General features: G+C 38.0%; 10 protein-coding genes and 1 non-coding gene across 19 annotated transcripts in view; 7 read left to right on the top strand and 4 right to left on the bottom strand.

The window, feature by feature from the left end:
- The window catches only part of LOC104104375 (ATG8-interacting protein 1-like), a 3,723-nt gene extending 2,873 nt beyond the window's left edge, over positions 1–850 (bottom strand). For 2 of the 8 annotated variants that reach the window (XR_011410246.1, XM_009612793.4), the window contains exon 1: positions 1–709. This exon is cut by the window's left edge and continues 907 nt beyond it. The gene's annotated coding sequence lies outside the window, so the exon portion shown is untranslated. The other 6 variants (XM_070182191.1, XM_009612536.4, XM_009612666.3 and 3 more) reach the window with 6 other exon arrangements.
- A 28,372-nt stretch (positions 851–29,222) lies between these two features.
- On the top strand, positions 29,223–30,038 carry LOC138897207 (uncharacterized). The gene is made up of 2 exons (XM_070183168.1): positions 29,223–29,495; positions 29,688–30,038. Exons 1-2 carry the CDS (start codon positions 29,223–29,225, stop codon positions 30,036–30,038), a joined length of 624 nt encoding a protein of 207 aa, XP_070039269.1.
- Positions 30,039–46,926: 16,888 nt separating this feature from the next.
- LOC138897206 (uncharacterized) lies at positions 46,927–48,281 on the bottom strand. The gene is made up of 3 exons (XM_070183167.1): positions 47,714–48,281; positions 47,246–47,593; positions 46,927–47,030 (listed from the first exon to the last, which is right to left on the bottom strand). The coding sequence occupies exons 1-3, from the start codon at positions 48,279–48,281 to the stop codon at positions 46,927–46,929; spliced, it is 1,020 nt and encodes a 339-aa protein (XP_070039268.1).
- Positions 48,282–56,296: 8,015 nt separating this feature from the next.
- LOC104114152 (uncharacterized) lies at positions 56,297–59,859 on the top strand. Its single transcript, XM_009624530.4, has 9 exons — positions 56,297–56,483; positions 56,593–56,673; positions 58,119–58,208; positions 58,324–58,490; positions 58,762–58,831; positions 59,031–59,110; positions 59,232–59,294; positions 59,398–59,474; positions 59,604–59,859. Exons 1-9 carry the CDS (start codon positions 56,406–56,408, stop codon positions 59,702–59,704), a joined length of 807 nt encoding a protein of 268 aa, XP_009622825.1. The 5' UTR covers positions 56,297–56,405; the 3' UTR covers positions 59,705–59,859.
- Positions 59,860–60,045: 186 nt separating this feature from the next.
- On the bottom strand, positions 60,046–63,136 carry LOC104114153 (uncharacterized). Its single transcript, XM_009624531.4, has 3 exons — positions 62,610–63,136; positions 60,818–60,946; positions 60,046–60,461 (listed from the first exon to the last, which is right to left on the bottom strand). Exons 1-3 carry the CDS (start codon positions 62,937–62,939, stop codon positions 60,303–60,305), a joined length of 618 nt encoding a protein of 205 aa, XP_009622826.1. The 5' UTR covers positions 62,940–63,136; the 3' UTR covers positions 60,046–60,302.
- A 19,079-nt stretch (positions 63,137–82,215) lies between these two features.
- LOC138897205 (uncharacterized) lies at positions 82,216–82,590 on the top strand. Its single transcript, XM_070183166.1, has one exon. The coding sequence runs from the start codon at positions 82,216–82,218 to the stop codon at positions 82,588–82,590; it is 375 nt and encodes a 124-aa protein (XP_070039267.1).
- Positions 82,591–90,478: 7,888 nt separating this feature from the next.
- LOC138897204 (uncharacterized) lies at positions 90,479–91,471 on the top strand. The gene is made up of 2 exons (XM_070183165.1): positions 90,479–90,487; positions 91,049–91,471. Exons 1-2 carry the CDS (start codon positions 90,479–90,481, stop codon positions 91,469–91,471), a joined length of 432 nt encoding a protein of 143 aa, XP_070039266.1.
- A 7,954-nt stretch (positions 91,472–99,425) lies between these two features.
- Positions 99,426–107,898, top strand: LOC104117492 (bifunctional L-3-cyanoalanine synthase/cysteine synthase 1, mitochondrial). The gene is made up of 10 exons (XM_009628553.4): positions 99,426–99,672; positions 104,533–104,642; positions 104,737–104,794; positions 105,358–105,621; positions 106,422–106,559; positions 106,651–106,702; positions 106,875–106,954; positions 107,235–107,294; positions 107,511–107,591; positions 107,676–107,898. The coding sequence occupies exons 1-10, from the start codon at positions 99,508–99,510 to the stop codon at positions 107,772–107,774; spliced, it is 1,107 nt and encodes a 368-aa protein (XP_009626848.1). The 5' UTR covers positions 99,426–99,507; the 3' UTR covers positions 107,775–107,898.
- A 947-nt stretch (positions 107,899–108,845) lies between these two features.
- Positions 108,846–108,931, top strand: TRNAY-GUA (transfer RNA tyrosine (anticodon GUA)). Its single transcript is given in 2 exon segments — positions 108,846–108,882; positions 108,896–108,931. It is a non-coding gene; the product is annotated as a tRNA-Tyr (tRNA).
- A 1,248-nt stretch (positions 108,932–110,179) lies between these two features.
- On the bottom strand, positions 110,180–116,142 carry LOC104117493 (ubiquitin-conjugating enzyme E2-23 kDa-like). 2 transcript variants are annotated; one of them, XM_009628554.4, is made up of 6 exons: positions 115,845–116,142; positions 115,667–115,746; positions 114,362–114,476; positions 114,206–114,258; positions 113,972–114,100; positions 110,180–110,478 (listed from the first exon to the last, which is right to left on the bottom strand). In XM_009628554.4, the coding sequence occupies exons 1-6, from the start codon at positions 115,886–115,888 to the stop codon at positions 110,348–110,350; spliced, it is 552 nt and encodes a 183-aa protein (XP_009626849.1). In that variant the 5' UTR covers positions 115,889–116,142; the 3' UTR covers positions 110,180–110,347. The 2 variants fall into 2 exon arrangements, with proteins under 2 accessions (XP_009626849.1, XP_018633564.1); XM_018778048.3 differs by having other exon boundaries at positions 115,667–115,765; positions 115,845–116,026.
- A 5,753-nt stretch (positions 116,143–121,895) lies between these two features.
- On the top strand, positions 121,896–122,285 carry LOC138897203 (uncharacterized). Its single transcript, XM_070183164.1, has one exon. The coding sequence runs from the start codon at positions 121,896–121,898 to the stop codon at positions 122,283–122,285; it is 390 nt and encodes a 129-aa protein (XP_070039265.1).
- Positions 122,286–144,179: the final 21,894 nt, after the last annotated feature.

The following is a 144,179-nucleotide window of genomic DNA, read 5'->3' as shown; positions in this document are numbered from 1 at the left end:
TAGGAGCTCATAAAGCATGAAACACATTCAAAAATCAAATATTTTTAAGGAAAAAAAAGGAAGGTAATAAAGAATTTTCAATACTTCTCATTTTGCAATATTTTGAACCTATCCAGTCGCTACTCGCTAGTTATCCATTGATGCTTTACAGTCATAGTCATGCTACTAGCAAGTCGACAAATATCAAAAACAGAAGTCTCAAGGCAAATACTTTGTCCTGTAAAAAAAAATGCATATTTATACCTGCAAAACAAAAAATTAGAATCTCCACTACTTTAAAACATCTCCAAACTGCTAAAACACTTCAACATATTATAACAAAATTGATATTTCATCCCTCTATTTCTAACTGTTTGCCAGCAAATTAAAACTCTCTCTCTCTCCATAATTAAGCAACATGTGCATGTGTAAAGCTTATACACAAGTTCTTAACATTCAATTTGAGCAATCAACATCTAGTTACTGAAAATACATACAAGAAGAGATATACATATACAAAAATCTCCAACCTTCCGTCAAAAATCACCAAAAGAAGAAGATGCACAAATTCCAAAACCTAAACCATATCCAATCAAGTAGTTAAAAAGCTAAAGCAGAATAGCTGATAGATAAGTCAATGATCATATAATCCAATCACAAAACCACAGAACCTGTTATTCCAAATTAAATTTGTGCTGATAGTATTAAAAAAAGAGCTGAATTTTGGAATACTTACAGAAGTGAAAAGCAGATTAGGAGAGTTGAAGATAACGGTGCTACTGTTACTGTGAGAGAATGATTTAGAAACTGTCTCGAATTACGAGCGCAAGCATGATATATTTTTGGGGTGAAGAGGTACCGGGATAGCCGGTAACATTGTCTAGACAATTGAGGAAGTTTGCATTTAAACGATGTCGTTTGGATGCTAACTAGGACAAAAAACTGTGGGCCCCGGTGTAGTGTGTGGATGATTGCCGGTTTTTTCGATTGCTTGCGCGAGGAGTGAAGCATCCAGACCAATTCTCGTTCATAATACATACTCCGTTGAATAGCTACTACCATATTCCTCTTCGTATTTCCAGTAAGTATAAAAAAGGGAGAAAATGATAACAATGATTCTGTTATGCTTATGGATAAATTTAAAATAGTCCATTAAATATATTTATGAGCAGATTAACAATAACAATAATATACTCCGTGTAATCTCATAAGTGAGATCTGAAGAGGGTAATATGTATACATTCTTACCCTATCCTCTACCGGTAAAAAGACTATTTCTAATAGAGTCTCGACTCAAAGCAAACATGCATAGTCACATAAGAATAGAGAAAGAAATGCAGTAGTGAAAAAGTCTAAGAAGCAATAACAGCAGCAAGATAATAGAAAAACAAAACAAAAGGAACATCAGGTAGTTATAGAAATCTAAGAATATATGAAAATACGAGAAGAATAATATTACTACTTAAATGAAAGGAAAGACGTTCGACTGCCTACTATCCTTCTACCGTAATTCTCGACTGCCACATCCTCCTATCAAGGGTGATATCCTCGGTAAGCTGAAGATGCGTCATTTCCAGCCTAATCACTTCTCCCTAGTACACTTCTTCGGCCTACCTCTACCCCTCCTCCTACCCACTATCGCCAATCTCTTACACCTCCTCACTGAGGCATCTGGACATCTCCCCTTCACATGCCCGAACCATCCCAGCCTCACTTCGCGCATCTTGTCTACCACGGAGGCCACACATATCTTGTCCTGAATATCTTCATTCCTGGCCGCATCTCTCCTAGTATGTCCACAAATTTATCTCAGCATCCTCATCTCCGCTACTCTCACTACTAGAAATTCGCTAAAAACCGACCAAAAGAATCGACCAAAATTCGTCGGTTATGGCCAATTACCGACCAAAATGCGACCATTAGGGTGTAGACGATGTTTTGATGGTCAGAATGGCTTACCGACCAAAGTTGATCGAAAATTACCGACCAACTTTGGTCGGTAGCTTAAAACGACCATCTGACAAGTTTAAGTACTTACCGACCAACGTTGGTCGGAAAATATATTTTATTAATTTAATTTTACTGACCAAAGTTGGTCGGTTTAACTAAATTATATTTTTTTATTAATTATTAAAATTTAAATAAACCGACCAACTTTGATCGGTAATTGAAAATATATATTTTTTTAAAATAATTAAAATTAAATATTACCGACCAACTATGGTCGGTAACCTCAACAATGCAGGCAAAATACCGACCAAAGTTGGTTGGTAATGTTGAATTCTGGGAATTCAATGTTCATTAACCGACCAACTTTGGTCGGTATTTTGGAATAAATTTTTATTATTATTAAAAACCGACCAACTTTGGTCGGTTTTTTTTGGGTTTAATTTTGGCATAAAATGCCTGTTTTGGCAGCTACACTACCTGCCAACATACCAATACACCTAATAACAACCATATTCTTTCAGCATCCTCGTACGAAGGTTGGGTTGGCTCACCTGATTCACCAGCTAGATGACTACGGATGAATTCCTCCACGCTACTTTGGTAGCGACCCTATATTATTTTAAATTAAATCAGTATTTCAAAATTTTTATAAAAGTAAATTATAATACTTAAAGAAAATTGAAAGCTTACATATGCAGTCGAGGCCCGGTCCTCGACTCACCTATCTTGATCCCCCTCTTTCTTCTTCTTCATAATATGCGGCTTCTTGAATAATTCATCATGACTCATTGGACGCCCATACTTCTTTTCCTGAAAACAAATTAATTTAGTTAATAAACAGAATAGATATACTTAGAAAAGTAAAACAATTTAAGCAATTACGTATCAATCTTTTTTTTTATTGTCCCTAGGTTGATCGCACCTCCAGTGTGCAAGGAGCCCCCCTTCTCGGATGCGCGAGCTTTCTTTCCTTTTTCGCTCCTCTCTAAGAACTCCGCGGTAAGCCATTGCCTTTGTAAATTATTTCACAAATTCTCAAGTAACCAACTAGGCCTCTTGTTCTTCTTTCTAGCATCCGAGAAAGCATCCGCCAATCTCTTGCGAGCTTTATGATAAAAATTTACAGCCACTTCCGCGCGATAGCGGTCTTTCCATACACACTTGCTCTGTATTTCAAAAGTTAAATATTAGATGGAAACATCATAAATATAAATTATTAAACTGTTTAAAAGAACATTTATACCTTAAATTGAATGAAAATTTGCTCCTTCAGCGAGAATGGGCAATCAGTCCAAGTCGCATAAGGGCCATCATAAAGCTTTCTGATGGTATTGGTGATTATATTCGTAGTCTTATTACCCGACCTGAACCTGTAATTTAACAATAAAAATACATTAATATCTTAGTAAAAATGTTACAAATCAATAGACGCAAAAATAATGAATAACACTTACCCATCACCCTCAGGGACTATGATGATCCTGCCATATCGATCATAATGCACTACCTCGTCATCACCATCCGAAGCATGTGTATCAGAGGCATGTGAAGACGGTGTAGGCGGGTCAGAGCTACTGCCTCGCAGGCGAAGGCCTGCAATAGATGGAGTCTATAGTGAAGATGGTTGCGATCCCTGTGACTGCGATATAGCTGGATGCGACCCAAGTGGATGTGATACTGATGGCTGTGACCCGAGTGGCTGTGACATGGATGGATGAGATCCATGTGGCTGTGATATATAGGGATGTGATCCATGTGGATGTGATGTAGATGGTTGCGATGCAGATGGCTGTAAGGCAGCTGGATTGTATGTCGGACGTATAGTCCTATGGCCCTATGATGGAAGACCTAGTGTCTAAATGAAGGTGTACGGCTCGTGATGCTGTGGCAGCTCAGTATAGCCGTGTGGTGGATGATAAGACATAGGCATCTCTGAAAAGGATGGACAAGAGGGACTATTATTTTCTACCCTCCTCTTTCCCTTCCTACACTTTTCTCGACCCCGAGAACTAGTAGGGTCATTGTCACCTTGACCCTTGCCTGCCATCTGCATAATGTAATACACATTTAGATTGAAACATATAAGAAACTAGCTACAAAACGAGAGTGCTTTAAAAAACTAACTTTTTAATCCTGATCGACGTATTGTTCCTCATCCGAGAATTCTTCGTCCTCACTTGTTTGAGCTTCATCAGTTGATTCTTCGTCCTCATTTTCTATAATTGTTACTTCATTTATATCAACTTCTTCCAATATGCGTTCAGGGTGTTCCAAATTATTTTCTAACTGGTCGTCCACTATTTGGTGAACATTGGAGATATCGTTTTGATATGCAACATCTAACACATTCTCGACTTTTACTCTACCTACATGCTTAGTTTTTATTATAACCCACCAATCGGACTTATTCCGCCTCAATGGATAAGGAGCATAATACACTTGCCTAACGTTATGTGCAATTACGAAAGGATCATAGCGATCATACTCCCTCGTATGATTAACCTCAATTATGTTATATTGGTGGTGTACTCTTGTACCTCTTGTTGGATTTGGGTCAAACCACTTGCTTCTAAAGAGTATCAATTTCTTATATGGCCAACCTGCATATTCTAGTTGTAATATTTCTTTGACCACACCATAATAATCAATATCTCCAACTTGGTTGCCATCACCACATTGAACCCACACCCCGCTGTTGTTGCTATTTTTATTTTTACAGCAATCCTCTGTATGAAACTTATAACCATTCACTACGTACTTAGACATTGTTGTGACCTGAAGCCCAGGTCCCCAATATATATCTTTGAAAAATTGATTTACACCATTATTTGGATTATTTACCTACATAGTGTTAAAAAAATTCATACGTTAGCACAACTTATGAATCAATTTTTATACATTCACTACGCGTATATATATATATATATATATATATATATATATATATATATATATATATATATATATATATATACAGCATCATGGCCAAATTGACCCACGAAGTGACTGTGACACATCAAATATTTTTAGCAGTTGCATCAATATATAGTCACAGTAAATTTTACATTTTGATAACTAATAAATCAATACTTACTTGAGAAATGGTACAACTTCGGGAAAATTTAGCAACACATGAAGTGTAGCTGACTTGTACTCCATATCACTCAAACTTCTCTTTCTAACATCCTTAGAACATCGGCCTGGTTGATTGAATATGGACATTGGTGAATATAATGGATCATTCACACATTCGACCGTGTGCCTATTGGGCCTATTCCTAGAACATGGCACGTTACTCTCAAAATAATAAGAACAAAAATATGCAGTTTCCTTTGCAAGATAGGCTTCGCATATAGATCCTTCAATCCTATTCCTCTGCTTAATAATTTTTTTGCATTTGCCAATTGTCCTACATAATGTCATGTTAGCCAAGAACATTCAAATAAAATAGAATATTACATCAAACTTATAATATTATCTCTCAAAAGGATACATCCATCTGTATTGAACAGGCCCTCCAAGTCGTGCCTCGTGTACAAGGTGTATTAGAAGGTGTTCCATCGCATCAAAGAAACCACATGGGAATATTTTTTCCATCTTACTAGAAATTACACGAATGTTCTGATCCATCCGAAGTAGGTTTTCTTCCCTTAATGTGGTAGAACACAAGTCTTTGAAAAACAAACTAATCTCTGTGATGGGTTTCCAGATTCTTTCATGCAAACCACAAAATGCAATAGGCACTAAGGTCTCCATGAAAACATGGCAGTCATGACTTTTCAAATGGCTCAACTTCCCTACCTCCATAACTATTTTTTTTTCCAAGATTCGACGCATAACCCTCAGGCATCTTCAATTTCATAACCCAATTATAAATTTTTCGTCTTTCCTCCAAAGTGAATGTGTAACTTGTTTTGGGCTTGAACACCTTACCATTGTTTGCTGTCTGCAAGTATAATTCAGGCCACCTGCAATATTCTTGTAAGTCCATTCTAGCCTTCAGGTTATCTTTTGTCTTACCTTTAATATCCATCACTGTGTTGAACAAATTGTCAAAATAATTCTTCTCAATATGCATGACATCAAGGTTGTGTCGGAGAAGATTATCCTTCCAATAAGGCAACTCCCAAAATATACTCTGTTTCGTCCAATTATGATTAACACTATATCCGGGGAATCTATAAGGTGGAGCCTCAGTAACTTTACTGAAGTTCTAGACCCTCTCCAAAATTTCCTCACCTGAAAGTATCGGAGGTGGAGAATCATATTCCACTTTATTCTTTTTGAATGCATTTTTCATCCTTCTAAACTCATAATCATCAGGCAAGAATTGACAGTGACAATCAAACCATGATCGCTTTCGGCCATGTTTCAAAGTGAACGCTTTACTATTTTTCATGTAGTAAGGACAAGCTGGCTTCCCAACAGTCATCCACTCAGACAACATTCCATATGCAGGAAAATCGTTAATAGTCCATATTAAATTAGCACGCAAATTGAAATTCTGGTTGGTTGATATGTCATATGTTTCAACACCATCATATCACAATTGTTTTAGCTCATCAATCAAAGGTTGCAAATATACATCAATCAAACTTTTCGGATTACGTGGACCGGGGATAATACAATTTAAGAATATATATGGACTAGTCATACACAACTCAGGTGGTAGATTATAAGGTGTAAGAAAGACAGGCCAACATGAATATGGTGTCGCAGATATAGAAAAAGGCGTGAAGCCATCGGCACACAGACCTAACCGAATGTTCCTTGGTTTACTAGCAAAATCTGGATATGTCATATCAAAGTGCTTCCAAGCTTCTTCATCTGAAGGATGACACATAACACCAGGTGGTCTTCTATTTTCAAAGTGCCATATCATATGAGGAGCAGAACTCATCGATGCATATAACCTCTTTAACCTAGGTATAAGAGGTAAATAATGCATCGCCTTGACAACGACCATATTCCCGCTGGAAAGCCTCTTGAAACGAGGCTTTTCGCAAAATTTACAACTGTCTAACGTTGCATCATCTTTATAATATAACATGCAACCATCTTCACAACAATCAATTGTTATTGACGAAAGTCCTAACTTAGAAACCAATCTCTTTGCCTTATAGAAATCACCAAGTAAGTTGATATTATGGTCAACTAGTTCACTCATAAGGTCAATGAAAGAGTCCATGGCTGCTTGAGAAATATTTCAATCAGATTTGATACTTAGTAATCTAACTGCAATAGACAACTCAGAGTGCGGACTTCCTTCACGTAGTGGACGACTAGCTTCCTCTAACTGTTCATAAAAATGTTTTGCGTCATCATTAGGAGTTTGTTCAATATTTTCATTGGGCTCACCCCCGAAGTGCATCCCAAAAGCATCCGCAACCATATCCTGAATTCTAGAATCAAGATTTGTATTCTCCACCGACCTACTACTTTCACCAACAATCATGTTATGAAATATCCCACAACTACCATCGATCTCTCCATGATTAGTCCACACAAAGTAATTCTCTATAAACCTCTTCCTATAAAGATGAAGCTTAACTTCCTCCAGTTTTTTAAACTTCATACAATCGCACCTGACACAAGGGCACCTAATTACTCCTTCACTTTGGTATGGTGGAAGTGACATTGCATGTCTAATAAAGTCATCAATCCCTTCTACAAAATCCTCCCGCAATCCCCGCCGATTAGGATAATTCCTATTGTACATCCAAATACGATGTTCCATCTATACAAATAAAACAAGAACAAATTAATTTATTCTATAATTATAAATTAATTATATATTTTTAGTTAATTCAAGATAATTATTTTTTCCTAATTATACCAACTTATATCCTAAAAGTTCAATTCATATCCAAAAGGTCCAATTCATATATTAAAAGTTCAATTCATATCCTAAAAGTTAAATTCACAAGAACAAATCCTAAAAACTAAAATTTCAATTCATATCCTACGAGTTTAAACATAAACTAACTAAACTAAAGAAATTCAACCCATACCCTAAAAGTTCGATTCACAAGAACAAATCGTAAACCCTAGATTCTAACTAAACTATTCAAGACAATACAAAGTTAATAATTCAATTCTAACTAAACTATTCAAGACAATACAAACTCAAAATTGAAACACTCATCAATTAAAACTAATTCATAACTAATTGACTAATTAACAAAACTAATTAGTTAATAAAATTAATTAACAAAACTAATTAAAACAAGACCTAAACCTTAATCCTCAATAAAATGTAATGTTCAAATAATTAAAACACTAATCAATTGAAACTAATTCATAACTAATTAACAAAACCTAGAAATAATAAATATATGTGTTGTAATTCAAACCTAAAATTTTTAGGAGAGGGGCGGCAGCGGCAGTGGTGGCGGCAGTGGCAGTGGTAGTGGCAGCGGCGACGGCGACGACGACGGGGGCTGGGCGGTGGCGACGCGGGGTGGGGAATGGGATTTATGTGAGGGAAATAGAGAAGGAGAGGGGAAGGTATTGAGTGAGGGAAATAGAGAAGGAGAGGGGAAGATAAGAGAGAAATGGGGGTTCCCCCGCTTTTCAATTCTGATTTCAGAATTACCGACCAAAGTTGGTCGGTAATTTTGGTCGATACATTAAGTGTTGACCATTTGACCAAAAACCGACAAACTTTGGTCGTTTTAAAAAATAAAATAAAAAATTCTTTTTTTTGTGTTTTTTTCTTAAAATATTATAAACTATAAGAATTTATTTTATTTAACTATATAATTATTATAAATAATTATAAACTATAAGCATAATCTTTATAAATAATTATATTAACTATTTACTTTTAATATATTATAATAGCATCTATCTAAGTAAATTTTCTAAGTTATAATTAAGTATGTGAGTAATTTCTCTCTCACACATACATTAATCGATATATAGGTCGAGACGTTTTGATGAATCATCGATTAATATTCATCGATACATCTAAGTAAGTTATAAGTCGATGAATCAATTTACAAATAGATATATTTGATGATAAAGTATATACACTAATTAGTATCTTCCCAAGTCTATCCATAAAGGAACCTGACCCTGTGGTCCTAGCGCTTCGTATTCTTATATATATACGGCTATACCTATATATATATATATATATATATATATATATATACACACACACACTTATATATATACGGCTATATATATATATATACACGCACAAACACACTTCACTGTAATACTTTAACTATATATATAGCTTGTTATAGTATATATTAGTGTGTATATATATAGCTTGTTAAAGTTTGACCATGTTTGACCTATTAATTTAACTCGTTTACTTAATACTAATAACTTATTTCGTTTATTTAATTTGTGATCCATATATATATATATATGTCAAAGATGTTTAGTATTAATTCTTCTATTTTTCATTCATTCATCATAATAATGTATGACATAGATTAATCGATATAGGTCGAGATATTTTATTTTTACTATTAGTCGATATAGGTCAAACGTTTTGTTTTTAATATTCATCGATGCATCTAAGTAATTTATAAGTCGATGAATCAATTTACAAATAGATATATTTGATGATAAATTATATATACTAATTAGGATCTTCACAAGTCTATCCCTAAAAGAACCCGACCCCGTGGTCCTAGCGCTTCGTGTTCTTATATATATACGGTTATACCTATATATATATATATATACACACACACACACACAAAAACTTCATTGTAATAATTTAACTATATATATATAGCTTGTTATAGTATATGTTTGTGTGTGTGTGTGTGTGTATATATATATATATATATATATATATATATAAAACATATTTCGTTGTACTACTTTAACTACATATATAACATGTTATATATAGTATATGTTAGTGTATTCATTATTTGTATTACAAAAGTGTTAACGAATTACATTTATATTATTTAGATAGTAAATATAAAAGTAATTCAAAAGTTTGACCAATATTGACGTAATAACCGACTAACTTTGATCGGTTATTTTGCAGAAAATAACAATTACCGACCAAAGTTGGTCGGTAAATGCTTTTCCTGCATTAACCGACCAACGTTGGTCGGTAATTTTAAATATAAATTCTTAAATATTATAAAATATTTTAAATAATAAAATAATTATTAAAATTTAAAAAATTGGGTCCAGATTACCGACCAACGTTGGTCGGTAATCCAAAGTTTTCTTGTCTAACCAGCTGGGTCAATTCGTTGACTAATTTACCGACCAACGTTGGTCGGTATTTAGTTTTAATAAAATATAGTTTTTTTTTCCAGTTTCCGTCCAAGCTGGACAGTTTTTGGTCGCTTTTTTTGACCGACCAATGTTGGTCGGAAATAGTTTGTCGGTTTTTAGCGAATTTTTAGTAGTGTCACATCTTCTGCACATGAGGATTCTTGATTGGCCAATATTCCGCCCCATATACCAAATTTGGTCTAACCAGCATTTTGTAAAACTTACCTTTAAGAATTTATGGCATGCTATTATCACATAAGACCTCATATGCTAGCCTCTATTTCATCCATCCCGCTCTAATGTGATGTGTGACTTTATCGTCAATCACCCTATTGCCTTGGATTCTGACCCAAGATACTTGAAAATTAATCTCTTAGGCATGACTTGTGAGTCTAGCCTCACTTCCATGTCAGGCTCCAATGTTACGTCACTGAATTTGCACTTCAAATATTTTGTTTTAGTCTTGTTCAACCTGGAACCTTTAGACTCCAGGGTCTATCTCCAAACCTCCAGCCTAGCGTTAATTTCGCCTCACGTCTCGTCAATCAGTACTTTTTCATCTGTAAATAACATGCACCATGTCACCTTCCATTGAATGTTACGCATCAATACATACATCCATCACCAAGAAAAATAAAAACGGACTAAGAGCTGATCCTAATGTAATCCCATCACAATTAGAAAGTAACTCGATTCTCCTCCCACTGTCCTAACTTGGGTCGTAGCTCTATCATACATATTCTTAATCGCCCTAATATAAGCTACATATACACCTTTAACCTCCAAAATCTCCATAAAACCTCTCTTGGGACCTTATCGTAAGCTTCTTTTTTTTAGATCAATGAACACCATAGGCAAGTTCCTCTTCCTCTCACTATACTGCTCCACCAATCTCCTCACAGGATGGATGACTTTCGTGGTCGATCGTCTCCGAACTGGTTCTCAGAAATATACACACTCTTGCTCACCGCATCTCCGCCACCACACTCTCCCAAACTTTCATAGTGTAATTTAGTAGTTTGATATCCCTATAATTGTTATAATTTTGAATGTCATCTATGTTCTTGTACAAAGGGATCATCGTACTCTACCTCCATTCCTCAGGCATACTTTTGAGCAGTTTTAATCCTTAAAAAAGTTAGTTTCTATCAAATATAACTTTGATGGTTAGAAGTTTTTACAGTTTCAACAATTTTTGTATTTAACGCATTATTTTCTAGGTGCATCTTCATATTTTGGTCTTTTTTTGGCATTTGGTGCAATTTTTTGAGGTTCTTTTTAATCTATTTCTGATGTCTGATGCGGTTTTTTGGGTCGCACTTTCTAGGATTTACGGGACTTTACTAATATTTCTAGTTAAATATTTTTTGACAAGTTTCAGTAAAGCTTAATTAAATCTATTAAATATTGACGAGGATAAAAGATGACATCTTTTTGCAAATTTAAAGGATCAAACTTGTTCATGGTAATACTTAAGGGAGTAAACATACGCTAAACATAAGAAACCTTTTTGTCATATTCTCATTAAAAGGTGTGTTGGATAGTCAGCATTATTGTATACGGTAGAAACCGGGTTTGTATATTGTATGACTAGTCGAGACCGAAACGTGACGAGTCCGGGCTCGACCCCGGATTATATCGAACCCAGGCGCGAAGTTGAATAGTTGAGCTCGCGACTCCGGGACCAAACAAGATCGAGGGAACTTTATCGAGCCAAATAACGGAAGGCCAAAATATCCACGATTAGTTGGAGATCACGGCAAAAATCTCGGCACGTATCAAGGAGAGGCGAATTAATTAGCAAATCACGAGATTTTACCTTTTATATAATTATATCAAGAGTAGGGATCCCCTACTATAAAAAGGGAGGTCTGATCATTTGTAAATAACATTGTAACAGGAATCAAAGAAGCAATATATTGATCATTTCTAGTTCTTGTTATCTTGTTAACTTGTTCTGTTGTTGATGGAAGCATTTCCAAATTCGAGGGCGACCAATCTTCAAGGCTAAGACTGTTCAATTTATGTGGTTTGCATTTATTTTCTCGTTATTAATTACAGTATTGATCTATTTTCTCAACTTGTATCAAGTTATATCATGTATCCTAAAACCGCGTATAAATTCAATTGTTATCCAATTTTAGGGTAAACAGTTTGGCGCTCACCGTGGGCCTGAGGAAAATAGTGATTATTTGATACAAATCTCTATAACACATATTGCTTTACACTTGCTCTTTGAAGTGTCTTTGATTCCAGGTTAAAATACAAAATGTCAAATTCCCAATCTGCACCTTTACAGGTTGACAACGAGTCCGGTCACCAAGATGAAAATAATAACATAGCACCTGGTAACGAGATACCACCTGCTGATCCTGCTGGAATTCCGATCGTAGATCCGATTGATGCTAATTCACACATGGCTATCAATGCAAACTTGCCTACTGACCCCGAAAATAGCATTCGTGGTGGAGCCCGATCGGCAACTCGAAACACATAAAATGTTGAAGGGGACGGGATCAGTCTATGAGTGATCTTCGAAATATTGCAAGCACAACAGGTGGCAATAGCCCAGTTACAAAACCAAACCTGTGCACCAATCGGGGTTGAACTCGATCCTCCAAGGGAAGTCACCCCCAGGGAACAACCGATCATAGAAAGTTCGAACAAAAACGAATCGGGAGCTAACCCCGAGATTATAAAGAAGCTCGAGGAATTGACGAAGCGGACAGAATCAGGGGAGAAGAAGATCGAGGCCAACGATAAAAAGGTGGAGACTTACAATTCCAGTGTGGATAAAATACCAAGAGCACCACCGATATTGAAAGGCCTGGATTCCAAGAAGTTCGTGCTAAAACCCTTTCCCCGAAGCGCGGCTCCAAAACCGATCCCTAAGAAGTTCCGCATGCCCAAGATTCCTAAGTACAATGGAACGAATCATCCGATCCAAAACTGAGGCTATCGGAATATAACTTTAATGTCGATGTTGCTGCCATTGTATCAGCTATCGGACGAATCAAAGATACCAAATGGCCTCGACCTCTACAAACCTATCCAACCCAAAGGGATCCTAACCAGATATGCAAGTATCATGTGACTACGGTCACAAGACCGAATATTGTCGACAACTGAGAGAGGAAGTAGCTTGTTTATTCAACAATAGGCACCTCCGAGAATTCTTGAGCAATCGAGCCAAGAATCACTTCAGGAACAGGGATTCAAAAAACAGGCAGAGCAAGAAGAACCTCAACACGACATCAACATGATCATCGGCGGGGTTAATATCCCACATGGACCGATGTTGAAATGCACCAAGGTATCCATCACTAAGGAAAAACGAACTCGAGACTATGTGCAGGAAGGAACTCTATCTTTCAACGACAAGGACGCAGAAGGGATCGTACAACCCCATAATGATGCACTGGTAATATCTATACTCGTGAATAAAATTCGGGTTAAACATGTGTTAATTGATCCAGGTAACTTAGCCAATATCATTCGTTCAAGAGTTATGGAGCAGCTCGGTCTACAAAACCAAGTCGTACCCGCAGTACGAGTCCTGAATGGATTCAACATGGCATGCAAAACCATTAAAGGGGAGATAACATTACCAGTAAGTGCCGTCGCTACCATATAGGAAGCCAAGTTTTATGTGATCGAGGGTGACATGAGATACAACGCCATATTCGGGAGGCCATGGATCCACAACATGAGGGCAGTACCTTCGACCCTTCGTCAGGTGTTAAAATTACCGATGCCAGAAGGGATTAAGACGATATATGGGGAACAACTGGCCGCAAATGAGATGTTTGCAGTCGATGAAGTTATTCCGATATCAACACTTACAGTATCAAATGAGCCAAGGTCGGAAGCAAAACAAGGGACCAAATAGCAATCACCAGTGCCAGCCTCGACCCAACCAGACAAGCAGGGGACTAACAAAGATGATGATTATAGGGTTCCTCGATCCTTTATAGTCCCCGATGACTCTGATGCTACCAAATCAATGGTCGAAGAGATGGAGCAGGTCATACTAATCGAACATCTGCCCGATCGGAAGGTATACCTGGGCACGGGGTTACCTCCCGAGCTCAGGAAAAACTTATTCAATTTCTTATAACTAACATGGATTATATTTCTTGGTCCCATCTCGATATGACAGGGATCCCACCGGAGATCACCACTCACAAGCTGAGCCTGGACCGAAAATTCCATCTGGTCAAACAGAAAAGGAGATCCTAGTCCGAGGTCAAACATGCTTTCATCGAGGACGAGGTAACTTAACTCCTTAAAATAGGGTCCATCCGGGAAGTCAAATACCCGGAATGGTGAGCAAACATAGTAGTATTACCTAAAACAGGGAACAAACCGAGAATGCGTGTGGATTATAAAGATTTAAATATGGCCTGCCCTAAAGACGCTTTCCCTTTGCCAAACATCGATCGCATGATCGATGCCACAGCCGACCACGAGATCCTCAGTTTTCTCGATGCCTACTCCGGGTATAACCAAATACGAATGAACCCGGATGATCAAGAAAATACCTCTTTCATCACTAAGTATGGCATATACTACTATAACGTGATGCCGTTTGAGTTAAAAAATACCGGTGCCACTTACCAACGCTTAGTAAACCGGATGTTCGAAGAACAAATAGGTAAATCTATGGATGTTTATATTGACGATATATTAGTGATGTCCCTGCAAGTAGAGGACCATTTAAAGCATTTGCAGGAAACCTTCAGCATATTGAAGAAGTAAAACATGAAGCTGAATCCGGAAAAGTATGCGTTCGGAGTCGGATCAAGTAAATTTCTCGGGTTCATGGTATACAATCGAGGGATCGAGATCAACCCCGACAAGATCAAAGCTATCGAAGATATCACGGTAGTGGACAACGTGAAGGTCGTGCGAAGGCTAACCTGGCGTATTGCCACCCTGGGATGATTCATCTCAAGGTCCTCCGATAAGAGCCACCGATTTTTCTCGTTACTAAAGAAGAAAAACAACTTCCCGTGGACCCCGTAATGCCAACGGGCCTTGGAAGAACTTAAGTGATACCTATCGATCTCACCACTATTTCACACACCGAGGGCAGACGGACAACTGTACTTGTATTTGGAAGTATCGAAAATAGCGGTAAGTGGAGTCCTGGTTCGAGAGGAACATGGTACGTAATTTCCAATTTATTATGTTAGCAGGACCTTGGGTGAGGCTGAAACTAGATATCCTCACCTAGAAAAATTGGCGCTCACTCTGTTAAGCACTTCTAGGAAATTGAAACCATATTTGCAATGCCATCCTGTATGTGTTGTGACAACTTACCCATTACGAAATATAATTCATAAACCTGAATTCTCGAGACGATTGGCCAAATGGGCCATAGAAATTAGTGGGTACGATATTGAGTATCGACCTCGGACAGCCATTAAGTCTCAAATTTTGGCAGATTTTGTGGCCGACTTCACACCGGCTCTGATACCCGAGGCCGAAAGAGAGTTGTTGGTAAACTCGGGGACATCTTCGGGAATCTAGACCCTCTTTACGGACGGTGCCTCGAACGTAAAGGGGTCCAGACTTGGTATCGTACTGAAGCTACCCACTGGCAATATAGTTAGACAATCTATTAGAATTGTGAAATTGACTAACAACGAGGCCGAATATGAGGCCATGATTGCAGGTCTCGAACTGGCCAAAAGCTTGGGGGCAGAGGTGATCGAAGCTAAATATGACTCTCTTCTGGTGGTGAACCAAGTCAATGTAACGTTCGAAGTCAGAGAAGAACAAATGCAAATGTACCTAGATAAGTTGCTGGTAACATTACATCGATTCAAAGAGTGGACTTTGCAGCACGTACCTCGAGATCAAAATAGTGCGGCTGATGCCCTTGAAAACTTAGGGTCGTCGGTCGAAGACGACGAGATCAACTCGGGGGAAATCGTACAACTCATGAGATCGGTAGTAGAAGAAGGTCACGCCGAAATAAACTCAACAAGCCTAACTTGGGATTGGAGAAATAAATACGTAGAATATTTGAAAATCGGGAAAATGCCCTCAGATCCAAATGAAAGAAACCCGCTTCAGCTTATCCAACAATGGAACCTTGTTCAGAAGAATGTTAGATGGCCCACTAGTAATATATGTGGGACCGGGAGATACCGAGTACATTCTGAGGGAAGTCCACGAGGGAACCTTCGGAAATCATTCAGGCGCCGAGTCATTGGTACGAAAGGTAATCAGAGCCGGCTATTACTGGATCGACATAGAAAAAGATGCGAAGGAGTTCGTACAAAGATGTGACGAATGCCAATTACATGCTCCGATGATACACCAACCCGGGGAAATGCTACATTCGATTTTATCACCATGGCCATTCATGAAGTGGGGAATAGACATCGTCGACCCCCTTCCATGGGCACCGGGTAAGGCTCAATTTATCTTGTTTATGACTGACTATTTTTCTAAGTGGGTTGAAGCACAGGTGTACGAGAAGGTCGGGGAGAAGGAAGTCATCGACTTTATTTGGGACCACATCATATGTCAGTTCGGAATGCCATCCGAAATTGTATGTGACAACGGGAAATAATTTATCGGCAATAAAGTGACCAAGTTTCTCGAAGACCACAAGATTAAAAGAATCTTATCGACACCTTATCACCTTAGTGGGAACGGATGAGCCGAATCGACCAACACGACCATACTCCAAAACCTTAAGAAAAGGTTAACCGATGCCAAAGGAAAGTGGAAGGAGATCCTGCCCGAAGTCCTTTGGGCATATCGTACGACCTTGAAGTTCAGCACCGAGGCCACTCCGTTCTCATTGGTTTACGATGCCGAAGCTCTAATATCGATCGAAGTCGGGGAGCCAAGTATCAGATTTCGATATGTAATAAAGGAATTAAATGACGGGGCCATGAATACGAGCCTGGAACTATTGGATGAAAGGTGTGAGGCCGCCCTTGTTCAAATGGCAGCCCAAAAGTAATAGATCGAAAGGTATTACAATCGAAGGGCCAACCTTTGATACTTCAATATCGGTGACTTAGTACTAAGGAAGGTCACACTCAATACCCAAAATCCGAACAAAGGGAAGTTGGGTCCGAATTGGGAAGGACCGTACCAAATTCTCGAGGTAACCGGGAAAGGATCCTATAAGATCGGAATAATGTACGGAGAACAACTACCGAGCAATTAGAATGTAGCTCACCTAAAATGATATTACTACTAAGGTACGACCTAATTCATTTTATTTTATCCGTATTTCAGACTAACACTTGCAGATGATTGTCAAGAAGCAACACGAAGTCTTTAGGTCCGAAAGCAGCGTTGCACTCTTTTTTCCCTTGAATCGGTTTTGTCCCAAATGGGTTTTTTCGGCAAGGTTTTTTAACGAGGCAACAAGTAAATCGTGCTAACTTAGAATTGAAGGCCGGTAACAAATCGGTAACGATAATCAAAACAATATTCGAGGCCTTATTTCAATTAACCTTAAACACTGGGGGGGGGGGCATTACCCTCCGATGTCAACTCTAGCATGGGAAGAGATTTTCGGAAAGGGTCTCGGTTGATAGGATTCAATGTAAGGGCCAAACAGTCGAATAAACCGTGCCCACATAGATTGCTCTAACCCTGACGAAAAACATGTACACATATATCCTTATTACGCACAAGAATAAAGAGAAGTATCTTCTTTGCAACCATCTTATATTTTAATATGTCTTAAAATTTCTTCTCTACATTCCTTAAAGAATTTCCTACTTCCGATACCCTAAAGGTAACAAGCCCAAGGGCCACTTATAACCAGATTTCGAATAATCACTTTTTCACTCGGGGACTGCCGTCCGAAAACAAACTCGGACGGCCCAAGCAACTAGGCCTCAAGGGCATAAGACCTATTAGGCAACCCCTGAATTTCAAAGGCCACAGCCACCTCCCGCTCGGGGAGTATTATCTTGGCCAATCCCGGATAACTCGGGAAAGCAAGTCCAATGGGTGGCCCCCGAACTAAAAGGCTACGGCCACATTAACACGGCTCGGAGACGTCCGAGACCCATAACAAAAACTAGGCCTTGAAAAAAGAAATTTTTTCATAACCGGTTCCAAAAGGCTGCCCTCGGCAAACTATAATCTCAGCTGCTTACTTTGGGAGGAAGTATCCGGTAACATCGAACCCCCAAAGAATGCCTTAAGTAAAGGTAAAGTTTTGTTTGAACTTCCGAATATAACCTGATTTCGTGCTAAGGCATTTTGATTTTTGTGAGTGCAAATAAGAAAGCAAAGGGGAAAAAACGAAAGCCGGGAAAGGGAAAGAAAGCCTTATATATATTCATAACAAAATTCTTTTTACAAGGGCCAAACAACCCGATAAAAGTTTTTACAAAGGCCGAACGACCTCAACAAAAATGCAAAAAAAAACATCTAAAGGCCTAAGTGGCCTGGTCCCCATCGGAGGTAGCATCTTCACCCTCGGGATCTTCTTCGGGATAAGCCAGCTTCCGGGACCTGGCTTCATATATCTTGGCATTCTCGATTTTAGCAGTATGTTGAAGTTCTGAGCATGGAATCCCTTGAGGGATTCCCTTCGAGCTTGCCACCTTGCATGTTTCACCATGTTTTTAGCATGCGCCTGAATCATCTCGACATCAACCTTGAACTGGGCCACTTTATCATCAGCCTTGGTCTTAGCCACAACCACCTCCGACTTGGCCACCTCGAGCTCCTTGGCCAGATTCTCTTGACCAGAAACATTCGAGTTCAGCTTGGATTAGATCTCCTCGATCTTCTTGGCCTGCACCAAGGTTTTTTCTTTTGCATCCTGGAGTTGGACCTCAACCGAAGCCAGTTGTTCTCGGGCAGTCTCCTTTTCCGAGGCCAGACGGTCCATATTCTTCTTCCATTTCTCGGCCTTAACTTTCATTGTGTCCACCTCCACCTAGAGTTTCTCGATCTGGTCAAGTCTCTTCTGGACATGCGGGTTCGGGTCGTTAGACATTGTATCTGAATCATCATCACTAAGTTCGAATACTCGTCTTACCTGCTCGACCAGATCGGTATGTTCCTTCCGAGCCGCTTCTAGTTCGGCCTGAAGTTTGTCACTTAGAATCTTATAGGTGCCCTTCTTCTCAGTTAACTCCCAAACCACGACCTCGTGTTAGGATAACTCCTCCCGATATCGGAGGAAAGTTTCGTGGTGGAGTACCGAGGCCTGCGAGCATAAGGAAGAATGTTACAATTTTTTATAACTTAAAATCTAAAGTAATAAGTAAAGAGGCACTCGAAGTTACCCGATTCAACGCTTATTGAGTGTCGTTGAACATGCAGGATGCTTCCACCTCATCTATTTTGGCCTGGTCCTCCTCGGTCACCAAGAATCGAAGATAGCTCGCAACCTCCACGGGAGCAGAGAGAACCCGGGCATCCTCCGGGATAGAAATAACTATTGACCTTTTTTGTCGGGATCAGCACTCGGAGCTGGGAAGTGATCTACTAACTTCGGGCTCGAAAAAGACCCATTGGCTCCCAAAGACGGTGCTTTCTTTGGCACCAGTAAATCACCAAACCCTGTCACATCCTGCGAGGCGGTAGACTCTAGGCCATCAAAGAAGTTATTGAGATTTTTCGCCCCCTGAGGCCCCTCGTGCGAAAGATCATTTAGTATACCGGCCTCGTTAATCATGGAGTTGGAGAATAGAGGAGACCTGGTGAGATCAATCGCCCCAAGCGCATCTTTCGGGGCACTCTCTCCTGCTCGAGGAATATCGGCCCCGGATTCCTCTTCGACCTCCTTAGCTTGGGGCATATCGGCGAACTAAGTCCTATGGGAGGGAGTCGATGTTCTCTTTAGGTTTGCGCGCATGCTTCTTTTTCGGTTTCTGCTTCTCCGAGTTCGGGGAACTCGGAGCCCCTTTTCTATTCTTCTCTTTATCCTGCTTCGGAGCAGGATATTGAGGGATGACGATTTCATCTGCGGATGGGGGCTACATCGCAACATCCTTTCCGAGGCCTACAAAGAAAAAAGAGATGAGTGAGCTTGTATAGAAACCCAAATGATGTCAGTTCTAGGAAGGAATTTTACTGTGAGAATGGGCCTCCCACCGACCCTTTGAAAGTTCGTGCCATGCGCGCTCGGAATAGGGTTTCTGTAATACGATGCCCTCGACCCACTCCTTGATTCGAGGAATTATATCTGGCATTCGAGCGACAGCTGCACCACGAAACACTGATTAGGTGAGAGAAAATGGAAAAGCAGTAAGTCTTAAAAGTGAAGTTATACTTACGTTTCATGTTCCATTTCTCGATAAATGGCATTTCCTTGGCTGAGATTAGATCCGGGGTCTTCACTCGGACGAACCGTCCCAACCAGGCTCGGTCTTATTTCTCATCTATGCTTGAGAATGGGGCCTTAGTAGCTCGACGGACAAGATTTATCAGTCCCCCTCGGTAGAGTCGGGGACTGTACAGATGCATGAGATTATCGATAGTGAATGAGCACTTGTTGAGCTTGCCCACGAAGAAACGAAGCAGGATAAAAATCCTCCAAAATGAAGGATAAATCTGCCAGAGCGTCACTTCATACCTTTTGCAGAAGGCAATGATAACTAGGTCTAGAGGGCCCAACGTGAAGGGATAAGTGTAAACACTTAGAAAACCCTCCACGTGGGTAGTGATTGATTCCTCAGGTATAGTCACCACTATATTTTTACCGGACCAATTATAGTCTTCCTTGACTTTGGGGAGGAGATCGTCAGTGATGGAGCATATATACCTCGAGACCGGCTCGCATTGACCCGGTACGGAAGGGGTTTTCTCGATCTTGAAGTCGGCCCCAGTTGGGAACCCCATAGGAATGAACATAGTTGAGGGGGGTTCCGGTGAATTTTCCTCGACAACAGTAGACGAAGTCTTTTCTTCTTCAGACGGTCTCAAGGAAGAGGGAGTTTCCTTTTGAGGGACAAATTTAGAAGTCTTTGCCATTGCTTCTGATTAAGGGTGAAAAGATGGTATTAATGAAAGAGAAGGTGTATTTGGTGGATAGTTTATAAAAATTTGTAGAAAACTATAAAGGAAGAAATTTTGAACTTAAGCTGGAAAATCAGAGGACGAAGGTGATGAAATTTTTCTCAAGCACACAAGAACAAGCGTTTGAATGTAAAGGTTCTAATGGATGGAAGGGTAAAGTATTTATAGTTTGCAAAACGGCGGTTCAAAACCCGTAGTGGCCAACCAACAATTGGCACACATTTAATGCCTTGAAGACTGGATCGACGAGATGTTTCAGTGACCTTTTGTCGCTTACATCATGGTTTATCGAAGTAAGGCTCAGAAGTTCATATCGTTTCCCGTCGTCTTCTCTCCAAAAAATGAGGGAACTATCTGTATACAGTAGAAACCGGGTTCGTATATTGTATGACTAATCGAGACCGAAACGTGACGGGTCGGGGCTCGACCCCAGATTATATTGAACCCAGGCGCAAAGTTGAATCGTTGAGCTCGTTACTCAAACGACCAAACAAGATCGAGGGAACTTTGTCGAGCCAAATAACGGAAGGTCGAAATATCCGCGATCAGTTGAGGATCACGGCAAAAATTTCGGCACGTATCAAGGAGTGGCCGATTAATTAGCAAATCACGAGATTTTTACCTTTTATAGAATTATATCAAGAGTAGGGCTCCCCTACTATAAAAGGGAGGTCTGATAATTTGTAAACAACATTGTAACAGGCATCAAAGACGCAATATATTGATCATTTCTAGTTCTTGTTATCTGGTTAACTTGTTCTGATGTTGATTGAAGCATTTCCAAATTTGAGGGCGACCAACCTTCAAGGCTAAGACTGTTCAATTTTTGTGGTTTGCAGTTATTTTCTCGTGATTAATTTCAGTATTGATCTATTTTCTCAACTTGTATCAAGTTATATCACGTATCATTAAAACCGCGTATAAATTCAATTGTTATCCGATTTTAGGGTAAATAATTATTCTTTTATTTTTAATTATAGGTCTAGTGTTTCAAAATTTAAGAATGAATAATTTCTTAATTAGTGACTCATTAATCTCTTTTAGTGCTTACTTGGCTATGTCTAAAGTAGGCCTGGCAAGTGGGCCGGTCCAGGCCCGGGACCGGCCCAGGACCGCGGGCCAGACGGGCCAAACGGCTAAACGGGCCAGGACCGTTTGGTCCGGTTTTAGCGGGCCTGGTCCGGTCTCGTGGGCCGGTCCTATGATTGGGCCCGCCAGACCCGGGACCGGTTGGCCCGCCTGGGCCCGGGACCGGCCCGGTCCCCTTAGCGGGCCTAGCGGGCCCAACGGCTAATTTTTTTTAAAAAAAAAATGTTGGACTATAAAAAATAGCCGTTGGGCTGTCAAAAATAGCCGTTGGCTATTTATGAAATAACCATTGAACCCCTCAACTTTGTTTTAATCCCAAACTTTTTATAATTATACTTTTTCCCTATTTTCAACTATAAATACCCCATCATTATTTTATTTTTTCTTACAAAATCATCAATCTATCACAATCTCTCTCTAATTTACTTCTACTATTGCTTACTTTATTGTTACAATTTGTGAAATAATTGTGAAGTTGGTGAATTGAAGTCTTCAACGATAATCAATTTCCAACAAGTTGTTCGTCAATTCGGTAAACTCGTTCCAACTCTTAAGTTTTAATATTATAATTTTATTTGTTTTATTTACTTTGCTTGATTAATTAAGATGGCTTATTCCTTAAAAACTATGTTTAGTAAAAATAAGGGAAAATCGAAGAGTGGTGAATCTAGTGGCCAATATGTTCCTCCTCCACTTCCCCCGGCTCCATGACCCAAACATGTTACCCGTCCTACACCTCTTATTCTTGATAGCGATAATAGTTTATTACAATTTACCGAGAGTCAATTTTTCCATAATATAGCACCCGGTGAATAATTAAACCATGAATATATGAATGCTCTTTATGGTAATCCAACTATTGATGAAAATGATGATGAAGAAATAGATTTTGATGAAACGCAACCGAATGATGATACACCCACTAGTCCTGCTCCTGAAGTTAACCCAACTAATAATAATCTAGATGATCCCCCATCTGACCCTCCTATTAGTGCCCCTACTTTTTCTAGACAACCTCCTAAACGGGCAGAAACATCTCTTGTTTGGCAATTTTTTACTCAACTAAGAGAAAAAAAGGGCTAAGTGTAAAACTTGTGGCAAAGAGTTAGTTTTTCAATATGTTGGAAGACTTAGAGAATATTTTAAAAGGGAAGTTTGACTAGACACATATTGCTACACCCTCAAGATAAAGCTAGATATTTTCGTATGAAAGCTTTGGCTGAGGGGACAAGTGCACCTAGTCAGGCTGACCTTAGTACCGGGTCAAATCAATTTCAACCCGGAATTAACACTGTTACCGGTGGTATTTTATATTATGATCCAAAAAAAGATCGGAAAGAATTAGCAAAAATGGTCACTGTTATGTGCTTACCCTATAGTTTTCCTTCTAACTCCCACTTTGTGCATTATATTAGAAAATTTTTTAATCCTACTTATAAAGATTTTCCTCGCACAACCGTAAAGAGTGATATTTATAAATATAAACATGAATATGAATAATATTTGCGCTATTTATTTACTCATATAAATTGTCGTCTTGCTATTACAACTGATATTGGTAGAAGTGGTAATGACTGTGATTACCTTACTGTTACCAGTCATTGGATTGATGAGCATTGGATAATGCAAAAGCGCATTATTGCTTATAGAATAATTAATTCACGTCACACATGGCAGTTTATTTCTAGCACGATTGCGGATATTTGTAGATATTTTTGCATTAGTGATAAAATAATATCAGTTTCAATGGATAATGCTACTAGTAACACAAATGCTGTAGCCTTGCTTACCACGATACTAAGTCCTGTATTTAGTAATATTTTTCATGTTAGATGTATTTGTCATATTTACCATTTAATTGTGGGTGATGGCATGCGAATTTTAAATGTTGAAATTGAAAAAGTTAAAATGGCTCTTAATTGGCTTTTTTATTCAAATCGTAGAAGTAGACTTAGAGAATATTTTAAAAGATGCGATGAATTTGGCCTAAGAGAAAGAAAGGTTCCTAAACCTTGTCCAACTAGATGGAATTACATGTATGAAAGTTTAGTTATTGCATATGAATATAGAAACCCCATAAACTCAACGTTTAATGCTCATGTAAGTGATGATGATGAGCACCTTACAAATGCGGATTGGGCTAATGTTAAAATGCTTGTAGATTTTTTAGAAAAATTTCATATTGCTACAAATGAATTTTCTGGGCAATATTATCCTACTATTTCTAACTGTTTAGTTTATATTGCAGAACTTGCAAATTTGTTTGATCATTTTTCAGATGGTGGGAAAATTTATCAACTTGCTATTGATTTCATGAGAAAAAAGTTTAAAAAATATTTTTTCCCTATTCCCCCTATTTATGGTATTGCTGCATTGTTAAATCCTACTATGAAATTAGGAGATCCTCAATTTTGGTATGAAACTGTTTATAATGGTTTAGCACTTGAAGATGAGGAGTTGTCTAAACTTCCGAACGCAATAGCCTCAATTAAAATAAATGTTCAAACTATTTATAATGCTTATCAAGTTGCATTAGATCATGCTAGACCAAATGTTCCAACTCCTTCTTCTTCTAGTTCTCAATCATCTAAAAGAACTGCGGGAGTAAGAGCACTTAGTGCTTGGGCAGGGTTCAGGGGTTCTCAAGGTTCTAGCACTAGTGATTTTTCACAACTAAATGAGCTTGAAGTTTATTTGTCACAGGGAATTGAGGAAGTGAATCCCGACGGCTCCTTTAATATTTTGGAATGGTGGAAGGACAAAGAAAAATACTTTCCGATTCTTTCAAGGATGGCCCTAGATATTTTAACTATTCAAGCTTCAACAGTGGCATCAGAGAGCGCTTTCAGTCAAGCAAGACTTCAACTCGGTGATTATAGAGCGTCTATGAGGGAGAGCTTGGAAAAATCAGTACTTTTCAGAGATTGGATCCGTTCGGAAAGAAGAAATTTTGGACTTGCTGAATCACAACCAGAGGTAGACGAAGCTTATGAAGAAATGCTAGCTGAACTTGCGGAGGATGATGCTTCGCCTGGAAGCGGTGATGAGCAAGCTTCATTTCCGCCGCCACCAACGGAAATTCCTCCGAACCTTGAAGAATTTATGAAATTTGTAAGAGATACCATATAAATTAATATGTAACTTGTATTTTGGCACATCTTGATTAGTTTTTTTTCTTCTCAATGGTGGTATTAGCACCTTGTTGTGCTCATTCCATAGGGGGAGGAAGACTAAGAAAGATATTGCCATGATTTTTAATGCTATAATAAAAATATAACGCATTGATTTGAATATCTCTTTACAATATTTTTGTTCTTTTATATCTTAAGCTATACATATAGTATAATATAGTATAGTATACATATATATATATATATGTATATATATATATATAAGCTTATATATATACTATACTATAGTTTATACTATATATACATCTCATAAGATATATAAACTATATTCGATATACTATATATACATCCTAAGATATACTATATATACTATACTACATATACATCTTAAGATATACTATATATACTATACTACATATACATCTTAAGATATACTAAGTATACTAGATATACTAGATATATATAGTAGATATACATGTATATATAGTATATCTTAAGATGTATATATAGTATATAAATCGAATATAGCTTATATATAGTAAGATGTATATATATTATAGTATAGTTTAGTATACATATAAGCTTATATATATACTATACTATAGTCTATACTATATATACATCTCATAAGATATATAAACTATATTCGATATACTATATATACATCTTAAGATATACTATATATACATCTTAAGATATACTATATATATACTATACTATATATACATCTTAAGATATACTATATATACTATACTACATATACATCTTAAGATATACTAAGTATACTAGATATACTAGATATATATAGTAGATATACATATATATATACTACATATACATCTTAAGATATACTATATATACATAGTATACTAGATATATATAGTAGATATACATGTATATATAGTATATCTTAAGATGTATATATAGTATATAAATCGAATATAGCTTATATATAGTAAGATGTATATATATTATAGTATAGTTTAGTATACATATAAGCTTATATATATACTATACTATAGTCTATACTATATATACATCTCATAAGATATATAAACTATATTCGATATACTATATATACATCTTAAGATATACTATATATACTATACTACATATACATCTTAAGATATACTATATATATTATACTATATATACATCTTAAGATATACTATATATACATAGTATACTAGATATATTAGATATATATAGTAGATATACATGTATATATAGTATATCTTAAGATGTATATATAGTATATAAATCGAATATAGCTTATATATAGTAAGATGTATATATATTATAGTATATCTTAAGTTGTATATATAGTATATATACTATACTATACTAAAAATATATACATCTTACTATATATATGTATATATAGTATATAAATCGAATATAGCTTATATATCTTAAGATGTATATATAGTATATAAATCGAATATAGCTTATATATAGTAAGATGTATATATATTATAGTATATCTTAAGTTGTATATATAGTATATATACTATACTATACTAAAATATATATACATCTTACTATATATATGTATATATAGTATATAAATCGAATATAGCTTATATATCTTAAGATGTATATATAGTATATAAATCGAATATAGCTTATATATAGTAAGATGTATATATATTATAGTATATCTTAAGTTGTATATATAGTATATATACTATACTATACTAAAATATATATATACATCTTACTATATATATGAATATATAGTATATAAATCGAATATAGCTTATATATAGTAAGATGTATATATATTATAGTATATCTTAAGTTGTATATATAGTATATATACTATACTATACTAAAATATATATATACATCTTACTATATATATGTATATATAGTATATAAATCGAATATAGCTTATATATCTTAAGATGTATATATAGTATAGTATAGTATATATATATATATATATAAGCTTATATATATAGTATATAAAGCGAATATATATCGAATATACTATATATATATATATATATATATATCTTAAAATGTATATATACACTATAATATACTATATATACTATAATATATATACATAGTTTATAAGTCATATTCGATAGTATACATCTTAAGATATACTATATATACATCTTACTATATATATATATATATATATATATAGCTTATATATCTTAAGATGTATATATATATTAAGACCTACTATATATATATATATATATATATATATATATATATATATAGTATATCTTAAGATGTATATATAGTATATTTTAAGATGTATACTATGTATATATAATATAGTATATATATATATATTTTAAGATGTATATATAGTATATAAATCGAATATAGCTTATATATCTTTATTACTATTTTTTTCTCTAACTTCTATAAATAAAAAAAATTAAAAAGAGAAAGTTTCTGTTGGACCCGTTTAGGCCCGTTTGGGCCCGGGACCGGTCCACTAAACCTGGGCCCGTTAGTTCGTGGTCCCGGTCCCGAGCCGGTTCCAGCAATAAGCCCACGAAACCCAGGACCGTTTAGGACCGGACCGCATAGGACCGGCCCGCTTAGGACCGGACCCGCGAAGCCCGCTTAGGATCGGGCCCGGCCCACTTGCCACCCCTAGTCTAAAGCAAAGATAGAAAGGAACTTTTTTGTACTAATATGGATTTGCTAAACCCTCACTGTTAATATAGCTTTCAATTCAATAATTAATAAATTAAAATAGCCACTCAAGTTGCTTTTAGTAACATGTGATCAAACTTCACGTTACCAAGCCATTTAACATGACGAGGTTTTCTCCAAACTTCTTTCTAGTCACTCTAATGGAAATTGTAATCCCTCAATTAGTAATAACATTAGTATCAGAAATGGTTTCAAGTTGCAAATAGCTGGCACAAGCCACAAGCCACAAGCTGTTGATCCATAGACGATTTCGTTCACAATTTTGTGCTTCAGCCACAAGCCAATGGCCGTATCTCTCTTTTGTGTTACTAATGTTCGAGGTTGAATTAATACAATCATGTATCAGATGTCTTAAATGACATATAAAGAGCTAATGTTCATATATAGTTGTCTTACCAGTAGTACTCATCAAAGATAAATAATATATCAGTTTGTGTTATAAATATATTATATTATGGATGTTCACTTAGTAGTCCGTTGTAAATAAGTTTCCTGAAGAATCTTATCTATATGGGACTTCGACGTAAATATATTTATCTATTTAGTAATATATTGGAAATAAGCCTCCTGAAAAAGTTTACAAGCAGCTTGCAGTAACAGCTTACAAGCAGCTTCCTGAAAAAGCTTATCCATATGGGACTCCACCGTAAATATATTTATCTATTTAGTACTATATTGGAAATAAGCCTCCTGAAGAAGCTTACAAACAGCTTACACAGCAGCTTGCAGTAGCAGCTTACAAGCAGCTTCCTGAAGAAGGTTATCCATCTGGGACTCCACCGTAAATATGTTTATCTATTTAGTACTATATTGAAAATAAGCCTCCTGAAGAAGCTTACAAGCAGCTTACACAACAGCTTGCAGTAGCAGCTTACAAGCAACTTACACAGCAGCTTGCAGTAGCAGCTTACACAACAACTTCCTTTCTTCTATAAATAGAGGAGATTCCAGTTCATTATGTACATCAGTTTGAAATTGAATAATATATCAGTTTCTCTTTATACTTGTATTTACTTTACAGTCTTTATTTTACAACACATTATCAGCACGAGACTGTCATCTCGAGCAAATACTTTGAATGTAGCAGATGTACGAACTTTATTTTTCTAAATAATGTCAAATCTTTCTAAACTTGAATTTGTAGCCCTGGATATATCGGGCAAAAGCTACATGTCTTGGGTGCTTGATGCTGAAATTCATCTTGATGTGATGGGTCTGGCAGACATCATCAAGGACAAAAATCAATCATCAAACCAAGATCGTGCCAAAGCAATGATATTCATACGCCATCACCTTAATGAAGGCTTGAAAATGGAATATCTCACTGTTAAAGATCCATTCATACTGTGGAATAATTTGAAAGATAGATATAACTACCTGAAGATGGTCGTTTTTCCATAAGCACATTATGATTGGACTCATCTAAGGCTACAAGATTTTAAATCTATCACTGAGTATAATTCTACTATGTTCAGAATTATTTTTCAATTAAAATTATGTGGTGATAATATTACTGATCATGATATGTTGGAGAAAACTTTCACCATTTTTCATGCCTTGAATATTCTCTTGCAATAGCAATATCGAGAGATGGGATTCAAAAAATATTCTAAACTTATCTCACATCTTCTTATAGCTGAGCAACATAATGGGCTATTAATGAAAAATCATGAAAGCCGACCTACTGGTTCTTATCCATTCCATGAAGTGAATGAGATAAACTTCCACCAAGCTAAGTATGGAAGAGGTCGTGGCCCCAGACATGGTCATGGTCGTGGTCAGGGAAGAAACTTTAATCATGGTAATAATAATGCACAAAAGAATCCTCCTCACCACCAACAGTTGAAAAGGAAGGAACAAAAGCATGAAGCGGTGCAAGCAACAAATGCAGAAAATGCCTGCTATAGATGTGGAGGAAAATGGCACTAGTTACATACTTGCCGTACGCCAAAGCACTTGGTTGAGCTTTATCAAGCCTACCTAAAGAAGACAGAGAAAAATACTGAAGCAAATTTTATTTCTGAAGATAATTTAGGCTTCATGCATTTGGATGTAGTTGATTACTTTGCACTCCTGGAAGGAGAAACAAGTCATGTGATCGGTGATGAATCTGTATAAATATAAATATTTTAATTTTTATTGATTATAGTAGATAGTATGGTTATGTAATTGTTGTACATAAATAAAAGTTGTGCTTTGATAATGATGTTTACTATCATATTTATTTTGTTTATGTCATTTTGAAGAATATGGATAATCCTCAAATTATGTTTGGATCAAAGACCAATCATGAAGATATTTGTATAATTGATAGTGGAACAACTCATGCCATATTCAAAGATCAAAGATATTTTTCTTATTTGTATAAGAAAAAAGCAAATGTTTCAATAATTTCTGGTAATATAAGTTTGATTGAAGGATCCAAAAGAGCCACTATATTTCTGTCTAAGCAAATGAAACCTATTATAGATAATGCATTATTCTCCTCCAAGTCCTGAAGAAACTTATTGAGTTTTATAGATATCCACCAAAATGGGTATCATGTTGAGACGATAGATGAAATAAATATGAAATATCTTTGTATTACAAAGAATGTTTCTGGCCAGAAGTGCATTGTAGAAAAGTTACCAACTTTATCTTCTGACTTATACTATTCAAATATTAGTACAGTTGAAACACACTCTATCGTAAACCAGAAGTTTACTGATTCAAATATTTTTATGCTTTGGCATGACCTTTTGGGCCATCCTGGATCAATAATGATGAGACGAATCATTGAAAATTCAAGTGGGCATCCATCAAAGAACCTGGAGATTCTTACAAATGATGAATTTTCTTGTGATGCTTGTTATCAAGGCAAACTGATCACTAGACCATCACCAATGAAGGTTGGCATTGAATTCTCTACCTTTTAAGAATATATACATTGAGATATATGTGGACCTATTAACCCATCAAGTCGGCTGTTTAGATATTTTATGGTCCTAATAGATGCATCTTCAAGATGGTCTCATGTGTGCCTGCTATCATCTTGCAACCTGGTATTTCCAAAGCTATTAGCCCAAATAATTCGATTAAGGGCACAATTCCCAATTTATCCTATAAAGGCTATTCGCCTTGATAATTCTGAAGAATTCTCATCTCAAGCTTTTGATGATTATTGTCTATCAGTTGGGATAAAAGTTGAACATCCTGTAGCTTATGTTCGTACTCAAAATGGTCTTGTAGAGTCATTTATTAAACTCCTGCAATTGATAGCAAGACCACTACTTATGAAAACAAAATTGCCCACTACTGTTTGGGGCCATGCTATCTTGCATGAAACATCACTTATCCATCTTAGACCAACACATTATAATAAATATTCTCCGTCATAATTAGTTTTTGGTCATGAACCAAATATTGCCCATCTATGAATTTTGGGATGTGCTGTATATGTGACAGTAACACCACCACATCGCAGAAAGATGGTCCCATAGAGAAGGTTAGGAATATATGTTGGGTTTGAATCACCCTCTATTATTCGCTATCTTGAACCATTGACAGGAGCTTTATTTACTTCTCGATTTGCAGATTGTCGGTTTGATGAAACAAATTTCCCACAATTAGGGAGAGAGAAAAAGGAAATCAAAAGAGAAATTGTGTGGAGAGTTTCATCATTATCTCATTTTGATCCACGTACCCCTATATGTAATCAGGAGGTCCAGAAGATCACCCATTTACAAAATATAGCAAATCAAATGCCAGACACATTTACTGATTTGAAAAGGATAACTAAGTCACATATCTCTACAGAGAATGTACCTATCCGAATTGATGTCCAGCAGGACCATCTACTAGTATGGGATCTAGTGAACCTAAAGCATGTCTGATGCGTGATAGGTCTTTGGGTTCTAAGGATCGAAATCCTCGAAAAAGAAAATCGACAAATGATCAAAACGATACTATGAAGGGATCTCCTAAAGAGACCCAAGATCTGATTAGTTCTGAGATTCCTGAAGAAATCAATGAACCCGAGACTCAAGTGAGTGAGGAACTTTTAATAAGTTATACTGGTGATGGGATTAATTTAAATCGATCTGAAATAGTGGTGGATAATATTTTTGCATATAATGTTGCACTTAACATTATGCAAGATAGTGAGGATCTTGAATCCCGGTCTGTTGAAGAATGTCGACAAAGATCTGATTGGCCAAAATGGCAAGAGGCAATTCAATCAGATTTGAACGCACTTGCTAAAAGAGAGGTCTTCGGACCAGTAGTCCAAACACCTGCTGTTATATTACCAGTTGGTCATAAATCATTTTTTGTGCGAAAAAGGAATGATAAAAATGAAATTGAAAGATAAAAAGCTCGCCTTGCTGCACAAGGATTCTCACAACGACCTGGAGTTGATTTTGATGAAACATATTCACCTGTTATGGATGCCATAACATTTTGATATCTCATCAGTTTAGTACTATATGAAAATCTTGAAATACTTCTAATGGATGTAGTTACAACTTATCTATACGGTTCACTTGATAATGAAATTTATATGAAAATACCTGAAGGATTTAAAATGCCTGAAGAAAATTCAAAATCTTGGGAAATGTATTCAATCAGATTATAAATATCTTTTTACGGTTTAAACAATCTGGGCGCATGTGGTATAATCGCCTTAGTGAATATTTGCTGAAAGTGGGTTACACAAATGATGTTATTTGTCCATGTATTTTTATAAAGAAAATCGCATAAGAATTTGTTATACTTGCAGTTTATGTTGATGACATAAATCTTGTTGGAACTCCAGAAGAGCTCCAAAAGGCAATTGAATATCTTAAGAAAAAATTTGAAATGAAAGATCTTGGAAAGACAACTTTGTCTTGGTCTGCAAATTGAACATTTAGCATACGAGATATTTATCCATCAATCTGCCTATACAGAAAGGGTCTTAAAATGCTTTTACATAGATAAAGCGCACCCATTGAGTACACTAATGGTTGTTCGATCACTTGAAGTGAATAAGGATCTGTTACGACCTCCAGAAGAGGATGAGGAACTCCTTTGTCCCGAAATATCTTATCTTAGTGCAATTGGTGCACTTATGTTTCTTGTTAATGCAACAAGGTCTGACATAGCATTTTCTGTTAATTTACTAGCAAGATATAGCTCTTCTCCTACACGGAGACATTAGAATGGAATTAACCATTTATTGCGATATTTAGGGAACTCTTGATATGGGTTTATTTTATTCTAACAAAGGTAGTGTAGATCTTGTTGGTTATGCAGATGCGTGTTATATATCTGATCCACATAAAGCTCGATCTCAAACCGGGTACGTATTTACATATGGAGGTATTGTCATATCATGGCGCTCCACAAAGCAATCTATTATTGCTACTTCTTCAAATCATGCCGAGATAATAGCTATTCATAAAACAAGTAGGGAATGCGTATGGTTGAGATCAGTGATTCATTTTATTCAAGGAAAATATGGTTTGGAATGTGATAAAAGATCCACAATTTTATACGAAGATAATGTTGTATGCATAGCCCAATTAAAGGGAGGATTTGTAAAAGGAGATAGAACGAAGCACATTTCACTAAAATTATTCTACACATATGATCTTTAGAAAAATGGTGACATTGATGTGCAACAAATATGTTCAAGTGACAATCCAACAGATTTATTCATTAAATCTTTGCAACTTCAACTTTTGAGAAGATGGTATACAAGATTGGAATGCGGAGCCTCAAATATTTAAAACTAGGTTTTTATCAGGGGGGAGTAAAATACACGCTATACTCTTTTTCCCAAAAGGTTTTCCTTATAAGGTTTTTAATGAGACAACTAGTTATGTGTATTACTAAATATGTGTACTCTTTTTCCTTCTCTAGAATTATTTTCCACGGGGTTTTTTCTAATTAGGTTTTAATGAGGCACATTATCTTTTAATGAACATCCAAGGGGGAGTCTTATAAATATATTATAATATGGATGTTCATTTAGTACTATGTTATAAATAAGCTTCCTGAAAAAGCTTATCCATATGGAACTCCGCCGTAAATGTGTTTATCTATTTAGTACTTTATTGAAAATAAGCCTCCTGAAGCAGCTTATCCTTTCGTTACTCCTTTATGAATAAATATTACCCCCAATAGAAGATTATATATATCTGGTATAATGAGCTTATCCTTTCGATACTCCGTTATGGATAAATATTACCCTCGATAGAAGATTATCTATATCTGGTACAATAGCAGCTTACACAGCAGCTTGCAGTAGCAGCTTACACAGCAACTTGCAGTAGCAGCTTACACAACAACTTCCTTTCTTCTATAAATAGAGGAGATTTCAGTTCATTATGTACATCAGTTTGAAATTGAATAATATATCAGTTTCTCTCTATACTTGTCTTTACTTTACAATCTTTATTTTATAACAGATTATAATTTTTAACAGCGCAAAACTACTTTTAAACACAAATCAATATAGTCCCATCTGCGCCTCAACATTGTTAGCGGCCTAAAGCCAAATCTGATAATAGGCCTTATTTTTTTTTAAAAAACTTCATACAACCTGAAACTAGCTAAAGAGCATGCAAACCAATCAAAACATATTCAAGAACCCATAATTTATCATTTAGAAACAATTTTCAACCACGCATGAAAAGTCAACAAAAAACACTCCGAGCCCACGCGCCCGGATGCCGAAAATTCTCAAAAATAAATATTATTCATAGCATCACGAACTCAAATATATAATTTATTCTCAATTCCATGTCCAGTTTCGTGGTCAAATTTTCTTTTTTCCAAATTTTAGGTTTCTACGAAACCCCCATAATTTTCAACAAATTTCATGATTTTTTAGGTCCAACATCTTATATAATCCAAGTATTAAGCTCAAAATCAAGTTGGAATTACTTACCATATTTTAGATGATGAAAATGGTCTTCAAGAATCTCCCCGAAATCTGCTCCAAATGAGAGAAATGAGATAAAATGAGCCAAGTTCCGAAATTTCAGTTATAAGTCTGCCCAGGCATTACCCTTCGCGATCATGAAAGGCCCCTCACGATTGCGAAGGCCAAACTTAGCCACTGCTTCAAAAGCCTCTTCGCGAACATAGAATAGACTTCGCAAACATGATGTACAGACGCCCCAGACCTATTCGAACGCGAGCCCCTTTCTATGATCGTGAATGTCAACCTCCAACCTGCTTCACTGCTCCACGAACACGACATGTAAGGCGCAAATGCGAAGACCAACTGGACATAACCCACCGCGAACAAGACCATCGACCCGCAAACGCGGAGAACAAAACCAACCTGCTCTAAAATCCTTCTCTGTGATCACGAAGCACACCATACACCAGTAAAATCTGTTAGAACAAACATGCTCTGGGTGCTACCCGGGACCCCGTCCAATCACACCAACAAGTTCATAAATATAACCCGGACCTATTCGGGGTCTCAAAACACATAAAATAACATCACAGCCAATATTAACACTCTAAACCCAACTAATCAACTTTTCAAACTTCCAACTTTTCTGTATGCATCTGAATCATACTTAGACATTCCGGATCACCATCAAACTTTGCACACAAGTTTGAAACAATAAAATAAACATATTTCAAGTTTTAAAACATCAATTGAAGTCCGATAATATCAAATTCAACTCCCAGTCAAACCTACGAACTCTCCAATCCTCTAAATTGCCAACTTTGGACAAATAGAGCCAAAATCTTCTAGAAATATTCAAATTCAAATCCGAATATATGCCCAAGTCCAAAATCTCCATACGAACCTATTGAAACTATCAAATCTGATTCTGAAGTTGTTTCTCAAAATTCAAACCCAGGTCAACTTTTCCAACTTAAAGCTTTCAAATAGAGAATCACTTATCCAAATCAATCCCGAACTTCTCGAACATCAAAATCAATCATACACATAAGTCATAATTCATCATATAAAGTAACTCAAAGACTCAAACTGTTCGGATTGCTAAAGCTCGAAATGACCGATCGAGTCGTTATATTTGGGTACACTTCATGTCAATCCCCGAGGTTAGAATTTTTAATTGAAAAGTAAGATGACAGATAACATTTGAAAAACTAGATTATGAGATTTTAATCCCGAACTTCTCGAACATCAAAATCAATCATACACATAAGTCATAATTCATCATATAAAGTAACTCAAAGACTCAAACTGTTCGGATTGCTAAAGCTCGAAATGACCGATCGAGTCGTTATATTTGGGTACACTTCATGTCAATCCCCGAGGTTAGAATTTTTAATTGAAAAGTAAGATGACAGATAACATTTGAAAAACTAGATTATGAGATTTTAAGTTGGTTGGTATGCCTAGACCTCATCTTGTTATTTTTGTTGAGTTTGAATCATATACACTTTCGTTATTGAGGCAATTGAAAAGTTGAAGTGCATATGAGTTAGACCTGAAAATTATTTTAATTCATAGAAATCATAGACATGATTTTTGTACAAAGTGGAGGATTAAATTTTGGAAATACTTTTGGTGGATGGTATCACTGAAATTGCATCTCTCTAATCTTTATTTTTTTTTCTTTGCTCGAGGACGAGCAAAAGGTTAAGTGTGGGAAGGTTTGATAGCTCTCCTAAGTATATGCACCTGTAAGCATAAATTCTATACTTTGGTGGTTGAATTGATTGAATTTATAGTGTTTTCTTATAATTTTGTGTTCTTTTGGTACTAGGAAGAAGATTGATGATTTTGAAGAAAAAAATATCAAAATTATATATTATATAACCAAAGAATGAAAATTGAAAGAAGTTGAAGATAATTATTTTTTTGTGGAGATAAGTTTTTGGGCAAATTACTATAATCAAGGTCACTGCTGGATCCATAGTGCTATTATTCCAACAACGTGTGAAAATTTTAAAGTGTCAGTTTTTAACCTTCTTGTTGGAGCAACAATTATAACGAAATTCCGCTATGTTTTATTGTATTTTAAGGCTAACTTCAAGTGATATAAATAGAAGACTTTGACTCTTTTGGAAGGACTTTTGCCCTCCCCTTTCCCTAAAAGAGAAGACTTAAGTTAGAGAGGATTTCACTATTTTTACCCAAGTTCAAAGTACAAGAGAAACAAAGACTTAGATTTGTGAAGATTACTCTTAACTTTCTCTCCTTTTATTTTATTAATATTAATGGTATATGTAAAGCTTTCTTGCATCTTTGGCAATTTGAAAAATAGTATGGAGTAGATTTTCTTGTTGGGATATTGATGAATCTTAGTATATTGATTTAAGTTTAGTCTTTTTTTCCTACCTCATTATGATTCCATCATTAATACTCCCATTTATTGCTTTTAGAATTTATTGAAGTAGGTGAAAGAACTTCTATCCTTCTTTGATGGGAGTTTATATTTATGAGTTATTGTTAATGGATTTATGCTAGTTCTTAATTAAAAGAAAGGATTAGTTATTTGAATATACTTACTTCTTCACATCACTTTTAATACTAGTCTTGATCTTAACAGATGGAGGAGATTTAGGTGATGTATTAACTGAATTAGTCAAGATAATCCAAATAAGTTTAGTAGATTGAATCACACATGAAGTGTCTAATGTATCATATAATTATGAGTAGTTACATAACTGAATTCTTGTTAGGCATTGCAGAGTAAATGAATATATCTGTGAGAAGCATTTTAACTCATTGGGCAGCTTAGCATGCTTACCGTTAGCAGAGAGGCCTTTAGCCTTGGATGTTCAGGTCTTGGCCAACCAGTTTGTCAGATTGGATATTTTCGAGCCAAGTCGAGTTTTTGGCTTGTGTGATTTCGCAGTCTTCTCTTTATGATCGTATCAGAGAACGTCAGTATGATTACCCCTATCTGCTTGTCCTTAAGGATACGGTTCAACACGGTGATGCCAAGGAAGTCAATATAGGGGACGTCGGTGTATTACGGATGTAGGGAAGACTATGTGTGCCTAATGTAGATAGTTTGCGTGAGTTGATTCTCCAGGAGGATCACAGTTCGCGGTACTCCATTCATCTGGGTGCTGCAAAGATGTATCAGGATTTGAGGCAACACTATTAGTGGAGATAGATGAAGAAAGACATAGTGCAGTATGTTGGTCTCATCCAAGTTCATACTTCAATTCAAGGTTATGAAACGGTCGATTGCAATAGTAATACCCAACAAGGAGTCGGGGTCGAATTTTACATGGAGCTATATGTGGGATTTAGGAGTATAAATTGCAGTGTAAGAGTATGAACTATCTTAAATTACACTTCCACAGATTGATATTTGTTCTATGTCAATTCCAATTTAAGAGTGCAAGATTAAGTAATGAAACTAAAAAAATATTTTTGTTGTTGTTTTTCAAATACTGTAAAAGGCCTAGGGTATGACCTTCACCTAGGTGTTTGCCTAACGGGTTGTAAACTTTAAAGCTTGTTTTATTGGTCTGGGTGTATTATAGCTATCAACACTTGAGTACCCATTCAATACCTCTCGGTCAGAGAGTGACTTTGTCCAATTTGGCTTTCTTAAGTCCTAATGGGTGTTGAACAAAACGGTTCATACAAAGCTCAAGTAAGGTTTTACTATCTCTAGATTCAACCCTTTAATTAGGACTATGAATCTCTTGATTCACCCCCAATATCTTGTTAGCCAAATTTTTCTAGACTAAGTCTCTCTTTATCAAGTAGAAACCAAGTCAAATAGGCATGAACTAATATTTACAACCATTAATTCTACAACTAAAAGCACGAACAAGGCTAAATAATAAACACCCAACCATAAACAAGCAATAAATCAAACACCCATTAAGTTTACACTCTAGGGTTGGGTGACAACCCTAGTAAAAATCTAGCTATTCATGCTTAAGAAGGAAGAAATGATAATTAAACCCATATTGATAACTAAAATAAAGAAATCTATGTTTAAAAAGCTCAAAATGGCAAAAACTATTAAAGAGAGTAAAGACAAAACGGCTACTGTAGCTTCTGATGTCAAAACTTAACCTAAAAAAGTGACTCTTCTCTTTATACAGAGCTGGAATTTTCTGACAAAAATGTCCTTTCGGAGGTTCTGCGGCCGCACAATTCCATGTGCGGTCCGCACTTTGCTTCAACCTAATAGGATTGGAATCTTGCGGCCGCACAAATCTGAACCGCGGCCGCATCTCTCTCTTTCTGTGGTCCGCACATTTCTGAGTGCGGCCGCACATGGCTCTTTTGAGGACCGCACAAATGCAACTGCGGCCACATAGCTGATCTGATGCGGCCGCACAATAATTGTGATGTCGTACTTCCGTTGAACTTGATATGAAGGTTCTTTGAACTTTTGCTCTTGCCTAGCTTCTGCGGCCACACTTCTCACATATCTCTAATAAGTTCTTCTGCACAATCTACGGCCGCAGATGATGTTCTGCAGTCTGCACTTTAAGCTTCTGTGTCTGTTTTTGTCCTTGAGTTCAGATCGCTCCTTCTTGAGTTGGATTTCATGTTGGAGGCTCATTTTTCAATATTCCTGGAATTAAGCATATTTCATCTATTTTCAGGAACACAATTAAATGCTTTTGGACTACAACGAAAGCTAAAAGGTGCTAATAAGTAGTCAAAATTTCCACTTATCAACTCCCCCAAACTTAAGCTTTTGCTTGTCCTCAAGCAAATAAAGTAATTCCTACATCTACAAGTTAAGAGCTATTTCAGCTAATCAAAGATGCATCAATCACACATCAATTGGGACCAACAGTTACCCATAATACTTATGAATTATTAACAAGGGGATGCATTGAGCTTTTAAGCGCAAATAGTTCTAATGTGACACTTGAGCATCAAGAAATGACTTTATTCATCAAGGAAGCTCGCTCTTTCATATAGGTCATTGTGGATCCCAAACTCCTCATCCTCTACTCTTCGTTAGCATATCTCATTAAAGAATGTAGCACTCAATTCAAAGATTTGTGAAAGGTTCGCTCATCTCTCTCAAAAGAATATCACAAGTACGACTCTAAGTACCATATGCTTTCCCCTCATGTAGATCACCACTAATGTAAGTTCACTCGGCTTGAAATCGTGTAGGATTTTTTCGGAATGCAATGAAGGCTTTTGTACTAAGGTTGGATATGTTGTAATACAACGGGTTCATCTTTCCTTAAGCGCTCCACTTTCTCTTATCGGCTCATGTTTTGCCAACTCTTTGAGGCATTTGCTTTTCCTTAGGGGAACTAGAGAGACTTAACATCGCTATTTCTTGGTCATGATATTTATTTTCTCCTTCTTTGTTTTCTCCATGCTTTGTATCATTACTATTCTTTGAAATCCCTTCAACTCTTCAACTTATTCACTTTCTTTTTTCATTTTCCTTTTTGTTCTTCTTTTTTATTTTCTTGCCTTTTCTTCTCTTTATTTCTTTTCTATTTTTGTGCCTTGATACTTTTTTCAAACTCCTCTTCTCTCCCCCAAACTTACGTTTTTAGCCATTTATTTCACAAGAGTGTTAAGAAAAATTCGGGTGCCAAGAAAGTGTCACGACAGAACAGGTAAAGGCTTGTAACATGGTGATCAAATGAGAAAGGTTTTAGAATCAAATGGGTTGACTCTGGATAACAACATTGGTGGGCCATGGAAAATTTTAAGCGGGTCAAGGAGAGCCTACAATCATTTCTCAAGCCAAGCAAAAATTAAAATTTTGCCTAGAAACATATTCGGGGCAAGTTCTAGACCATTTGCACGGGTACTTGGACTTGCAACAAAAATATCTCACCTCTCACACAGCTGGATTGTTAAAAAGGATAGAGTCGAGGACCCACAACGACTATATTCAAGATTGAAAATCACTATGGCTCGACTAAACCACTCGATGATTGCCTAAGTCAACACAAGAATTACAAGGTCACTAACTAGAGCTATTTCTTTCCCCAAAAAACTTATTTTTAACCATAAACACGTAGTTAAGTGTGTTGGTACCAAGTGATGCATGTTTGACTCTTCGAGCTTGACTCAATTAGGTCTTTTTATTCCTTATTACTACTATTCTTACCTAAACACCAAAATGGACTCAATCCCTTAAGAAGGTTGTCACGCCATCCATCGTTGGGAAGAGTCACCCGGTTCACATAAAAATTACCTTTGGAAAGAACCGTGGCATTAAGAAAATCAAAGGCTTATTGTCCATTCAAACATAAAAAGAAGCTATTGGATTAAACAAGAAGCTACTGAATTAAACATTGACTAATAAGAAAATAAAATAAAAAAGCTACAAAGCAAGCTACCGCAAGCATAATGAATATACATAATGAGGGAGGAAAGGAGAAAATATATACATCAATAGAGAGAGAAAGAGGAGAATCTATACATGATAAAAATAAAAAGGAAATTGTTATCAATTATTACAAACCAAATGTCAAATCATCCAAATATCAAATAACCTCCCCCCCCCCCCGAATAAAAGTAAACATTGTCCCCAATGCTTAACAAAATAAGAATAAAGAAGGGTAAGAGTGAAGAGGACTCCCTATGTGCCTGTGTCCATAGCAGCGTCACCACCCTCAGTCTCCTCTAACTGGATCTCATCATCCTCGGCTCTGGGAGTAACTGGGTGGGTGAACATCTGGCGCACCGCCTCAGCAGTGTTAGCAGCTAGGTTTGGCTCCTCAAACTGGCCAGCTGGTGCCACTGGTGCTGCTGGATCTACTGGATCTGTCTCCATCAGCATATCAAATGGAAGGTCCTCAGCGGCTGATATCTTGATGACCTCTCTCCTCATGTTGTCTAATGATTTCTTGGATGCCTCGGATTTCTTCATCTTCTTTACCTACTTCCCAAGCTCCTCAATCATTGCTTCATGTGCTACTAAAGTGTTCATGATGGTCTGCTGATTCTCCAAAATCTTCTTCAATATATCCTCCACCGTTGGAGAAATTTAGGGTGTCGGGGTGGATGACTATGCTACAATAGCACTTGATAAGTTAGACAGCTTTGTAGTAGCTATCTGCATCTAGTTGTTGAGGCTCGCCAGTGTCTGGGAGATTCGTAGCGAAAATATTTGATGAGTGGGCATAGGCACCGGCCTTAAAGTCGAGGTAGAGGGAACTGATGCTGAAGGCTCTGAATAAGGAGTTGGAGGCATGGCAGCTGCACTGGTAGAAGGCACTGCTAAAGTAGAAGGCATGTCTGCTGACTCTGCAGCTACCATCGAAGGCTCATCAGACTGACCTATGGTAGTAGTCGGCTGACCCTTTTTCTTTGGGTTTACCCCACCCATCAAAGAATACCATGAGAAATGTTTCTTCGCCCGCACCTTGGTATCAAAATCCCTCGCCTCCACCCCCGTATTCGTAAGGTACTCAGTGATAGTGCTGAGATACGGGTAAGAGGTGTCACCTTGCCTGGCAACCAAAGTCATGTTGGCCGACATAACGACACCCACATTGATTGGGTACCCGGACATGATAGAAGTGTCTAGCACTGCCCTCGGAATCGGAAGATTAGTTTCATTTTGGCATGGATCTAGTCTGCTACATACAAATTCCTGGCATCCCTTTGCCTCAAAATTTAGGGTGTTCTGCTGAATGGAAACCCCTGTTGTGATCCAAACTGGAGGTGGCCCTGGAGCTGCAAGAATCTCAGCTAGCCATGGGTGAGTTGCATCACCCATAGCCAGCTTTTCCAAATATTGCACTGGCTCAACATCTTCAAACCCCAAGTAGGTGTTCAAGGTGTTCTGATCAAACCTCACTTTCAGGTTCCTCACTTTTGTCACTTTGGTCCCCTTCTTTATGTACGCCATATTAGCGTAAAATTCCCGGACCAAGTACTCTTTGGCATCTATCACACTTTTAGTGAACCATGTCCACCTTTTCCGCTCCCGGAACTGTCTCGACATCGCTGGGTTGTATTTATCAAGGTCTTTCAATAAGAACTGACGCTCAAGAGTGAGCGATCTCGATGACCACCACTCTCTGAAATGAGAGAAGGCTGCAAGACTGACGAATCTATCTTCCTAAATTTCTTTCTTCTTCAACCTCTCAAGGTCGGCTACTTTGGTATCACCCCCCGGCCATCTTCTGTGAGATAATCAACATACACTGTGGTAGCAGGTGCATTAGGGCATATGTGGTTGAAGGTTACGAAGCTTGACTGTTAAATAGAGAATGCCCTGATCTACGGCCGCACACACTTTTCTGCAGCTGCGATTGAATTTCTGTGAACCGCACAATTTCAAGTACGGTCCGCACAATCTTTCTTCACCAAAGCCCTAATCTATACTTCTACGGACCGCACAATTCCTTGTGCGATCGCACATTTAAAAACTTAATCGGGAAGCATTTTTAGGGTTTCGATTTTATGCACAAATTGGACATTGTAGTAGCACTTAAACATGAAAAACCAAATACCCATTCCCCAAATAGCAACTAGGAGTTTACCCAACACAATTCACACCCCACATAGATATGAAATTGACAAATGGTCTAAAATAACTAGCAAGTTATAAACTAAACTAAGAAAATTAAAGAATCCTAGAAATGATTTGAACATACCAGTGATGAAGTGGTGTTAAGGAATGATCATAGATGCTCAATTAAGTGGCAGATGATTGAATCGGTTGTCTGCAAGATTTTAGCCTTTGTTTAAATTTCTTAGAGATTGGAAAGTTTCAACAGTAGCATTAGGGATACTATTTATACTAACCGGTTTTGGCTAAGGGTTCAAGAGATGAGTGCGGCCGCAGAATTCGTTCCGCGGTCTGCACTCTGTTACCTATTGTTCAAGTTCCCTTCGTTGATATGCGGTCCGTATAATTAGCTCTGCGACCGCAGATGTTGATGCGGTTCGCAGATTTCCTTGTGCAGCCGCACTTTGGTCATTTCTATGATAAACAAACTTCAGAGAGTTTGCATTTTCACATCTTAAATTGTGCGGTCCGCACAAGAGTTATGCGACCGCAGTTGACTTCTGCTATAACATTCAAAATTATGCGGTCCGCACAATACATATGCGGTCCGCACGTTTTTCAATACTTAGCCAATTTTTCTGAGCACAGTTCCTGCAACACACTTCAAAACTAGTTAGCACAAAATAAGACCTATCTAAAGAAAAAGAAACATGGGTTGCCTCCTAAGAAGCGAGGCATGATGCAAATTACCATCATTTGAAATGAATTACCGCCACGACATGGCCATCACCAACTTTTCCCAGATAATGCTTCACCCAGTGACCATTGACTCTAAATACCTCATCATTTTTATTCTTCAAGTCCAAATCACCAAAGGGTGTCACACCCACAACCTCAAATGGGTCACTCCATTTAGACTTTAACTTTCCGGGAAACATCCGTAACGGCGAATTGAACAACAACACAAGATCACCCTCTTTTAACTCTTTGTTCCAAATGTACCTATCATGAAGATATTCCACCTTCTCTTTGTATAAGGTCTAACTTGTGTATGCATGATACCATAACTCATCCAACTCGTTCAAATGTGCCACCCTTAAGTTGGCGGCGACATCCCACTCAAGATTCAACTTCTTTAAAGCCCACATGGCTTTGTGCTTAAGTTCCATCGGAAGATGACAAGATTTTACGAACACCAACCAATATGGAGACATTCTGATAGGTGTTTTGTAAGCTGTCCTATAAGCCAATACATCATCATCAAGTTACTTGGACCAATCCGTCCGGTTAGCATTCACTGTTCCAGACAAAATGCTCTTTATCTTCCGGTTGGATACTTCCACTTGACTGCTTGCTTGTGGATGATAGGGAGTTGTGACTTTATGAGTGACACCATACTCGGTGAGTAAAGTGTTGAAAGATTTGTTGCAAAAATGCGATCCCCCATCACTTATGATAGCCCTTGGAGTACCAAATCTTGTGAAATTTGTTTTCTTCAAAAATGCCACCACACTTCTCGCTTCATTGTTGGGTAGAGCAACGGCCTAAACCCATTTGGACACATAATCAACCACGACCAAGATGTAGGTATTTCCACAAGAACTCACAAAAGGACCCATGAAGTCAATACCCCTCACATCGAAAATATCAATCTCCAAAATAGTGGTGAGGGGAATTTCATTTTTCTTTGAGATTACACCATCCCTTTGACATTCATCACAACACTTGACCAGATCACTTGCACCCTTGTAAAGGGTGGGCCAATAGAAATCGCAATTTAGCACTTTGGCCGTTGTTCTTGCTCCACTATGGTGACCACCATATGGCGAAGAATGATAGGCCCCAAAAATTTCAACATGTTCCTCCTCCGGTACATATCTTCTAATCACTCTATCCGTACAAATCCAGAAAAGGTACGGTTCATTCCAATAATAGCTTGACAATCCCGTTTGAGCTTCTTCCTTTGGTTTGAAAAGAACTCATTCGGGGTGATACCACTTAGAAGGAAATTTGCTAGATCCGCGAATCATGGCACCTCTTTCATTGAAATACCTAAGAGTTGCTCATCGGGGAAGGAGTCATTGATTTCAAGTCCATCATGCGGCCTCCCCTCCTCCTCCAAACGAGACAAATGGTCTGCCACTTGATTTTTACTCCCTTTTCGATCTTGGATGTCAATATCAAACTCTTGAAACAATATCACCCATCTCATCAACCGGGATTTGTAATCTTTCCTGCTCATAAGATAACTCAGTGCCGCATGATCCGTATGGACAATCACTTTTACACCCATCAAGTACGGGCGGGACTTCTCAATAGCAAACACAATGGCAATGAGCTCTTTCTCCGTAACGATGTAGTTGACTTGGGCACTATTCATTATTTTACTAGCATAGTAGACCAGATGAAAAATCTTATTGAGGCGTTTCCCCAAAACAGCCCCTACCGCTACATGGCTTGCATCACACATGAGCTCAAAAGGGACACTCTAATTTGGAGCGGTGATAATGGGAGTAGTAGTCAACTTGAACTTTAGCAAATGAAAGGATTTCATGCAATCATCATTGAAGTGAAACTTAGCATCTTTCTCCAAAAATCTTGCACAACGGGTTCACCACTCTAGAGAAATCCTTGATGAAACGCCGGTAAAATCTGCGTGACCTAAGAAACTCTGCACGCCTTTCACTGAAGTTGGAGGTGGAAGTTTAGAAATCACCTCAATATTTGGCTTGTCGACTTCAATGCCGTTCTTTGAGATCTTGTGGCCAAGGACAATGCCTTCTTTGACCATGAAATGACATTTCTCCCAATTGAGCATCAAGTTTGTTTCTTCACATATTGACAACACTTTATCCAAGTTTTCGAGACAATCATCAAAAGAATTCCCGACCACCGAGAAGTCATCCATGGAGACTTCAAGGTAATCCTCCACCATGTCCATAAAGATCGCCATCATACACTTTTAAAAAGTCGTCGGTTGCACAACCCAAATGGCATCTGCTTGAAGGCAAAAGTACCATAAGGACATGTAAATGTAGTCTTCTCTAGATCCTCTGGAGCAATAAGAATATGGTTGTAGCCATAATACCCATCAAGAAAATAATCTAAAGCACGGCCGGCCAATCTATCAAGCATTTGATCTAGGAAGGAAGTAAAAAATGGTCCTTCCTTGTGACTTTGTTGAGTTTACAATAGTCCATGCACACTCTCCACCTGGTCACCGTTCTTGTAAGAATTAACTCATTCTTATCATTGTTGACCACCGTCATGCCCCTTTCTTTGGGACACATTGAACCGGAGAAGTCCACGAACTATCAAAAATGGGATAGACAACCCCGACATCCAACCACTTGATAATCTCCTTTTTGACAACTTCTTGCATGGCTTTGTTGAGTCTCCTTTGATATTCAATAGATGGTTTGGAACCTTCCTCCAAGTTAATCTTGTGCATGCAAAATGTGAGGCTTATCCACCGAATATCCGCCAATGTCCATCCAATAGCCTTCTTCCTCTTTTATAGCACCGCCAATGTAGAGTCTACCTGCACGTTAGTCAAACAAGAGGAAAGAATAACTGGTAAAGTAGAAGAAGGGCCAAGAAATTCATACCGAAGATGTGGAGGCAGTGGCTTCAACTCCAAGATAGGAGGCTCCTCGATCGAGGGCTTTGTTGGAGGAGTTGTCCTATTTTCAAGATCCAAGAACAATTTGCGGGGCTCATAAGTGTATGACCCCATTCATTGCAACGAGTTCGCACATTCCATGAAGCCATCCATTTCATCATCATCAAAGTTTAGCAAGATGACCTCCAATGTATCATCAACATTCATCACATCACTTGTTTCATCTATAATCACATTGGTCACCAAGTCTACGAAAGAACACACCTCTTTGCTATTGGGTTTCCGCATAGACTTACACACATGGAAAACCACTTTTTCATCACCAACTCGTGAGGTAAGTTCTCCGGCTTCAACATCAACCAGGGCCTTCCCCGTAGCAAGGAAAGGTCTACCAAGAATAATTGGCACCTCATAATTAACCTCACGATCAAGAATGACAAAATCCGTCGGAAGAATAAATTTATCAACACGAACCAATACATCTTCAATCACTCCCGATGGTCTCTTCATGGTACGATCGGCCATTTATAATCTCATAAATGTGGGTCTTGGTTGCCCAATTCCCAAAGTCTTAAAAACCGAATAGGACATCAAATTGATACTTGCCCCAAGATCACAAAGAGCTTTTGCAAACTCGGCACTCCCAACGATACAAGGAATCATGAAAGTGTCGGGATCATCCAACTTATGAGCCATTGAATGCACAATTTCACTCACTTGATGAGTCATTTTTATAGTTTCAAAATTCATCGATCGCTTCTTTGTCACTAAATCCTTCATAAACTTTGCATAACTGGGTATTTGCTCCAAGGATTCAACCAATGGCACATTGATAGATAGGCTCTTCATCATGTCAATAAACTTTTTGAATTGATTCTCGCCATTTTCCTTGGCTAGCCTTTGAGGATATGGAGGAGGAGGCCTAGGCATTAGTGCCTTAGCCTTTTGCACTACCGGTTCCGGTATGTCAACAATGTGATCCCTAGACGGGTTCACTTCCTCTTGAGCTTTCTCCACATTGTCATCAATAACAATCCGCACTTCCTCATTTGCTTTCACCACATTGTCCGGGATCTCATCTTCTTGAACCACTTGCTCGTCATCCACAAGCTTCTGTTGATTCGAGGTAGGTGCATCCCCACCTTTTCCACTCCTTGTAGTAATGGCCATGCATGTCCCGTGTTGTTTCCACCCTTTGGGTTCACCACCGTGTCACTTGGTAGTTCCCCCTTAGGATGAGTGTTTAGGGCTTGATAGATTTGCCTTATTTGGACTTCCAAGTTTTAGATAGATGTATTGTGAGAGGCAAGCTGGGCATCTGAGTTGGCATTTTTCTTCATCATTTGCTTAAACATGTTTTCAATTCGTCTCATCTCATTTTTGGAAGAATTTGGACCATGGGAAGGATAAGAAGGCGGGTTGCTCGGTTGTTGATACATCGGGGGCCTTTGAAAACCCGATCCCTGATTGCCTTGATTATTGTTCCATCCCCCTTGGATGTTGCCTCCCCAATATCCTTGATTATTTCCACTCAAATTGCCTTGGTTATTAACACCACTCCAATTTCCTTGATTATTGTTACTATTCCAATTCCCTTGATTGTTTCCACCATTCCAATTACCTTGGTTGTTAGAATTCTAATTCCCTTGATTACCTTGAGGTCGCCATTGTTGTTGATTCGAGCCTTGAGAGTTGTTTATTTACCCTTGAAAGTTGTTCACATATTGCACTTCCTCCTCTGGTTCATTGTAAGATTCATCTTGATCAAACCCACTATCTTTTTGCACATAATTCTCCACTCGGTTTTGCACTTGTGGACCTTTGGGCCTTCTTTTGTTCACCATCATACTAACTCCCTCCATGGCATTGACTTGCTAAGGAATTTGCACTTGTTGAAGTTGAGCTTTGGCTAATTGATTCATTGTGGTGATAAACTCGGCAATGGCTTGCCCATGATCATGTAATTCTTTATGTAGGTGAATCACATTCGGATCACCTTGAGGAACATTTGCTCTACTTTGCCATGCCAAAGAAGTATCTGTCATTTTATCAAAAATATCACGAGCTTCTGCATACGGTGTTGTCATGAAATTTCCACCGGCAAGTTGATTAACCACGCACTGATTGGTAGTATTGATCCCCCGATAGAAAGTTTGTTGAATCATAGCCTCTGTCATGTCATTATTTGAGCACTCTTTGACCATAGTTCGGTACCTCTCCCATATTTCATGCAACGACTCACTGGGCTCATGTTTGGATGCTAGAATCTCGTCTCTAAGAGTAGCCATATACCCGGGAGAAAAGAACTTGGAAATAAATTTCTCCGCCAATTCATCCCATGTATGGATGGAGTGATTTGGCAATATTTCTAGCCAATCCAAGGCTTTCCCCCATAGAGAGAAAGGAAATGGCCTCAACAAGTGTCCACAAACCCCTTCAAGTGTTTGTATGCATTTTGACTTGGAGCCCCGATGAAGAATCCCCGTTACTCTAACAATGTGAGCATTACATTCATGATTTGAAAGTTGCCCGCCCTAATGCGGGGCGGGACAATGGCACTTGCATACCCTTCATTCGGTAATACCCGGTGTAGAGCATCTCTTGGTAGAGGTGGAGGTAGAACTAGGATGTTGTCTTGAGGTGGCCGGCCTCTTCTATTTGCTTGAGGTTCAAGAGAAACTTCTTTAACTTGGTCATATTCAACGTCCACGTCTCCCAAAGGCATGTTTCCGATTTGATCGGTTGTTGTTTGCCATTTTGGTGCCTACAATTGATTTACACAAATCAGTAACAAGGAAGGAAAAGAAGACAATTCTCACACAAAACCAAATATATAGCTAAATCCGTTTTCATACTCCCCAGCAACGACGCCAAAAATTGGTCTCGTCTAAGTTCACACCTCAATTCAAGGTTATGAAATGGTCGATTGCAATAGTAATACCCAACAAGGAGTCGGGATCGAATTCTACAGGGAGCTATATGTGGGATTTAGGAGTATAAATTGCATTGTATGAGTATGAACTATCTCAAATTATACTTCCACAAATTGATGCTTGTTCTATGTCTATTCCAATTTAAGATTGCAAGATTAAGTAATGAAACTAAGAAATTATTTTTGTTGTTGTTTTTCAAATACTGTAAAAGGCCTAGGGGTATGATCTTCACCTAGGTATTTGCCTAACAGGTTGTACACTTTAAAGCTTGTTTTATTGGTCGGGGTATATTATAGCTGTCAACACTTGAGTACCCACTCAATACCTCTCGGTCAGAGAATGACTTTGCCCAATTTGGCTTTCTCAGGTCCAAATGGGCGTTGATACAAAGCTCAAGTCGGGTTTTACTATCTCTAGATTCAACCCTTTAATTAGTACTATCAATCTCTTGATTCACCCCAATTTCTTGTTAGCCAAATTTTTCTAGACTAAGTCTCTCTTTCTCAAGTAGAGGCCAAGTCAAATAGGCATGAACTAATATTTGCAACCATTAATTTTACAACTAAAAGCACGAACAAGGCTAAATAATAAATACCCAACCATAAACAAGCAATAAATCAAACACCCATTAAGTTTACACGCTAAGGTTGGGTCACAACCCTAGTAAAAATCTAGCTACTCATTCTTAAGACGGAAGAAATAGAAGAAGAAATGATAATTAAACCCATATTGATAACTAAAATAAAGAAATCTATGTTTAAAAAGCTCAAAATGGCAAAAACTACTAAAGAGAGTAAATAAAAGCGGTTACTGTAGCTGATGATGTCAAAACTTAACCTAAAAAAGTGAAACTCTTCTATTTATATAAAGCTGAAATTTTCGGATAAAAATGCCCTTTCGGAGGTTCTGCAGCCGCAAAATTCCATGTGTGGTCCGCACTTTGCTTCAACCTGACAGGATTGGAATCTTGCGGCCGCACAATTCTGAATCGCGGTCGCATCTCTCTCTTTCTACGGTCTGCACATTTCTAAGTGCGGCCGCACATGGCTCTTTTGCGTACCGCACAAATGCAACTGCGACCGCGTAGCTGATCTTCTGCATCCGCACAATAATTGTGCGGTCCATACTTTCGTTGAACTTGATATGCAGGTTTTCTGAACTTTTGCTCTTTTCTAGCTTCTGCGGCCGCACATTTCATGTGCGAACTGCACTTCTCACAAATCTCTGATAAGTTCTTTTGCACAATCTGTGGCCGTAAATGATGTTCTGCGGTCTGCACTTTAAGCTTTTGTGTCTGTTTTTGTCCTTGAGTTCAGATCACTCCTTCTTGAGTTGGATTTCATGTTGGAGGATCATTTTCCAATATTCATGCAATTAAGCTTATTTCATCAGTTTTCGGGAACATAATTAAACGCTTTTGGACTTATACGAAAGCTAAAAGGCGCTAACAAGTAGTCAAAATCCCCACTTATCATATGTCGCCCGGTACCTAAATTGTCAACAGGTGAAATATGAGCATCAGCGACTGGGTGGATTGCTTCATAAGTTAGAGATTCCAGAATGAAAATGGGAGCGGATCACTATGGATTTCGTTGTTGGGCTCCCACAGACTCAGAGGAAATTCGATGTAGTTTGGGTGATTGTGGATAGATTGACCAGATTAGCTCATTTCATTCATGTGGTTACTACTTACTCTTCGGAGTAGCTGGCTTAGGTTTATATTCGCGAGATTGTCAGGCTTCATGGCGAATCGGTATCTATCATCTCTGACCGGGGTAGGTAGCTTACATCACAATTCTGGAGAGCCGTACAGCGAGAGTTGGGTACTCGTGTGGAGTTGAGTATAGCACTTCACCCTCAGACGGACGGACAGTCCGAGCACACTATTAAGATATTGGAGGATATGCTTCGTGTGTGTGTGATGGATTTTGGGGGTGCTTGGGATCAGTTCTTGCTACTTGCGGAGTTTTCCTACAACGAGAGTTATCAGTCGAGCATTTAGATGGCTCCATATGAGGCCTTATATGGGAGGCGGTGCCGGTCTCTAGTGGGTCGGTTTAAGCCGGGCGAGGCTAGGCTAGGCTATTGGGTACAGACTTAGTTCAGCATGTATTGGAAAAGGTTAAATTGATTCAGGATCGATTTCGTGCAACCCAATCTAGACAGAAGCGTTATGCAGATCGGAAGGTTCGTGATGTTGCATTCATGGTTGGTGAGCGGGTCTTGCTCCGGGTTTCTCCTTTGAAGGGTGTTATGAGGTTCGGTAAGAAGGGCAAGTTGAGCCTTAGGTATATTGGGCCTCTTGAGAGAGTTGGAGAGGTGGCTTACAGACTTAAACTACCACCTAGTCTCTCTGCAGTTCATCCACTGTTCCATATTTTCATGCTCCGGAAGTATCACGACGATCTGTCTCATGTGTTATACTTCAGTTCAGTCCAGTTGGACAAGGATCTATCTTATGTTGAGGAACCGGTGACCATTTTGGACAGACAAGTTAGAAAGTTGAGATCGAAGAACATTGCTTCAGTAAAAGTATAGTGGAGGGGTCATCCGGCTGAGGAGGCGATTGAGAGACCGAGCATGATATGCGCAGCTGTTATCCTCATCTTTTCACCACTCCAGGTATGTCTCTATACCCGTTCGAGGACGGACATTTGTTTAAGTAGGAGAGGATGTAATGACCCGGCCGATCATTTTGAGAGTTGCAGCCCTATTTCCCCATTTACTTCTCATTCTGTACTTTATAGCTGTATTGTGACTTGTCGGGGTAGTCAGTTCGAGTCCGGAGAGATTTCAGAATGAATTGAGATACTTAGTCTCAAGGTTGAAACTTAAGTTGAAAAGGTTAACCGGATATTGACTTATGAGTAAACGATCCCATAATAGAATTTTGATGATTTCAATAGCTCTGTATGGTGATTTTGGACTTAGGAGCGTGTCCGAAAAATTATTTGGAAGTCTGTAGTTAAATTAGGCTTGAAATGGCAAAAATAAAAATTTAAGTTTGGAAGTTTGACTGGAGAGTTGACTTTTTGATATCGGGGTCGTAATACGATTTTGGAAATTTGAATAGGTCCGTTATGTCATTTATGACTTGTGTGCAAAATTTGAGGTCAATCGGACTTGATTTGATAGGTTTCGACATCGAATGTAGAAGTTGGAGTTTTTTAGTTTCATTAGGCTTGAATTGAGGTATGATTTGTGTTTTTAGCGTTGTTTGATGTGGTTTGAAGTTTTGACTAAGTTTGTATGACGTTTTAGGACTTGTTGGTGTAATTGGTTGAGGTCCCGAGACCTCCGGTAAGTTTCGGATGGTTAACGAATCGAAATTTGGACTTAGAACAAAGTTAGAAACTTTCTGTCATCTAATGCAATCGCACCTGCGGAATTTGGCTCGCAGGTGCGAGCTCGCAGAAGCGGAAAAGGGAGAATGGAGCAGTGGACATAGGTGCAGAGGAAAATTCTGCATCTTCGCGACCGCAGATGCGGACGAAGGATCACAGGTGCGCTTGGGACCGCAAAAGCGGACGCTTCATCGTAGAAGTGAGTCCGCAGAAACAGACTCCTTGTCCGCAGAAGCGGGCTCCTTGTCCGTATAAGCGAGGCTATCGCAGAAGCGGGAGATTTACCACAAAAGCGAAATCACAGATGCGGTTAAAAATTCTGCAGAAGCGGAACCTCTGGGCAGTGTACAAAAATAGAGGGTTTAGAGTTTTTGTCATTTTTGGTCATTTTCAATACGGTTTTGGGGCGATTTTCAGAGAGAATTCACGGGAAAACTTGAGGTAAGTCACTTGTGATCATTATTAGTCAATAATATTGGATTATCATTGAGTATTTCGATTAGATTACATATTTTTGAGATGAAATTAGAGCATTTGGGCCTAGGGATTTCAAAATAAGAATTTGAGATTTGGAGAACTAGTTGATGTCGGAATTTGGTAAAATTGGTATGGTTGGACTCGTGGTTGAGTGAGTGTTCATATTTTGTAACTTTTGTCGGGTTCCGTGATGTGATAATTTTTTAGTTAAATTTTGGATTTTTTATTGAAAAAATCTGTATTTTCATATGGAATTAATTCCTATAATTTGTATTGACTGAATCGAATTAATTGTGATTAGATTCGAGCCGATCAGAGTCGAAAAATCGAGGGAAATGCATTCTTATTGACTGATTGAGCTTGGCTTGAGGTACGTGACTTGTCTAACCTTGTGTGAGGGAAATCCCCTTAGGATTTGATACTGTTGTAACATTTTGTGATATGTGAGTGACGTGTATGCGAGGTAACGAGTGCGTACACGGGCTAAATTTGGAAATATCGGTTCTTGCTGAGTAGTCTTCTTTTAAATTCTTTAACTAAGTTTCTTTAGTATATGTAGTGATCATGTTTAGTCTAGTATCACATGTCTACGTGCACTAACTCTTACTTGCAATATGTGCAATATGCTTAGCTGAATTACCTGCTTATTTGATTTGATTTAAATCTTTAACTGTGAGATTCTTGTTGTAAATTCGTTATTTCCTTCGGATATATGTTGCATATTTACTTTTGGGACTACGAGGCGGTTCTTCGGGAGATCCCCCTGTACTGCATATTTACTTTTTTCCTCGGGAGATCCCTCTGTACTACATATTTACTTTTGGGACTACGAGACAGTTCCTCGGGAGATCCCCTGCACTGCATATTTACTTTTGGGACTGCGAGGCGGTACCTCGGGAGCATCCCTGCTGTTTACCTCTATTTGTTGTGTTGTTCACTTCCCAGTCATTTCGTTATATCATTATATCCTCTGTCTTACTTTTCTATTATTTCCAGTAGGGTCTGACCTGACCTCGTCACTGCTCTACCGAGGATAGGCTTGGCACTTACTGGGTACCGCTGTGGTGTACTCATACTACGCTTCTGCACATCTTTTTGTGCAGATCCAGTGAGCTACATGTGTGCGGAGACTTCAAGGTACATATGCCAACGTCCGCAGACCTCGGAGTCCCCCTCTATCCTTATCATGTTATTTTCCTTATTTTAGTATACTTTGATATATAGAGACATTAGCATTTCTCTTAGAAACTTGTGACTTGTTTTTATCGAGTTTTGGGAGATTGTAGTTCTTTAACTTGCAGTTTTCATTTATTACGACTATTGAGGTTTGAGTTTTAGACTCCTAAGACTAGGTGTCATATTAGAGAAATCAATCCCTAGGATGCTAATTTTTCTATTGTATAATTTGACTTGTACGAACGTTAACTTATAAGGTTGTTTAGCACCCGTCAGCTATTATAATCACACCTTAATCCACTTAGGTATGAATCACAAAATTCTTTCCGCTTAAAAGCTTTAAAACGTCTAAAATCCATGGTTAAAGGATACATTTAAGATTTTAAGTAATGAAAGGGTCATTACTTTTTGGAGTGAAAAGCACTAAAAATGAAAAATAAAGAATGTTAAAATGCATTAAATGACTCGTATTATTAAATGACGCCGTTCTAAAACATCTGACCCTATGTTTCATTTTATATGATTGCATTTTCTTATTAAATGTCCGTCTAAAGAAAATTGCATATACTCCTATTTGAAAACAATTTAAAATATTTTTCATTCTATTCTCCTTATCATGGAGGTCATGACCCTAGATAGGAGAGTATAGATGTCGAGGATTAAGGTAGAAGGTTAACATACAGTTGAGAATTTTCCCCTTTCTTACCGATAGTACTAGTAGCACGCATGTACTTTCCTATCTCTCATATTTATATTACACCATGTTGTTTAGTTTGTTTCAGTTTTTGGTGTTACTCAGTCTGTTCCCTCCCCCTCTCTTTTTACCCCCTCTTTCTACCTTTTTCTTCTTCTTCTCTTCCCTAGTTTCTATTGAAAACATCTCTACCTTCACTAAATAGGGTAAGAACGTCGTACAAACTGCCTTTCTCAAACCCCAAGTATGAGAATATATTGGTATGTTGTTGTTCTTAATGCGAAGATTTTATAACTACATAAATATTAACATATTAACTATAATCTCAAAAGTCTTATAACCAAAAAATTATTACTATATAACATATTTAAAATCACTAATTTCAAAACTTTTTCTGTCTTTCTTAAATTTTATGTTGAATCAAACCATAGCTGACATAAATTAAAATCCGTCTAAAAATTATCAAATGACTAAAGTGCTAGCCTGTCTTCCGGGTCGGATCAGGACTAAAAAACCGGGAAGCACAGAATCAATAAAACGACATGATTCTTACAAATAAATCAAAATGTTCAATTGAGTCCCCAAGTATTTGATCAAATTTGATTGGCGGGTGTTAAACTCATCCCACAGGCGCAGGGTGAGTGAGCCTATTTTGGATTGGGATATTAGGATGGGGGATTTGTACGCCTTAGATTTTGACGGAGTTCTCTGTGACAGTTGTGGAGAGAGCTCTCTTTCTGCTGTTAAGGTCATATAATATCTTTGCTTACAAATTCATTACCCATTTTGCTTCCCAATATTCAATTCATTGCCCCTTTTCGCCATTTTTTTTAATTAAAATTTTGTTGGTTTTGCAGGCTGCTAAAGTGAGATGGCCCAGTCTTTTCAATGGGGTGGACTCTTCTTTGGAAGATTGGATTGTGGATCAAATGCATGTGGTAAAGTTTATATTTTTCTTTTTTCCTCTATAGGTCCTATGCTTTTTAGGAGTGGCTTAGCCTTTCAGAGATTTATAATGTTTAGAAAATATACAGAACTTTTGTTACTTTTTATTTGTATTTGCACAATATAGGCGTGAGATGAGTTTAAATGGAGTAATGTGACAAGTCAGGATTCATATAGCAGATCCAAACACTCCCAAATTTGGATTGAAGCTTAAGTAGTAGCTGTTGTTGTTGTTGTCGTCGTCGTCGTCTTTCTTTTCTCTTTTTGTGTTAGCTAGTCAAAGTATTATTCTTTCTTTATTCGTTTCCGTTTTGAGGTACGTTGGAATGAGTCTAGTTCATGTTTCTACTTGTCCTCGTTTCCATATCTAATTTTGAAAGTTAGCTACTGAAGTATAAGTACTTCTTAGAAAGTCAAAGTATAAGTGAAGTAGCTGAAAGAAAGTTGTTCGTGCAGACGAAAGAGATACATTTATGGTACTAGTGGTATTGGGCAAGCTCTTTACATTAATTTAGTTTAGACGCGACTATAATGTTGTTATGCTATAGGTTGTGTTAAGCATGCTTCTTTGACAGAAAACCAAACTCTCTTTCCATGAGAACTGTCACTACTATAAAGAGCGCAAGAATCGCACATTGAATATAATGCCATCGCCAGTTCAGTTCACATTTGGCATGAGTTTGGCTTTGTCGTAAGTCTATTACTAATTATTCTTAGCATATCCATCTTGGTTGGCCTTGGCTAGTAGTGTTGGTGTGTCGTGTGCGTGTATAATCATGTGAACTGTTGAAACCAATGATGTCGTCAATGGACCGATGAGCACCTCTGGGTGCTATGAAGTAGCAAAAACCAGGTGAATTATACATTTCAAAGACATAAGTGTCACTCTTGAAATTTTGATGGTGCTCAGAAACTTTCATGCTTTTGACTCCCAGCAATGGTTTTCCTTTGATTTATCAATTTATTTATTTATCTTTTGGGTGGGGATAATAAGGGGAGGGAATGGAAGTAGAGAGCAGAAATTAGGTAATGTTTGAATCATCCGTCTAAGTTGTGCAGAGAGGAGTTACAACCACTACACATACAACAATCCCTGATTTTCCTGTTTTTGCAATCATTGTATGGGAAAATTTTTTTCCCTTTTTTGTCGACGTGCTCATTTAGTACTTAGTCTTACATGCTGCATATTTGACATTCTTAGAACTAATTTCTCATTCCCTCAATAACTTGAGCAGAAGTGTTTTGAATAGCATTTTGTTATGATCGCACAGATACTTTCTTTAAATAAGTGAATATTTCCGATAATCATATCAATCTTGTCAGAGTAAATCATTTGTTAGCGAGGAGGGTACCAATCATATTTGAGATCCATATACTGGTGCTAATTGTGTTCAATTTACAGTCATATAGAAGTGATAAATCTTCAAACTTTCTGCAGGTTAGGCCTGTGGTGGAAACTGGATATGAAAATCTTTTACTTGTGAGGTTGCTCTTAGAGACGAGAATCCCTTCAATCCGCAAGTCTTCGGTGGGTACGCAAGGAAAAAAAATCAAAAGTGTCTTGGATTTGATGATGCAAATCTATTCATTTCAGTTGATGTATCTTAAAATTTGTCGAGGTGATAGCTGTCTTAACGTAATAGGTTGCAGAAGGACTAACAGTTGAGGGAATACTTGAGAACTGGGCAAAGATAAAACCCATTATAATGGCAGAATGGGATGAAGACAGGGATTTTCTTATAGATCTTTTTGGTAAGGTTAGAGATGAATGGATGGACAATGATTTGGCTACTTGGATTGGTGCAAACAGGTAAGTCTAGTTCTTGATCATGTTTGTAAGATCAAATCAACCACTTGAGGGTCCTGATTAGCCCTAATCTCTTCGCTAATTTGTAACCCGTTGATGAACATAAAGAAATACAGAAAGACAAATGCTGTGTCAGTCACCTACATTTATACTTTGAACACAAAACTATAAGTTGGTTGCTGCTCATTTTATTGTCATTCTTAGAATCACCTATGTCACGGCAAAAGATTTACTGTATTGGAAAATCCTAAATATTTTACTCTTTTCTCTACAGGTTTTATCCTGGAGTTCCTGATGCACTGAAATTTGCAACTTCAAAGCTCTATATAGTCACCACGAAGCAGGTTTGCTAGAATGTGCACACCCTAAAGATAATATATTTCAAACTAATGTATCCTAAAATATTCACCATGCATACAAGATATTTATTTTTTAAATAGTTCTTGAGGAATGAGGAATTGCAATCGTAGAGCCTTGAGTTAAACTGTTTAATCTAATATTTATACTCTGAATCTGACATTGATTCTCCACTTCCATTTGCAGAGCCGCTTTGCAGATGCATTACTTAGAGAGCTTGCTGGGATAACTATTCCAGCTGAAAGGATATATGGTCTAGGCACAGGGTAAGTTTATTTTACGCATGTCAGGTTGGATTAGGCTAACTGCAATATCAAGAGACACGATCATCCGTGTTGTTTATCTCAAGCACATACTCGTGCTCACGTGATACTTCTTTTTTATCAGTCCTAAAGTAAAAGTGCTCAAGCTACTTCAGGAAATGCCAGAACACCAGGGTCTGACCCTACAGTAAGATTTTTATAGCATCAGAACTACTCAAACTTCTTTTGGATAGCTATATGGGTTCTAATGCGTGAAATTAAGTGCATCCACTTTTGTCACTATTGATCAGCTTTGTGGAAGACCGACTTGCTACTTTAAAGAATGTGATTAAAGAGTCCGAGTTGGATGGATGGAACTTGTATTTAGGTGACTTATCATACTCTCTTTGTTTCTTATAGATGCATCATACTAATTCATTTTCTTTCCTCTTGCGGTTCACTTTTATTGGCTAATTGCTATGTTGTACTGATTGCTGATCTAATTTTCTGGAAGCAGGGGATTGGGGTTACAATACTCAAAAAGAAAGGGAGGAAGCTGCTAGCATTTCCAGAATTCGCCTTCTTGGGCTCTCTGACTTCAGCAACAAGCTGAAATGATCTTGTTTTCTTCCAATTAACTTGCATTTTTTGTTAAATGAGAGGGTCTCTGTAATTTTTCTTTACAAAATCATATATTGAGCATCTTGCCCACTTTGATCATTAGTTTGAGGGATTGGTTTATATTATGGTTGAATAAAGTAATTTTATGATGAGCAGCAAATGTTTTAGGATTGCCATATAATCATCTAACAGGATCTAATCTTCAGGACTTAGAGAATACTCTCCAAAGGGGAGGAATAGCATTATATGGTCCTCTTTGAGGCATAATACACCAAACAGTTGTCTAAAATATAGGAAGTAGCATAAAATGTTGAGATTCAGTCATTAGGGATTAGGTGTGAACCTTAAAAAGTCATACACGGTTACCATTAAAAAATCATTGTTTTGTCATCATTCCCTTATAAGATTCATTCCAACAACAAAAATTCCCCGGCAAAAGGTGTTCATAACGAATTCATGATGTATAACTTACTTTCAAATAGAACAGAAAATAGTAAGCTCAAATTAGTTGCCAGCCGCTTACACCTGCAATTCTAATAGTACACGTTAGAATATAAGTAATCAGAAATTAGTTGTTAAGAGGTTTTTCTGGTGATCACAGTTCATTATGCCTATTCTTCTCTTTTGAGCTGATATGATCCACCTTGCTTTTCTCAAATGCTTCTTCAAAAGGAGGATCTCCTGGTCTTCGAAAAAGTTGGTCCCCTAATTTAACCTCGTATGCTTCTCGTTGGCTTAACAAGAACTCTTTCAACTGCAAAATGGAGGAATAAGAGATTCTCAAATTTTCTAGCACACACAACTTGTTACTCTCTGAAATACCAACTAACACATCGTCCCAAAATCAACAACTGAATAATGTAAAACCATGCAATAAAGATGCATTTGAGGGCTAAATTTTAAAGCAAAACTAAAGCCTTGATATTCATCATACAAGTGTTCTGATATTTGTTTGATGGTCGAGTACTGTTTTTCAGTTGATATTGCAAAATGATACCAAAATCTACCTATCCCCTGATAGTTTTGAGCCATTAGAATAAACTCTTTGCTTCAAAGGATCAATAGGTAAAGTTAGCAGGTTAGAATAAGGCACCAGATTTGGAGACAAACCTCTATAGTGTCTTGACCTTTCTCCATAGTGAACATGATCGTGCTCACATCGACGACTATGAATTTTGCCTCAATAGCTCCAGTTCTTGCTAGTTTGGTCCATTTCATGGCTATTTCAGAAACCTTCTCCTGGAAACAAGTTTGATCTCAATTAATAATACATTTACTTTGCAATCCTATCTAAGCCTCTGCAAACTAGATGCCCTTCTATTCAATAAACTATGTTTCCATCCAAAATCAGTTTGGGTCAGCTTAAACAATCCTTTATATTTGTTCCATTCTATCTAGGTCCATTTCACTCTGATACTAAATATCTTGCCTTTTAAGACAAATTAGAATTTATCTAAATCTCATTCTTATCTCTCTCTGCACAGATAACTAGTCAGAGATAGAATTAACAAAAAAAGCTGCTATTATCAATCCATTTCCTGTACTTTTGATTGCCTGAAACGTCCCTTCTAAAACAGAAAAGATAAGTTCCAGATCTACCACATTCTGCTGTTGGTCAACTCATATTTTCTTGTTCTACTTATAGTCCGAATCAATCCGGATAGGCAGAGGTGGATATAGGATCTAATCTTATGGATTCAAAGTTCAAAATTCTTAAAAAAAAAATGGGTTCAAAACATAATATATATCTACTACGTAAGTTTTAGAAGTTCTAAAAAATATAACTGTGGTCTAAATAGAAAATTGCAGGTTCAATCGAACCCATCCCTAGTACCAGGGATCGATCCAGTGTTTCAGCATCGGGTTTATCCAAACACGATATATTCAATGCTGAATATAGAAGTTTACAAGCAAACCCACAAATTAAAATCTCGCCTCTGGAAAAATACATCAGTCACTGCAAATGGAAATAGAGAATTTGGATAGTTTACTTCCACTAGCTCGGGATTGTGATGCAGTTGGTAGATTTTTCTTACAACTACGCGATTACCCAAAATACTTGTCAATTTTTCGCTTCTCGAGATTCAACAACAACAACAAAAAATCCAGTACAAGTGGGGTCTTGAAAGGATAAAGATGTACGCAGTCTTACTCTTACATTGGAAGGGCAGAGATGTCGTTTCCGATAGACCCTCGACTAGAGAACGGATGAAAAAAAAAAGTAACGACAACAAGTAGGAATATCAATATGTTTTTACCGTATTGATATGAGAAGAATTGCAAATTATAAATAGTATTTTTCATTCCTTTTTTTGACAAGAATGGGTTGCTCTAGTGATGAGCACCCTTCACTTCCAACTAAGAGGTTGTGAGTTCGAGTCACCCAAGAGCAAGGTAGAAAGTTCTTGGAGGGAGGGAGCCGAGGGTCTATCGGAAACAACCTCTCTACCCAGGGTAGGGGTAAGGTATGCATACAAACTACCCTCCCCAGACCCCACTAGTGTGATTATACTGGGTTGTTGTTGTAAATAGTATTTTTCATGTAACTTTCAAATATCTAAATTTTAATTTAAAAATATTAAATATACCTAATTCAAATTAGCTCTACAGATTAGTCAAATTAACTCCTAAGAAGCGAAACGTGACTAAGTAATTTAGGATTGAGGAAGTATTTTACTAGATTCAATACTCTAAGTAGGAATATCTATTTAACTCGTCATTACTCATCACATTATTCCGTACTAATCCGAATTAACAAAAAAGTAACAATGTAGTAATTAAAATTGAGTTTAAGTTTATGCTGATGGTGAATAACATGTTATCACCGAGTGTAAGAAAATATTTAAATTGGCAATTTATATAAATTAAATCCATTGAAATTTAGAGGTAAAGCAAGAGATACCGGAGTCCGACGAGTTCCAAGTCGGAGTTTGGCAAATCCAAAAACCGGACCCGACTGCCGCTTCATCATTTCCGATTGAATTTCCGACGGATTCATCGTGCTAAAATCCATCGGCGGCGGATCGAAATCGGATTCGGCCGATTTCTTTCGGCCCCATTCTCTCCAAACGTCATCTTCCTCATCGTCAACGACGTCGTCGAGATCGTCGGAGATTTGGATTCTCCGTTGAGCTCCATGGGCAACCCGGTAAATAATTCCAGTTTCAGTGGCAAGTAATAACAGCACCAAACAAATAACTGTTGATGAATTAATTTGTATTTGCTTTCTCATTGTGCCAGTGATTTATTTTTCAGTTAGGGATTTGGTTATTATAATGCTTTGCGTGTTGTGAATAAATAGGTTTGGGGAAAATTACGTGCTGGAAAGTGGAAGTGTGCATTATTCTGAGCATGTTAAGGCACGATTTGCATGAATGTTCTACTTCACTTTTTTCTAATTTTCTTTTGTTAGAATGTGTTTTCCAATAAGGAATATTTTTCTTTACATAGGTAACATTAAAAGATGTCACTAGATTATGATGAGAACTTTTAGAGTAAGAAGAATTAATTATTCATAATATTAAACTAGATTTAAATGGTCTGACATGTTGTCACGACCCAATTTAGTATCATGACCGGCGTTTAGGAGCAAGTGCTCTCAAGAAAGCCTCATCGGTAATTTACATAAAATCGGGTAGAGTTTCTCCTGTTTTAGAACGATCCAAAAATAAACTTGTCTTAGAAATCAACAATACAACCAACCAATATCCATAAAGACAAGTTGTAATCCTTATTCGCGAAATATTTCCAATAAAATAATACTAACTCCATCTCCAAATATACGATAGGAAAGTCTAATAGGAGTCACAAGTTTATATCAATAAAAGAATACTTATGACACTCATAAAAATGACTAGAGCAATTCTAAGAGTTTCAAGATAGAGACTATGACCAATAAATAACAATTCTTGCCCACGCGAATAAATGTGGGGCTTACCCGGAACTGTCAACTCGTGTACTCTAATTAACGGAATCCTCGCCTGCGTCTACTGCTGTCTCTGTAAAAACAATAGCAGAGAGTGAGTCGCTAGCTCAGTGAGTAATAACACTTAACCACAATTGTTTTTAATTAGGAACAAGTCAGAAAATATACCTGTATAATAATAACAACCAGAAATTATCATAAAATAAAATACCCTTTTTCAAAACGGTAACAATAATCAGTCTCATCATGTATTTTTGTAACATAAATTAATTTAATAATTTGCTAATAAACTCGGTAAGCACAGTGTGATATCAAATCTTTATGTTTGAGCGGTTTCCAGGAAAGGATCATGTAATTTGTATCACTGTATGGACCCTTTCGTAAAAGGAGTCAAATATAACTGTAGGTCCCTACACGAGGAAAAACTGTAACCGTATGCTAGTTTTACCTTCCCACTAGCGAGGGCTATAACTGTAATCGGTAATCTGTAAATACAAGGTGCACCAGGTCTAACGAACTCGTTATTAGCTACGAGATCCTTCAAGGTCTCCTCCCATTTATACTTTTCTTTGTAAACAGTACGTGTTTATATGACAACATTTTCAAAATAGTACAAGGTATTTCAATTCTTATCAAATCATGTAATCTTATTTCAGTAACGGTAATCATACCTCAAGTAACAGTAAAAATATGTCTAGTAACAGTGAGAACATTTGAAATAACTGTAAACATCTCATATAAATTGTTCAATACCATATCAAGTAAAGAACTTGTCCCACAAGCAATTTCAAACATTCAGTAACACATTTTATTTTTAAAATCATGTATAAACCATGTAGGTTGTAAAAACATAATTTGCGGTAAGATTACTACTCACCTCTAAAAGCCAACTAGCCAAAGATCGACTTCTTACCGATCCAAATGCTCAACTTGTGAGAAAAATCTATAAACCAATATAAGTCTAGCGTTACCAGCCATCAATTCCACAATTCATTCCTTTAAATAAATATTTGTTGCATATTTGCTTTTCTATTCTCAAACCTTACTTCAACTTCTTTACTAAATATACTGGAAACTTGTGGAAAATAATAACATTGAATTTTATTTACCCTTAAAATTGGATAACTCTTCCAATTTGTAAGTGGTTTTAAGGATACGTGATTTCACTTGCCACAAATTGAGAAATATGAGAATTGAAGTTAGAAATTAACTATAAAATAAATCAAACGAATGTAACGCGCAACTTTGACCCTCGAGCTAGGTCGCCCTCGAACCAACTAGTATATTATTGAAAAACAAGAACTGAACTACTGAATAAGAGAGCTTAAGAGAGAAAACGTAATATATTACTTTGTTATGCGTGAATGTCCCCCTTACAAAATGATTGGGGCCCCCTTTATATAGTAGAGGAGTTCTACATATGGTACAATTCTAAATACAGAAGAAAATCTCCTAATTGGCTAATCAACCGGTTTTGACTTGATACATACCGAGATCTCCACCACAATCCTTGCCCGGTCACGGATTCCCCGGCTTTCTGCTATTCGACTTAGTAGGCTTCCTTTGATCTCGCTAGATCTCTATCCTTCTCGGTCTCGATTAACCATACAAATCGAGCAAGCCCGATTTTGATCGTATACAGATAGTCCCCTCATTTTTTGGAGAGTAATGACAAGAAACGATTTGAGCCTTCGATCTTCACCTCGGTACATCATGACGTAATCGTCGTGACATAAGCAGCAGGAGTGACTGAAATGTCTCGTCCGTACAGTTTCCCGAGTATTTAATGCGCATCAGTCGACGGTCGTCTATTACCAGTTTTGAACCATCGTTGTGAAACCGATAAATAGCCCTCTTCTTCATTATTTCAAACTTTACTTTCAAATCTTTTCATTCCAATCTCCATAGTTCTTTGCCTTCTTCAAAGCTTCCTATCTTCAGGTTTTTGAGTTTTTTTGCTTGTTCTTCCTAAAACACTAAATACTTCAATCTCCATTCTTCTTTGCCCACAAAAACTAAATGGCCAAAACATCTAAAACGGTTTCGCAGAAAAAGGCTGCTTCCTCATCTCGGCCAGCCGGCGAGAAACCAGTGGTGGAGCCACGCCCTGAAGAACTTATGTCATTGATTTCGACTTTAAGGTCGAGAAACCCTCATTGGTTCCTGGTCGATACGAGCCGGTATAGAGATATATATGCTCGATATCCAAAAGCCTCCTTAACCAGGTGAAGAAAGATTGCAACTGGGGAAACAAAGAGGTTGTGATACCGGCACCAGAAGAAGCGATCACCACCCACGTGGAAGGGTTCCTGAGTGTTTACACTTATCCTTTCACGTTGGGTCCCCTCGATCCGGTCATCGTAGACTTCTGCAAGAAATACTAGGTGACCCTCGGCCAAAATCACCCTTCTTTCTGGAGGATCGTGATACTGCTCCGTTTCTTCGTGAGCAAAATTGACGGGCTTCCCTTCACCCTTGACCACCTCATAAGATTATATAGCTCTCGACTCTATCGAGGTGGGCTGATAAAACTTCAACGCCGAGCCACCAAGGCGCTTATCTCAAGTATAGATGAAGACAAAGATCGGGGCTGGATGGGCCGGTTCATTTGGGTGAAGACCACGGACCTAATCCGGCTGAGAGCATGCCATTTCCTGATAAATGGAATATGAAACGTAAGTATGATTCCGTATTTAATTTTTGTTCATTATTTTTACTTTTTCATCCTTTCTTATTAGTGTTTTTCTCGATGGAGCCATTTCTTGGATGCCGGGCATGGTTCCCTACCTCGAGAACTGGGTTAGGAGCCTGATTTCGACGTCAACATACGCCGAGCGCGCATGGCGCGATTTGTTAAAGGGTCAGTGGGAGGCTCCTACTCATGGTAAGCCTTCTTCCTGACTTACTGATTTGCCTATTGTTCAAGCATCTTTTCAAACATGAGTTTACTTACTTTCTCCTTTTGTAGGTCTTAGAAAGGATGCGACTATGAGACCCCCGTCCGGTGATGAAGAAGTTACACCACCTATCTCGAAACTGGCAAAGGAGAATAAGAGGAAAATGGCCTCAAACTCCGAGGGTCAAAAACCCAAGAAGAGAACAGCTCGTAAACCTAAGGGGAACACAGTCCTGCTGACTATGGAGTCAGTCCAAATACTAAGGGAAGAAGAAGAAGAAGAAGAAGAAGAAGAAGAAGAAGAAGAAGAGAAAGAAGATGATTCCAGGGTGGTGGCCCGTGCGGGAGCTAGCACTGAGATTTGGAGAACTTCGGAACCGGTGGGAGTTGATACTGCTCCGTCTAGGCTTGATGAGGTCGAGGAGGAGACTTCGGCCTAAGCCCCCGAGCCGAGAGGAACCGAAGATGCTTTATCTCGGGGCGAAGAGACCGTTGAAGAGGCGGTGGATGCCGGTGCAGAAATCGGGCTTGAGGCTGCCCAAGACAGAGGCGGCACCCCAAAAGACCCACTTGGGGCAATAGAGATCGGGGATTCCCCCTCATTTCCTTCATTTTCCGAGTCGATGATACGCGACACTCAGGTTGTGCAGACTAGTCACCGGGAGGGACCCCACAGAGAGGAAGATCCTTTCCGTGGTTATTTTGTTGGGGTAGAAGATGTCACTGGTCTGAGTGACTTGGAGGCTCCGACGAAGAGCTCGGGTGAGGCTTCCTCGAGTTTTAAATTGACGAATCAGTTTCCGGACCCTAGTGCTGATCCCGGACGTAAGAGAACAATCGTTATCACGGTCCCAGAGGATGCCCGGGTTCTTGCTGCCCCCGTAGGGGTGGCTAGCTACCTCCGATGTTTGGTCATGGAAGAAGACCAAGCCCAGATGGATGCGGTGGGAGAGCCTTGTCTTTTCAACAAAGCCCAACAGGCCCTGAACCGGGTAAGTTCATATTTTCTTTGTCAATTTTCATACTTGTACTTTTTTCCCCTTCTATAATTCCTTCTTTCTATTTTTGTAGGCTTATGTGCTTCATCACGAGGCTTTCTTCCGATCCCTAGGGGAGCTAAGCCGGTACGAAGCCGAAATCTGAAGGCTTACTGAGGAAAGAGATGCCTTCAAACTTATTAGTGAGCAGAGAGAAGGGGAAGTAAAAGGACTTCGGGCTAAGCTAGAAGCAGCTCAGAAAGAACAAGCTGATCTGGTTGGGCAGGTAAAAAGAATCTTTGAAGTTAATGACACTAACTCGGGCGTGGTAGCTAACAGTTCGGTCCCACAGGTCCAACGAAAGCTCGATGTGATCGGGCAGCTTCGTGAGGAAGTGGATGCAGTGAAAGCGGAGGCTAAGGCGTGGCAGAAGAACATGGACCGCCTTGCCTCAAAAAAGGAGGCTGCCCGAGCTCAACTGGCCTCGGCTGAGACCCAACTCCGAAGCTTGAAAGAGAAGGCCTTGGTGCAAGCCAAGAAAATTGAGGAGTTCCAATCTCGGTTGAGTTTAGAAACTTTCGATCGAGAGAGGCTGGCCATAGAACTTGCAGTGGCCAAATCGAAGGTCGAAATGGCCAAGGCTAATGCTGATGCAATGGTGGCCGTCTACCGGTCCGACGCTAAAGCTGCTCAGGTTCGAGCAAAGGAGGTTGCCGAAGCTGCTCAGGCTCGAGCAAACTGGGTTTCCGATCATGCTAAATGCCAGTCTCGAAGGGAGACTCTCGAGGAGATCCATGCTCGTGGCTTCGATCTTACAGCCGAGATCAAGAATGATAAGGAGCTTAAAGCTGAAGCCAGAGTGTTGGCCTTTCCTGATGATGATGATTCTGGGAGTACGAGCGGATATGAAAGCGAAGAAGGCCTCGAGGGCGAAGATGCTGCTCCCAGAGAAGACTAAGTCCTTTAGGATTAGTAGTTTTTGTGTTTCTTTTAAGACCGTTTTGGTATTTTGTAGAGAAATTTGATCGGGCCATGCTGCCTTGTAAATGATTTTTGACATATATATATAAAAACTTTCTTCCTTTCTGCCTTATAAAATTATGAAGTTGTATTCTAAGGTCCGAGGTTTAGACAATTTGATTGAAACCGAACTAGTATAGCCCTTAGGCTTTACGATCGAGTGAGTGCTTGCTCGAACTCGAAGTAAGGTAACCCTTAAGTTTTTTATTTGAGCGAGGATGGTCTCTCGAACTCAAAGCAAAAAACAGCCCTTAGGCTTTTGTAAAAAGATTGTTTATGGCTTTTTCCCTTTTTCGGCTTGAAAAAGTTTTTTATCATTTGTATTTGCAAAACTTGTAATGCCTTAGCATGAAATAAGGAATTGTTCGAGAGTTTGAAAGATTTTTGTACTCATTAGAGTTTTTGAGGCTTGATATTATCGAAGCCTTTTATGATTTTGCCGGGGGTAGCCTTTTTAACCAGTTTATGAAAGAATTCGAAGGCCTGTTTTGTTACGGAATTCAGACGTCTCCGACCCATGTTAATTCGGTCGTAGCCTCTTTAGTTTGGGATTTTCCCCTTGGGCTTATTTTTCCGTTTTACTTCGAGCTTGCCCGAAGTGTGAGTCCCCGAGTGGGGTGGTCGTGACCTATAAAAATCTAGGGTTGCCTATAAGGTCTTATGATCTCGGAGTTTTAATAATTCGATCTCGTTTATTTTTCTGACGGCAGTCCTCGAGCGTGGGGTAATTATACAAACTCTAGTTATGGTCAGCCCTTAAGCCTGTTTACATAATAGATCTAGAGTATGGAATTGTAAAGTGGAAAAAAGTTTCTAAGGCATGAGATATCGGTAAAGAAAAATACCTCTCTTTATAAATAATTATACATGCGTACATGTTCTGTGCCAGGGCTCGAGCAAACTACGCGGGCACGGTTCATTTGACCGTTTGGCCCTTACAAATTGTTCCTACCGAGACCCTGCTGCCATGAAGTAACTTCTTGCATCAAAGTTGACATTCGAGGGCAATGCCCCCCAGTATTCAAGGTTGATTGTAAAGAAGCCTCGAATATTGTTGAATTATTCTAAGTTAGCACGATCAATTGTTTCCTCATTAAAAACCTCGCCGGAAAACCCATTTGGGACAAAACCGGTATAAGGGAAAAAGAGTGCAACGCGTGCTTTCAGACCTAAAGGCTTCGTGTCGAAGAATCCATCGCGGTTTCTGGTCGAACACCTTCAAGGGTTAGTTTAAAATATAAATGAAAATGGGAGGGGTCGTACCTTAGCAGTAGTATCGTTTTAGGTGTGATACGTTCCAATTGCTCGACAGCTGTTCGCCGTTCATCATGCCGAGCTTGTAGGATCCTTTTCTGATGATTTTGAGAACCTGGTACGGTCCTTCCCAGTTCGGACCCAGTTTCCCTTCATTCGGATTTCGGGCGTTGAGGGTAACTTTTCTTAGCACCAAGTCCCTGACGTCAAAATGTTGAAGATTGGCTCTTCGACTGTAGTATCTTTTGATCCGCTGTTTTTGGGCGGCCAATCGGACGAAAGCGGCTTCGCGTCTTTCGTCCAACAATTCTAGGCTCGTATTCATGGTCTCGTTATTCTACTCCTCTGTTGCATATCGAAACCTGATGCTAGGTTCTCCGACCTCGATCGAGATCAAAGCTTCGGTGCCATAAACTAACGAAAACGGTGTTGCTCCGGTACTAGATTTCGATGTTGTGCGGTATGCCCATAGAACCTTGGGTAGTATTTCTCTCCATTTTCCTTTGGCGTCGGTCAATCTCTTCTTAAGATTTTGGATGATGGTTTTGTTGGTCGATTCGGCTTGTCCATTCCCGCTGGGATGATAAGGTATTGATATGATCCTTTTGATCTTATGATCCTCGAGATATTTAGTTACTTTGCTGCCGATGAATTATTTTCCTTTTATCACATACAATCTCGGAGGGCATCCCAAATCGACATATGATGTAGTCCCACAGAAGTCTATGACTTCCTTTTCTCTGACTTTCTCGAAAGCCTATGCTTCAACCCATTTAGAGAAATAATCAGTCATAAACAAAATAAACTGAACCTTACTTGGGGCCGACGGGAGAGGGCCAACGATGTCCATTCCCCATTTCATGAAGGGCCATGGGGGCAGGACCGAGTGGAGTAGTTAACTGGGTTGATGAATCATGGGCGCATGCCTTTGGCATTTGTCGCATTTTTCGAACGACCTCCCTTGCATCCTTCCCTATATCAACCCAATAGTACCCTACTCTGATTACTTTATGGACCAGCGAATTGGCACCGGAATGATTTCCATAAGTGCCCTCGTGAATTTCCCGTAGGATGTAGTCGGTATCTCCCGGTCCCAAACATATTGCCAACGGTCCATCGAACGTCCTTCTAAACAACGTTCCGTCTTCGGACAAAGTGAACTAAGCTGCCTTTGTGCGCAGAGCTCTCGACTCATTTGGATCTGATGGAAGCTTCCCGTTCTTTAAGTACTCTATGTATTTGTTTCTCCAATCCCAGGTTAAATTTGTGGAGTTTATCTCGGTGTGACCTTCTTCGATTACCGATCTCATGAGTTGTACGACAGTCCCCGAGTTTTGTTCGTCGTATTCGACCGATGAACCTAATTCTGCAAGAGCGTTGGCCTCACTGTTCTATTCTCGAGGTACATGTTGCAAGGTTCATTCCTTAAATCGATGTAGAGTCACCTGTAGTTTATCCAAGTACCTCTGCATTCGGTCTTCTCGGACTTCAAAAGTCCCGTTAACTTGGTTTACCACGAGGAGGGAATCACACTTAGCCTCTATGACCTCCGCTCCCAAGCTTCTAGCTAGTTCGAGACCTGCAATCATGGCCTCATACTCGGCCCCATTTTTAGTCAATTTTGTAGTTTTGATAGACTGTCTAACTACATTACATGTGGGTGATTTTCGTACGATGCCTAGTCCGGACCCCTTCGCGTTCGAAGCACCATCCGTAAAGAGGGTCCAGACTCCCGAAGATGTACCCGATTTTATCAGTAGTTTTTTTTCAAGTTCGGGAACGAGGGCCGGCGTAAAGTCAGCCACGAAGTCCGCCAAGATTTAAGACTTGATGGAGATTCGGGATCGATACTCAATATCGTACCCACTGATTTCTACGACCCATTTGGCCAATCGACTCGAAAGCTCAAGTTTGTGCAAAATATTTTGAAGAGGATAAGTTGTTACAACACATATTGGATGACATTGAAAATATGGTTTTAATTTCCTAGAGGCGCTTATTAAAGCAAGCGCTAATTTTTCTAAGTGTGGATATCTAATTTCAGCCTCACCTAAGGTCCGACTAACATAATAGACAGGGAATTGCGTACCTTGTTCTTCTCGGACCAGGACTCCACTTACCGCTATCTCCGAGACTGCCAAGTACATGTAAAGCTACTCGTCTAGTTTCGGGGTGTGAAGCAATGGCAGGCTCGATAATACCGCTTTAGTTCCTCCAAGGCCTGCTGGCATTCCGGAGTCTACGCAAAATTGCTCTTCTTCGTAAGCAGCAAGAAGAATCGGTGGCTCCTATCTGAGGATCTCGAAATGAATTGTCCTAGGGCAGCTATCCGCCCCGTCAGCCTCTGCATGGCCTTTACATTATCCACTACCGTGATATCCTCGATAGCTTTAATTTTATTAGGGTTGATCTCGATCCCCGATTGGACACCATAAAACCAAGAAACTTGCCCGAGCCAACCCTGAATGCACACTTTTCGGGGTTGAGCTTCATATTGTACTTCCTCAGTATATCGAAAGTCTCCTGCAAATGCTTTAAATGGTCCTCTGCTTGCAGGGACTTAACTAACATGTCATCAATATAAACTTTCATTGATTTTCCTATTTGTTCTTCGAACATTCGGTTTACTAGGCGTTGATAAGTTGCATCAGCATTTTTAGACCAAATGGCATTACATTATAACAGTAGGTACCCTACTTAGTGATAAACGAGGTCTTTTCCTGATCCTCCGGGTTCATCTGTATCTGGTTGTACCCGGAGTAGGCATCGAGAAAACTGAGAGTCTCGTGGCCAGCCATGGCATCGATCATACGATCGATATTAGGCAAAGGAAAAGAATCCTTGGGGCATGCTTTATTCAGGTCTTTATAATCTACACACATTCTAAGTTTGTTTCCCTTCTTAGGGACTACTACTATGTTTGCTAACCATTCAGGGTACTTTACTTCCCGAATGGATCCTATTTTGAGAAGTTTGGTTACCTCGTCCTTGATGAAGGCATGTTTGACCTCGGACTGGGGCCTTCTTATTTGCTTCACCGGGCGGAATTTAGGGTTCAGGCTCAGTTTGTGAGTGGTAATTTCTGGTGGGATCCCTGTCATATCGAGGTGGGACCAAGCAAAGCAATCTGTAGTAGCTTTAAGGAAATGAATAAGTTTTTTTCCTAAGCTTGGGGGTTAGCCTCGTGCCCAGGTATACCTTTCGTTCGGGTTGATGCTTGGCCAGTGTGACTTGTTCTAGCTCTTCGACCATTGACTTGGTGGCGTCGGAGTCATCGGGAATTATGAAGGATCGAGGGATCCAGTAATCGTCATCCTCGTCGATCCCTTGCTCCTGCAATTGGGTCGAGGCCGGTATATGTGGTTGCTATTTGGCCTCCTGCTTTTCCTTCGAATCTAATCCCTTCATTGATGAGAGTGCCGATACGAGTATCACTTCATCGACTGCAAACATCTCCTTGGCGGCGGGTTGCTCCCCGTACACTGTTTTAACTCCCTCCGATGTCGGGAACTTCAGAACTTGGTGAAGGGCCGAGGGTACTGCCCTCATGTTATGGATCCACGACCTTCCGAGCAGGGAGTTGTACCTTATGTCACCCTCGATCACATGGAACTTTGTTTCTTGGATGGTCCCGGCCACGTTCTCTAGCAAAGTAATTTCACCTTTGGTGGTTTCTCTTGCCATGTTGAAGCCGTTAAGTACTCGGGTTGCGAGCACAATTTGATTTTGTAGGCCGAGCTGTTCTACGACCCTCGATCGAATAATGTTGGTCGAGCTACCTGGATCGATCAAAACACATTTAACTTGAATTTTATTCATAAGGACGATATTACCAGTGCGTCCTTGTGGGGTTATAAGATCCCCTCTGCATCCTCATCATTGAAAGACAAGGTCCCTTCCGGTACGTAGTCTCGAGTCTGCTTTTTCCTCGTGATCGACACCTTGGTGTGTTTGAATACGGGCCTCTGAGGAATATCGACCCCTCCAACAATCATGTGGATCACATGCTGCGTCTCTTCTTGCTCATTCTGTCTGTTTGAATCTCTGTTCTTGAAGTGGTTTTTGGCCCGGGCTACCTCCTCCCTCAGTTGTTTGCAATCTTCTCTTCTATGACCATGGGTGCCATGATATTTGCACATTTGAATAGGATTTCTCTTGGCCGGATCGGTCTGCAGAGGTCGGGGCCACCTGGTGTCTTTGATGCGCCCAATGGACGATACAATAGCTGGTGCATCAATGTTGAAGTTGTATTCCGATAGTCGTGGTGCTTCTTTGGGTTCGACATTTCTGTCGAAACCGCTCTTACTTATGAGCCCTCGAGAGCTCTATGCTCGATCATTTCTTCTATCAATTCGAACGGGGTTGCATCCAGGCCCGTTGTTTCTCCGATCTCCACCGTATGGCTGATAGCGATCTCTGTTTGATCGTGGTTCCCGGTCAATATCCCTTTTAAATCTGTCGATGGTCCTGTTTGTAAAAACGAACCCGGAAGAAGCCCCCAAATGGTCATCCTTGACCCTAATCTTTGACTGGTACCAATTATGCACATCGGCCAAGATTACAGCTGGATATTCGATCAAGTTCTGCTTTAACTATTGTGAGACTACCGAACTTTGTATGTTTAGTCCTTGAGTGAAAGCCTAAACGGCCAATCATCGGCGACCGGGGGCAGATCCATACACTCCATTTGGAACCGAGATACAAACTCTTTGAGCATCTCGTTGTCTTTCTGTTTTACTTTGAAGAGGTCCAACTTTCTAGTCTCGACCTTTATCGCTTCGGCGTGTGCTTTAACGAAGCAATCTACGAGCATGGCAAAAAAATCAATGGAGTTAGGTGGCAAATTATGGTACCATATCATCGCCCCCTTTGATAAAGTTTCTCCAAATTTCTTCAGCAGTACGAACTCTATCTCATCGTCCTCTATATCGTTCCCCTTTATTGCGCATGTGTAAGAAGTGACATGCTCGTTGGGGTCGGTAGCTCCATTATACTTGGGAATTTCTAACATGCAAAATTTCTTCGTAATGGGCTTAGGAGCCGCGCTCAAGGGAAAGGGATTTTGTACGAACTTCTTTGAATCCAAACCCTTCAAAATCGGTGGTGCCCCCGAAATTTGATCAACTCGGGAGTTATATGTTTCCATTTTTTTGTCATTCACTTCAATCTTCTTCTCCCCCTGATTCAATTCGCTTTATCATCTCCTCGAATATTTTCAAGATAGCAGGGTTGGTCCCTGACTCATTCACATTTGACCTCCCCGGCACTGGTTTGGCCCTGTGAACGCTTCCTGTGATGGCTCGGGTTTGACCCTACTCGGTGCGTGGTTCTGATTTTGAAGTTGTGTTATTGCAGCTTGTTGAGCCTGCATCATTTCGAATATTATTCGAAGGCTGATTCCGCCTTCTTCGCCGCCCTGTGCATTCTGACCAGCTGATCGAACGTCTCTGCAGACGTTATTTTCGGGGTCGACGCCCAGATTTGCATTCAGGGCAAAATAGGAACTGACGTTGATGGGGTCTGTAACTGGTACTCCCTCGAGCTCAACTGGAGGCACTTCGTTTCTTGGGGCGGCTACGGTGTCGTTTTCGCCATGAAAACCAAGGCCATTGTCGAAGTGTGTGGGTACTGCTTGAGAGGTCGACGTGCTGATCCTGGAATCAAAAACCCTTACAAGAACAAGTGTAAAGCAGTGTGTGTTATGAAAATTAGCACCAGTCAATCACTATTATCCTTTGCCCCACAGTGGGCGCCAAACTGTTTACCCTTAAAATTGGATAACAATTAAATTTTTAAGTGGTTTTAAGGATATGTGATTTCACTTGGCACAAATTGAGAAATATGAGAATTGAAGTTAGAAATTAACTGTAAAATAAAACAAACCAATGTAACGCGCAACTTTGACCCTCGAGATAGGTCGCCCTTGAACCAACTGAGTATATTATTGAAAAGTAAGAACTGAATACTGAATGAGAGAGCTTAAGAGAGAAAACGTAATATATTGCTTTGTTATGCATGAATGTCCCTCTTACAAAACGATTGGAACCCCCTTTATATAGTAGAGGAGTTGTACATATGGTACAATTCTAAATACAGAAGGAAATCTCCTAATTGGCTAATCAACCGGTCTTGACTTGATACATGCCGAGATCTCCGTCACAATCCTCGTCTGGTCACGAATTCCTCGGCTTTTTGTTATTCGACTTAGCAGGCTTCATTCGATCTCGCTAGATCTCTATCCTTCTCGGTCTCGATTAACCATACAAAAACCGTATACAAATTTATATCCTTATATATTCTTAATGGAATTAAAGGAGTACAAGCAGAAAAGTAACTAAGCATCTTGTCTGCTTACTCAAACTTTTGAAATATATAGCGGATCCAATCTGACTATAATTACTTAGTCTATCTCGGATAAAAATTTGATTCTTGTTTATGGGTATCCTCATATCCAAGTAAATTGGTACTTTCATATTCAAATCAGTGTTATTACCCTTTAACTCAACCCATGACAATATGTATAAACTCATGCCAATGAAACAAAATTATAAGAATACTCTATTACCATGTCTCAAAGCCTGATTCCAACCTTTTTCTTCTTCTCCTCCCTTTTCTTTCTCTGTGTCGATTCCTCTTTTTTTCTTCTATAGCTTCTGTTTTAGCCGTAGCAGTTCCTTCCCCCCCCCCCCCCCCTCAAATTCTCTTTTTAATGTTTTAAATCCTATAAGACTAAGGACTCAAATCCCGTTGCTTATGGTTTCTAGTTACGTCACTTCTGTTGGCTATGACCCAACTACCCTTTTTTTCCTTTTCTTTTATTAGTTTGTTCTCCTTTGTTTTTAAAAATTACTTAACTATCCTTGTTTTTAAATGAGAGGTATTACACATGTAGTAAGAATTTATATAATCAATCAATCTCAACTTATTTGGCATTAATTAAATCATAATTATTGTTGTTGTTGTTGTCTGATTAATACCAAAAGTTTGACTTAGCAGCATTACAGTTTAAGTTGACAAAATTAATTTTCTGGTTCTGCTTCTTAAAAAAATAGTTTGGTAAATATAAATTTATGGTAAGCATATTTTTTTCTTGACAAAATAACAATTCTGCTTCTACTTATTAAAGAAAATAGAAAATTTGTAACTTCGTTTCAACAACAGAAATAGTGCTTCTGCTGCAGCTAAAAAACACTTTTTTCTGTTGGCCAAAAACCTTAACTTTAAAAAAAAAAGAAGTATTTTTAGTCTCAAAAAATCTTGACCAAACATGCAATAACTCTTTTGATAAAAGAAAGGAAAATCTCTAATGCCAAATAAAATTGATAGCACGAGCACTAAGAATGAGCATACATAAGATTAGACAAAGATTTCAAAAAAATAATTAGAAAGGAGGTCGGCGGTGCCCAAAAGAACTCTTTTATATGCATAAGGAGAAGGGAAAATGAAAAAAGGAATTACAATGTGGAAAATCAAATATTCCACCAACAAAATGAAAGTTGAGAAAATCAATCAATTGGGTAATCATAATTCTCCTAAGCTAGAAGAATTCAACATAGGATCTTTATATTCAGAATGAAAATAATAAGGAACAAGCAATGAACAATTGAACATATGATTGGTATATTAAAAACGAGAAAGTAAGGAACGAGCACTCGAGGAAGTTGAGTGTTTGTTGAGGTAGTTAGTTGGAAGCAGTTAGTGGAGTGACAATTGTAACGATCCGACCGGTCGTTTTGTTTCTAGAACTCCGTTCTCCTAAATAAGGCTTCCCATACGTGCTTTTACTGTTTTATGATTTGTGGGGATGATCGGTTCGGGATTTGAAAGGGTTCGGGTTGAAATCAGAACACTTTGTTCCTTAAGGTTGGCTTAAAAGGCCAAGCTTAACTTCGGTCAATATTTTGAGTAAACGACCTCGGAATCGGGATTTGACGATTCCAATAGGTTCATATAATGATTTCGAACTTGGGCGTATATTCGGATCAGGTTTTGGATGACTCGGGAGCGTTTTGGCACCTAATAGTGAAAGTTGGTTCTCAAAGGTTTTAGAAGTTCTTTAAATATGGTTGGGAGCAGATTTTGGTGATATCGAGGTCCAAACGGAATTCCGAGATCAGGAATAGTTCTGTAATATCATTTAAAACTTGCACGCAAAATTTGGTGTCATTCCGAGTAGTTTAAGTACGTTTCGGCACATTGGAAGTAAATTAAAGAACTTGAAATTCTTAAGTTTGATTCGATTGGTTTTGGGGTGTGATTCTTAGTTTTAATGTCGTTTCGGGCGTTCCGAGAGTTCGAGCGAGTCCGTTTTATGATTCTAAACTTGTTGGTATGTTCGAGCGGGGCCCCAGGGGCCCCGAGTGTCAATCGGACGAGGATCGGACTAAGTTGGGAGCATGGAGCCACAGCTGAAGCTCCCAGATCTTTCATAATCGCACTTGCGCTTGGCCAGCCACAGGTGCGGGCTCGAAAGTGCGAGCCACGAGCCGCAGAAGAGGGAGATCAGGGAAGCCCAGAAACCGCAGATGCGGAAGATTGGGCGCACCTGCGCGACCGCAGGTGCGAGAACTTTGGTCGTAGGTTCAACTAGGTCCACAGAAGCGGCCCCTTCTGTCCGCAGATGCGGAGACTGGCCAGGTGAGGGAAAAGCGCACATGCGAGGAATTTTCTGCAGGTGCGAAATAGCATATGCGGCCAAGGCACCGCAGGTGTGAAAGTCGCTGGGTAGTGAGGGTTCATTTAATACGGACTTAGACCATTTTTATCATATTTTCTCTCACTCTTGGGTGATTTGAGAGCTTTGAAGGAGGGGATTTCGACCTAGCTTTGTGAGGTAAGTAATTTCTACTTAATGTGAGTTTAATAGATAGATTATGGTAGATGTTAACATGAAAATTTGTAGAAATCATGGGTTAGATGAAAAAACCTATGTTTTGATTAAAGTGGGATTTTACCATGAAAATGATTAGGGAGCGTAGTAAAAATTATATATTATGTTCTTAAGGTTATGCGTAACAACTTTCTTCAAAACATTTCTGAAATCCGGGTGTGTGGGCCCGGGGGTAAATTTTAGGAATCTTGCAATTTTGGTTGGGTAATCACTTTAATAGTGGAGATATGAGCTTTTGAGTAATAGATTGATCGATATATATATATATATATATATATATATATATATATATATATATATATATATATATATATATATATAATGTTTGGCTAGTTCCGAGTCGTTTGATATCAAATTGGAGGTTTGAGCGCATTCTTGAATTGGGAAGTAAGCTTTGAGACGAGGTAAGTCTCTTTTCTAACCTTGTAAGAGGGAGCTTACCCCATAGGTGAACTTAATTGATATGTGTTGATTATTAGTGGGGTCTATGTACGCACGAAGTGACGAGAGTCCGTATGTAGCTACTATTCATATTTATGACCGGGTAATTTTAGGTTTACACCATGCTTGTGGACACCGTTATTTGATTATATTTGTTGACTGTATCAAATGGAACTGAGTTGAGGATTTTGAAGGATTTAAAAGCTTCAAGTCGAATTTTATTTATTTTGAAAAGAATCAAGGAAGGGTTATGATTTATTTATAAATTTATATTTGACCGCGTCGTATGTATGATTCGCGAGCGGGGTAATAGATGCACCTATAGTTTGCGGCGTTCGAACCTCGGTAGTGCACAATTTACATTATGTTGGATCGGGCCAAACGTCCTCGGTGCTATTCGTGTGTGATAATAGACTCGAAGTTCCTTTCATAATCGGTATAAATTCATTGTTTGTGTGATCATATGTTTTAAAGGAAAGAAGTGATTCAAGCTCTTAAATATTTCTGAAGACTTGTTTAGTTATTTTTGTTCTGAGTCTTATTGTTGTATATCATGCTTAATTAGAATTTCATATTATCATGTTATTGGCCCTAGTAAGTGTCGGAGTCGACCCCTCATCACTACTTCTTCGAGGTTAGACTAGATACTTACTGGATACATATTATTTATGTACTCACACTACACTTTTGTACTTAATTGTACAGGATATAAGGCAGGTGCATCTGGTTACCAGTCTGGTGCGCAGATTTGATCCCCATCTCGAGACTTTACGATGAGCTGCCTTCCGAGCCGTTCTGCAGCAGCTGGAGTCTCCCTTATATTTTTATTTTTTTCTGTCTATTTCATTTCAGAGAGTAGGCTAGTGTCCTTTTATATATTCTACTAGATTGCCCACATACTTGTGACACCAGGTCTTGGCACAAACACTAGTAGACTTATGATTTTGGATTTGATGAGTGTTGGCTTGCCTAACAATGGTGTTGGGAGCCATCACGACCTAAGATGGAATTGGGTCGTGACAACATAGTTTTAGAGCACTAGGTTCACGTATGTCTCACAAGTTATGAGTAGATCTAATAGAGTCTTGCGGATCGGTGCGGAGATGGTATTAGGAAAACTACTCCTTATTCATTTCCTATCGTGCAGTTGATGGTATACTAAGTGTCTTCCTCTTATTCTCTCACAGATGGTGAAAACGTGTGCAACAGACGTTCCAGACCCGGAAGGGGCTGCTCCCCCTGTTGCTAGAGGCTGAGGTAGAGTCCGCGGGAGGGCACCAGCCCGAGGTGGGGGCGAGGATATCCCAGAGTTGCCCCAGTTGTACCGCTAGCGGATCCATTAGAGGATCCTATAGTTTAGGAGCAGGGCGAGGTACCCGCAGCAGAGCCAGCCCCGATCGATTTCATGACAACACCGGGCTTCCAGGAGGCCATGGGCCGTATGCTACGGTTCATGGATTCTATGACCCAGGCCGGTTTACTTCCAGCAGACCCGGCCACTTCTCAGGCGGGAGGGGGAGCACAAACCCCTACCGATCAGGCTCTTGGGCATGCAATAATTGTATATCATACCCCGGGCACTCTCCCCGTGGGCGAAGCCCAACCAGTCGCAGCAGCTATAACTGAGCCTAGACTAGCTGCGGCCGGCGAGCCAAAGAGGATTTTGGGCATATGGACTAGACTTCACCCTCCGATCTTTGGGGGTGAGCGACATGAGGATCCTCAGGACTTTATTGATAGGTGCAGGGACAGACTGCATAACATGAGGATATTGGAGTCTCACTGGGTGGATTTCACTACCTTCCAGTTGAAGGGCAGGGCCCGTAGATGGTGGCAGTCTTATCTACTTAGCAGACTAGCGGGTTCTCCTCCCATGATTTAGGACCAGTTTACACAGCTTTTCTTGGACAGGTATATTCCACCCTCTCAGAGGGAAGAGTTGTGAGGTCAGTTCGAGCAGCTCGAGCAGAGTCAGATGTCAGTGACCGACTATGAGGAGAGATTCTCTGAGTTGTCTCGCCACGCACTTATGATACTTCCTACCGACGCAGAGAGTGCAGAGATTTGTTGCGGGGTTGCACCCTGGTATTCGGGATAGTATGGCCCGGGAGGTTGAGATGGGTACTGATTATCAACTAGTAGTGGAGATTGCTCGGAGGATTGAGGGCTACCGCTATAGGGGTAGAGAGCAGATGCAGCAGGACAAGAGGACTCGTTTCTCTAGAGAGTTTAGAGGTGCCTCGGCTAAGGGCAGACGTCATCCCAACAGGCCCACATATCCAGTACCACCACCTCCTCGGGGTGCTCCAGCGCGACCCTATTTTAGTGCTATGTCAGAGAGTTCTTATTGCCCACTAGCTCATCAGGGTTCTTCTAGTGCCTATTTCACTGCCATGTCGGAGAGTTCATACCGCCCATCAGCCATCCAGGGCTCTTCTAGTGGGTATTCAGGCCATCTGGGTCAGATTTCAGGGCAGCAGTCTATGGTACCGAGAGGTTGTTACGAGTGTGGAGATCCGAGTCACATAAAGAGGACTTGTCCCAGACTTCGGGGCAAGGTAGTAAAGCAGGGTTATCAGCCCATGATTGCAGCACCAACCGTCCGACCGCCTAGAGGTGGGGGGACAGGCGAGTAAGGGCCGTCCTATAGGTGGAGGCCAGGTAGGGGGAGGTGAGCCAGTTATTGTTCAGCCAGGTGGAGGCCAGCTAGTCGGCGCTCCTGCTAGATTCTATGATTTTCCGGCCAAACCAGATATAGTGGCCTCAGATGCCGTGATCACGGGTATTATTTCTGTCTGCGGTAGGGAAGCTTCGGTATTATTTGATCCAGGGTCTACCTATTCATATGTATCATCTTTGTTTGCTCATTTCCTGGATATTCCTTGTGAGTCCTTGGGCACTTATGTTTATGTGTCCACTCCTGTGGGCGATTCTGTGGTTTTGGATCGGATCTATTGGTCCTGTGTGGTCATATTCTGTGGTTACGAGACTAGAGCGGACCTTCTGTTACTTGATATGACCGAATTTGAGGTCATCCTAGGCATGGACTGGTTATCCCCAAATCACGCCATCCTTGATTGCCATGCCAAGACTGTTACCTTAGCAATGCCAGAGTTGCCTAGATTGGAGTGGAAGGGTTCGTATGTTAGTACGTCTAGTCGGGTTATCTCTTTTCTGGAGGCTCGACATATGGTCGAGAAGGGTTGCTTGGCTTATCTAGCCTATGCTCGGGATACCACCGCAGAGTCTCTGATGATTAATTCAGTGCCAGTAGTTCGGGAGTTCGCCGATGTGTTTCTTTCTGACCTTCCAGGCATGCCACCAGATCATGATATTGATTTTTGTATTGACATGGCTCTGGGTACCCAGCCTATATCTATCCCACCGTACCGTATGGCTCCGAAAGAGTTGAAGCAGTTGAAGGAGCAGCTTGGAGAGTTGTTAGCAAAGGGGTTTGTCATACCAAGTGTATCACATTAGGGTGCACCAGTGTTATTTGTGAAGAAGAAAGATAGAACTATGTGGATGTGCATTGATTACCGCCAATTGAAAAAAGTTACCATTAAGAACAAGTACCCGTTACCGCGTATTGATGATTTATTTGACCAGTTGCAGGGTGCTAGGGTGTTTTATAAGATCGACTTGAGATCGCGATACCATCATTTGAAGATTCGGGACTCAGATATTCCGAAAACTGCCTTCCGTACTAGATATGGCCATTATGAGTTTCTAGTGATGTCCTTCGGCCTAACTAATGCCCCATCGGCATTTATGGATATGATGAATACGGTGTTCAGGACTTATATCGATTCCTTTGTTATTGTCTTCATTGATGACATCTTGATTTACTCACGTAGCATGGAGGAGCACGAGCAACATTTGAGAGTGGTGCTTCAGACCTTGAGGGAATAGAAGTTATATGTTAAGTTCTCCAAATGTGACTTTTGGTTAGATTATGTGGCATTCTTGGGGCATGTGGTATCAGGCGAGGGCTTTAAGGTGTATCCCAAGAAGATCGAGGTAGTTCAGAGTTGGCCTCGTCCTACTTCGGCGACTGAGATCAGGAGTTTCTTGCGGCTAGCAGGTTATTATCGCCGATTTGTGGAGGGCTTCTCATCCATTGCAGAACCTTTGACTAGATTGATCCAGAAGGGTGCTCCATTCTATTGGACCGATGATTGTGAGGCGAGCTTTCAGAAGCTCAAGACAGCTTTAACTACAGCATCAGTTCTAGTGTTGCCTTCCGGTTCGGGGATGTATACAGTGTATTGCGACGCTTCACGGATTGGCTTGGGTTGTGTATTGATGCAGGTGATGCGAGTTATTGCATATGCTTCATGTCAGCTGAAGCCCCATGAGAAGAATTAACATGTGCACGATTTAGAGTTGGCCGCGATTGTTCATGCTCTTAAGATCTGGAGGCATTACCTTTATGGGGTGTCCTGTGAGGTTTACACTGATCATCGCAGATTGCAGCATTTGTTCAAGCAAAGGGATCTTAATTTGAGGCAGCGCAGATGGCTTAAGTTACTGAAGGATTATTACATCACTATTCTTTATCATCCGGGCAAGGCGAATGTGGTCGCGGATGACTTGAGCAGAAAGGTAGAGAGTATAGGTAGCTTGGCATTCATTTCAGCAGAGAAGAGACCACTAGCCTTGGACATTCGGTCCTTGGCTAACAGACTTGTGAGGTTGGATATTTCAGAGCCCATCTGAGTTCTTGCATATGTTGTTGCCCAGTTTTCACTATTGGAGCAGATCAAGGCTCGACAGTTTGATGATCCGCACTTGGCAGTTCTCGGAGAGACGGTACTACAGGGAGGTGCCAAGGAGGTTTCTATTGGCAAGGAGGGTGTTCTGCGACTCCAGGGTCATCTATCTGTTCCTAATGTCGATGATGTGAGAGAGAGGATTCTAGAGGAGGTGCACAGTTCTCGATATTCCATTCACCTAGGTGCTACAAATATGTATTGCTACCTGAAGCAATAGTTTTGGTGGCGGCGGGTGAAGAAAGACATAGTTGAGTATGTAGTTAGATGCCTGAATTGCCAGCAGGTTAAGTATAAGCACCAGAGTCCAGGAGGCCTACTCCAACAGATGACTATACCCGAGTAGAAGTGGGAGCGCATCACTATGGACTTCGTAGTTGGGTTGCCGCGGACCTTGCGGAAGTTTGATGCAGTTTGGGTCATTGTAGACAGATTGACCAAGTCAGCACACTTCATTCTAGTTGCAACTACTTATACTTCAGAGAGGTTGGCCCAGATTTATATTCGGGGGATAGTTCGGTTGCACAGTGTGCCTGTTTCTATCATATCAGACAGAGGCCCTCAGTTCACTTCGCATTTCTGGAGAGCCGTACAGAGTGAGTTGGGGACCCGTGTAGAGCTCAGCACTGCGTTTCATCCACAGACCGACGGGCAGTCAGAGCGGACAATCCAGATCTTGGAGGACATGCTTAGAGTATGTGTGATTGACTTTGGGGAACAGTGGGATCAGTTCTTGCCTTTGGCCGAGTTTCTTTAAAACAACAGTTATCAATCCAGCATCGAGATGGCTCAATTTGAGGCTTTATATAGTCGGTGATGTCATTCTCCTGTCGGGTGGTTTGAGCCCAGCTAGGCTAAGTTATATGGTACTGATTTGGTGAAGGATGCTTTGGAAAAGGTAAAGTTGATTCAGGAGCGACTTCACACAGCACAGTCCATACAGAAGAGTTACGCGGATCAAAAGGCGCGTGATGTGTCATTTATGATAGGCGAGAAGATTTTCTTGAAACTCTCGCCGATGAAGGGGATCATGAGATTTGGGAAGAAGGGCAAGTTGAGCCCAAGGTTTATAGGCCAATTTGAGGTGTTGAGGCGGGTTGGGGAGGTTGCTTATGAGCTTGCTTTACCTCCCAGCCTATCAGGGGTTCATCCGGTTTTTCACTTGTCTATGCTCCGGAAGTATCACGCCGACTTGTCACATGTGTTAGACTTCAGCACTATTCAGCTAGATGAGATCTTGGGTTATGATGAGGAGCCAGTTGCCATTGTTTCTAGGCAGGATCGCCAGTTAAGATCCAAGAGGATTTCTACGGTAAAGGTTCAGAGGAGGGGCAAACCAGTCGAGGAGGTGACCTGGGAGTCCGAGGATTACATGCGGAGTAGATATCCACATTTATTCAGCACTTCAGGTATAATTCTAAACTCGTTCGAGGACGAACGTTTGTTTAAGAGGTGGAAAATGTAACGACTCAACCGGTCGTTTTGCTTCTAGAACCCCTTTCCCCTAAATAAGGCTTCCCGTATGTGCTTTTACTGTTTTATGATTTGCGGGGATGGTCGGTTTAGGATTTGAAAGGGTTCTGGTTGAAATCGGAATACTTGGTTTCTTAAGGTTGGCTTAAAAGGCCAAGTTTGACTTTGGTCAACATTTTGAGTAAACAACCTCGGAATCGGGATTTGACTGTTCCAATAGGTTCGTATGATAATTTTGGACTTGGGCGTATGTTCGGATCGGGTTTTGGATGACCCAGGAGCATTTTGGCGCTTAATAGTGAAAGTTGGTTCTCAAAGGTTTTAAAAGTTCTTTAAATTTGGTTGGGAGCGATTTTGGTGATATCGAGGTCTAAAAAGAATTCCAACATAGGGAATAGTTCCATAATATTATTTAAGACTTGCACGTAAAATTTGGTGTCATTCCGAGTAGTTTAAGTATGTTTCGGCGCATTAGAAGTAAATTGAAGAACTTGAAGTTCTTAAGTTTGATTCGATTGGTTTTGGGCTGTGATTCTTAGTTTTAGTGTTGTTTCGGGCATTCCGAGAGTTCGAGCGAGTCTGTTTTATGATTCTAAACTTGTTGGTATGTTCGGGCGGGCCCCCGAGTGTCGATTGGACGAGGCTCGGACCAAGTTGGGAGCATAGAGCCACAGCTGAAGCTCCCAGATCTGTCATAATCGTACCTGCACTTGGCCAGCCGCAGGTGCGAGCCACGAGCCGCAAAAATGGGAGATCAAGGGTAGCCCAGGAACCGCAGATGCAGAAGATTAGGCGCACTTACACGACCGCAGGTGTGAGAACTTTGGTCGCAGGTGCGACTAGGCCCGCAGAAGCGGCCCCTTTTGTCTGCAAATACGGAGACTGGACAGGTGAGGGAAAAGTGCATCTGCGAGGAATTTGCCGCAGGTGCGAGACCGCAGATGCGGCCAAGGCACCGCAGGTGCGAAAGTCGTTAGGCAGTGAGGGTTCATTTAATATAGACTTAGACCATTGTTATTACATTTTCTCTCACTCTTGGGAGATTTGAGAGCTTTGAAGGAGGGGATTTCGACCTAACTTTATGAGGTAAGTAATTTATACTTAATGTGAGTTTAATACATAGATTATGCGCAGATCTTAATAAAAAAATTTGTAGAAATCATGGGTTAGATGAAAAAATCTAGGTTTTGATTAAAATGGGATTTTACCACGAAAATGATTAGGGAACTTAGTGAAAATTATATATTATATTCCTAAGGTTATGGGTAACAACTTTCTTCAAAAAATTTCCGAAATCCGGGTGTGTGGGCCTAGTGGTGAATTTTAGGAATCTTACAATTTTGGTTGGGTAATCACTTTAATAGTGGATATATGAACTTTTGAGTAATAGATTGATCGATTTATATAATGTTTGGCTAGTTCCGAGTCGTTTGGCATCAAATTAGAGGTTTGAGCGCATTCTTAAATTAGGAAGTAAGCTTTGAGACGAGATAAGTCTCTTTTCTAACCTTGTAAGAGGGAACTTACCCCATAGGTGAACTTAATTGATATGTGTTGATTATTTGTGGGGGCTACGTACGCACGAAGTGACGAGAGTCCGTACGTAGCTACTATTCCTGTTTATGTCCGGGTAGGTTTAGGTTTAAACCATGCTTGTGGACACTGTTATTTGATTATATTTGTTGATTGTATCAAATGGAACTGAGTTAAGTATTTTTAAGGATTTAAAAGCTTCAAGTTGAATTTTATTTATTTTGAAAAGAATCAAGGAAGGGTTATGATTTATTTATAAATTTATATTTGACCGTGTCGCATGTATGATTCACGAGTGGGGTAATAGATGCATCTATGGTTCACGTCGTTCGACCCTCGGTAGTGCACAGTTTACATTATATTGGATCGGGCCAAACGTCCTCGGTGCTATTCATGTGTGATAATAGAACTGGAAGTTCCTTTCATAATCGGTATAAATTCATTGTTTATGTGATCAAATATTTTAAAGTAAAGAAGTGATTCAAGCTCTTAGATATTTCTGAAGACTTGTTCAGTTATTTTTTGTTCTGAGTCTTATTGTTGTATATTATGCTTAATTAGAATTTCATATTATCATGTTATTGGCCCTAGTAAGTGTCGGAGTCGACCCATCGTCACTACTTCTTCGAGGTTAGACTAAATACTTACTGGGTACATATTATTTATGTACTCACGCTACACTTTTGTACTTAATTATACAGGATATAAGGCAGGTGCATCTGGTTACCAGTCTGGTGCGCAGATTTGATCCCCATCTCGAGACTTCACGGTGAGCTGCCTTCCGAGCCGTTCTGCAGCAGCTGGAGTCTCCCTTGTGTTTTTATTTTTTTCTGTCTATTTCATTTCAGATAGTAGGCTAGTGTCCATTTGTATATTCTACTAGATTGCCCACATACTTGTGACACCAGGTCTTAGAACAAACACTAGTAGACTTATAATTTTGGATTTGTTTGCATGATTACGATTTGTACTCGTTTGCTTCCGTTTAATTATGTCACATTCGCAAATTTCTAATTCTCTTTAAAAAATGAGGAAATGTTATCCACTTAGTATTTTGTTTAAACGGGAAACCATTAGTTTGATCTGTGTTGGCTTGCCTAATAATGGTGTTGGGCGCTATCACGGTCTAAGATGGAATTGGGTCATGACAGCAATAGACATCTATCAGTGAGCGGTAGTTAGTTAGAATTAAATTAAGCCAAAGTTAGAGAGTTAGTTAATGTGTATAAATAGTAGCCTATGTTTAATTTTTCTACATTGTAGCACCATATTTCAATCTAGAGAGAATGAATTCTTCGTTCCATGTTCCTCATCTTCTTCGTCTCATTTGCTAGACTCCATAGCTGAGCTTCATTAACATGGTATCAGAGCTCGGGTAATACTCATTGACTCAGAGATTTAGGAGAAGCAAATGAAGAATTTCTTCAATCGAGCTAATGTTCAAATCAATGACTTAGGGCAACCTTTTGTCTCTGAAAGAATCTCGATTTTTTGTGAAGTTTGGTACTCAACTAAAGAAATTGAGGTGTATCTGTACTATAATCTATTACTTGATTACTACAATGACAATTGAAGAAAGTGAATCTTATGCAACTGTTGTGGCTACTCCAACAATGCATGATCATAATGTAGACCTAGTTCATCACAATCATCCCATGTATATTCATCCGTCTGACACTAAAGGTACAGTTCTTATTTCAATTCAACTTCGAAGTTCTAAACATTACTCATTTTGGAGTAGATCAATGAAAATCGTGTTGTATGGCAAAAATAAACTTGGTTTTGTTTGAGGAACATGTAGAAAACACATGTTTGACCCTAGTTTGCATGAATTATGGGATAAATGTAATGCTATTATGTTGGCCTGGATAATGAATAACGTGGATACAAATTTACTTAGTTCTGTGATTTATGCCTCGGATGCTCACAAAGTCTAGGAAGACCTTCAAGATAGACTTGACAAAGTTAATGCATCTAGATCTTTCTACTTGCATAAAGAAATTGCAAAGCTAACTTAGGGTCTGTTATCTGTGTCTGAGTATTTCTCGAGGCTTTAGGATGAATATGAGGCCTTAGTTCCTCCCCCTTCATGTGGTTGTCCAGAGTCAAAGTAGAATGCAGAACATTATCAGCTTCAAAAACTGTATCAGTTTCTTACTGGCCTAAATGATTATTATGATAATGCTAAGGATCAAATTATTATGACTAGATAAATTCCTAACATAAATCAAGCATATGAAATGATTATCAATGTTGAGAGTCAGAGGGTTAATGCCATTGTTGGTGTTGGTGAGCCTATAGCCTTGTTGAGTAACAAAATCCCCTCTGGAAGTTATAATCGTGGCTTTAAGCCTATAACCAATTTTGGAAAGTCATATATTCAATGTGATTATTGTCATTTTAAAGGGCATACTAAAGAGAACTGCTACAAGCTTCATGGTTACCTCATTAATTTTAAAGGAAAGAAAGGAGGGGGAGATCATCCTCATTCTAAAGTCTCAAATGCACATAATGCCAACATTACCTCAAGAAATCACTCATCTGATTCATCTGGTTCACATGGGATCACTTCTGGTGTGGTTCCATCCCAATCTCCAGCAGCTGGTATTCCTTTAGCTCCTTTCTTCATCCAGGATCAATACAATCATATCTTGTAGATGCTGAACAATGGAAAACAAGTTGAAATTTCAGCAACAATGAATATAACAGGTACTATAACAACATTTATGTCTCACTTAGCGAGTGTAGTGATTGGATCATAGAAATAGGTACTACTAATCATATAACTCATAATCTGAATTTGCTGAGCAATATTCAAGAACTATCAGAGGGTGACAAAAATAAAGTTCAACTTCTTAATGGTGAACATGTCTCTATTAATCACACTGGTGATCTCTCATTATTCAAGGATAAGTCAGTACACTATGTGCTCTAGATTCTAGATTTCAAATTCAATCTGATGTTAGTTCCAAAGGTTACAAAAGAGTTAGGATGTTTGGTTGCTTTTTCCCGATTTCTGTATATTTCAAGAACTATTCACTAGGAAAGTGATACGGATTGATAAAGAAGAGCATGGTTTCTACATTCTGGAGCCCAGTGAACAAGAAGATCCCAAGCAACTATTAGATCTTGAGCTTGTTCATTTTATTCCCTCAGTAAATACAATTGTTAGTGATCACATTGGAAATAATAATACTGCCGGAAATAAGAGTGCTACTGAGAACCTTGATGCTACTTTTATGTGGCATAAGAGATTAGGTCATGCACCTCTAAGAGTTTTGAAGAAGATAGGAAGCCTACATAATGCTCAGTTGAAAGAACATTTTTTTAAGGCGTGTCCTGTTGCTTAGCAAACCAGAATTCCATTTTCTCTTAGCAATCTTGTTATATTCAACCTTTTGATATTATACATGCTGATATCTGGGACCATACGGGTTTCCTACTTATGATGGTAGGAGATATTTCGTAACCTTAGTTGATGACTGCTCTAGATTTATCTGGCTATTCTTAATGAATGATAAGGCAGAATCTATTGTGATCTTGAGGAATTTTTTGTTTCTTGTTAAAACTCAGTTCAACAGTGGTATTAAATGTCTAAGGTCAGTAAATGGCACTAAATTCTTAATAGACAGGTAACAGGTCTGTTGCAAAAGTATGGTATTATTCATTAAAGCTTTTGTGTTTATACCCCTAAAGAATATGGTATGGTAGAAAGAAGACATAGGTCTATTCTTGATATGGCCAGGACCCTGAGATTTCAGGCCTTTATTCCACTCAGATTCTGGGGAGAATGTGTCACCACTGTTGTTTATATCCTCAACGGGTTGCCTACTGTTATATTGAAGAGGTATCTCCTTTTGAGAAGTTATTTCACAATGCTCCATATTTGCAACACTTGAGAGCATTTGGGAGATTATGTTATGCCACTAACATGAGGAAGACCGATAAATTTTACCCTAGAGCTATTCATGTTGTTCATTTAGGCTATTCATCTGTCCAGAAAGGGCTATATTATCTATAACCTGTATTCCCGGATCTTCTTTATTAGTAGAGACACTATGTTTAAAGAGGATATATTTCCTTTCAAGCATGTATATACAACTTCCTCTCCCTTATTTCATGTTCTGGAGTTCATAGATGTTGAGGGTCTAGCATTGTAGGATCTTGTTTCCCCTGAATCAACCTCTCTATCTCTTAGCCATTCTGATGTATCTTCTAGTGCTGCTATGCCTCCACTAAGTGAGAACTTTAATCCATATCCACACTCCTCACCTTCTCTTCCACCTGCTGCTACACCTATGTTGAGAAGGTCTTCTAGGCTGACTAAACCTCCCATCTGGATGAAGGACTATGTGGTGCAGTCCAAGGGTTCTTCCTGCCTCATCCTCTCTCAATGTGTTACCTATGACTACTTGTCACCTTCTTATCGGGCCTCTTTTACAGCCTATTCAGCTATTGTTGAGCCCAAATCCTATGCAGAATCCAAGACAGATCCCAAGTGGATTGAGGCTATGAAAGCTGAAATTTCAGCACTAGAAGCCAATCAAACTTGGTCTATTGCTGATCTTCCCCAGGGAAAATAGGGTGTAAGTGTGTATTCCCGGTGAAGTGGAAAAGTATAAGGCTAGACTAATTTCCAAAGGGTATAGCCAGCTAGGAGGTTTAGACTACAAAGATACATTCTCACATGTAGCCAAGATGGTTACTGTGAAGTCTGTGGTGGCTTTGGCTGCAACATCTGGATAGTACATCTTTCAGATGGATGTCCACAATACTTTTCTTCAGGGTGACTTACTTGAAGAAGTGTACATGTACATCCCAGATGGCTTTGCCAGCCAGAGGGAGTTACAGAAGAAGCAGAAGGTTTGTAGACTTCATAAGTCACTATATAGACTTAAACAAGCTCCGAGACAATGGAATCTGAAGCTAACCAGTGCACTGACTGATATGGACTTTGTTCAGTCTCATTATGATTATTCTTTATTCGCACACAAGATAGGATGTGAACTTGTGATTGTGCTAGTATATGTGGATGACCTATTGGTGACAAGCACTAGCTTGGAACTCATTCAGAAAGTAAGAAAAGATCTACAAGCTAGATTTAAGATGAAAGATTTGGGAGAACTAAAATACTTCCTTGGTATTGAGTTCTCTAGATCCAAGGAAGGGATTCTAATGAATCAGAGAAAATATGCTCTTGAGCTAGTGTCAGAATTGGGTCTAGTGATCTCGTCCAATTTCACACCTCAAATCAAGGTTATGAAATGATCGATTGCAATAATAGTACCCAACAAGAGTCGGGATCGATTTTCACAGGGAGCTATATATGGGAGTTAAGAGTATATATTGTAGTATGCGAGTTTGACTATATTAATTTACACTTTCACACATTTGGGTTATTTCTATGTCTAATTTAAAACTAAGATTACAAAGTTAAGAAATAAAATTAAGAATTCTTTTTGTTGTTTTTCAAGTTTTGTAAAAAGCCTAGAGCTATGACCATCACCTAGGTGTTTGCCTAATGGGATCTAAACCTTAATGCTTATTTTATTGATCGGGATGTATTATAGCTATCAACTCTCAATTACCCACTCAATACCTCTTGGTCAGAGAGTGATTTTGCCCAATTTAGGTTTCTCAAGTCCAAATGAGAATTGCACAAAACGGTTGATAAAAGCTCAAGTCGGGTTAGGTTGAACCCTTTAATTGGGATTATCAATCTCTCGATTGACCCAATTTCTTGTTAGCCGAGTTTTTCTAGACTAAGCCTCTCTTTCTCAAGTAGAGACTAAGTCAAATAAACATTAACTAATGTTTGCAACCATTAATTCCACAAATTAAAGCATGAACAAGGCTAAATAATAAACACACAACCATAAACAAGCATTAAGTTAAACACCCATAAGATTTACACACTAGGGTTGGGTCACAACCCTAGTAAAAATCTAGCTACTCATACTTGCAATTGAAGAAATAGAAGAAGAAATACTAATTAAACTCATATTGTAAAATTAAAATGATAAAATCTATGTTAAGTTATCCCAAAATATGAAAAACTACTAAAAGAAGCAAAAATAAACGGCTATTGTAGCTGCTGATGTCAAAAGTTGACCTAATTTTGTGAAACTCTTTTATTTATACAAAACTGACAATTTCGGACAAAAATGCCCCTCGGGAGGTTCTGTGGCCGTACAATTCCATGTGCAATCCGCAAATTTCTTCAACTTGTCAGGAAAAGGAGGTTTGCGGCCGCATAATTCTGATCTGCGGCCGCGAGGCATTCTTTTTGCGGTCCGCAGATTTGTAATTGCGGTCGCAACTTGGTTCTGCGGTCTGCACTTTTACTTCCACGGCCGCAAGGCACTTCTTCTGCGGCCGCACAATTCTTGTGCGGTCCGCACTTCTGAGGGACTTGGAACTTGGAAAATTACACATTCTCTAAACTTTGTTCCTAGCCTAGCTTTTGCGGCCGCACAATTCATGTGCGGTCCACACTTTGCATAAAAGTCTGCTGAACTTTCCTTCATCATTTGCGATCACAGATGAAATTCTGCGGTCCGCACTTTGTGAGCTTTTGTGCCTTTTATTGCCTTGAGTTTAGATTACTCATTTTTTAGTTGGATTTCATCTCGGGAGTCCATCTTCCAATATTCCTGCAATTTAGCACATTTTGTCAATTTCGGGAACACAATTCAATATTTTTAGATTAAAACAAAAGCTAAAAGGAGCTAATAAGTAGTCAAAATCCCCACTTATCACCTAGCAGGTAGTAGAACAGTTGCTACACCTCTTGAGTTTAATCACAAGCACTCTTTTGTGGAATTGGACAGGTTTCTACATGGTAATGAGGGATAAACTGATAGAAAACTAGAGGACAGAAGCAGCTACCAAAGACTAATTGGCACACTATTATACTTGACAATGATAAGGCTTGATATTGCCTTTGTCGTCCAAGTACTTAGTCAGTATATGCATGCTTCTAAACAGTCCCACATGGATGCAGCTATGAGGGTAGTTAGATACATCAAAGGAACAACATGTCTTGGGTTGTTTATGCCAGCAGGTGAAAGCAAAGAAGTGACTCAGATTGGGAGCATGTGTAGAAACAAGGAAGTCAGTAACTGGCTACATGGTGAAGTTTGGGAAGGCTTTGGTATCTTGGAAATCAAAGAAATAAAGTACAGTCTCCAGAAGCTCTGCTGAATCAGAGTTCAGGAGTATGGCATCAACTGTGACTGAGATCACTTGGTTGATTGGATTGTTCAAAGAGCTTGGAGTGGAAGTAAACTTGCCTGTGAAGTTATTTTGCGACAGTAAAAGCTGCAAATTGCAGCTCATCCAATATTTCATGAAGGACAAAACATTTTGATAGTGACTGTCACTTTGTAAGAGAGAGATACAAGAAGGGTAGATACAAACACAACATGTTGGTACCAAGGATCAACTTGCTGATTTACTTACAAAAAGCTTGTGTAGGCCACAACATGATCATCTGGTGAGCAAGCTGGGAATGAAGAATATATTTTATCCCTCAACTTGAGGAAGAGTGTTGAGTCAGTTAGTTGGAAGCAGTTAGTGGAGTGGCATAGACAGCTATCACTAAGATGTTGTTAGTTCGGATTAAATTAAGCCAAAGTTAGCAAGTTACTTAATGTGTATAAATAGTTGCCTATGATTCATTTTTCTGCATTGTAGCACAATATTGAAATTTAGAGAGAATGAATTCTTCCTTCTCTGTTCCTCGTCTTCTTCCTCTCATTTGCTAGACTCCATAGCTGACAAGAAGACATGTGCAGATGTAGCTCTTCGCTAACTGTTCATCCGAACCCAATATATTCGACGTAAAGTGTGTATATATATATATATATATATATATATATATATATATATATATATATATATATATATATATATATAAGTCGATTAAAGTTTCAATAAATATTATATTCAAATCCATAACTTAAAAGTATAATAAATTTAGTGCTAAATATCTTGCAAGTTGAATTCATGAAATTAGTTCTAAATTTGCACCTGACCTCATATACTGATATATGACTACGTCGCTCAATGAAGTGCATGTGCCTTATCAGTTTCAAGCCCCATTAATGATGCAAATTATTCTAAATGGTTGGTTTACTCTCATGTATGGATCGTGCATTAACAGATGAAATTTCATTCCTAGATAGATCAAGGATACCAACACTCAGAATCTGCCAAAGCACCATATACCACTTAGGCTCTTTCTTTACTGTTGAGATTTAGAAATGGGTTGGACTGTGGAGACTTTAACCAAGAAAAATCAGAGGTTTTAGGCTTGCCAGGCCTTTTACAATGTTGAATTTAAGAAAATGTCTTTTTTAGATCTCTTACGTGTAAAAGTAAATCTTTCATGTGTAAAAAAAAAAGGTAGGGTCATAAAACTAAAAACAAGTTTGTAAAAGGCCAAAAAACCAATTGACCCTAAAAATATGAGATGGCCACTGTTCAGGCATGCTATAAGTTTTTAGCTATTATTTATGCAAAAGGAAATAACCATTCTTTAATGCGAAAATAAAATTTGAACAAATATACCCTTAATCAAAATATGGAAGAAAGTTTTAATATTTATCAAGTTCAAACCCCATGATTTGTTATTGGAGTTCAAAAAATCTCTAAGGTGAAATCTCGATACACGATAGTGGAATTTGAAACTTTTAAAGGTAAAAGTCCAATATCTATTTTGGCAATCTTAAAATACTTTTAGCCCTCGGCCATAAATTTTAGTATTTCAAATATTGAACTTTATTTGCATACTTAACTTCAGTATTTAAGTTTAAGTGAAATATTGATCGAAATACTGGTGTGAATGTATATTTCAAGTGGAATATTAGTTTTCTCTGACTAGCGTTGGGATGTAATATAAGATCTACGGGTTTTTTTTCAAATTCTATCCGCTTACTTTAGCTTAGATCCTATATATGTGCTAGAAACAACAACAACAACCCAGTAAAATCTCACTAATGGGGTTTGGGGAGGGTAGTGTGTACGCAGACCTTACCTCTACCCGGAAGGAGTAGAGAGCCTGTTTCTGAAAGACCTTCGGCTCAAAAAAAAATAAAAAGACAAAAGGGACAAAAAGGGAGACAATATTAGTATCACAACAACAATCATAGGATAAATAGGAACACCATAAAATTCAGAAGAAAGATGTAAAGTAAAGGGAGACAATATTAATAAATATTAGTATCACCACAACCGTCATAAGAAAAATAGGAACATCATGAAATCTAAAAGTAAGATGTAAAGCAAAAGCGATAGCTAGTAAATAGGACCTGCACTGAAAAACGAAATAGTAAGCCATAACATTCCCACTAGTTATCTTAGACAAAAATCCTACATGGCTAGTCTCACCATGTTACGAAGTAAAGCACGACTCAACTACCCCTAACCTACAACCTTAATACTCGACCTCCACATTTTCTTATGAAGTATCATGTGCTAGAAAATTATTAATAAATAAGTATAAATAATAGATTTCGAATCCCACTTTAGATATGACATGCCAGTATATGGAAACCAAGAGTTGCAGAGGGAAAAAAGAAGAAAGAATAGAGAAAGCAAATATTTGGCAGAAAACCAAAACTAGTCCAGGAGAAGAAGGACAAGTGCAAAGGACTTGCCCCTAAAATAGCAGAGCCAGCAGCCGATCACTATTCAGTTGTTGCCCGGGGAAACGACAATGACATGTTCAGCCCCCCTTGATTTGGACGTGCCGCTGCAGCTGATTAAAAGTACCAGTAAATACGGCCGGCTTTGCATTTTAAAGATTATCAATAGACAAAACATGTGCAACAAATGGAGTCATACATATGAATCTGGTCTGTGGAAGATACTTATTTTGAAACACAAAATCTTTATTAGATGAATTTATGTTAATGTATATCCAAAATTAGGAAAAGATTTAGAAATGTTAAAATTTGGTTACATCATTAAACACATAGTACTATTTTTCAGAAGATAACTTACATTTTATGTACAAGTTTTAGGTAGTTAAATTTTGGTTATCAGTATTAGTATTACATCCGTATAAGTTATTGAAAGATAACTTGTTATATTAATGGTTGCGTACGAGTTTTTGGAAGTTTCCATTTGATTACATCATTAATTACATGCACACAAGCTTTTGAAAGCATCACTTTCTTCTTCTTTTTTGGGGAGGGGGGTGGGTGGGTTAAGTCTTCAAGGAAGGAAAGGTTAAGTTGAAATATGTTTGATCTAATTATTCGGGTGCACTAATTAAGTGATAGTTTTTCTGGGAAAATAAAAAGATATGCATTTCTGTATCAAGAGAACATGTACCATCATAGTGAACATTGTGATAAATGAGATAGTAATTTTAAATCTATGTGCGAAGGGGAGAAATAAAACTTGGAATTGGCCTTTGACCAATGACCATGGTGGCGGTATAAGAGGTGCATGCACTGACTGGTGTCCTGTTTTAGGCCTGCCTTTAAGAATATAAGAATATTTTCCTCTAAGTTATCAGATTTAATTAATACTACTATATTAAAAAGTACTAAAAGGACATACCTTTTATCCCTTACTGTTCAGGACAACCATACAATCAAGGAATATGTAAGCCAACGACAGAAAAAGAAGAAGAAAGAAGAGATGCACGTAACTTCTTAATATACATCATTTTGAGTACATGCTTTTCAATATAGTGTAAACATAATATGTTTTGACCGCAAAAGAAAGGGAAAACAATAGTTGGAAATTCAAGAAAGAGTACCTTGAAGTTCCCAAGAGTATCTTAGGGTTTCAAAAATTACTTTTTATATATATAGGGGTAAAAGTATAAATATAATAATTTTTAACGGGTTAATGATTTATCCGATAAGAAAATTGAGTAATCTGCCTCCAAACCGTTAAGTCGTTAATTATAAAATCTCAATCCGTTCACCAATCGTTACCCGATAACCCGATACTAATAAGCTAATAAGCAGTTTGATTTTGAACAGCCCTACCTAGGGAGAGGATTGAGAGAGAATTGAAGACTTCAAGATACAAGGATTTGTGATGACTTCCTCCACTTTTAACAAGTAAGTTTTACGACCCTCGGCTCCCTCCCTCCAAGAACTCATCACCTTGCTCTTGGGGTGACTCGAACTCACAACCTCTTGGTTGTGAGTGGAGGGTGCTTACCACTAGAGCAACCCACTCTTGTCTTGATATAAGTTTCAAGAATAATCTAATTAACTGAATTTGTGAATCAATAGGACATTAGAAGTAAATTGCGACCAGAGTTAGATCCTTGATATAAATCTTGCACATTGTCTTGTCGTGACCCTTATTTCTCCCATTGATAAGTACTTAGATGCTCAATTCTCAGTTTTCCTGCCATCAATTTTACTTGTTTAAAATTCTAATCAATTACTTGTGGTTTATAACCGCCTCAATCTCAAGAGTTATTCATCATGAATAGTGTTAAGACAATAATTATTTGAATATTATTTAACTCAAATTCTTATGGACACGATATCTTTCCATACTATATGACATATTTTTATAATTGAATACTTTTCTTTTAATTGACACACTCTTATAGTTACAAGAATGCAATAACATACTTAAAAAATTAAGTTCTAAATGGGCATTTGGACATAAGAATTGTGAAATTTCGGAAAAAAATAATTTTTTTCAAGTAAAAATGATATTTGAAAATTAAAGTTGTATTTGGATATGAATACAATTTGGAGTTGTTTTTGAATTTTGTTAATAATTTGGAGTGAAAATTTCAAAAAACAAAAAAAAAAAGGTCTTTTGGAGATTTTTAAATTTTCAAAAAAAATTCGAAATTTAACTTCAAGTGAAATTTAAAATTTTTATGTCTAAAGACTAATTCCGAAAAAAAGTAAAAAATTTCCAAAAAAAAGAAAAAAAATAATATGGCCAAACGGACCCTAAAGGTACTTCCCGTCAAACATCATATTGAAAATGGAATTTAAGAAATATTTTATTTTTTCCAAAAATAAAAAAGGAACAATCAAATTTCATGAGCTAGAGACTAAGATACGGTTCGGCTGAATTCAGTGACTTTAAATTAAACTCTGTATTTATCTTATAAATTTCTTTCATATGTTAAACTTATTAATTTAGAATCTAATAACTAAAAGAGCTAAAATTTTAACCCCGCCTCTAAATTTAAGAAGTATTCCCTCCATTTATTTTTACTTGTTCACTATTGACTTTGCACACCCTTTAAGAAATAGTAAATAAAGTACATAATTTACTATAATAACTATATTAATTGGTGTATAGTTTTAATGGATTTGGAATAAGTAATTAATACTAAGGACAAAACATGAAAAATAAATTATTTTTCTCTTGATATGCGAAAAATGACAAGTAAAAATAAAAATTTATTTTTAGAATATTTGACAACTAAAAGTAAACGGAGGGAGAAATTTTTTTATTTTCTAAAAATAGAAAAAGAAAGAAAAGAAAAACAAAAGAAGTCCATCTATCCACTATAAAAGGGTGTCCTATCTTTCAAATTTAGAGGTGCATAGACAAAGTTGTTGAGAGGGTTTGTTTGTATTAATAAGTGCACAGTTTTTAAGTGTTGAGAATTTCATCAATGGCGTCCTTCCTCAAGAGAAGATATATTCATGTAATGAAAGCTAACAACAGATTATTTTCAACAGAGACTTTAGCAACAGATTCTGAATCGTCATTTGCTCAGAGACTCAGAGATCTGCCCAAATACCTTCCTGGAACCAACATCAAAACTGAAGTTTCTCAAGTTAGTATTGCAATTATTATTTTGGTTTCTGTTCAATTTTATCTACTCTTTTTGGTACCGCTTCATTATTTATCAGAAAAATTACGAATAAATATGTAATTCTTTCCTAAACCAATTTTACTTTTAGTCGTTAGAATAATTTGATAATTTACAAGTTATTTAATTTATGAATTAAAAATGTGGTTTTTTTTAATTAAAAAAAAATATTGTGTTCAATCACACACACTATCTCATACTATAAAATGAGAGGCATAAAGTTACCGTTGAAAAATCAGTATTTGTGTCCTTGTGAGCATGTGGTGTTCCTTCTCTTGGATCTCTCGCCCAAATGATGGACATCTGCATGGGTCATCGCTTTTTTCATGTTTCTAAAATTTATGAAAGTATAGTTAATTCTTTTTGGTTTTTCAAAGGTAGTGTTCGGTAATTATATTGGAGTTCAGATTAATTCGAACTCGAGATAAGTAAAATGTTATTCATCCTACTACAATTTTTTGTCGTGAAAGTCTAGTAAATGATGTAACCTAGTGATCAATGGGGTGGGGAGAATAATGAGGTCTCAAGTTTAAGCTAGCGTTTGGTCATAGATTCTTAAATTTATTTTTAAAAAATCTGATTTGGTTTGAAGATGAAAAACTGTTTGAACATAATTTTTTAAAATATATTTTACTTTATTTTAAAAAAAAATATGAAATGTGACTTATACCCCTAAGCTCTAAAAACTATCAAGAATACTCAACAATACCAAACAAACAAACTTGCTAATCTTGTATATGCAGAATCTTCATCGATGTTATTAATTATCATTATTACAGACCATAGTCCTGAACATAAATAAGTTTGACACAAAATTATCATTTTTATAATGAACTACATAACACACTTTCTTAAAACCATAACCTGATATTTTAATATCAACTGTTAATAACACGATTACTAGCTACTATAATTCGTCAAATTGCAATAATATTACAAGATCCATCAGTCGAAAAGAAAATAATTGTAGGAATTAGCTGGTGGTTAGTTGGGTCATAATAGATGGTGGACTTTTTTATAAAATACAAAAAGTTTGGGGTATTTTTAAAAATTGTTAAAGAATCCAACGGTGATATTTTGGGCCAAATCAATGACCCGACCTTGGACAGATGAACTATTTATGGTTTTAGGTTATTTGCAGGAATAATTTTAAAAAACTTTATATTCTTAATATAATCTATATTTATATATATATATATATATATATATATATATATATATATATATATATATTAAAAGAATAAAGTTACCATATATAATTGGTATTCTGGCCAAGCCAAGTGGCAAGCTAATAAATGTCAATAGTATATGGTAACTTTATTCTATATTTGACTATGTTAGTCGGAAAAAAAAAATTATATATATATAAACTGAATTTGAATTAAAAGATAATTTTGAATTTATAGATAAAGTTTTAAAATTCGAATTTAAATTAAAAATAAAAATTTATTTATCATGTTATCATACTTAATCCGGTTAATGATCATATGCAATCAGGTTAGGAACTTTTGTTATCTTTTCCAATTATTTAAATATTACTTCGCCTCTAGCAAAAAAACCTACTTTATATAACTATAAAACTCTTTCACATTTAAAACCCTATAATTATAGTTCTTTAAAACACTGTAACTAGATTTGAATAAAGCGAATTTCTTTTAAAATAAATGTAATATACAGAGTACACGTCTATGTTTATCTAAATAACAAAAAAGAGTTTAAAAATCGAATAAAAGTTTACTTACATATATAATGAAGTAAACGTACATACTAGAGAAAGTAACATCACAAAAATCAGTCAATATTAAAAAAAAGTTATTTTTTTCTTTTCTTTTTGAAGAATATTTATTTGAAGAGTCAATTTATATAAATGGACATCAAACAAATAACAAAACTTTGGCTATACAATTGCTATCATTAATTTCAATTTAGCACATTCTAAGAATTGAATGGTATAAGCTGAAACCCCTTCATTTAGCTGCAGTTAATCCAATATTGCAAGGGTATAATATTTTTTTCATTGAAGAATATTAGTTTTGAATCATTAGATTATGTGAAAAGTTTTTTTTTTCTCGAACTCAATAAGAGAGATATTGGTTTCTAATTGATAGTTTCTATAATGATTTTCAAGTGTAACAAAGAGTATATTAAAAAATAAAATGGTATGACGTGAAATATTTTTTTTAAATGTAAACAAATTATTTCGAAAAAACACATTACTTTTTTCTACTTCAAAGATAATAAAAAATAAGATATTTTTAAACATTAGTAGAGAGTTTTTAAAATTATTATAATAGAAGTCATATCATGGATAAACTCAAAAAACCGAAATCTTATGGAATATTTACATAAATATCCGGTCATATTTATTGTTTACTTTTTATAGCTAATATAAATAGATGATATATCAACAATACACGATTATACACATATTATATATGGATTATATATAAATTACACATCCTTCAATTTTTGAATTTAAGTGGTCGTGTGAGCACCTATTTAGGCTGATTAAATAAAGCCAAAAGAAAAATATGAAAGAATTTCAACCAAAGACTAAAAATATAAATAAAGTTCTTATGTAGACAATTTCTATTAAAACTCATCCTTTTATAGTGAAATAAATTATTTTTTTGTAACAAAAGAAAGAATGACATAAAAAATAGGATAAAAGAAAATAAATATTGAAAATAATGTATGAAAGATCTAAAAATCAGAAATAAGAGATGACAACGAATTTCTTCTTATGTTTCATATTTGTTGAGTATAAAAAATTTGGAAGCTAATCTTATCGATTTCAAATATTATTTTCAACTCAAATACATAGATTATTAGATAAGGATATCTTAGAATATTTTTTTTTTGTTTACATTGTGTGTTGTTTTTAAAAAATTACTATTACTAACAAACTGATATGATATTTGAATTTAAATGCAATTTGAGTACTTTGCATTGAGGATAGGCCAAGTATGGTATCGAAAAATAAACTACTTGATAATTTTAAGACAATATATGCAATGTTATATTATAACAATCAACTAATTTAACATTTAATGATTCAAAGAGCAAATTGTTTGTATATATAGGGTATTAAAAATTCAAAATTTGTGACTAGAGAAATCAATAAACTTAAAATGGAGTCATACTGAAATCAAGTTTTTCCGGCTAAAGAAATATTTAAATTTTTAGATAGCCGATTAAAGTGAATTTTAAATTAAGGATAATATCTTCACTTGCATCATACCAAATAAGAGTTCAAGTCGTAGTAAAAGAGTCACGGCGTAATCAAAGAATCGTTTATATTGTATCAACCTTTGTGCTTTGTCATAAATATGAATTATTATTTCGCTTTGTGGCTATTTTTAGGTTCTAATGACCCCAATGAGAATAGTGCAAAAATAAAATTATCACTACGAGATTTGAGAAAATGTTAGTCTTTTTTCATGTAGTGTTTCTTAATTAATATCTAACGATTATCTATAATTATTTAGAATGTTTAAATTTTAAGGTTATTTACATATAATTCAAATAACTCTGATATTTAACATGGTTAATGTCAATTGTCAAATATCAAAATGGAGTCATACTGGAAAAAAAAATTTACTGGCTAAAGAATTTTTAAAATTTTTAGATAGCCAACTAAAATGAGTTTTGAATTAAGGATAATATTTTCACTTACATTATTATAAAAATAATTATTATTGAAAAATGAAGTTTTAGAAACTGAAATCTTAAAAAAGAAATATTTTTAAGAGATATCAACACACCAAATAAGAGTTCAAGTAGTAATAAAAGAGGCAAGTCGTATCCAAAAAGTCATTCACAATCTCAATATTTGATTGTTTTGCCATAAATATGAGTTATTATTTTTTGATTCGTGACTATTTTTAGGATCCAATGACACCGGCGAGAATGGTATCAAAAAAAGAAAAATAGAAGAAATGGTTAATTTTTTTTATGTAATGTTTTTTATTAATATCCAATGATTATCTATATTTACCAAGAAAGTTTAAATTTTAAGATTATTTATATATAATCCAAATAACTTAAATATTTGACATGATTAGTGTCTGCTCATCCGCTGTGCTAATACTAGTTTAATGTGTTATAGCAATTAATTTATTCTTTTTTAGATGACCAATCAATAATAATTCTAATAGAATATTACATAAAGCAAATGGATTAGGTGGTTGTGTTTGTTCGGCGTGCTTTGTCGGAACTTTGCCTTCAGACTTTGAATGTTCTCTTTCTGAATTTACGTGATTTTTCTTTCTTTTCTTTTTTAATATTTTTTCCTTTTATTAATTGTTCTTTTCCTATTTGTCTTTTTATCAGAAGGTCATTTTTGGCAATTTTGTGTTTAGTTTTTAAGTTAAGTTGTTTTCATCACTTGTTACTATTTGGAAAAATATTTTGGTCCATAAACCTTAACCATCACTAACAAATAACCTTACCATAATGTTCTGATTCATTCGCAAATTCAGTATTGAAATCAGAAATTCTACTATAGGGATTAAAAATATACAAGAATGTCACACCTAATTTGAACATATTACATTAAAAGCTATTCTATGCGAAGGAAATTCAATAATTTATATGTATACAAAAATATTGTTCTTACTCTACTTGTGCCATATAAAATTACGATGAAGCAAATTCAATTGATACCTTCAGAGGATGTAGTTCCACCCACAATTAAATAGAAAGTGAGGACATCATTTGTTTATGTGATGGAATTGTTTTCTTTTCATGATAAATTTATGTGATGGATTTTTTCTTTTCTTGATAAGCTTATGTAATGAATTTGTAATATTTTTCAAAATTCAGCTCATTGGAAAAACACCATTAGTTTATCTTAACAAAGTGAGTGAAGGATGTGGTGCTTATATTGCTGTTAAACAAGAGATGATGCAGCCTACTTCTAGTATTAAGGACCGGTAAATTTTTGGGCTTGTGACTTTCAACAACTAAAAAACCTCTTTCATTTCTATATTTTTATTTTGATATTAATTTTTTTTCCATTTTGACCAGACCGGCATTTGCTATGATTAATGATGCAGAAAAGAAAGGCTTAATCTCACCTGGGGAAGTAAGTAAACATGCTTCTTCTTTTTTTTCTTTTTTTCTTTTCAAAATACTTCATTCATCTTTGCCCACGAAGTTCAAGATGTTAGTTTGACTTGCATATTGTATTAATGATTAGTCCACGAAAATACATGTAATAGTTGAAAAGTTAGTTAAGAGGGAATCTCACATCAAAATTTTAAATCTTGAAAAGTTTAGTTAAGTATTTGAAAGATTGAAAATGTAGCATGTATCAAATATTTTGGTAAAGAGAGTGTTAAGTACTTCTCTAGTCCCAAATATTAGTCGTTTTCCAAACCGAATTGGTTCGAAAATATTTGAACAAGAAGCATTTACTACTTTTTTTTCAAACACCATCTGTATTTTAGACAAACTCTTTGATTAAGACTATTAAATGGCTTTCTATAAAGGGGTATACAGAAATTTTATAAGGCTTACAGTATGGACCGAAAAAGTAGTATTAAACTAGAACTTCTGCATATACTTTATTTGTCGATCGTTCAGATTAACTTGATGTTTTTATTTGCATAGATTTTGCTTCTGATCTATTTTATGTATAATATGCAGACAACACTAATTGAGCCAACATCAGGGAATATGGGAATAAGTATGGCGTTTATGGCGGCCATGAAAGGCTATAAAATGGTTTTAACAATGCCCTCCTACACGAGCTTGGAGAGGAGGGTATGCATGAGAGCATTTGGAGCTGATTTAGTAATCACTGATCCAACTAAAGGAATGGGAGGAACTGTTAAGAAGGCTTATGACCTTTTGGAATCGACACCTAATGCTTTTATGCTTCAACAATTCTCCAATCCTGCCAATACCCAAGTACCTCTCCATCTTCTTTCTAAATTTTCTATTAAGGGAAACTGTTCAAAATTGCCCCTTTATGATATGAAATATCTTACTTTTACCTTCTGTTATACTTTGAAATCATTCATACTCTTGACATTAGCAAATCATCTCATATATGTCTTGACGTTAACGGAACTTTAGCGTGGAATGAGTGATTCCACAGTCAAAATATACTTTTGGAGTTGAAGTAATCGCTAGTTTAGGAGACTTACAGTAGTTCTCCAAAGCAAGTGGATCGGGTGCAACAACCTGACTCGAATCATTGGTTGTCGGGAATCCTCACATGGTGGATGATACCCCTAAAACCCTCCACGGTCTAAAACCCTCTTGATTTTGATGCAGAGAACTACTAACCCTAGCTACCCTTTGTTCTGTGTTTTAGTCTCCAAATACCCATTATGGTGTTTATATAGACTATACCTACGGTTAGGGTTAAATTACTTAATAGGTCAGCTTATCAGCCAGCACCAGTTATGGGTGTACTAGGCCCAAAAGGCTATTTTTTCCAATAGGACAAAAGGTTCAAATTTATTCTTCTACTTTTGACTATTGTTTAATATCACCGTCCATTATACTTCGGTTAGGGTCATACTGGAGTAGGATCGATGGCAAATAAGTGACAATTTGCCAACGACAAGGGTGTGAATGGTTCCAAAGTATAACAAAGTTAAATTAAAATATTTCGTAAATATTTCTTTAGAAACTAATTTATCAAATCTTATTTCTAGAGTTTCTACTAATATAGGCCATTTCAACATTGACATTGTACACAGGTTCATTTTGAGACAACTGGCCCTGAAATATGGGAAGATACTCGGGGTAATGTTGACATTTTTGTCATGGGAATAGGAAGTGGAGGAACTGTCTCTGGTGTTGGGCAGTATTTGAAATCCAAAAATCCTAATGTCAAGGTAAATATATATCATCTTTTTATCTGTGAATGTTCCTATGAGCTTAATCAGTACTGTAACATCATGTTTATATATTCTGCTGTCTTGCTAGATATATGGAATTGAGCCAACAGAAAGCAATGTATTGAATGGTGGAAAACCAGGTAATTGACTTGACTTTCTATCATTTACTATTCAGCATACTCAAGAGGGGAATATAACTAGAAAATTGTTGCAAATAACATATCACAAACAAATCCTGGCCCCCTTTCTTTTCATTTCTTGTGGCATGAGTAGTATTTGTTTTACAAAGATTTCTAAATCTTTTTTATACAGGTCCTCATCACATAACTGGTAATGGGGTTGGATTCAAGCCTGATATCCTAGACATGGATGTAATGGAAGAAGTTCTAATGGTATGTTGAGTTCTTAATTTCATTCCATGCATACCAGAAGAATTATGTGATTCAGAGTTTTGCTTAAATGGAACTACGGCCAGATAGATAGCGATTCAACTTAATCTAATACTTTCGACACGGAACATAGATATATATGTTAAAAATCACTAGAATTTCAATAGATATTAAATTCTGAACCCATAATTAGAAGTGCAACGAATCAAGTTTAATCTTGGGTCCGCCTCTAATAGCTCGTCATTTTGGTAATTGGTACATGACCATATTTGTTGTATTGCAGGTTTCAAGTGAAGAAGCAGTAAATATGGCTAGGGAATTGGCGTTGAAGGAAGGGCTTATGGTAAATTAGTTTATGCTATATCACTCTCTTATTTTTGATGAAATATGATGGATCTTTTTGTCCATATTAAATGGAATTATATGAATAGTAGTAAAGGGACATGGTTAGTGACGATTCATATATCCGACGCCATAATAGTAGTGATAGTTGTTGTATGATTAGTACAAGTCGGTTATGATTGCTTTATGTTATAGAAAATGAACCTTTGTTGTATAGGTCGGGATATCATCAGGAGCTAATACAGTAGCAGCGCTTAGACTCGCCAAAAAACCAGAAAACAGAGGCAAACTCATTGTGGTATGAATATATAAGCTGCTTTAATATACTCTCTTTAATGTTCTCTTTTTCCGTTATGTTGAATTTCTTGGTTTGGAATTTCAGACAATACATCCAAGTTTTGGAGAGAGGTACTTGTCATCTGTCCTGTATCAAGAGCTTAGGAAAGAGGCAGAGAACATGCAGCCTGTTCAAGTTGATTAATGTCCTTTTACAATAATATATACTAGTAGTCAAACTGGTACAAGGAAATATATGTACTACCTGGAAACATTCACTCAAATGATGTTTCTGCATAAAGTGATAATGGAAATTCAATTTTTCTGAATCTTGCTTTTGCTCATAATGGTGTTGTGCCATGGTAGTATGTATAGGTCACGGGTTCGAGCCGTGGAATCAGCCTTTTAGTAGTTATTTGCCATGGTAGTATGCTTTGCTTATTATCATGTTATTTGTTCTTAAATAAGTTTAAGTTTCATTAGTAGACTGGTACTATATATACTACAATGGGTCAAAAGATAGCTCGAACTCTCAGACCTATAAACCAAAACATTCGTGGGGGAGGGTAGGGGGACAACTCCAAGGAATCTTTTTTTGTTTCATATGGTATTTGACACCAGTTTTGAAGTTCTGACTAATTCAAATTCGCGCCGCAGGCCCATTAAAGGAGAAAGTGCTCCCTATTAGGATTTTTCTTTTCATTCCAAAATTCAACCAAAAACCTTTAAAGGCGGAAAGATCTTATCCATCCACCATTAACCCTTTTCGATAAGCAATCTTAATATATATTGGAGACTTAACTAAATGCAGCATTTCATCATCAAATTAGATCAACTTTTTTTTGTGGGATAAGTGATTTTTTCATGTATTCTTTTTAAAATTTGAATGCATGAATATCATTTCTAGTACTGAAAAATGTATGAAATGCAATCATTTTATATAGTCGGATTGGACATATAAAGCATCTTGGGTTTTGCACTCATTCTCTTTTCAATTTGAAAATACATGATGAAGTAACTGTTAAAAGTTCATATAAAAGTGGGTAAGATTTTAGTCCTTGACACATTTTGGTGGTGTGTCAAATAAATAAAGAATAAGGTGAGCAACCGTGACTCAAGTGATAGTTTGCTTAATATTCTCAAAATCTTTATTCTTAATACTAATACGAATATGGACGCACCTTTTGTGGGAAGATTGGGCACAAAATAATTGGAGATAAACTATTACGAAATATATTACTTTATGTAGTTATGGGATTAGTGTATCCCACAAAGACCGACCCTAGCTCAGTTGGTAGAGCGGAGGACTGTAGTGGTACTGCTGAGATCCTTAGGTCACTGGTTCGAATCCGGTAGGTCGGATTTCTTTTCCTTTAACTTCAGTTACTTGGTAAAATGCTACATTTAGAGCCTGTTTGGACATAAGAATTTTTTTCCTTTTTAAAAAATTTTTTTTACTTTTTTTCGAAATCAGCGTTTGTTCATAAAATTTTCACTTGAAGATGCATTTTGAAAATTTTCGAAAATTTGAAAATTTTTTCACTCAAATCACTCACAAAACTTCAAAAACAACCCAAAATTATATTCATGTCCAAACACAACTCTAAATTTCAAATACCATTTTCACTTGAAAAAATTTTTCCCCCTATTTTAGAATTTTACAATTCTTATGTCCAAACGTGCACTTAGTGTGATTTATTGGATGTGTGACTCACACTTAGTGTGATTTATTGGATGTGTGACTCACTGTTTTGTATTCTATAAACACCAATTTGTAGGAATAGTTTTATTTCCACTTGTATAATTTGGAAGATTGGCAGATGTTAATTGTTACTAACTGTTCTTAGTGTCTACCATTATCAATGCCTTCAAATTGCATTTTCCAGGTTTGAGAGCTTGATTGTAATCAGAAGCTGCCATAATACTGCTCCTATTTACTTGAGTTCTGTGCACCAACAGTATATTTTTTTCCACACACAATTAGGTCATTACAAAGTTATTATAGGTAAACTTCTATGATAAGTGATAAACATTAATTGGTGTGATCTTGTTAAAAATGTACTAGTAACTAACTTGCTATTACATGCCAAAACTATATAGATAAAAAGACAACCTGGTGCATTAAGCCCCCTTATGCACGCGATCTGCCAAAGGATAGGACTACATTAAGAGGCTTTTTTCCACAGCTTGAACCAGTGACCTCCTGGTCACTAGTCGGCAATTCTCCCTCCGTATATAACTTAAATATTTTTCTAGACAGAACCAAGACCACTGGTTTTGACATTTAAGTGTACCTTTTCTAGTCTAAGGCAAAAACAAAAGAGGCAGCCGGATACACTAAGCTCCCGCTATATCGTACGCAGTCTTACCCTGCATTTCTACAAGAGGTTGTTTCCACGTCTCGAACCCGTGACCTCGTGGCCACACGACAGCAACTTTACCAGTTACGCTAAGGCTCCCTTTCAAGGGAGATGTGGAGATGCAGGGATCGAATCCCGTGCCTCTCGCATGCAAAGCGAGCGCTCTACCATTTGAGCTAAGGCAATCATGCCAAACAAGCACAATAGCCTGTGCTTTTAAAGGAGCAAACAGAAAAGAACATTAAGGAAATTAAACATAAAATCTATTTACATTGATGTTAAACTTACAGAAGAGGGGAACTTCTTATGGGATTCCCCCTCAAAACGAATAGTCTTTAACTATGAAGTTTAACTTGATTTTAAACAGGATAAATAACATCATTTACAGATACAGATAGTAATGGAAATGAAGGAATTATCATGGATCCACCGGGCCTGCCATTTCCTCATCATCCGAGTCATATTCAGCTTCACTTAACTCCTCATCACTTGACTTCTCCTCTGGGGCCGCTCCAACATCTTCCGGCTTTGCATATTTCTGACAATATTCTGGACAAGAAGAATGTATGTTTCAGATCAGTACTAATTTATATGCAGAAGTCTCAAGGAAATGCAATAGGATTTAAGTTATATATGCTAACAGCAATGGAATTTTTACACTGTCCGTGCAATATAACCTGCCATAAGAAGGTTACCTGCCTTATGTTTCGAGTTACTAATTCACTTACTACCTATAATTTCCGTTTAGATAACCCAATATACCATCAGTACATAGAAGTTAAAACTCAAATGCAAAAAAGTGATGAGCGTTATCAATCTCCTAATCACGAAGTTTGTAGGTGGGAGAGAAGAGTTCCATCAAATAATATCTATAATTTTATGCATCATTAAAGACTGTGATGGCATCCTTTTTTTTTTTTGCTATTTCATGTTAGAATGCAGGTAACAAATATCTATGTAGCCTAGTCGCTGAGAGGAGAAATGACCAGGAGGCGGTCGCAGCCTAAATTCTAAACTACTCTGCTCTGTCAATTTTCATACAATCAATCAGAAAAGGTTTAACTAAATCCTGGGACATGCTCAGCAACCCTGTCACACTGATCTTAAAGATTCTGTTATAGATTATGTATCCAGAGAAATGAGTTCTGAAAAAAATAGAAAAGAAGAGAACAGAGGAGAGGAGTCGAACCAGTGAACAGTGAAGAACAGAAAATAAAAAACAAAAAGAGCACACAGAGAAAAACAGAGCATAAATTAGGGCAGAACAGAGCAATAAAAACTGAAAAAAAATAGAAAGAAGAAGAGAAAAAGGAGTCGAACAGTGAACAAGCAGAGAAAATCAGAAGAGGAAGTAAGTTACCAGTTTCAAAAAAAAAAAAAAAATCAGAAGAGGAAGAGAAGAGAAGAAAGAACTGAAGAAGAAGAAGAAGAAGAGAAGAAGAGAAGAAGAGAAACTTACTCGAACAGTGTAGTCGTAGCTTGCAGCAGACAAGCAGATGTCTGGAAGTATTGTGCGTAATTGTATTTGCAAGTTTTTTTTTAAAAAACCCTAGCAGATGGCTGGACCTCGCTTAAGCGAGCTTTTCTGCGCTTTTTTCATCGCCTCGCTTCTCGCTTTTTAGGGTAAAGCGTGCGCTTATTCATGTGAGTCGCGCTTTAGGGCAGAAAAGCGCAGGTCAGTCGCCTCGCCTCGCTTCTGCGCTTTAAGCGAGAAGCGTGCGCTTTTAATAACACTGAGCTAACCTCTTCCCACCGAGTGTTCTGGCTAAGTAGGGTAGGTGCAGAGCAACACTTTTGAAGGGCACAGGAGAACACAATTGGGATAGCAGATTTAAACACAACCTGTTTGTCTCCGCAACTCCTTTGACTAACATTATTTCATCTCTACTTCCTACTGGTAAATTTCCCCAAGAAAAAAAGTTGGTTTCTGTAAGGTGAGTATGTGGATGCTGCTCTTGAAGTTTCTGACTTGCTGGTCCCATATAAATGAAGTAAAAAAGCTAATTTACTAATTGTATTTCCATCAAAAACTAGGTCCTGGTAATGGTAGCATTGGAAGGTTTAATGATTAAAGAGGATGCCACAGTTGGATGACCTGCTTATATGTTGCCTTCTCCGGAAAGAAAGTGAAGGCAGGTCTGACTTAAGCCGGCAGCAGCTGGAGGTTCCCTTTTTTTTTTCCCTGTTCTTTTTGTTTTTGAGCTTTCTCCAGTTATATACACCATAGGCACCAGAATAGCAACAACTCAAAGCAGATTAGGGATGGTTAGACTCTGCTAGCTAGTTGGAACGCTAGAAACAGGTTAACTATGAGTTCTCTTCATTCTCAAGTGGACGTATACTAGAAAGTTTTCCACATTATATGTCGGCAAATCTGCCGCACGCTGGATGAGGACCGCTGACCAGGTTGAACGGTACTTCTAGATCCGGTGGACATCTTCATTGAGATAGACTAAGAAACTATACAAAGCACAGGACCAAGAAAATGAGAAGGCTGATGTACAACAGTGTCCCAATTGAAGGTTAACCTTGCTTTAGGCGCAAGTGCCAAGTAGGAAGAATGATTGATCGTTTAGGCGACATGTTATCTGCTCCATAGTTCTTTGGCTAAGGATCTCATTTGGATTCTGGTTCTTGCACTTCACTTCCTTCTTTTTTTCCAACCACTTCACTTCCTTTCTAATACAGCATCTTGTGTTAAATTGGTTTAAGAACAATTAAGCTAGACCTCAATTTGAACACAATCACTTTTTTAGCATCAAAAACCTAAGTTCCAATATTTCAAATGTGCCTATGAAAAGGTAGGTTCAAGTACCTTGGATCTATTATACAAGGTAATGGGGAGATTGATGAGGATGTCACGCACCGTATCGGAGCAGGATGGATGAAGTGGAGGCTCGCTTCCGGTGTCTTGTGTGATAAGAATGTGTCGGTATATACTAACACTAATGCTAGCGAACCGAGCAAAACAAAGAAAAACGCTCGACTACCTACTAGCCTTCTACCATAATCTTTGACCTCCACACCCTTTTATCTAAAGCCATGTCCTCAGTCAGCTCTAGCTGTGTCATGTCCCGCCTAATAACCTCTCCCCAAGACTTCTTAGGCCTACCTCTAACCATCCTGATACCCACTGAGGCTAACCTCTCGCACCTTCTGACTGGGGCTTCTATACTTCTCATCTTAACATGCCCGAACCATCTCAACCTCGCTTCCCGCATCTTGTCCTCCACAGGGGCTACTCCCACCTTATTCAGAATAACTTCATTCCTAATCTTATCCAACCTGGTATGCCCACACACCTACCTTAACATCCTCATCTCGGCTACTTTTATCTTCTGGACATGAGGATTCTTAACAGGCCAACACTGTGCTCCATACAACATAGTCAGTGTTAGTATGATATCCTTTCTCTCATAGATTACTTTTACTACCTAGAGTTATAGCTGCTTTCTTGGCTTCGATCTTTTTTATCTTGTTGTTATTCCTACTTGTTGCCACCACTTTTTTATCTTCTTTCATCCGTTTTCCAGCCGAGAGCCTATCGGAAACAGCCTCTCTGCCTTACCAGGATAGGGTTAAGGCTGCGTACATCAGATCTTCCCTAAACCCTAAACCCCACTGGTAGGAAATTACTGGGCTTGTTGTCATTGTTGTTGTTGCCTATGAAAAGGAATTGAAAGCCAGTAACTTCAATATGTTTAATTAAACCTCACAGGCTCACATGGACATGGTCTAACCATGAAATGTTCAACGGAAGCTAACTTTAGAGCACACTGCCAATAATAGAATGCTAACCATATTTTAATATCTGCAAATATCAAGCAAATAAAGGAGAACCAACTCCCTAGAAACCAAAACAAAACTGTTAGATTGTAATTCTACGAGTCTAGCCTACTCCCAACATGTCTAACAAAGAGATTATGCACACGGCATACAAAGTACCAAAAGATTCAAGAAACCTTGAAGTCGGTTCTTTTCATCTACTTGAAGCTGCTACAGATATTTTTAACATATAAACACCTGATACGACTGAATTTACCTTTAACTCTTTGTTCATATGCAGTTCGGTCTCGCATCATCAAGGCAGCTGCTTCTCCATTCAATGGGTCCGAAGGGTTAGGATACAAGAGAAGTTGTGGAAGAAACACTTCAAACATGTTTGTCAAATCTGTGGATATTGCATCAAAGCCAGATATTATAATTACTGAAGACGAAATCGGTGGCAAAGCCAAAGAAATTTCAAGAATCTAATCATGTGCTTAAATCACATTACCAAACATGGGACTCCAAGTCTGATTGATAACATCTAAACAAACTGAGCCTGACCTGAAAGATGATAATCCGGGAAATTTCAGACTTCGATTAAACAAAACGAGAATAATGAAATTATCTACACAAAATTACAGAAATCAAGCATTTTACAACTCACATCTCATCAACATTTGGATGGTAGATTTTATTGACAAAGCCAATTGATGGAGATTTATAAGGGTAGGCATCGGGAAGTTCAACTTTCATTTTCCAAACTCCACCATGATAAGGACCTGCAAAAAACAGAATAAGCTTCCAAATACTCTTTTTTTTAACTTCAACTTCAAATACACATTTCTCAAGTTCAACCAAATATTGTCCAAACAAGAAAAACAGAAACGGAAGAAAACAAACACCCCCTCCCCCACCCAAACCCTTCACACATCCAATTGAAATGCTACTAAAAGGCAGACGTAACCTCAAGATTTATTAGTGAACTACCAATCACCAGAAACGCGAAAAAAGTCAATACAACAACAAACAACAACAACAATCCAGTATAATCCCACAAGTGGGGTATGAGGAGGGTAGTTTGTACGCAAACCTTACCCCTACCCTGGGGTAGAGAGGTTGTTTCCGATAGACCCTCGGCTCAAGAAGATGAAAAGAAACAATAGAACAGTAACAACAACAAATGCCGGAGAGATATTACCAGCAACTTAAGAACCAGGAAATAGATGGAAAAAGCAATAGCAATAGCCCGTAACAATGGCAATATACTAGGAAACCGGGCGGAAAAATAGTATGAAAACAACATGTACTACTAGCAGTCTAAGACAAGACACTATCAGACTAGTCCTACACCAGGTACGGAGTAGAAAAACGCTCGACTACCTACTAACCTTCCACCCTTATGCTCAACTTCCACACCTTCCTATCAAGGGCCGTGTCCTCCGCTAGCGCCATGTCCTGTCTGATCACCTCTCCCAATACTTCTTAGTCCTCTACCTTTCTCATACCCGCCAAAGCTAACTGCTCACACCTCCTTACCGGGCCATCTAGGCTTCTCCTTTGCACGTGCCCAAACACCCACCTTTAGCCGAATATTTTATTCCTGATCTTATCCAACCTAGTATGCCAGCACATGCATCTCAACATACTCATTTTTGCTACTTTCTACTAGATATCCTTTAACTACTCAACATAAGAACTCAAAAATAATTCCAGGTTGACACAGAAACTTAAGAAGATTCATAACCAAAAAGCACAACTACGCATTAACTATGCCAAATATATCTCATTTCAATTTTACCCAACTTAATTTCCACTCTTTGTCTAATTTCGTCTTGAAGAACTTCAATAAAAAATCAAGATAGACACCAAAAGAAACTACCTTTAGACAAATAACAAAGACCCTTTATAGCAAAAACCTCAAAAAGAGCTAAATTTTTTAATATATAGGCTAAAAAGAATGGATATTTACTTTCAGCAGGTCCATGGAAATGCACATAAAATTCTTGCATGCCATCATTGATCATTTCCACCTTGTAATCACTCATCATCCTAATCCAAGAAACCAAAACTGAAAAATTAAACCAAATAATAATCCCAAATTAATAAACTTAATTTATACACAAAAAAGAATTAGTTAGACAGCTCACAGCTTCATCAAATCCATTTCTCTCCGTTTGCTTGGTGAAGACATGATTTTTTCTGAATTTTTGACTTCTTTTTTTTTGGGGGGGGGGGGGGGGGGGGAGGGGAGGACTAACAGAGAAAAAAGGAATAGAGTTACTTGCACAACTCAGAGAAGTACTCAAATACTTCAGACATGGGGGGAGAGGAAGAAGAAGGATAATATTTGTGATTTTGTTCATTAAAATATTTATGTTATATTTTTGGATTGTTAAATTTAGGTGGCAGCCATATTCAAGATTCTCATTTGTCTGCTTTTGTCACAATCCCTTTCCTATTTCTTTCCACTTTTTAATCCATTACCTAATTCCAGTAAGTTCTTTATTACTACTATTATAGTGTACAAATGATAATATGATATGGGGTTACTCATTGCTAATCCTGCCAAATAAAGTTAGGCAATCATATAGTATTTTAATTTTATAATAATGGTGTCCGGACCCGATCAAATAATTTTATAGACCTTTACAAACTTGTTTTTAATTTTATGACTCTATTTTTTTTTTTTTTTACATATGAAAATTTTGCTTTTACACAGATGAGATCTATCTTTTACCCATAAGAGATCTAAATGATACTTTTTAAATTTCAACATTATAAATGACCATGAACGCTCGTTCCCTCGTCTGGATCAATGCATATCTCGATTATTTTCTATGTATTTATTATTTTTCATCAATACAAATATTAAATAACTCTATCCATCACTAATTAAACATCATAAATAAAAAAAAGGGTAAGAAACATAATAAAATTTTTATCTAACGTATTGTATCTCTATTAGAATTTGAATCATAATTTTAGTGAAGTCAAGAGAGTGAATAAAGGTAATTTTATATAGATTTCATTTGATAATAATATCCTCTTTTCATCAACCTTGAAATTTTGTTTTTGGAAATTGAAGGAACTAAAACAAATAATTCGTCAAAAAGTTATATTTATGATATCAAGATAAATTAACTCTTCTAATGATTAACAGAAAGAAAAATTATTGCCAAGAGCCATGCAACTCAAGTTAATACATTTTGACAATGACGCAAGGTATTTGACCTAAAACTAGTAAATAGATTTCTAAAGAATGACATTGCTTGAAAGTAAGGTAACCTCCTATTGTTAGTGTTTTTCAAAATGCTGAGATTCCTTCATAAATTAGGAAACTTATATACATGTATGTGGCAGCCATTAAGTTGGGTAGGCAAGCACATTTTTTAAGGTAGCCCTTGCGTGTTTGTGATGGAGTTAGTTTCTTTTTTTTGTTCCATATTAATATTGGAGTTCCGACGAATTTAAATATGCGTCTAATATTGGGATTTCGACAAATTCAAATATGCACCGTGTAAAAATTTATTGAAAACGAAAAGTATTCCTTGTTAGAATTTTTATTATTTCCAGAATTCGAACATCTAATTAAAAGTAAAGACTCTCATCCATTTCACCACAATTTTAGAGGTGAGTTGGGTACCTTTCATTTGATGCCTATACTTGTGAATCAGTATTTTCCTATTCTCAGTTTCAACCAGTACCATGGCCCATTTCAATTACTAGAAAAAGGAAGGGAAAAAGAAGGCACTCACCTAGCTTTTTCCCCCTCATTTTTACATGGATTAAAAGTTGCTAATAAACTGATTCACTGATCATAATTTACATGGTTTGAATAATATTCACATGAAAACTAATTTCTTGACCTGGTACTCACGGGAAGTGCATTGACCTGATACTCATAACTGCCGGCACGTTCCATCGAAACCTTCGAGGAAATGGCCGATAAGTTCGTGATAGCCCATGCCGGGGCTAAGAAGGCCGAGGCAAGAGTGAATGACATCTTTGCTATCAAACAGTCCCTGGGAGAAGGACTGAGGGACTTCCTCGCCCGTTTTAACCGAGTAAGAATGACTTTGCCCAATGTATCAGAAGGGATGGCGGTAGCTGCTTTTCAAAACGGGCTAAGCAGAAATGGCTCAAGGGCGACAAGAAAATTACTAAGTCGGCTTATGAAATACCCCCCTCCCCCCCAACAACAACAACTTGGGACGAAATACATAATGCATACTGTGCCGAAATCCGAGCACACGAAGACGACCTCAATGGGCCGACTCATCGACTGACCTCAGTACAAGCAGAATCCAAAAAACATCGAAGAAATGATATCAGAAGAGATCCCGTGGCCTCACGACCAAACCGGGAACGACGTCTCCCATATGTCAGAACTACCGATGCATCCTCATCTCGCCATGAAGAAGGCCCACCCCGATCAAGAACAGGGACTCACCAGAATGAGAGAGGTATGCCCTATTTACTACCCACTCACAATTTTTGCGTGTCACCTACAGAGATCGTCTATGCCTTGGAGAAGCTCGGACCAAAGGTAAAGTGGCCACAAAAGATGAGGTAGGACCCGAATACCAGAAAATCAGATGCCCTTTACGAGTTCCATCAAGAGCGAGGACACAAAACTGAAGATTGCATCGCCCTAAGACAGGAGGTCGTAAACATGTTGCGACAGGGGCACCTCAAGGAATTGCTGAGCGATCGGGGAAGGACCAATTTTTCCAGAGGACGCGAACAACATCAAGGGTTGCCGAAACCGCCCTCGCTAGCCCGCACCATCCACATGATCATCGGTGGCAGGGACGACGCTTCCATCAACAATGTGCAGTTCACCACAACCCACAATCCCAAACGGTCAATCACCCACGAACGGTATGATGAACTCAAAGAAAGTACCATCTTCTATAAATCAGATACCAACGGTTTGGCTTTCCCTCACTATGATGCTCTCGTTATCACTTTATGAATTTTAGATACCGACGTAAGACGGATTATGGTAGACGATGGGAGCGGCGCGTGTATTATCCATCCTCAAGTACTCGCTCAAATGAAACTCGAGGACAAGATAGTGCCACACAACATCACACTGACAGGCTTTAACAATGCAGTTGAGCGAACATATGGTAAGATCACACTCCCCGTCCTAGTGGGTGGCGTCACTCTGGAGACTAGATTCCACATCATGGACCAGGACACGGCATACAACGCTATAATAGGGCAACCATGGCTACACACCATGAGAGCTATACCCTCCAACTTGTACCAAGTCATCAAATTCCCAACTCCATGGGGCATATTCAATGTACGAGGGGAGCAGCGCACATCCAAGGAATGTAACTACATCACCCTAGACTGCACGGCCACCCAACAAACAAAGGATAAAGAAAAAGAGGTATAACAATTAACAAGGTCGAGGTCGGAACGTGATGACGGCGAGGACGTCATCAGAGACCCCGATATGATCGAGGCAGCAGGATCGACCATAGAGGACCTCGACCCAATTCAATTGGACAGCAACGACCACAGCAAGAAAACTTACATCGGCTGAAACTTCAGGAACCATGTAAGTTTCATAAATTTTTAACTGATAATGCGGACTTGTTTTCTTTTAGTCACGCAGATATGCCAGGTATCCCAAAGAAAATCGCCACGCACAAATTGAACGTCGATCCACTTTACCCTCCGGTGAGGCAAGTTAGACGTAAGTTCAACTCCGCAATTAATGATGCAGTATGTGAAGAAGTGGAAAAATTATTGGAAACGGCTCTGTCAGGGAGTCGAAGTATCCCCAATGGGTCTCCAACATAGTCATGGTGAAAAAGAAGAATGGCAAGTGGAGAATGTGCGTAGATTTCACTAACTTGAAGAAAGCTTGCCCCAAGGATTCGTTTCCATTATCTCATATCGACCAACTCATCGACGCAACAGCTGGACACTAGCTATTAAGTTTCTTGGATGCCTACTCGAGCTATAATCAGATCCTCATAGAGGAAGAGGACCAGGAAAAAACCACCTTCATCACCTACCAGAGGACGTACTGCTACAGGGTCATGCCCTTCTGATTGAAAAATGCGGGGGCAACTTACCAAAGGCTGGTGATTAAAATGTTCAAAGAACAACTTGGAAAAATGATAAAAGTCTACATCGACGACATGCTGGTCAAATCCAAAAGGAAAGAAGATCACATCGACCACTTGAGAGAAGCCTTCGGCATACTCAGACAATACGGTATGAAACTGAACCCTGAAAAATGTGCATTCGGCGTGGCCTCGGGAAACTTCTTGGGTTTCCTAGTGTTGCAGGGAGGTATCGAGGTCAATCCTGAATAAATCAAGACCATTGAAGGGATGCCAGAGCACTTGACCACCAAAAAACAGGTCCAGAGGCTGACTGGCCGTATCGCCACCCTTTCGAGGTTCATCTCACGATCCTCCGATAGGTGCCACAAGTTCTTCGGCATACTCAAAAAGGAGAACGGCCTCCAATGGACCCCTGAGTGCATCTAAGCCCTGAAGGAGTTAAAAATATACTTGTCCTCGCTACCGTTGCTTTCAAAACGAGAACTAGGACAACCTCTCCTCGTCTATCTCGCCGTGTCCGAAGTAGCTGTGAGCGCAGTCTTAGTCTAAGAAAATAAAAGTACATAACCTCTCATCTATTACATTAGCAAGACATTAATCGACACCGAGACCAGATACCCCCATCTTCAAAAGCTGGCTCTGGCCTTAGTCATAGCTTCATGAAATCTTAGACCGTACTTCCAATGCCACCCCATCTCTGTTGCCACGTCTTTTCCCTTAAGAAGCATTTTACATAAACCTGAACTATCGGGCAGATTGGCCAAATGGGCCATCGAACTAAGCTAGCACGATATTACATATCGGTCGCGAATGGCGATAAAGTCACAGGTCCTCGCCGACTTCGTCACCGACTTCAGTGCACAAATAATGCCCAAAGTCGAAAAGGAAGCCGTCCACGCTTCTTCCCAAACACAAGACCTATGGGTCCTGTACACCGATGGCGCATCTAACGCATCAGGGTCTGGGCTGGGACTCGTACTCGAAGTCCCAACAGGCGAAGTGATTCTCCAGTCCATATTGTGCCCGGACATGACTAACAACAAGGCCGAGTATGAGGCCGTAATTGTAGGACTGAGACTAGCACTCAAATACGGGGCGAAGCGGCTAATGTTACGCTACGATTCTCATCTCATGGTCAACCAAGTCACAAGGACTTTCCAAATCAAGGAGCAAAGGTTACAAAAATACCAGACCGAAATATGCAAACTACTACCCGAGTTCGACGAATGTTAGCTTGACTAGATTCCCCGAGCATAGAACATCGAGGCAGACGGCCTCGCCAAATTAGCAGCAGCCACCAAAAACATTACAACCGGAGACCGAAGTGTGGTCCACCTCCTCAACTCGGCGATAGACCGAATCGAGGTAAGAACCATAAACTTGACTTGGGAATGGCGCAACCGTATTATTGCATATCTGTAGGACGGCGTACTCCCCAACGATAAAAAAGAGGCCAAGAAGCTGTGAATGCAAGCGGCCAAATACAACATCTTTCACAACGACCTACACAAAAGGACATATGGCGGCCCTCTGGTGAAATGCTTAGGCCCAAATCAGACGCGGCGCGTCCTTAAAGAAGTACACGAAGGCCACTGTGGAGCTCACTCCAGCAATCGAGATTTGGTCAGACGCCTCATACGAGCGGGGTATTACTGGCCCACCATGAAAAACGAGGCCGCGGATTTCGTAAAAAAATACGAACAATGCCAGAAGTATGCCCCAGTGATCCACCAAGCAGGCGAACACCTACACTTAGTAACTTCCCCTTGGCCGTTCATCAAATAGGAAATGGACATCGTGGGCCCCCTCCCGGGAGGGCGAGGTAACGTACGATTTCTCTTGGTTTTAACTGACTATTTCTCTAAATGGGTGGAAGTAGGAGCATTTGCCCAAATACGCGAACAGGAAGTGATCGCCTTTATATGGAAAAACATCATATGTAGTTTCGGTCTCCCTAAAGAAATCAGCTGCGATAACTAACCTCAATTTACAAGAAAGAAGATCGCCGACTTTTTCGAAAAATGGCACATCAAAAGAATACTCTCAACGCCTTACCACCCCGCGGGAAACGGGCAAGCGGAATCCTCCAACAAGTCATTTTTGAACATCATGAAGAAGAAACTCGAAGACGCCAAGGGACTGTGGCCGGAAATATTACAAGAAGTACTCTCAGCCTACCGAACAATGCCAAAAATGAGCACAGGGGAAACGCCATACTTGTTAGTATATGGGACTGATGCAGTAATACCAGTCGAGGTCGGGGAGCCCAACCTAAGATACTTCTGTGAAAGTGGACCCCAGGACGATGACAGTAGAAGGCAGGAGCTCGACGAAGTTGGGGAACGAAGATATATGGCCTACGTGAGAATGGTCGCCCAAAAGCAACAAGCAGAATACTACTATAACAAAAGGGCAAAGATTAGGCCACTCAAAGTCGGGGACTACGTGCTTAAAGCTAAAACACAAGCAAGCAAAGACCCACGGGAAGGCAAACTATGAACAAACTGGGACAGCCCCTACAAAATCATGGCAGCATCAAACAAAGAGTCATTCACACTAGAAACAATGGAAAGAAAGTGACTACCAAACAACTGGAATATTACACACCTCAAGTACTTCAACTTTTAAAGGATGAGGTCCCCAAAATCGCATTCTTTTTTCCTCACTCGAGTTTTGTCCCAATTGGGTTTTTTCGAGGAGGTTTTTAATGAGGTGATGACAGGGATACTTTAGGATTGAAGTACGCACAGACGAAAGCACTGGACGGCTAGTTCATTGCTCGATCTCTCACTATTTTTCCAGCTCGATCAATGAAGGGACTAGATAGACTGAGACTGAACTAAACAGTCAACGCCCGAAAAATATGTAAATCTCTCCAAGAATATGAATAAAGCACAAATACATGAAGTTTATTTCGGCTCTCCGCAAGCACAAGTTACATTCGACCTTATTCAAATTAACACCTAATCGGCCCACGGCCTTAACTAGATAAAGGTTACATTCGACCTCGTTCAAATTAACACTTAATCGGCCCACGGCCTCAAATACATGAATGTTACATTCGACCTCGTTTGAAATAATACCTAATCGGCCCACGGCCTTAACTAAATAAAGGTTACATTCGACCTCATTCGAATTAACACCTAATCGGCCCACATCCTTAAATAAATGAAGGGTACATTCGACCTCGTTCGAATTAACACCTAATCGGCCCACGGCCTTAAATAAATAAAGGTTACATTTGACCTCATTCGAATTAACACCTAATCTCCCACGGCCTTAAAGAAATGAAAGTTACATTCGATATCATTCGAATTAACACCTACTCGGCCCACGATCTTAACTAAATGAAGGCTATATTCGATCACGTTCGGATGAACACCTAATCGGCCCTCGGCCATAAATAAATATGCGACGTGTTCGACCTCGTTCGAACCAACACCTACTGGCCCTCGGTCATAATCAAACCTAGGCTTCGTTTCAACCTCATTCAACCTACTCGAACAAATTTATTATGACAAAGGCAACCAAGCAACAAAATCAAAAAAGCGTACAAACCCAAACAAAGAAAAAGAATCAGGTACGAATAGCAAAACTAACATTTCATATTTAGAATATTTTTTACAAAGGCTCGAATACACACCTACAAAAATACACACGTATGCGGCTAAACAAAAAAAGAAGAACAACTAATCACCGCCTGATCCAGCAGTACCTCCAGCTTGATCGCCCAAACTATCTCCACCTACCTCTTCGCCATCGCCATCGCCAGTGGGATACTCACCCTCGTACCAGGCATCTTGTTCAATCTGATCCACGCCTGCATCCTCCTCGTCATCACCGGCTTCCGGTGTAGTGGGATCATAGCCACAAGCAAACCGAGCTTTACACGCCTTAGAACGAGCATCCTCGAAGCCGGCTTCTGAAATAGCCCTCGCCCCCATCAGATCCCTGAATATATCCAACTGGGCCTCGGCGTGAATCCATTCCTCGTACAAGTCCCGCGGAACATCAAGAAAAGCAGAAGCACGGGAAGAGGACGGCTGAGCCAATAACTGCGCCTTCTCGACCTCGAGGGCAGAAACTCGATCACTAATGCCCGAATCCTCTTTTTTCAGCTCCCATATCCGCTCATCAAGCCGCTCCTCTATGATCCTGGCCATCTCTAGAGCACTCTCCCGCTCAGAACGAAGAATGCGAATCACGATCTCTAAATCCTCTGCTTTCCTCACAACCGATAACTAGGCTAACTCCGCCTTATCTAAACTATCTACCTTTTCAGTGACCTCGCCACTCAGAGCGTCCACTTTTATCTCACACTCCTCGAGCTCGGCGCGCAACGAAACTGTCACGACCCGAAATTCCCACCTTCGGACCGTGATGGCGCCTAACATTTTACTTGCTAGGCAAACCAATGTTAGAATAATATTAACTAATTTTTAAATAATTTTTAAATTTATTAATAATAAAGAACGATTGCGGAATTAAAATCTGAAATATAGTGAATAATCCATAAAAATAATGGTGTCTAAATACTATCCCAGAATTTGGTGTCACAAGTGCACGAGCTTCTAGAATAATACAAATAAGGGTCTGAATAAAATAAAGTTGTCTGAAAATAAACACACAGCTAAAGTAAAGTAGACGGGGACTTCAGAACTGCGGACATCGTGCAGTTATACCTCAAGTCTCCTCTGAGTAGCTGAAATCCGAGTAAGTCTATGGTACACCGCTGGGACCAACTCCAAAATTTGCACAAGAAGTGCAGAGTGTAGTATCAGTACAACCGTCCCCATGTACTGGTAAGTGCTGAGCCTAACCTCGACGAAGTAGTGACGAGGCTAAGGCGGGTCACTTACATTATCTGTACGCAATATTAGTAACAACAATAATAATAGAAATAAATCAGGTAACTCATTTATAATAATTGAAGCCAATTCAGCAGTCATAACCAATTATCATTTCCATCAATTCTGTTGCAGCGTGCAACCCGCTCTCACAATATATTCACATTCAATTTTGTTGCAGCGTGCAACCCGCTCTCACAATATATTCATTTTCAATCCTCTCATATAATTATTTTTAATCAAGTATATATATTAACTTTTAAATAAGTCTATTGCGGCGTGCAATCCGATCCCCAAAATATTGACTTTTAATAAGTCTGTTGCGGCGTGCAACCCGATCCTCCAATATGGACTTTTTAATAAGTCTGTTGCGGCGTGCAACCCGATCCTCCAATATATCCATTTCAATTAATTTTGTTGCGGCGTGCAACCCGATCCTCCAATATATCCATTTACCAATTCTTATAGAAGAAATTTTCCAAATAAATGCAACAATTAATATAAAATTATAAGACAACAAGCATATAATAATTATGATTTAATTATGAAACAAACAATGACAAATAGCAAATTATTATGGAAATCAGGGAGAAAATAGGCTGTTTAATATTTAATATGCTAAATGTCAAATAACAATTAAGACACATAATTCAAATAGCATGTAACAATTAATACATGAATTCAAGAATTAATATTTAACAAAGAATATGAGAGAAATAATTATTATAATAATTAATTCATGATTTAAAAAGATTTATGATTTTTTAAGTAATTATGCAAGCAATTAATTTGAGGACATATAAACACCCGTCACCTCGCCTATACGTCGTTCACATGCATTTCACATAACAAATAGTTTAAGGACTCTATTCCCTCAAGTCAAGGTTAACCACGACACTTACCTCGCTTTGCAAATTCCAATCAATTACTCGACCACAACTTTTCCTTTTAAATTTGTCTCCAAAAGCTTCAAATCTATTCATAAACAATTTAATATACTCAATACGAATCATAGGAATTAAGTCCATATGAATTTACTACTTTTTCGGATAAAAATCCGAAATTCATTAAAATATTCGACAGTGGGACCCATGTCTTAAATCTCGAAAAAATTTACGAAATCCAAACACCCGTTCCGATACGAGTCCAACCATATAAAATTTATCAAATTTCGATGTCAACTGGACCTTCAAATCTTAAATATTCGTTTTTGAAAGATTATATAAAAATTTAATTTTTCTTCCAAACAATTCACGGATTCGTGATATAAATGAGTATGAAATCATAAAATATAATCAATATAGGATAAGGAACACTTACCCTAATATTTTTCCATAAAAATCGCCCAAGAATCGCCTTACCTGAGCTCAAAAATTGGAAATGGTTGAAAATGGGTCGAAACCCCTTTTCCAGAACTTAAGTTATGTTTTTCAGATTTTTATTCATCGCGATCGCGAAAATTCATTCGCGATCGCGTAGAATAAAATTTTCCCAAGTTTGTTTAACACTACGCAATCGCGTATAAGGCCATGCGATTGCAAAGAATAATTTCTGAGCCTTACGCGATCGCGTACAGGTTTATGCGATCGCGTAGCACAATTTCGGTGCTTCAGCTTCTGCCTCATTCCTTCTCCGCGATCGTAGCTTTGAGCTCGCGTTCGCAGTTTACTGGGAGCTAGCCTTTCGCGTTCATGTTCCTATCTTCGCGAACGCGAAGAGTAAAACTCACGGCTTAAAATTTTCTCTTCGCGATCGCGAAGCACAATGCACCAGCTGACAGTAGAAGCTCAAAAATCAGATTTTCTAAGTTCAAAATCATCTCGTAGCCTATCCGAAACTCACCCGAGCCCTCGGGGCTCCAAACCAAATATGCACCCAAGTCCTAAAATGTCATACGAATTTGCTCGCGCGATCAAATCGCCAAAATAACACCTAGAACTATGAATCGGACATCAAATCGAAGGAAGTTTTCAAGAAAACTTTAAAACTTATATTTTCACAACCGAACGTCTGAATCACGTCAAATCAATTTCGATTCTCACCAAATTCGGCAGATAAGTCATAAATATTATAGTGGACCTATACCGGGCTCCGGAACCAAAATACGGACCCGGAGTCAATAAATCCAACATTAGTAATTTCTTAAAAATTATTAAGCTTTCAAGCTTTTAATGTTTCATCAAAATTTCATATCTCGGGCTAGAGACCTTGGAATTCGATTCCTGACATACGCCTAAGTCCCAAATTACTATACGGACCTACCAGAATTGTCAAAATATTGATCCGGGTCTGTTTGCTCAAAATGTTGACCAAAGTCAACTCAGTTGAGTTTTAAAGCTCTATTTCACATTTTAATCCATTTTTTACATAAAAACTTTCAGGAAAATTGTACGGACTGTGCACGCAAGTCGAGGAATGATAAATGGTGCTTTTCGAGGTTTTAGAACACAAAATTACTTATTAAATTTATAGATGACATTTTGGGTCATCACAGAAACCATCTGGGCCTAAAGATTAGCGCATTGGGCCTCGACTCCCTTTCTCACCTCAAGTTCTTCTTCTTTGTCCCTTAACGGCCCTAGAGAATGCTGTATTTACCGATGACCCTCATCAACTAGACAGTTTTCTCCTTCAGTTCACCTCGGAGATCCTGGAAATTGCCCCTCCCACCAAACTGCCTGCAGATCTCGTAATGCTTATCACGGTATTCATGATATTTCTGCTCCATCTTCTGGAAAATAGCCTGATGCCTCTCCTCTCGTCGGGCGCTCTCGATCTCCAAAATAGTGGTCTGAAAGAAAGACATAAAATAAGGAGTAAGAACGAAACTTTGAACTCGACATAAAAAATGGAGAGAGATCGAAAAGCTTACCCTAAAAGCAAGGCCGGCCATGCTCCTCGATAAAGTGGCATCATTAAGCTTCTCAAGGGTTTTACCCTCCACTTCGGAATAGAGGGGACCAAGAGAAGGGACTACATCCTCTGTGTCAACCATCAAATCCTGGTCCAAGGGGATCGCAATAGTCCGTGTGGTCCCCTCCAATCTCACCTTAAGTCGGGTAAGTCCTTCCCCCATTATCCTTATTTCCACGGCATCTATATCAGAGCCCGTCTCGTAACCTTCTTCAGCTACACTTTTTCCTCTTGTGTCGACCCTGGAAGAAGGATCCTCGACTGGTATCAAGGCCGATGGCTCATTCCGCCATAAGTAGTCAGGGACTCTATCCGACGTCCCTTCAAAATCCATGGTCTCAGGGAGAGAGACGTACCCTCCTCGGCTCCCGACGATGGCAGAATCGTGGGCAGTAATTTGGCGTCGTCTTCAAGTTCTATAGTCGTTGCTTCTCGGATGATGAAATCCCCCATCGCCGAACTTGCCGCCCGGATAACTCCTTCACCGACATCCACTGATCGCCTCTTACGGGGAAGCAAGTTATCACCATCCGGCGATGATTCCTCCTCATCGTCCTCATCTACTAAATGATGCAAAGGGGAAGCCAAAAGTCCTGCTGCAAGTGTAGTCGACGACCGAGCAGACCTCACCGCATCAGAAGGAACATAACCAACCTTCCTCTTATGAAACGCCAGAGCAGGAGACTTCGACCTTCTCGAAGATCCTCACGCTGTAAAAGAAAAATTAGAATACGGTCATTTCTTTTACAAAACTGTAACGAGCAGGCGACCATGAGGTCAAAATGGTACAGACAAAAGATAATAATTGTATATGTAAATAAATACATATAGATGAACTCACCGGTCATGGAAGGCACAGGCCAAAATTTCTTGATAAAGGCCGGCCATTCACGAATCCCTCTTGTGTGAGGCCAGACCTGGCTGACCGAGTCATGAATGTCCCCGGCCAAGGGAGTGGACGAATTCTCAGCTGCACGAAGAAGGGATGGAATGTCAGATTAAGACTAAAACGGGTAAAACAAATGCGCAACAAAAAGATACTTATGGGCGTAATTCCAAGCCTCAGGGAATCCGCTCGCGTTGACTACCACGTCATCGATCTTGATGAAGAAGTAGTTGAGCCAGAACTGGCGATTTGCCTTATCGTCCATCTTCACCACCAGACTTTTACTTCCTCGGTGGCGGAGGTACAACATCATCCCCCCATAGAAACTAGGGGCGAAGAGATGCATCATGTGGCGAAGTGAGACCCCATGGCCAGCCAACTCTGCATATTTCGTCAACATACGGATAAGCTTGTAGATGCAAAGAGAGAGTTGGGTCGGGCAAACGCCGTAGTAACGGCAAAATTCCTCTGCCAATGGGAGAAGAGGAAAGGAATAGCCGACATAGAATGGATACGCATAGAACGCGCAATATCCTGGGCGGTGTATCTGTACCACATCGTGCCCTACTGGAACCAGATCGATATGAGCATGAATTTTGAAACTTGCCCTAAGCTCAGCGAGATCGACCTCGTTCATTACTGACTTCGAGGCCTCAGGATCGTCTTCAGGCAACTTCAAAAAGTCGGATCTAGCCTTTTCACTGCGAGGGATTATTTCCTCTAACGTGGGAAATTTCTCGTCTTCAAGAGCAACAAAAACACCATCGTCGTGAGGAGTCATGCGCACTGCCAAAGGGGTAGGGTTAGTTGTCATGCCAGAAAAAGAGGGTGCATTAACCAGATTCTTAAGGGAAGATGTTTTAAGCACAAAAGGGTTAAAAGCAACAGAAATCACTGGAATCAGGGGAGTGGATATGCAATGACGAAGTAAAAAGGAGACAAGGGTTCAATATGGAGAATGAAGAAGGAGACACAGAGATTCGATATCAAGAGTATGCAAAACAAACACAAATGGCCTCAGGTCCTTATTTATAAGATTTCACGCATTAGGACCGAGAAATCAGGCCATCATTACCCAGCGCAGGTATCAAAACGGTAGAAGCGTGATAAACAACGCAAAGCATCGGGAAAATGCGTCACAGTGACATATGATGTCATGACATCATTATGAAACAACGCGACCCCAAAGGTTGCTTCTCACGAAAGGTCATGTTGCCACCTCGTCTGAAGCGCCACTACCTGACTTGCTCGCCCAATTTTGTCAACCACGATAAAAAGAGTCCGTTCATCAAGGCCGTCTGGGCTTGGCCTCAATAAGCGGAGGGACTAACTGTATGGGCCAAAATCTGCCCTAAGGGTAGATGGTCTAATATGACGTTAAGGAAAGAGTCGGTCGAGGTCGACCAGAAGGCAGCAAAATTCATGGCCGAGGTGCCAACCACGGTCGAGGTCAAGCATTGCGCAAAGGACAATAATGGCTAGTTTTCAGAGTATGATATTAGAGAGAATATTCTAGTGAATATTCCCTATATTTGTACTATTACGGTTTACTAGGGATATGTGTTGAATATATAAGGAAAAAGAAAAAGGAAGAAGGGTATGTAATATTCATTAGATAAGAACACTTTTGAGGAGAAGATTCTCTCTCTTACAAAAATATAAAGATTACCTTTTGATAAAGATTCTTGCTCATATTATTCCCCAACTTTCCACCAGATCCGAGGATTGTTCATACGAATCTTGGACCTTTCTATCACTCATCATTGTCAGGAGAAATATTTGTCTACCCTTAGGGCATATTTGTCTAAATGTCATTTATTGCTATTTATTGTTAGTTATATCTCCATTAATGTTCATGATTTAAGAGTATTTTGCACTTATTGTCATCAATCATTCATTGGATTTGTTCCCATCTCCGGCATGTTTTCGAGATTAGCCTCTAGAGTTGTTATCCTTAACTAGATTTAACCCATTATTACCTAAATTTAATAGTTTAACCGGAAGTTATATTTTTTGGTCAAACACCTATAATAATGTGTACATTGTCGAGGGTCGAACGACACGAATCATAGATATATCTATTATACTTCTGAGGCAAACGGCCCGCTCCCATAAGAGTAGTGTTGTCGTACTGCCAAGGCGAATATGATACTTTAACGGGTCCTTGACCCCACTCACGAATATATGTGTGAGTTATGAAATTTAAAGAAACTTTTCGGTGAAAACGCACAACGCGAGAGAAATTCGTAAAGGAAGCACAACTATTTCGGGGCTAATCAAGTAGCTCGTCAAATATATACAATAGCGAGTTTATCACTCTACGCAAGCCTAGTCTCAGTTCGCAATGCGAAATAAAGAAATTCTACAGGCAAGGATAACTCAAATGGTACAATTAAAGCATGGCGTGAACCTAAGTCTACCCGGACATAATCAGAAATTCTAGCATACGCACGGACACTCGTCACCTTGTACGTGCGCAGCTCCCACAACATGTAGCATACAATAAGAACAACACCTCCGGGGTAAACTCCCCCTCACAGGATTAGACAGGAGACTTACCTCGCTCCCAAGTTCTATAACCGGCTCCCATGCCTCTCTAACACCTCAAACTAATGCCCATCGATCCGAAACTAGTCAAACAATATGCAAATCAATCAAAATATACTCAAATTCGTATAATTTAATAATTTATAATGATTCTCAACTCCGCTCGAAAAGTCAACAAGGTCAACCCTCGGGCCCAAGTGCCTGAATTTCGAAATTAGTTGAAGATAAACTTTACCAATAACACCACGAACTCAAATATATAATTTATTTCTAATTTCATGTCCAATTTCCTGGTAAAAATTCAAAAATATCAATTTCTAAGTTTCTTTCAAAATCACACAATTTCCACAAATTTTCATGTTTAAATCCTTGTAGAATCCATGTAGTTAGCTAAAAATATGCGGGAATTACTTACCTTGCAATAGATGATGAAAATCTCCCCTTTAAGCTCTCCAAAAATCGCCCAAACCAAGAGAGAAATGAGTGAAATAAGCAAAAATCCCGATTTAAAACAATTCTGCCCAGGCGTTGCCTTTCGCGATCGCGGTCTGAAGCCTCGCGATCGCGAAACAATACCACCTCTGCCGCCAAAAATTCCCTACGCGATCGCGTCTGAAGACTCGCGGTCGTAAAGCACGACAAGTCCAACAATTGCGAACACGGGACAACTTCGCGTTCGCGAAGACCAATTCCATCAGCCCCTACTTCAACACTACGCGAACGCGATGGTCCAGCCAAGGACACTACGCGATCGCATTCCTTAGCCCGCGAATGCGAAGAACAATTCCCATCTGCTCCCACTTACCTTCCGCGATCGCGTCTCCCTCTTCGCGATCGCAAAACATGCCAAGGACACCAGAAACCAGCAGCTGCAAATCACCCAATCTTGGTTCGAAACCATCCCGAAACACATCCGAGACCTCCGGGACCCCGTCCAATCATACCAATAAGTCCCAAAATACAACACGAACCTGCTCGAGACCTCAAATCACATCAAACAACATCAAAACTACGAATCGACGATCGAAACCTTCTTTCAATTTTTCAACATTCAAACTTCGACGAATGCATCTGAATTACACTTAAATATTCCGGAATAACGACAAACTTTACGTACAAGTTATAAATCACGATACTAACCTACTCCAAGTCTCGAAACCTCAAACGGACATTGATAACACCAAGGTCCACATCATATCAACTTAAGAAATTCTTAAACTTTCAAAATTCTAACTTTCCATAATAAGCGTCGAAATCTTCCCGCACCATCCGATACTCAACCCGAACGCACGCTCAAGTCCAAAATCATCATACGAACCTATTGGAACCTTCAATTCCCGATTCCGAGATCGTTTACTCAAAAGCCAAACCTTGATCAACCCTTCCAACTTAAAATTTCCGAGTTGAGAATTTTCTATCTGAATCAACTCCGAACTTCCCGAAATTAAATTCCGACTACGCGTACAAGTCATAACACATGAAATGTAGCTACCCAAAGCCTCAAACCACCGAACGACGCGCTACAGCTCAAAACGATCCGGCGGATCGTTACACGAACATGCTCCGCTCAACACACTTGGCTCTTACTAAAGAAGAGAAAACAACTAGTGCATCAATCTCTACATATGCTATACTTGTGTGTAATTAAATCGACTATCCCACGGATTAAGAATTAGATAAGGCTCTTATGAGAGGATTAACATGAATTTCTGACCTTTATATTTTGATTTAAAAAAATAGCTTCAGCAGAAGGGATATTTCAATAGTTTGTAATTGAGAAAACATGGACATGAAGCAACAAACAAGAGGTATTTAGAGCCACTATTATGATACATACATACTCCTTGAAAATCCACATTGAATTCTAGTAATAAGATCCAGTAATTTAACATTCTTAATTTCATTCTGGATGTTGATCTTCATAATGAATTTCAGTGACAATTTGATTGCAAAGGAATTCTTGAGTGACATGTGGCGGAATTGCAATACTTTTTGGTAGTTTGTAGAGAGTTTTGTAACGTCTATCTTAAGCCAAGAATACAACATGGCTTATATTAGTATCCAAGTGTCAATTTCATTCAGTAGTATATACTCTCTCCGGTCTACTTTAATTAATTTATTTTCAGCTCTTTTCACACATATTATGAAATTCACCTTTTAGCATTAATTAACAATAAAATTAATTATATTAATCTTATAGCCTGTTTGGCCAAGCTGGAGAAATCAGCTTATTTTGAGAAGTGATTTTTTCAAAAGTGCTTTTGAAAAAAATACTTTTGGACAGAAGCAGTTTGTGTTTGGCTAATCAATTTGAAAAACACTTTTGAGCAATAATTTGTGTTTGGCCAAACTTTTCAGAAAATGCTTTTAAGTATCAAATTACGAATAAGGACATGAATATATTTACTTAATAGTTAATATTATTAGTAAATAAATAATCTCAAAAATTTGTTATTACATGCAATAATTAAATCTTTTTATTTTATTTAAGTAAAATATGAAAATAAAATTTAAAAGTACTTAATTCTCTTAATATAAGTTAAATATATTAATAATTATTCAACAAATATAAAAGCATTCACCCCTAAAGTCACTATATATTAAAAAGTTATCCTAAAAATAATAAGAAATATGTATACATTAATATCTTAAATATTAGGTTTAACGGTTATTTTGGTATATACTATATTTTGTTAAGGGTATTCTTGGTACGAAGAAAAGTCTAACACTGCTTCTGCTTCTGCTTTTGGGAAGAAGCTACTTTTTTCTGCTTCTCAGAAAATGCTCCTGCTTCTTCCCTAAAGTACTTTTTTCCCCAAAAAAACTTGGCCAAACACATCAAATTAGGAAAAAAAAGTACTTTTGGGGAAAAAAGCACTTCGCCTCTTGAGAAGCTTGGTCAAACAGGCTATTAATTTGCTCATTGGAAATATGACAAACTACTCTTAGGCTCTTTACTCCAGTGATAACTTATGAAAGAAGAAGTTAATTGATTCTTGATATCTGAAAAATTAAATATTGTACCATAAAATAAAGGCCAAAAAATAACTTAAAATGGATGAGAGAAGTATATATTATCAAGAGGTTTCTAGTTCTTGAAGATGCATCAATAGTATGCCACGTAGAGATGGACCTATGGGGTCTCTTTGGATCCAGCAGAATTGTATATATGTATATATATACCTTAAAAAAAATTAATTTAAATCACTCGACTCCCTAAATACTAAACACTAAACACTAAAAGCTTTTAAATGACACTAATTTACCCGTCATGTTAAAAATCCTAGGTCACCTATTACACCACGTCGCTCATATAAATGTTCACTGTATGCATTTGTTTACACCATTCGGTTAAAATGATGACCAACGATAATAAACAATATTTTCTAATAAATTTTGTTATAAATATATTATATTATGGATGTTCATTTAGTACTCCATTGTAAATAAGGTTCCTGAAGAAACTTATCCATATAGGACTCCACCGTAAATATGTTTATCTATTTAGTACTCTATTAGAAATAAGCCTCCTCAAAAAGCTTATCCTTTCGGTACTTTGTTATGGATAAATATTACCTCTAGTAGAAGATTATTTATATCTGCTACAGTAGCAGCATACACGCAGCTTAGAGTAGCAGCTTACACAGCAGCTTGCAGTAGCAGCTTGCAGTAGCAGCTTCCTTTCTTCTATAAATAGAGGAGAATTTAGTTCAATATGTACATGGGTTTGAAGTTGAATAATATATCAATCTCTCTCTATACTTGTCTTCGGTTTATTTACTTTATAGTTTTATTTTATAACACGTTATTAACACGAGTCTCTAATTTTATCATCACTACTTGACTGTGAGGCAACATACTGCCCTTGTGCGTGGTCAAACCGAGTTCATTAAGATCATTTTGAGGAAAATTACATCCTTAGAGTGGTAAACAACACGTTGGTTTTGTTAATTTTCAATTCTATGAAGAGATGAAATCCTTCTAATTTCATTTCTCAAAGATAAGGCTTATTAATTTATAATTTTAATTTGATTTCCTTCATGAGTTTGAAAAATTATGCTTATTATCTATGTCTGTCACGTGCTAATTCTAAGCAACTAGTGATGCAGGACTTGCAGGTATATTGTGATTTGAATAGGGGTGGCATGTGGGCTGGGTCCGATCCTAAGTGGGCTTCGCGGGCCCGGTCCTAAGTGGGCCAGTCCTAAGCGGGCTGGTCCTAGGCGAGCCGGTCCTAAGCTGTCCCGGGTTTCGCGGGCTTCTTGTTGGAACCGGTCCGGGACCACGAACTAACGGTCCCGTGTTAAGTGGGCCGGTCCCGGGCCTAAGCGGGCCCAAACGGTCCTAAGCGGGCCCAAGTGGGCCCAACAGATACTTTTTATTTTTTAAATTATTTTAATACAAGTTAGAGAAAAAAAATAGTAATAAAAATATCTAAGGCAATTCCTAGTAAATTATATTATAGAATTGTCACCTAAATTTTTTAATTCAAATTTAAAGACAAAAATATTGTAAAGAGATATTCAAAGCAATGTGTTATTTATATATATATATATATATATATATATATATATATATATATATATATATATATTTATAAAAACTATATTCGATATATATATAAAATTATATATATATATACTATACTATACTATATATACATCTTAAGATATATAAGCTATATTCGATTTACTATATATACATCTTAAGATTTATACATTAATATTCGATATATATATACTATATATACTATACATCTTACTATATTAAGATGTATATATAGTATATCGTAAGATGTATACTATCGAATATGGCTTATATACTATGTATATAGTAAGATGTATATATAGTATAGTATATATATAAGCTATATTTGATATATATATTTATATACTATCGAATATGGCTTAAGATATATATATATATATATATATATATATATATATATATATATATATACTATATAGCTTAAGATATATAAAAAGACAAAAATATTGTAAAGAGATATTCAAAGCAATGCGTTATATTTTTATTATAGCATTAAAAAATTATGGCAATATCTTTCTTAGTCTTCCTCCCCCCTATGGAATGACCACAACAAGGTGCTAATACCACCATTGAGAAGAAAAAGAAACTAATCAAGATGTGCCAAAATACAAGTTACATATTAATTTACATGGTATCTCTTACAAATTTCATAAATCCTTTAAGGTCCGGAGGAATTTCCGTTGGTGGTGGCGGAAATGAAGCTTGGTCATCACCGCTTCCAGGCGAAGCATCATCCTCCGCAAGTTCAGCTAGCATTTCTTCGTAAGTTTCGTCTACCTCTAGTTGTGATTCAGCAAGTCCAAAATTTCTTCTTTTCGAACGGATCCAGTCTCTGAAAAGTACTGATTTTTCCAAGCTCTCCCTCATAGACGCTCTATAATCACCGAGATGAAATCTTGCTTGACTGAAAGCGCTCGCTGATGCCACTGTTGAAGGTTGAATAGTTAAAATGTCTCGGGCCATCCTTGAAAGAATCGGAAAGTATTTTTCTTTGTCCTTCCATCATTCTAAAATATTAAAGGAGCCATCGGGATTCACTTCCTCAATTCCCTGTGACAAATAAACTTCAAGCTCATTTAGTTGTGAAAAATCACTAGTACTAGAACCTTGAGAACCCCTGAACCCTGCCCAAGCACTAAGTGCTCTTACTCCCGTAGTTCTTTTAGATGATTGAGAACTAGAAGAAGAAGGAGTTGGAACATTTGGTCTAGCATGATCTAACGCAACTTGATAAGCATTATAAACTAAACAGTTAGAAATAGTAGGATAATATTGCCTAGAAAATTCATTTGTAGCAATATGAAATTTTTCTAAAAAATCTACAAGCATTTTAACATTAGCCCAATCCGCATTTGTAAGGTGCTCATCATCATCACTTACATGAGCATTAAACGTTGAGTTTATGGGGTTTCTATATTCATATGCAATAACTAAACTTTCATACATGTAATTCCATCTAGTTGGACAAGGTTTAGGAACCTTTCTTTCTCTTAGGCCAAATTCATCGCATCTTTTAAAATATTCTCTAAGTCTACTTCTACGGTTTGAATAAAAAAGCCAATTAAGAGCCATTTTAACCTTTTCAATTTCAACATTTAAAATTCGCATACCATCACCCACAATTAAATGGTAAATATGATAAATACATCTAACATGAAAAATATTACTAAATACAGGACTTAGTGTAGTGGTAAGCAAGGCTACAACATTTGTGTTACTAGTAGCATTATCCATTGAAACTGACATTATTTTATCACTAATGCAAAAATATCTACAAATATCTATAATCGTGCTAGAAATAAACTGCTCTGTATGACGTGAATTAATTATTCTATAAGTAATAATGCGCTTTTGCATTATCCAATCCTCATCAATCCAATGACCGGTAACAGTAAGGTAATCACAGTCATTATCACTTCTACCAATATCAGTTGTAATAGCAACACGATAATTTATATGAGTAAATAAATAGCGCAAATATTGTTCATATTCATACTTATATTTATAAATATCACTCTTTACGGTTGTGCGAGGAACACCTTTATAAGTAGGATTATAAACTTTTCTAATATAATGCACAAAGTGAGGGTTAGAAGAAAAACTATAGGGTAAGCACATAACAGTAATCATTTTTGCCAATTCTTCCCGATCTTTTTTTGGATCATAATATAAAATACTACCGGTAACAGTGTTAATTTCCGGTTGAAATTGATTTGACTCGGTACTAAGGTCAGCCTGACTAGGTGCACTTGTCCCCTCGGCCAAAGCTTTCATACGAAAATATCTAGCTTTATCCTGAGGGTGTAGCAATATGTGTCTAGTCAAACTTCTCGTCCCTCCTCGACTTCCAACATATTTAAAAACTAACTCTTTGCCACAAGTTTTATACTTAGCCCTATTTTTTTCTCTTAGTTGAGTAAAAAATGGCCAAACAAGAGATGTTTCTGCCCGTTTAGAAGGTTGTCTCGAAAAAGTAGGGGCAGTAACATGAGGGTCAGACGGGGGATCATTTGGATTATTATTAGTTGGGTTAACTTCAGGAGCAGGACTAGTGGGTGTATCGTCAACCGGTTGCGTTTCATCAAAATCTATTTCTTCATCATCATTTTCATCAATAGTTGGATTACCATAAAGAGCATTCATATATTCATGGTTTAATTGTTCACCGGGTGCAATATTATGGCAAAATTGACTCTCGATAAATTGTAATAAACTATTATCGCTATCAAGAATAGGAGGTGTAGGACGGGTAACAGGTTTGGGCCGGGGAGCCGGGAAAAGTGGAGGAGGAACAGATTGGCCACTAGATTCACCACTCTTGAATTTTTCATTATTTTTACTAAACATTTTTTTAAGAAATAAGCCATCTTAATTAATCAAGCAAAGTAAATAAAACAAACAAAACTATAATATTAAAACTTAAGAGTTGGAACGAGTTTACCGAATTGACGAACAACTTGTTGAAAAATAATTATCGTTGAAGACTTGAAGACTTCAATTCACCAACTTCACAATTTTGCACAAATTGTAACAATTAAGTAAGCAATTATAGAAGAATATTAGAGAGAGATTGAGAGAGATTGATGATTTTGTGAGAAAAATAAAAGAATGAGGGGGTATTTATAGTTGAAAATAGGGAAAAAGTATAATTATAAAAAGTTTGGGGTTAAAACAAAATTTGGAGGGTTAAATGGCTATTTTGCAAATAGCCAACGGCTATTTTGGCAGACCAAACAGCTAGTTTTTAAATGGCCAAACGGTCAATTTTTTTTAAAAAAAAAATTATCCGTTGGGTCCGGATAGGACCGTTTAGGATCACTTGAACCGGCCCACTTCTCAGCCGGTCCCGGTCCCAAACGGTCCCGGTCTCGCGGGCCTCGCCTATGAGACCGGCCCACTACCCGGTCCACCACCCCACGGTCCCGGTCCTATCCGGTTAGGACCGTTTAGGCCCACCACCCATGTGGGCTTGCGGTCCTGGGCCGGTCCAGGTCCTAACCGGCCCACATGCCACCCTTAGATTTGAAATACAAATTTGAAGGCTAAGAAGACAATGGATATTGAATCAACTTGCTATGTTACGTGCTTTGTATATGTATTAGCATATAACAACTATTTTTTGTATATACTTGTTTTCATCATGTTGTCATCTCCATAAAAGATTACAAAGTGAATAACAATGTCAGATCCATCTATACTCAAGCAGAGTTTATGAGAAATATATAATTACCAACAATAGTAATATTTCCTAAGTCTCGTTATGACTTAACTTTATGGTTCACTTGAACTCCAGCAGAATACGGCCACCAGAAGCGGCTATGTTTCATATATTTCATTGTAACTAATTTTTGTTAACCACCAGAACTGTTATATGCCTATGACCACCAGAAGTGATAATTTAGGCTTGCTATGGTTACAATGAAGATAAGTTAGAGAAAATTCTCTATATTATATTCATACCTCGATTTGTTTCTGAAGTAGAAAATTTCTTAAAAGAGGTTCGAAGCATCACAATTTAATGTGATTATGCACGTTCAAATAATTATGTTCTATCTCCTGAAGGAATAGAACTTATGAAAATATTAATCCATTTCCTAAAGTGAATGTAACAATATTAAATATGAACGCGCTCTTGATGTAAATATATTACGATTCACCTCCAGAAGAAGTAATACGATTGAGAGAATATATTCTCAATATTTCATATTTCAAATTTCTCCTGAAGTAGTAAATAATTAAAATTTTCTCGTGAAGCAGGAAAATATTATGTAGTGGTAAAAAAATATTAAAATTCTTAATTTTCATCATTAATTTAGAATTGTCTTTTTATTGTTCATTTGATTATGATTTTCTCTCATGACACCAGAAGTGTCTGAACAATATTTTGTAGTACAAAATTTATCAAAAGCTCATGAAGATCTAACTGTTTGTCTAGAAGACACATGACACCAGTAGTGTCAGATAAATATTAAATTATGGATAATAAGTGAAGGCTCTCGAAGAGCTTATATACAAATATGTCATTCATATTATATGATTATTGTCAAAATATATGTTATAGTAAACCTGAAGTTTACTAATAAATGACTATCATATTGAGACTACAAATGACTGGAAGATTGAAAATCTTCATATTTTCACAATCATAAGGGGTAAAATAATATGTATGTGAGAAGTGACCCGCCTTATTCTTTAATTTGTACTATATCATGTATCACAGTAAACCAGAAGCTTACTAATGCAAAAGCAGTCACAATAACCCAGAAGTTTTACCGAGGCAAAAATAGCTATTGTAAACCAGAAATTTAATGATACAAAAGTAGCCACAGTAAATCATAAGTTTACTGATACAAAAATTTATGTCATAGTAAACCAGAAATTTACTTAGAGATAGCACATGCCATGATAAGCTTGAAGTTTTCATTTGCTATTTTTAAATGAGTTATTTGAGAATTCAGATAAGCATATACTAAAGAACTAGAAGATTTTTCAAGAATTCTCTTGTGTTGCTTGTTCTTAAAATAAATTGATTATACCAGCTAAAACTGGGACTAAAATCCCTGAATTCTGAAATATATAAAAGGTGAATATGGGCACATTCACCTATCATGTGAACCACTTATAGATGCATATATGAGATGGTTACATGTGTGTTTATTGTCAACCTGCAGTTTGGCATTTGAAATTGCCTTTCTCAATTAAGAGCATAATTTTCAGATTATGAAATCGAGATAGTTCATCTTGATGATACTGGTTATATCCAAGCTAGTTTAGCATTGAATACCTCCTATTAATGACTAAACTATTGCTTATGAGAACAAGGCCTCATGTGTTGGTCTAAGATTTTCTAAATTACATACATCAGCACTTGTATGCATCAGACCAATAAAATATGATAAGTCCTGCCCTCACAATTTGTTTAGGATCAGAAACCAAATATTTTTACTATCTAATAACTTTTGATGTGTGGTATATGATTAATTTCTCTACCACAATGCACAAAGATAGGTTTCCCAAAGAAGATTGAGGATATGTGTTAGTTTTTCTAATATTTGGGGGATGGAATAAACAACTGAAAAATATGCTATATGAATCGAATTATGATTAATATGATCCTCACTTAGAAGATAATTCAAGTTAATTGCCAGAAGTATTTGTTGATCCAAAATTAAATATCATATTTCAGCTGCAAATGCTCCTATTAAAATTAAAATCCCCGAAGGATAAAGTTTACTGCACGCATGAAGCGTAGTAAACCGATTAGTTCTAAAGGTAACAATCCTTGAAAAATGATAGGAGCAAATGATCAAAATGATCATAATGAGGAGGAAATGAGCTCTAGAAGAGCCCACGATATAATATTTCATGAAATTCCAGAAGAAGTTCAGGCACTTGAAAATAAGGAAAGTGATGAGATCTCAACAAGTTATGTCGCTTAGGAACTGATACAAAACGATTGTCGACGATATATTTAATACAATATAGTTCACAATATTATAAAAGATTGTGAGGATCGGACCTGTAGTCCAAATACCTGAAGATGTCATGCCATCTAAATACAAGTCATAACCTATATGACTCATTTGATTAAGTCTATATGAAGATCCCTGAAGGATTTAAAATGCCTGAAGCATATAGTTCAAAGCATCGTGAAATGTATTCAATCAGATTACAAAGATCTTTGTACAGTTTAAATCAATCTGGGCGCATGTGATATAATCGCCTCACTGAATTGATGAATGAAGGTTATGTAAATGATAGCATTTGTCCATGCATTTTTACAAAAGAAAACAACATCATAGTTTATTATACTTGTTGTTTATGTTAATGGCATAAATCTCATAGGAACTCCAGAAGAGCTCCAAAGGAAAAAACTTTGTCTTAGTCTGCAAATTGAATATTTAGCAGACAGGATCTTTATCCATCAATCTGTTTATACATAAAAGGCCTTAAAACGCTTTTACATGGACAAAGCACACCCATTAAGTATACCAATGGGTGTTCGATCACTTGAAGTGAATAAGGATCCGTTCCGACCTCCAAAAGAGGATGAGGAACTCCTTAGTCCTGAAAAACTCTATCTCAGTGCAATTGGTGCACTTATGTATCTTGCTAATGCTAACAAAGGTGGTGCAGATCGTATTGGTTATGCAGATGCAGGTTATTTATCTGATCCACATAAAGCTCGATCTCAAATCAGGTATGTGTTTACATGTGGAGGTACTGTCATATCATGGTGATTCACAAAGCAATCTATTACTTCTACTTCTTCAAATCATGCTGAGATAATAGCTATTCATGAATCAAGTAGGGAATGCGTATGGTTGAGATAAGTGATTCATTTTATTCGAGAAAAATGTGGGTTGGAATGTGATAAGAAAAGCCACAATATTATACGAAGACAATGCTACATGCATAGCCCAAGAGATAGAACGAAGCACATTTCACCAAAATTATTCTACACACATGATCTTCAGAAAAATAGTGATATCAATGTGCAACAAATCCGTTCAAGTGACAATCCAGTAGATTTGTTCATTTTGCCAACTTCAACTTTTGAGAAAATGGTATATAAGATTGGAATGCGGAGACTCAAATATTTGGAACAAGGTTTTCATCAGGGGGAGTGAAATACGCATTGTACTCTTTTTTCCTTACTAAGGTTTTTTCCATGGGGTTTTTCTTATAAGGTTTTTAGTGAGGCAGCTAGAATTGCGTATTACTAAATATGTGTACTCTTTTTCCTTCACTAGGATTTTTTCTACTGGGTTTTTCCTAGTAAGGTTTTAACGAGGCACAATATCTTTTAGTGAACATCCAAGGGGGAGTGTTATAAATATATTATTATGGATGTTCATTTAGTATTCCGTTGTAAATAAGCTTTCTGAAGAAGCTTATCCATATGGGACTCCGCCGTAAATATGTTTATCTATTTAGTACTCTATTGGAAATAAGCCTCCTAAAGAAGCTTATCCTTTCGGTACTCCGTTATGGATAAATATTACCTCTGGTAGAAGATTATCTATATCTGGTAGAGTAGCAGCTTACAAGCAGGTTGCAGTAGCAGCTTACAAGCAGCTTGCAGTAGCAGCTTACAAAATAAGTTACATAGCAGCTTGCAGTAGCAGCTTACAGTAGCAGCTTACACAGCAACTTCCTTTCTTCTATAAATAGAGGAGAATTCAGTTCATTATGTACATGAGTTTAAAGTTGAATAATATATCAATCTCTCTCTATACTTGTCTTCGGTTTATTTACTTTACAGTTTTATTTTATAACAGATTTGGTAATATATATATATATATATATATGGACAAATAGGTGTACAACCCCTTAAACTTGGCTCCAGTTTCCATTTTGATACTTTAACTTAGCGTTTTTTCTATTGAACACTTTAATATTATATAAAGTGATCTATTGAACACTTTACTCATAACCAGTAAAAATAATAAGGTGCATGTAATTCACACATGAATGACTTAGCAAAATGACAAATAAGAGGGAGACACGTGGCATTTGGGCCCAAATAGTCAAAAAGAAGTTTTGAAAACAAAAAATATTTATTTTAAACACCCCCTCCCACCGTCACCTTCTTCCCAACCACCCCCTTTCTTTTTCCATTCCATGGAATCCCACCACCAAGTGGAAGATAAAATTAAAGATCCGTTAGAAGAGGTTGAGCCAAGCCCAGTCAGGTTCTTGCTTCCAGGTGATGGAGATGAGCTACTAGCAGGCTTAATGGATGATTTTGATCTTAGCGGATTACCGGCGCAGGTGGAGGATTTGGACGATGATTTTTTTTGGCAGTGGAGGACTCGAAATGGAACCTGAGGATCAAAATAATTTGCTTAATGGTATTGCAAACTTAAGCATGTCTTATAATTATCCAAATGGTGCTGCAACTGTTGTCGGAGAATACCGGCGATTCTAGCAACCACCGGCCATTGCTCATTTCCTTTCCTCCTTCATCTCTATTATTCTATTTTGTTATTGTTTTAACTGATAAAAGAGCAGAATTGAAAGAAGTAACCGGACATTTAATATTTCGGCGACTACCATTAAAATCGGCGACATTTATCACCATTTCTGGTCTTCCATTGTTGTGGTATCGGAGATTCGTTCGTATTCCGTCTATTACTGATTTCGTGATCG

This window comes from Nicotiana tomentosiformis, chromosome 8 (assembly GCF_000390325.3).
Source record: "Nicotiana tomentosiformis chromosome 8, ASM39032v3, whole genome shotgun sequence".
In the NCBI taxonomy this organism is placed as follows: domain Eukaryota; kingdom Viridiplantae; phylum Streptophyta; class Magnoliopsida; order Solanales; family Solanaceae; genus Nicotiana; species Nicotiana tomentosiformis.
The sequence above is the reverse complement of the archived record's forward strand: the minus strand, read 5'-3'. Positions and strand labels throughout refer to the sequence as shown.

What these genes read in the sequence shown, in the direction of transcription:
- LOC138897207 (XM_070183168.1), top strand. Translation starts at nt 29,223, where the DNA reads ATGTCAAATCTTTCTAAACTTGAATTTGTAGCCCTGGATATATCGGGC. An exon ending in GATATAACTACCTGAAGATG is followed by an intron (nt 29,496 to 29,687) that starts GTCGTTTTTCCA and finishes CTCTTGCAATAG; the next exon opens with CAATATCGAGAGATGGGATT.
- LOC138897206 (XM_070183167.1), bottom strand. Translation starts at nt 48,281, where the DNA reads ATGGCCATTACTACAAGGAGTGGAAAAGGTGGGGATGCACCTACCTCG. An exon ending in TCTTTGTGATCTTGGGGCAA is followed by an intron (nt 47,594 to 47,713) that starts GTATCAATTTGA and finishes GAGTGATTGAAG; the next exon opens with ATGTATTGGTTCGTGTTGAT. An exon ending in AATGGATGGCTTCATGGAAT is followed by an intron (nt 47,031 to 47,245) that starts GTGCGAACTCGT and finishes ACTAACGTGCAG; the next exon opens with GTAGACTCTACATTGGCGGT.
- LOC104114152 (XM_009624530.4), top strand. Translation starts at nt 56,406, where the DNA reads ATGGGGGATTTGTACGCCTTAGATTTTGACGGAGTTCTCTGTGACAGT. An exon ending in CTTCAATCCGCAAGTCTTCG is followed by an intron (nt 58,209 to 58,323) that starts GTGGGTACGCAA and finishes TTAACGTAATAG; the next exon opens with GTTGCAGAAGGACTAACAGT. An exon ending in ATATAGTCACCACGAAGCAG is followed by an intron (nt 58,832 to 59,030) that starts GTTTGCTAGAAT and finishes TTCCATTTGCAG; the next exon opens with AGCCGCTTTGCAGATGCATT.
- LOC104114153 (XM_009624531.4), bottom strand. Translation starts at nt 62,939, where the DNA reads ATGAGAAAGCAAATACAAATTAATTCATCAACAGTTATTTGTTTGGTG. An exon ending in TTGGAACTCGTCGGACTCCG is followed by an intron (nt 60,947 to 62,609) that starts GTATCTCTTGCT and finishes ACTTGTTTCCAG; the next exon opens with GAGAAGGTTTCTGAAATAGC. An exon ending in AAGGTCAAGACACTATAGAG is followed by an intron (nt 60,462 to 60,817) that starts GTTTGTCTCCAA and finishes TCCATTTTGCAG; the next exon opens with TTGAAAGAGTTCTTGTTAAG.
- LOC138897205 (XM_070183166.1), top strand. Translation starts at nt 82,216, where the DNA reads ATGCCAGAGTTGCCTAGATTGGAGTGGAAGGGTTCGTATGTTAGTACG.
- LOC104117492 (XM_009628553.4), top strand. Translation starts at nt 99,508, where the DNA reads ATGGCGTCCTTCCTCAAGAGAAGATATATTCATGTAATGAAAGCTAAC. An exon ending in ACTTCTAGTATTAAGGACCG is followed by an intron (nt 104,643 to 104,736) that starts GTAAATTTTTGG and finishes CATTTTGACCAG; the next exon opens with ACCGGCATTTGCTATGATTA. An exon ending in ATTGAATGGTGGAAAACCAG is followed by an intron (nt 106,703 to 106,874) that starts GTAATTGACTTG and finishes TTTTTTATACAG; the next exon opens with GTCCTCATCACATAACTGGT.
- LOC104117493 (XM_009628554.4), bottom strand. Translation starts at nt 115,888, where the DNA reads ATGTCTTCACCAAGCAAACGGAGAGAAATGGATTTGATGAAGCT. An exon ending in GAAATGGATTTGATGAAGCT is followed by an intron (nt 115,747 to 115,844) that starts GTGAGCTGTCTA and finishes TTCTTGGATTAG; the next exon opens with GATGATGAGTGATTACAAGG. An exon ending in GACTTGGAGTCCCATGTTTG is followed by an intron (nt 114,101 to 114,205) that starts GTAATGTGATTT and finishes CAATATCCACAG; the next exon opens with ATTTGACAAACATGTTTGAA.
- LOC138897203 (XM_070183164.1), top strand. Translation starts at nt 121,896, where the DNA reads ATGAAGAAGAAACTCGAAGACGCCAAGGGACTGTGGCCGGAAATATTA.